At 40.6% G+C, this 118403-nt stretch overlaps 3 protein-coding genes and 1 non-coding gene across 6 annotated transcripts; 2 read left to right on the forward strand and 2 right to left on the reverse strand.

Annotated features, from left to right (window-relative positions):
- The first annotated feature begins 21802 nt into the window (after positions 1–21802).
- On the forward strand, positions 21803–56042 carry BBS5 (Bardet-Biedl syndrome 5). Of its 3 annotated transcripts, none has more exons than XM_055122123.1 (13): positions 21812–21937; positions 24210–24303; positions 24416–24498; positions 27934–27999; positions 29180–29229; positions 29394–29521; positions 34365–34500; positions 38612–38707; positions 48279–48341; positions 50571–50705; positions 54578–54661; positions 55356–55379; positions 55535–56042. In XM_055122123.1, the coding sequence occupies exons 3-13, from the start codon at positions 24420–24422 to the stop codon at positions 55634–55636; spliced, it is 963 nt and encodes a 320-aa protein (XP_054978098.1). In that variant the 5' UTR covers positions 21812–21937; positions 24210–24303; positions 24416–24419; the 3' UTR covers positions 55637–56042. The 3 variants fall into 3 exon arrangements, with proteins under 3 accessions (XP_004601192.1, XP_054978098.1, XP_054978099.1); XM_055122124.1 differs by having other exon boundaries at positions 21857–21937; positions 24190–24303; XM_004601135.2 differs by lacking the exon at positions 24210–24303 and having other exon boundaries at positions 21803–21937; positions 55535–56041.
- A 3537-nt stretch (positions 56043–59579) lies between these two features.
- On the forward strand, positions 59580–76554 carry KLHL41 (kelch like family member 41). Its single transcript, XM_004601137.2, has 6 exons — positions 59580–60815; positions 64592–64749; positions 64866–64973; positions 69322–69507; positions 71738–71884; positions 76198–76554. Exons 1-6 carry the CDS (start codon positions 59706–59708, stop codon positions 76307–76309), a joined length of 1821 nt encoding a protein of 606 aa, XP_004601194.1. The 5' UTR covers positions 59580–59705; the 3' UTR covers positions 76310–76554.
- A 67-nt stretch (positions 76555–76621) lies between these two features.
- On the reverse strand, positions 76622–114205 carry FASTKD1 (FAST kinase domains 1). Its single transcript, XM_012933108.2, has 15 exons — positions 113936–114205; positions 110446–110962; positions 107075–107143; positions 104998–105123; positions 102644–103042; positions 99744–99854; positions 97452–97583; positions 90485–90971; positions 87725–87839; positions 83726–83854; positions 82417–82548; positions 81837–81950; positions 79171–79309; positions 78462–78576; positions 76622–77633 (listed from the first exon to the last, which is right to left on the reverse strand). The coding sequence occupies exons 2-15, from the start codon at positions 110778–110780 to the stop codon at positions 77532–77534; spliced, it is 2505 nt and encodes an 834-aa protein (XP_012788562.2). The 5' UTR covers positions 110781–110962; positions 113936–114205; the 3' UTR covers positions 76622–77531.
- LOC129400175 (small nucleolar RNA SNORA40) lies at positions 104190–104311 on the reverse strand. Its single transcript, XR_008627501.1, has one exon. It is a non-coding gene; the product is annotated as a small nucleolar RNA SNORA40 (small nucleolar RNA).
- Positions 114206–118403: the final 4198 nt, after the last annotated feature.

The raw sequence follows: 118403 nt of genomic DNA on the forward strand, positions 1-118403 counted from the left end.
AACTTTTAACATAATGACTTATATCCTAGAATTTTATATCTGATCAAGCTTTAGAATGGACTGAAGTCAGTGGGAGGCCTAGTGGAATAGTACAGGAGGTAAGGCAATTATCTTGCAGCCTACCCTGGTTTGAATTCCCAGAACCATCTGTGGTTACCCTGAGCAACACCGGGAGCGATCCTAAGCCCAGAGCCAGGAATAATTTCTGAACACAACCAATGTGACCACCGTACCCCCTCCTCTCGCCTCCCCAAAACAGTAAAAAAATAAAATAAAAGCAGTGGCAAACACACAAAGATTAAATAGATTTAATTACTTTATTAGAAAGCAAATAAACAAACAGGAAGAAATAGATCCCAGAAAATATGATATTTAGAGCATTACTAGGAGAAATTCCTGAGTTCAAAGCCAGGAGTGACCCCTTAGCATTGTCGGATGTGACCACAAAACAAAAAAAAAAAAAAAGAAAGTAAAAAAAAAGAAATGTATCTAATTTAGGAATAAATCAAACAATAGTCACAAGATGACAGCTGAGCTGGGCAGCAGAGTCCAAAGTAATCCCCAAGGGGAGAGGAACTGAAAATGAATTAAGTTAATAGGTTGTGATACAGCATTAAGGAGCCTATTGTGAGGAGTTTGACAGATCTCATGGAAAACAATTATGGATATCGGAAAGTGTATAGTAAAACAAGTGTTGCAATCATTGCAATCACCTCCAGGCAAAGCAAACTCAACAAACAATAAAAACAAAGTTCGATCATAATACACTATTTGGCTCTGGAATCAACAGTCTTTTTAGAGTATAATGTTATCCATGAAGACCAGTAGAATGAAATTTTGTGACCCAATTCTATTATGACGGTAGAAGGTGGCTGCCTCCCTAACATTCCTTCCCTCTCTCTCCCCACTTTTTCCACCTCCCATTTTCTTTCTGGCCAGGTGCTTTAGGTAAAGCAAAGCCCAGCACCAGCTCCAAGAGGTAAGTCTAAGGAGCCCCAAACACAATGATAGTTTTTTGTTTTTGTTTTTTGTTTTTTGTTTTCTTTTTTGGGTCACACCTGGTGATGCACAGGGGTTACTCCTGGCTCTGCACTCAAGAATTACTCCTGGAAATGCTCAGGGGACCATATGAGATGCTGGGAATCAAACCCGGATTGGCCTCGTGCAAGGCAAACGCCCTACCTGCTGTGCTATCACTCCAGCCCCCTCATTATGATAGTTTTAAGAAGAAATATTTCTAGTCTGTTAAGGAAAAAAAAAAACCAGAAATGCCAAGAAAAGTACATTCCCTCTTTTCCTGGTTACTAGGGAAAAGACAATGAATTTTCATACCATTGGAGCTGGAGCAATAATACAACTGGTAATGGCTTATATATGACCGAACGAGCTTTGATCCTCAGAACCCCATACCTGTAATCCGCTGAACCTGCCAGAAGTGATCCCTGACTGCGGAACCAGGAATAATCTCTAAGTACAGCTGGGTATTCAGAAAAAAAAAAAAAAACGACAAAAAGAAAATATCTAACAATCATGAAGGCAGTTAACCTGAAGAAAAGTCAGCACACCAAATACAGCAGAATAAAGATCAAAAAACTACCTGGGTTTTGATAATGCCATTGAATTATCCGACATTGAAAGAGCCTATCTTTCAGAGTTACATGAAATGGAGATAAGAAATTGTGTTATTCAGTGGCCACTCAACACCTTTATTGCAAACCACAACAGCTAATTAGAAGAGAAAACAGAAGGAAATACCCTGCCACAGTGGCAGGGTGGGGTGGGGGGAGATGGGATTGGGAAGGGTAGGAGGGATGCTGGGTTTACTGGTGGTGGAGAATGGGCACTGGTGAAGGGATGGGTTCTCGAACTTTGTATGAGGGAAACATGAGCACAAAAATGTATAAATCTGTAACTGTACCCTCACGGTGATTCACTAATTAAAAATAAATAAATTTAAAAAAAAAGAAATTGTGTTATTGACAGTAGAGTCTGAGTTCTCTATAATGCTCTCTTGAAAGCATTCCAGTTGATTGAGATTAGTTGGAGGGGTGGGGGAGTGAGGAGGCTGAGTGGTAGGGATGGGAGTGTACTGGGATAATCAGAGTACTAAATTGCTAGATCCACATTTACCATACCATATCGTAGCACATTTACATACCACACTGTAGCACTGTTGCCCGTTGTTCATCGATTTGCTCAAGCGGGCACCAGTAATGTTTCCATTGTGAGACTTTTTGTTACTGTTTTTGGCATATGGATGGAATATGCCATGGGTAGCTCGCCAGGCTCTGCTGTGCAGGCAGAATACTCTTGGTAGCTTGCTGGGCTCTATGAGAGGGACGCAGGAATGGAACCCGGGTTGGCTGAGTGCAAGGCAAATGCCCTGCCCTCTGTGCTATAGCTCCAGTCCGTTAAAAATAAAAGTTACTAAATAAATAAATATGCAAACAAAAAAAACCCAACCCAGGTAGTTTTCAAGAAGATGATCGATTCTGATCCGCTGTAGCATCTCTCCAGCCCCTGTACTTGACTCATTTTACTTGAACAGGTTCTAAAAGCTTATCATAAGAATTATCTTTGTGACATTTTCCCTGTTCAAACCCAATGACCCCACCTCCGATCTTTGCCCAATTTGTTTCTTGCTAAACTTTATGTTCTTCTTCCTTTTGGTAAAAGAAAGAAAATACTCTTTCTTTCTCTTTTTTCCCTTTCTCTTTCTCTTTTACTCTTTCTCTCTTTCTTTCCTTGTCATATATGGCTGTACCCAGGGCTTACTACTGGCTCTAAGCTCAGGAATCACTTCTGGTAGTGATCAGGGTGCTATATGGAGTACCAGGGATCAAGTCTGCGTTACCTGTGTGCCTTACCCACAATACTATCACTCCAGTCCAAGAAGTCTTTTTCTGAAACACCTGTAGATCAAGAACATTATCTCCACTACAGGAGTCTTTCTGAATGTTTTCAATTGGCAAAAGATGTATGCCAAAGTGATTCATTTGCAAAAATTAGACTATCCAAATCACTATAATTTATAGAGCCTTTCACTAGCATTAGGAGATGCCTCCTTGGTGACACCACAAAGCTGAATTCTTTCATTTCCCTCCCTTGTTACCATATCTCTTCCATCTTCGTTGTAATATAGTAATCTGTGTTTATATATACAAAAATTGACACTAGGGCCAAAGAGATAATACAGAAAAGTGCTTGCCTTGAATTAAGTCACCCCTGTTCCAATCGCCAGCATCACATATGGTCCATCAAATTCCTGAACATAGAGCAAAGAATAGTCCCTGAGCACCATCAGGTGTGACACCACAGTTCCCATGGGGGAGGGGGCCAGGGAGAGACACTGACATTCTATGTAGAGTTGAGCTAAACTTCACAATATTTATGACTTTGCATCCAATGCATGGTTCGGTGTCTGCCTGGCCCTTGAACTAGGTGACAGCATGCCCTCAGTAACAGCCTGCAGACTCCCAAGAAAAGGTGATTTCCTACTTGGAATTCCCCAGTGGCCCTGGGGTTATTGCTTGTGATGGAACTCCAAAGCACTGTCCTTGAAAGTCCTAAAAAATACCTTCCCGTCATTCATCCTCCACCTTCTTCTCTGTGGCCTCAAGGCATTCATAAATTACTCTGCTTCCATCCCTTATGACCTTTGGGGGTGGGAGTAGGAGGGGTACCCAGCTGTGCTCTGGGCTTACTCATGGCTCTGTGCTCAGGGATCACTCCTGGTAGTGCTTGGGAGACTATAAGGGATGTGGGGGATCAAACCCAGGTAATCATCATGCAAGCCAAGCACTTACCCACTGCAATCTGGCTCCATCCCCAGCCTGTGTGCTCTTTTGTTGAAAAATATTGGCGGGGAGAGTTGGTGGCAACACCTGGCAGTGCTCAGGGCTTACTCCTCACTCTATACTCAGGGATGACTCCTGGTGGTGCTCAGGGGCCCATATGGAGTGCCAGAGATCGAACCCAGGTCAGCCTCATGCAAGGCAAATGCCCAATTTGCTGGACTATGGCTTCATCCATTTTGTTGAAATTTTTACTGATAAATAAATATGTAAGATGACTGAATTCTGATTTGGACATTACCCCATGTCTCTGCTTAAAATAAGAGTCCCTTTCTATGTAACTGACACATTTTTCTAAAAAGATCAATGTAAGAGTAATGTCTGCAATGAAGACTTTCTATGTATAAGCAATATGCAAACTGTTTTTTGTTTTTTGCTTTTTGGGTCTCACCTGGCGATGCACAGGGGTTACTCCTGGCTTTGCACTCAGGAGTTACTCTTGGCGGTGCTCAGGGGACCATATGGGATGCTGGGGATCGAACCCGGGTGGGCCATGTACAAGGCAAACGCCCTACCCACTGTACTATTGCTCCAGCCCAGCAATATGCAAACTGACTTCTTCTAGTGCACACAGTGCTTTCTCTCTTCAGAAAGAAGAACTGAGGATCGGAGCAATAGTACAACAAGGAGGAATTTTGCCTTGCACACGGCTGACCCGGGTTCTATCCCTGGCATCCCATATGATCCCTTGAGCACTGCTAGGATTCCTGAGTGCAGAGCCAGAAGTAACCCCTGAGCATCACCAGATGTGACCCAAAAAAGCCAAAAAAATAAAAAAGAAAAGAAAGAAACAAAAACTGTATTTATTTGTTTTTATTCATACATCTAATTTAATCTCTCTAACCACTAATTTGATGTCCTCACTTTTGTTTGTTTGGAGGGCCACATTGGTGGTTCTCAGGGTCTCCTCATGACTCTTTGCTCTACGGCCAGGCCCCACATAGTGCCTGGGCTGAATCCAGTACTCCTTCATACTAAGGATGTTCTCCATCCCATTCATCTCTCTCTGACCCCATCAAATAATTACTTTCCTTTTTTAAGGGTGCAGTGGGGGGCATACCCGGCAGTGCTCAGGGCTTACTCCTGGTTCTACACTTGGAGATCAGTCCTGGCAAGGTTTAGAGGACCATATGGGTGTTGGGGATCAAACCTGGGTCAGACCCATGCAACTCAAGTGCTCTACCTGCTGAACTATTGCCCTGGCCCAAGTAATTAACTTTCAAGTAGGATTTTAAAACTCATCTGTATTAGGGTAGGGACTCCCCAGCAGTGCTCAGAGACCTGTGGGGGGGGGTGTCACTCCAGCGGTGCAGGCCTGATAGCTCAGAGCTCAGCCCCACCATGCAGCTGCTCAGGCCCAGGGGTTCTGGAGGCCACCAGGTATACACACCAGCAATGGCTTTGTGGCCAGTAGGGCTACACCTCGTGGTGCTGAGGGACCATGCAGACAAGGACAGAGGCAGAGCCTGGTTCAAGCAGGGCATGCATTGCAGCACTTTAAGTATCTTCCTGGCCTTGTTCATTGACTTTAAATCCTTACCTTGAATGCAGAGGTGAAAACATCCAATACCTGTGCTTTTCCTTATGACTTACTTTGCTTTGCACAATTCCCTCAGTCTTCTTCCATTTCATTGTAAAGGATAAACCTGCAGCTTCCTTATAGTTGAATAGAATTTCATTATATAAATATACCAGGCGGCCTTTATCTATTGACGAACATTTCTGGTGCTTTTTGTTTAATGTAAACAAAGCCACAGTAAACATTAGGATGGATAGAACACTTTTATGCTAAGGTTTTTTATACTCACAAAATTCTCAAAAGTTGTATTGTAGGGCCAGAGTAACAGTACAGCAAGTAAGGTGCTTGCCTTGCACAAGACCCACCAGGGTTAGATTCCCAGTGCAAAGCCAGGAGTAAGCCCTGAGCACCACCAGATGTGGCCCCCAAAACCAACAATAACAACAACAAAAAACTTTCTGAAAATCATGAAGTCATAAAGTTTCATAATCCCTTTAGCTCAAATAATTTTGCAAAAAAATCTTGGCTCAGATGAGATAGATGCAGCATGCATTCTTCCTCACCTGACTGTTCTTAGATTCGTTTAAGAAGCAGGAGTAGTGCAAGGGCTGCTAAAAGCTCCTTCACTTTCCCATGACATAATGTTTTCTAGCTTCCCACGTGGACACCAAGCACAACCATATAACTGTTCATGTCATGCACATTCAGTGAAAATGAAAGACAAGCTATGAGCATGAAGCTGCAGGGGATGCACGGTGGGAAGTAAGGCACAGAGGGAGGTTTATTGGTAAAATCGTGGAGTGACACGGGGCCAAGAAGGAGCATAAATATTGTGTTCAAAAATTCTGAAAGGCAGTCAGACGGAAAGTACAGTGCTAAGGCATTTGCCTTGCACACTACTGACCCAAGTGTGATCCCTGGCACTGAGTGGTTCCCCGAGCCCTGCCAGGAGTAATCCGGGAGCTTGAGCTAGGAGTTGGCCTTGAGCACCACTAGGTATGGCCCCCAAACCAAGTAAAATAAAATACTGAAAGGCAGCAAGCACTGATCCTGGCTAAGGGTTCCCAGGAAAGGGGTACATAGAAGGAGAACTCTTTCCCATACTTTTCACCCCAAACCTCCAGCAGGAGGAAATGGTGACTGATTGCAACTGTCAACCAAGAGTCTAAGAAAATTTCATCCAGGCCTCTGGAGTGACCCAGGGTCCCTGAAGGTCTCCCACGCCTCCCCCACACATACAGGCTTGCCCCAGCCCTCTCTCCTATTGCCCCCCACCCACCCATTCCATAGGCAGGGAGTATCCCTCAGTTCCACCCTCCCCTGCCCAGATTCCTCCCTGCTAAAGGCCAGTTTGACTGCAAGCAGGTGATCGATTAGTTATTCCCACTACCTCAGGGAAGGTTGGCTAGAAGTGAGAGACAGTGAAGCCCTCCAAGTTCTTATTTAGAAAACAAATGGTTGTACTACCTAAACCAAATAGCTGGGCGGGTATTGAATACCAGAAATGTTAGAGTTAATGTTTTCTGATAAATAGGTGTGTGTGGGGAGGGAGTGGAGTGGAGGGGGGAAGATTGCATTCCTTTTACCTTCTTTAAAAAAAAAAAATTTTTTTAAGAGGTTTCTCTATCTCCTCCCATATGAAAAGCCCAGAGGCATGCCCAGGGGCCACTCCAGAGAATCTCAGCCAACCAGGCTTGTGGTTCTATGAACCTGGTCTTGAGAAGTGCCACTGCTCAGCCCGAGGTGTGAGAAATCACCTGAACCAATAGAAAACAGAGGGATGACTTTTGGGGGAAAGATTATGATATACCGTGTATACCAATTCGTGCCCTGCTTCTAGAATGTTCTTTTCAACATTCTGCTAGGTTAAAGTGCCTTTTGTATTTGATAACTGTCATTCCAAATGTGACAGGGTAATCAAGTTCTCAAAAGAAACAATAAAAGAGTACAGAGTGCCTTATGATTAACCATCCAAGAACGGTAGGACAGAGACCTATAAACTTAGTGTCCCCGTATTATCTGCTGTGTGATCCTCATTCCTGTGATTTATGGCCCTTACTGGTTACAAGGGACACTCATCTTTCCACGAGACTGCTTCTATACTCTGAATTTTTCACAAATCTTGGACAGTTCCCTGACTGTTCCAGGGAACAAACTATCAGTAGATGAATAAGTAAGATTATGTTGTGTTTTTGGTTGTTGCTGTTTTTCTGAACTTGGGGTGGGAAATCAGGGAAGGCTACACTCTGTGATGCTCAGGAATTATTCTTTCTGCTTAGGAGTAGAAATAGTACCAGGTACCAGGGATTTAAAAGAAAAATTATTTAATTAAAGAATTGTGATTTACAAAGTTAGCTATTTGGGTTTTTGCATACAATTTTTTTCATTTTTTAAAAAAATTGAATCACCATGAGATAGTTACAGGCTTTCATGTTTGGGTTACAATCTCACAATGATCAAACACCCATCCCTCCACCAGTGCACATTCCCCACCACCAATATCCCGGGTATACCCCCCTTTTCCCACCCTCCCCCTGCCTCCATGGCAGACAATATTCCCTATATTCTCTCTCTACTTTGGGGCATTATGGCTTGCAACACAGACACTGAGAGGTCATCATGCTTGTTCCATTATCTATTTTCAGCATTGCATAAAATATTTTAACATTAATCCCACTACCAATGTCAGCTTCCCTGCATAAAATTCCCCCAATTTTTTTTTTTTGGTGTGGGTTGCTCCCAGGGGCTGTTAGCAATGACTGTATTTTGTATTCAGGGGTAACACCTGTCAATGCTTAGTGGACCCTGTATGATGCTGGGAATCAGACTGGGGTCAGTAGCATGGAAGACGTGCCTTAATATCTATGCAACTGTCTCTCTGGTCCTTTACAAGAGCCTTTTGAAGTTAATGGCATTGGAATCCAGTTGGTGAGGTACAATCTACAGTGATCATCATACTATTATTATGAGAGGAAAGAGGAACTTTGGCTTTAATAGCAATTACTTCTTCCATGTTTAGAATCTTGCCTGGATTGACTACAGGGACACTGAGAAAGAGTACAACATCAGATGCAAGAATGCAAAACATATAGAATGATTGCACTCCTATCTATCTATCTCTACATCTATCTCTATCTTTCTATCTTTCTCTCCTTTTAGGCACCGTGATTTGCAATACTGTACTGAAAGGTTATCCTTTATATCACTTTATCTCAAGAGGGAATATTTGGAGCATACAAAATTATTTTGTACCCTGATTGTAGTGTCACAAATCTATGCATATGTTAAAATTTACAAAGTTAAAAATACTAATGTTGGGACTGGAGCAATAGTACAGCGGGTAGGGTGTTTGCCTTGCACGTGGCTGACCCGGGTTTGATTCCCAGCATCCCATATGGTCCTCTGAGTACTGCCAGGGGTGACTCCTGAGTGCAGAGCCAGGAGTAACCCCTGTGCATTGCCAGGTGTGACCCAAAATGCAAAAAAAAAAAAAATACTAATGTTGAGACTGGAGAAATAGTACAGAGAGTAAGGAATTTAACCTTTTTGGGGTTATACCCAGCAATGCTCAGAAGTAACTCCTGGCTCTGCACTTAGAAATCACTCCTGGTGGTGTTTGGGAGACTATATGGGATGCCAGGGTTTGAACCCAGGTCGGCAGCATAAGGCAAATGCCCTCCCGCTGTACTCTGGCTCAGGAAATTCAACTTTATCCCACTAAACCTAGTTGAATCCTCAGTTCCACATATTGTCCTCTGAGCACACCAGGGGTCACTCCTGAGCACAGAGCCAGGAAAAGTCCCTGAGCATTGCTAGGTATAACTGAAAACCTTAAATAAGAGAAAAAATTCATAAAATTATCATAATGTTTAAGTTTAGAGAAGCCAGTTTTTCCTGCCTTTTAAAAATATTATTGATCTGCAGAGGTTAAACAGTAGGTAGGGCGCTTGCCCTGCAGGTGGCTGACCCCAGTTTGATCCCCAGCATCCCATATGGTCCTCTGAGCACCGTTTGGAGTGATTCCAGAGCATAGAGCAGGAGTAATCCTTGAGGATAGCCAGGTCAGTCTCCCCAATTTTTTTTTTAATTGACACCGAGGATGGGTCTTCCCAGCAGTTCTCAGGAGGCCCAGGGTCCTCCAGCAATTCCTAGCCAGCCAGGCTTGTAGTTTAATGCAAGACCCCAGGGATCTGATACTGCCCAAGCTCTCTGGGCCAGACAAACCCAAGCCACCCCAGTGGTACTTGGGGTCTCGAAGGCCACACCCAGTGGTGGTCAGGTGTCTCCAGAGCTTCCATCTGCAATGTTCAGGAGAACAGGTATGCCGGGAATCAACCTTGGCTGACCTGGTGCCTAAGCATTTCCCTACACACTATACTTTTACCCAGCCCAAAACTCTAAACTTTTTAAAGAATATAGCACTGTAGCACTGTTGTCTCATTGTTCATTGATTTGTTCGAGCGGGCACCAGTAACATCTCCATTGTGAGACTTCTTGTTACTGTTTTTGGCATATCAAATACGCCATGGGGAGCTTGCCAGGCTCTGCCATGTGTGTGGGATACTCTCAGTAGCTTGCCAGGCTCTCCAAGAGGGATGGAGGAATAGAATCCCGGATGGCCACGTGCAAGGCAAACACCCTACCTGCTCTGCTATTGCTCCAGTCCTTTAAAGAATATGGTAAAGTTTTTGACACCCAAAGAACTCTTCATGATACTGTTAATGGAAGTCTTAAATACAAATCAAATAAAGGTTTAGACCCACTGGACTCTGATTCTAATAATGAAACCACATTCCATAGTATTGTTCTATTTGGGATATTGATAAAATCAATATAATCTAGAACAGGGATGGGAAAGTCCAGTCTGTAGACTGTATAAGGCCCATGAAATCATGTGGTCTGGCCCCGGACCACAACAAGACAGACACATAATTATGCTTCATCAGCTGCCCACATCTCACTGTCTGCCTGTATTCTATGAGCTGTGGTTGTTGTTCTAAATATCAGAATGGCTCTTGGCAGAAAAAAAGGTTAGAGAGAATATTCCTATGGTTAGAGGATAGAAACATTTGAGATATTCAACCCAGAGAAAAATAGGAATGACATAGTTAATCCTCTGTTTATTAGCAGAAAAATTATCCAGCAGTTTACTAAAACTTATTCTATATTACTCTTGAAAAAAGAACTGGATTCTCTGGGTTCCCTGGGAAATTGTCAAAAAAACTCTATCTCAAATCACTCTAGAGGAAGCTCTCTGATAATATAAGCTGGGAATAAACAAAACAACCTACCAAGAAAAGCATTGCACTCCTCAGCATTGGAAATCACGAAAAATGTTTCTGAGACCTTCCATAACCATCTATCAAGGTTATTGTCAAAGGGATTACTCTACTGAGTAGGAGACTGATCTCTTTAACCTCTGAGGTCTTTTCCTACTCTTCCTTCTATACTCTAAATTACAAAGGAGGTTGTAAATCACCCCCACCCTGTGCATATCTCCATCTTCCTAAGTGCTCAAAAAAATCCCAGCCTTCTCTCTCCACTGACCATCCCCAAATAGAACTCTGTGCTCATCATTCCTACTCAACAATGGCAAAGATGTGCAGGATAAGTGAATAAAACTTACACATTTTAAAGGGGCTGGGGCTAAGGTGCTTGCTCTGCATGCAGCAGACCTCCAGTTCTATCTCCAGCACCACACAGTCCCTCAAGTCCTAGAAGCCCTCAAGCACTTCCAGAGTGACCCAGGTAAACTCAGCCCCACAGGCCTGAGTATCACATCTTCAGACCCATTAAACCACTGGCCTGATAAGGCAAGAATCACTGGGATGGGCCTTGGGCCTCCTGAGAACATTTGTAGGAGACCCAAAAAAAGAAATAAATAAATTGTAAGGATAAGAAATAGATAACTTTTAACTTAGCACTGTTATTTCTTTGTTCATCAATATGCTCAAGTGGGCACCAGTAATGTCTCCATTGTGAGACTTGTTGTTACTGTTTTTGGCATATCAAATAAGCCACAGATAGCTTGCCAGGCTCTGCCGTGCAAGCGGGATACTCTCGTAGCTTTCTCGGCTCTCCGAGATGGGAGGAGGAATCAAACCTGGGTTGGCCGCGTGCAAGGCAAACGCCCTACCCGCTGTGCTATCGCTCCAGTCCTATAACTTCCAATAAGAGAAAAAAATAAAATATCTCCCCTTCTCTTTGCTGTGGCTATTGCAAGGTGCTGTCTCTCACTCTCTCTGTCTTACACACACCCACTTTGTTGTGGTGCTGGCCAGGAATCACACATATTGTGGTGGTGCTCACATATACGTAGTTAAAGGATGCAGGAGCTCACACACTGTGCCAGGAGCCAGGGACAGCAAAGCTCAGCACACCTGAGCAGCAGTGGAGATCAAATCCTTGACCTCATGCTTGAAATGACACTTGGCTTCTGAGCTCTCCCAGAGTTCCTATACAGTAAATGTGTGGCTCCATCATATCTTTTATGATATACTGCTTAATTCTAATAATGACCTAATATGAAACCTAATGCCTATTTGACTTCCCCTGATCTTGTCTTTGCTCAAATCTAGACAAGGCAACTAAGAAATTCCGTGCTTCTTAAAGTTACCAAAAGACAAAAATGAATTGCCCTATTCTATTTGGTTATTGTTGTTTGTTTTTGGATCACACCTAGTGGTGCTCAGGGCTTACTCCTATGTCAGGGGTCACCTCTGGTGGTGTTTAGCAGACCATATGGCATGTCAGGGATCAAACCCATGTCAGCCATGAGCAAGGCAAATGCCTCCCCGGCCTCAAAGTGGCCTTATTCTTTCCTATCCTTTTCAATTCTATGAATCTTATTCTTTACATGGCACTGTCTAGTTTTCTCAGTATGAAGTATGAACTATTTAAACCTGTATCTTTCAAACGTCTAGCAACAAATGAGCAAGGGTATCTATTTAAGGTCAGAGAGAGCAGGATCTAGGCAGTCAACAGGCTTAGCTGGCATCAAAGCAACCAGAACTGTGCCAAGAAATAGGCTATGGAGATGAGTTTTATCTGTCAGGATCCTAGGCAGAGAAACTGGTCAGTATTGGTGTATCTTAAATTGAAAAGTTGGAAGGGCAAGATAATTATTTGGTTGGTTTGTTTGGCTTAGCAGGGTGGAGGGGGGTAGAGGCTACTATGGGCTTCAAGTTTAATTGTCTCTCCAGGCAGTGCCTGAGGGACCAGGTGATACTGGGACTCACACCTGGGCCTCTAGTATGCAAAGCATGCAGTCATCCCACTAAGCTATCTCTCAGGGTCTTGGGAAAGCAAGATAAAAAGCAGACTAGGCATGAGTTAGGCATATCTAATACACCACGAGTAGCTTGCCAGGCTCTGCCATGCGGGCGAGCTACTCTCGGTAGCTTGCCAGGCTCTCCAAGAGGGATGGAGGAATCGAACCCAGGTCAGCCAAGTACAAGACAAATGTCCTACCTGCTGTGCTATCACTCCAGTCAAAACCAGTAACAAGTCGTCTCACAATGGAGACATTAGTGGTGCCCGCTCGAGAAAATCGATGACAGTGACAGTAACAGTGACAGTGACAGGCATGAGTTAGACAGGTCTTCAATCAGAGGTGATGTGGGGCCCCATGAGAATTGACTTAAGCAATCCTGTCCAAAGCCTTAAAGATGTGGACCCCAGAATCAAAGTCCACCTGCCTACCTCATTGTCTTCATTCACTTGGTGGAATACTTCCAAATTATTTACATCAGGTGCATCTTTGCTTTTTTCAGCATGTTCACTAAGGTATCATAGTTCCCTTTATTGGGTTTACTGTGGAATTAAAAAATCCATTTGCAAACAAAATTAATTATCATATTTAAAGTCAGGTCACACGCACTGGAGGAGACTGATCATTCAGGAGCCCAAACCATGTTTCTCACCTAGATGCATTCTGTTTCAATTGTCCTCTGTTCTCTTCTATGTTTTGTTTGTTTTGCATTGTTTTTAGCCAGTGGTGCCTGGGGGTTGCTTCTGTCTTTGTGCTCAGGGATCACTCCTGGTGGTGCTTGGAGAACCATGCAGTGCTGGGGATTGAACCCGTGTCTTCTGCAAGCAATGCATGAGCTCAGCCTATTTTGACATCTCTCCATATCCCATTGCACACTTTTTATATGTTGGTTGTTCTTCAACAAAAACATTCCAAAGGTAAAACTAAATCTTGAGATCTCCTATATAGACTGAACATGATGGCCACTCTATACCTCTATTGCAAACCACAACACCCAAAATGAGAGAGAGAGAGCAAAAGGGTATGCCCTGCCACAGAAGCGGGGTGGGGTGAGGGGGATGAGATGAGGGTGAGGGGAGGCACACTGGGATCTTTGGTAGTGGAGAATGGGCACTGGTGGAGGGATGGGTACTCCCACATTGTATGATTGAAACGTAACCATGAAAGTTTGTAAGTCTGTAACTGTACCTCACAGGTATCCATTGCAAAAAATAAATTAATTAACTAAAAAAAATAATAATGAGATCTCCTGGCTAGTAGGTGTCCCACATTGCACTCTCTCTACCTCAGGCCTGGCCTCATCCTTTCATTCTTTTTTTTTTTTTTTTTTTGCTTTTTGGGTCACACCCGGCGATGCACAGGGGTCACTCCTGGCTCTTGCACTCAGCAATCACCCCTGGCGGTGCTCAGGGGACCATATGGGATGCTGGGATTCGAACCCGGTCGGCCGCGTGCAAGGCAAATGCCCTAACCGCTGTGCTATCGCTCCAGCCCCCATCCTTTCATTCTTACCTTGCACATGCATGCTCCCAGGCACTCATTCCCACAAGGTCACGCATCCAAACACAGATAATATGTGCCTAGAAGCATGAGAGCTCAGCAAGCACCCTCTGCAAGAACAAGTTTCTTTCCCAGCTCAGCCCAGGTTTAATTTCAGGAATTGACTGAAGTGATTCTAAAAGCAGGATCTGACATTCTATGCCTCCATGATGGAAAGGATCGAATTCCTTCTCACAACAGAAATCTGGCCCTCAGAAGCTGAAGAAACAAGATGTCTTTAAACCATCAATTAATAATATCACTTCTTATATTTATGTATGTTTAGCAAGAATGATGTCAGTTTTTATTATTGCTAAGCTAAGGCATAAATTTGAATTTTTTCCTTTATCTTTTAATCTCATACTGATTTTTTCCTTTATCATTTATCTAATCAATAATGGTGATTGAGTAGTATTATTATTTGGGAAGAAGATATGATACCCAGTGGTGCTTACTCCTGGTGGTGCTCAGGGAACCATATGTGGTACCAGGGATAGAATTGGGTCAGCCACGTAAAAGGCAAACTCCTTAACCCCTGTACTATCTCTCTGACTCTCTACAGTGATATAATATTATTTTATAATCAAGATACATGTTGTGCTATTTTTTAAATGTGGATTCGGTTTTATTTGGTTTGGTTCAGTTTTTAGAAAGTTTTTTCTGTCAGCCTTACTCCCATTTCAATCTATGTTAGAATCGTGGAAAGGACAGCTGACCAGGGATTGCTCCTCCCCATTCAGTGGCTTAAAGAAAGGGAGCTGCAAAAAGGAGAGAAAGCATAAGAAGAATAATGCCTGCCATAGAGGCAGGGCAGGGGAGAGGGAGGAATGGGGTGGGGAGGGATACTGAGGACTTTGGTGATGAGAAATGTACACTGGTGGAGGGATGGGTATTGGAACACTGTATGACTGAAACCCAATCATGAAAGCTTTGTAACTGTATCTCACAGTGATCAATTAAAAAATATTTTTTTTTAAAAAAGAGAGAGATCGGGCTGGAGCAATAGCACAACGGATAGGGCATTTGCCTTGCACGCTGCCGACCTGGATTCGATTCCCAGAATCCCAGATGGCCCCCTGAGCACTGCCAGGAGAGATTCCTGAGTGCAGAACCAGGAGTAACCCCTGTGTACCGCCAGGTGTGACCCAAAAAGAAAAAAAAAGAGAGAGAAAGAGAAGCTGAAGACCAGTCTTCAGCGGCCACCTTCAGCTATGACCTGCTCCAGGCTTCAGCGATGACCTGCTTTATCAGCTCAGAGCTCAGACAACAACTGCGCCCAGTGAGACCCCTCAGCAACCTCAGCCTCAGTAGGGCTTACTCTGGACCTAGGGCAGTTCGTTCACCCTGAAATTCCTCCGGGGTCCCAGCTTTCTCAGCCGATAACTTGTTCTTTTTTTTCCCCATCACTTCAGGATCTATGTTGAAGGAAAGATCAGGCCTGACCTCCCTGGGAGATGGTATGCAGCATGTGTAGAACTGCACAGGCCAACATGTACCCCATGAGCGCCACCAAGTGAGCGCCCTAGCTGTTGCAGGAATAGCGATGACCACAGAGCATGCAGGGGAGTCTATGTTATACAGAATCCTGGGAGGCAGGTTAATAGAAGACATATCTGAGAGAGGTGAGCCCAGGAATTAATAACCAATGGAAGTCTCAACTCCCAGAAACCTGCCTGGGTTTGGTTAGTGCAAGTTCCAGGAGAGAAACAGCAGCAGTAGAAGTGGCTCTGGTGAAAGAGTGTTAGTACAGTTGTCTGTCCAGTTTTCCTAGGTGAAATCACACGGACATCAACTCAGTTTTCTTGGTTTTTTTTTTGTTTGCTTGTTTTGGGTGGGGGGTCCACACCTAGCTATGCTCAGGGGTTACTCCTAACTCTGCACTCAAGGATCACTCCTGGCAGTGTTTAGGTGACCCTCTGGCATGCAAGAGACTGAACCTAGGTTGGCTGCATGCAAGGCAAACACCCTATCCAGGGTATTATCTCTCAAACCCATCAGTTTTCAATGGCAGAATGGCACCAGAGACTCACAGAAGTTCCTCCCAGATTCTCGGTAAAGTGAGAGTGTAGATGTGTCACTTTACCCTTTTATAGAGGTATACCTGCTGCTCCATTTGGAGGTCAAAGTTAGTGCCACCCAGGTGAGTACCTGCTGCAAGGAGTTTGAAGGTATCCTTGTCCTTAATTTTCAGGACTCTGGACATGGTGGAAGTTTCCCTTAAGTTATGCTGGGAACCCAGAACAACACCATAGACTCTTCTCTAGGTAGCATGGAAAGGTAAAAAATGAGTGTTTGTACAATTTGTTATTATATTCTATTCATTCTTTTTTCTTCATATTTTGAATACAACTCCTTTACATGGACATGTATTTTGCAAATATTCTCTGACTATAAACTGTCTTCATAATTTAGTCTCTTTTGCACAGTACAAGTTGTGAATGTCAATAAAGTTCAATTTATCACTTTTTTCTTCTCTGGGTTGAACTTTCTATTTATATGGGGTCATTCTTAGCCATGCTCACGAAGCCATGCAGTACAAGAGGTTGAATTTGAACACAGATCTCCCCGATACAAGGCGTATGTCTATTACAGGACTTCTTAAATGTTTTCCGCTCCCAGCTCCTTTGCACCCAAGAAATGCAGCAGGGATGAATGCAGCCAAAATCTCCATGTACTCATTACATATTTGATTTTGAGCTAGCACTGGTCCGTGTACATTCAGAAACTTTTTACTTTGCCAAATTTTTCACATCCTTCACAGATGACCCAGTGTGTGAAGCTAAGTTCTACCACTTGAACTATCTTTTTGGTCCTTTCATGGGTTGTACTTGTGGTTAAAATTTATCTCCACCAGTTAATTATTGTAATAACTATTTGATATTGTTATCTTCATTTTGCAGATAGGAAGAGGACTCAAAGATTGACTAATTTTACTGAGTTCAGATAAGCAGAAATAAGATATTCAGAAGTGATCTGTATTCCAATAACCCTTTTATTGCACAATGTTGCACTGCTAGCTAATCCTATTCCTCCAGCCTTTCCATTTTCCCTGGATTTGTTTACTTTTATCATTGAGGTCTTTTTGAAAATAAAAATTCTAACCTAAGGTAAACACAGTTTGACAGAGAAATGACAACTTCCACAGAAAAAGAAGCTGATGAAGGTCATCCAAATTAGCTCCAGAAAGAAGTGAGAAACCTACTCTAATATGAAGAGTTGAGAGAGCCTTGAACTCACAGGAGGATATTGTCAAGGCTAAAATGAAGCATGAATTCATATGCACACACAAATACAATTCTCTTAAAATTTTATGGATTTCAGATCTCATAACTGCTCCACAACATAGGTATATGCAAAATTAGATTGGCACTTGGTTATCTGGGAGGAACTTAAAATAATGTAAATAAATTATATTTATTTTTATAAAAGATTATATATTTAAATATTAACAAAATTCCTTTCTGTATATATTAAAGACGCTCATTTTAAATCCTCATTCTGATGAATGTGGTTAACAGTTCTTTATGAGTTCAAAAAGGGATCTAAACCCATTCTATTCAACAACTAGCCACAGGGTGTCACTATAGTTCTAGAGAAAAGCTTACATAATTCCTCTCCAAGCTCAAGCCTCTACTCCAACTCCCTGGCCTTTATTTTAAAAACTGGGGTTGGTTCCCTGTGGTTCTGGTAGTCCAATGATCCCAGTTTTTAAAATGAAGAGATTAAGTCTGACCTAATCAGTAAGTTCATGTTGCTATCATGTGCTACTAAATTGATACCTACACTGCAGAACAACATGCATAGCATGATTCCTTTTATTTTGTTATACATTTGAGATGTGTATCATGTTAAGTGAAATGAGCCAGAAAGAGAGGGACATAGAAAGATTGTACTCATCTGTGGAATATAAAGTAACAGAATGGAAGATTAACACCCAAGAATAGTAGAGATAAGTACCAAGAGGTTTGCTCCACTCCTTGTAAGCCAGCCTCACATGCTGGGAGAAAAGGCAGCTCAGATAGACAAGGGAACACCAAGTAAAGGGGTGTTTAGAGGGCCTGCTCGGGATGGGAAGTGTGCTGAAAGTAGACTATAGACTGATCATGATGGCCATTCAATACTTGCATTGCAGACCACAACACCCTAAAGGAAAGAGAGAGAGAGTAAAAGGGAATGCACCTGCCACAGAGATGGTGGGGGCTGGGGCACGAGCAGGGTGGAAGCTGGGAAGGATACTGGGAACATCGGTGGTGGAGAACGGGCACTGGTGGAGGGATGGGTACTCAATTGTAGTATGCACGACCGAAAGTTTGTAAGTCTGTAACTGTACCTCATGGTGATTCATAAAAATATTTTACATTTTTAAATTTTTTTAAAAGAGAGATTAATTAAAAAAATGTGCATGTCAACATATTCAGAAATAACATAGGGGCTGGAGCGATAGCACAACGGGTAGGGCGTTTGCCTTGCATGAGGCCGACCTGAGTTCGATTCCCAGCATCCCATATGGTCCCCTGAGCACTGCCAGGATAATTCCTGAGTGCATGAGCCAGAAGTAACCCCTGTGCATTGCCGGGTGTGACCCAAAAAGAAAAAAAAAAAAGAAATAACATAGAATAGGTCTGGGAAGAAAAAAGTCGAATGTCTTTGTTGAACTTTAGTCTTTTTTTATTTTTCTGGTTTGGGGGCTGTACCCAGATATGCTCAGGGCTTACTCCTGGTTCTGCACTTAGGCATCACTCTTAATGGTGCTCAGGGGACCATCTGTGGTGCCAGGGATCAAAACCAGGTGGGCCACATGCAAGGTTAGTATTTTACTGACGTAGTGTTTCTTCAACCTCCAAAATGGATTTTCTAAGCTCTACTCATTATGTTACAATCAATACACAATGGAAATTCTAAGAAATAGACAATAACTTTTTTATTCATTCAATAACCTCTTTAATGTTTAAAATTTAACCTGGTGATTAATGTACTGTAAATAGTTCCAGCATCATCAGACTGTTTTTGTGTTTGGGATTTGTATGAAAGAACAATAACAATTAAACTGATTCCATTTATAATGTTTATGTTTAATACTGTAAAGCGTTGCAATTTTACCAGCCTATTGAGCATTGAAGCTCAATTTCAATACACAAATCATATTTTAAGACAAATTAATAACCTCCTAAATGTGTCACTATGTATTATTAATGGCATGCTATTAAAATAATTTAGGACACCCCAGAACATCTACTTTAGAGGTATGAGATGAAAATTTATATTTTATAATACAAATAGTACAATGTATACAATGTGGATATAGGACTGGAGAGATAGTACAGGGGTTAAGGCACTTGTCTTGCATTTCATTAACTCAGGCATGAATTTCCACCATCTTATATGGTCCCCTGAGTACTGAGTACCACCAGAGACCACTTCTGCACCAGAGCCAGAAATAGTTCCTGAGTGCAGCTGTATGTGGCCCAAATCCCCCCCCGACATGTATAAATATTAAATAAATACTATTTTTATAAATAGTTTTATAAATTTATAATAAATGCAATTATAAATTTCCACTATTGTAAATATTGGTTTTGCAGTATATATTGATAGCCTAATAGTTTCTTTCAAGAGAAGAGTATATAACATAAGCACACAAGTAAATTTGAGGAAATAGTTCAAAGTAGGGAGTTTATGCTTGTATTCATGAGGCCCTTCCTTCAGTCCAAAGTTCTACCACCATTCCTAAGTATTGCAGGGAATGGCTCCCAGCCCTGAGGAGCTCCTCCTCAAAAAAGAAAAGCACAAGCATGTACTGGAAACATGAGGTTTGATCATTCAGACTGTCTGGCCATGGGTAAACAGTGTGAAGTAGTGTTCTAAATAATATAGATAAGAATTCTAGATAATATAGCTTTATATTATCTAGATTATATATTTATTTAGCACTGTATAGCACTGTCGTCCCGTTTTCATCAATTTGCTCGAGTGGGCACCAGTAACGTCTCCATTGTGAGACTTTACTATTTTTGGCATATTGAATACACCACAGGAGCTTGCCAGGCTTTGCTGTGCAGGTGGGATACTCTCGGTAGCTTGCTGGGCTCTCTAAGAGGGACAGAGGAATCCAACCCGGGTCAGCCAAGTGCAAGGCAAATGCCCTACCCGCTGTGCTATCACTCCAGTCCATATAGTTATTTATATAAATCACTGTACCACTGTCATCCCATTGATCATCTATTTGCTCAAGCTGGCGCCAGTAATATCTCCATTCATCCTAGTCCTGAGATTTTAGCAGCCTCTCTTTACTCATCCTTCCCGGAAGTACCGCATTGGAGGCTCTTTCAGGGTAAGGGTAATGAGACCCATCATTGTTACTGTATTTGGCATATCAAATACGCCACGAAGAGCTTGCCAGGGCTCTGCCCTGCGAGATCTATATATTTATTTATATAAGTAAATTATATAATATAGGTTTGTTATCTAGATTATATATCTGTTGATTTATATAAATAATTATATTTATATTATCTTAATAACTATAAAGATATCAAGAGATTCAACCTTATAAAGGTTAAGAAATGCTGAAGTAAGGTGAATGGAATTACATTAGTTTACTTTGAACAGCAATTGATTTCTAAATTGATCTGATTGGAGGGATATTAACATTAGGAAAAGAAGAGGTCTATTCCTTCCCTTTACTTACAGCATCAAGACACGGGCACTGCATCTATTACAGAAATAGGTATTTTGGTAGGAAGACAGTAGAAGTACATAGCCTTTCCTCTCTGCTCTAATGGTCCCATTTCCCCCAAAAGCTGGAATTGATCTACCTTGCATAATTAATTCACTGCCAACATTTTACACTGGACAGAAACAATACTTAGACTCAAGAAGTATTTATGGAGGTGAGGCGATAACTGGCAGGTCTGGAGGACACAGTCCGCCGGTGGAAGCCTCAGTTCCATCCATGGCACCGCATGGTTCTTTAGGCAACACCCTTGAGTAGCTCCCAAACATCTTAAGGTGCGGCCCAAATACCAAACATCAGAAAGACACAGGAAAAAGTGATTATTCAGTACCTAACTGTGATCTAGGCACTGCTAAAAGCTAACCGGACTGGTGAAGTCCTGACCTTGGGGTGCGTAGAGTAGAACCGCAGGGGGGAAATCAGGGAGCATCTCGGCTGATATAAGAGCTGAGACTTAAATGACAAAGGGGCAGAGCTCCAGATAGAATGGGGTTTGAGGCGGTGGGGTCCGCGGGGGTGGGGGGGGGGCAAGAGTGGGGGCGGACGGTGCGCGGGACTCAGAGCCTCTGAGTGAAGTGCAGGAAGTCCAAGAGCGTGGCAGGAGTCCAGGAGATAGACATGAAGAAATCATGTCCAGGGGCCCAGGCAGGGACTGATTTAGTGTTTTTGCGTAAAGAAATATGAGGAAAATGGATGCCTGAAGGACTTGTTTGGGGAAAGGTCGCCCAGATGTCAAACACATGGCCCTGGGTCACCTCGACTTCTTCGACTCTCCAGATACCACGGCACGTGTCACATCCGCTAAATGATGCAATAGTGCCAAAGAAAGTGCGCGCGCGCGCTCTCAAGGAAGTTTGAGTCTCTTCGCTCGCCGTAGACGTCGTACCCGTTGCCATGGAGCCGGCACGACGCCGCCCAACCTTTTAGCTCCGCATAGAGCTCGGGCCTCGGCCATCAGTCACCATGTCGGTGCTGGACGCGCTTTGGGAGGATCGCGACGTCCGTTTCGACGTGTCCTCGCAGTGAGTCTCTGAGATTGCCTAGCAGCCCCGGGGCCCGCAGAGGGCGCGGCGGGGCGATGCCGGCCCGCGGGAGGGGGCAGCGCCGCGGCAGCTCGCGGCCCTGGTAGCGTGGGGCCTGAGCGGCCAGGCTAGGCTGGTGAGCGCGGACACTGAGGAGTCCCCTGGGCTTCGCGAGCCCCGGGTCACCCTGGGCTGTTGGTCCTGTGAAAGGAACTGAGGGTAGAGACTCCACGGCCACCAGGTCCACCTAAGGGGGAACCGGAGTGACGCGCGCATGGGCCCGTGGAACCATCCCTTGGCCTTTGTGGGCATCCTCTGCCAAGTGAGGGAAGGAAGATGGGAGGGAGCCTTCTCCGAAATTCCTAACCCGGCAACCTCGTTCGGAGTTCGGTCCCGTCTGTGGTTCATATAAATCACCAGCTGGCAGAAAGAGCCCTCATTTGGAGCCCGTCGTTTTGGACAATGACCTGCTTTTAGGAAAGCGACAAGGACCAGGGATGTAGCTCAGTGGTAGAGTGCGCGCTTTGCTTGTGAGTGAGACCCTGGGTTGAATTCCCGACACTGAAGAGCCAGGAGTATTGTTCTTTGCCGCCCACCGCCTGGAAGGTGGTTCAGGGGGTGAGTGCAGCAAGCGCTACGAGCTGGCGGGGTTCTAGATTTCGTACCCCTCCACCCTCACCACTACCACCCAACTCCAGCACTACCACCCAGCACCACCTAGGGCAACCTGGCTTGGAGTAGCCGCTCCACAAACCATGTTGGGCAGTTACATGTTAGAAAATAGTAAAACTAAGGTTCCTGACTTCATGGTATGGAGCTTCTTAGTCAGTTCTTAAGGTTCCTTATGTTGAGAGTGTGTTTAGATGGCCCAGGAAATACTGATTTAAGTTTTTAGATTGAGTTGTGCTAGATTCCTAATCCTAACTTGGTTTTCAGATATTTTAAGAATTAGTAGCAGGTACCTTTCTATAGGTAAATAGTAAAAGAGGAGCAAGATAGTTTTAAAATGATCCAATTCAAAGTTGTAAACTGTTAAATTTTTTTATGCTCTACAATGTATTGTCTTAAAATTATGATTTAGGGGCTGTAGAGATAGTACAGCAGGCAAGGCATTGCCTTGCATGCAGTCTGTCTGGTTCGATCCCCAGCGTCTGCTCCCCTGTCAGGAGTAATTCATGAGTGCAGAGCCAAGAGTAACCCCTGTGCATCACCAGGTGTGACCAAAAAGCTAAAAATAAAATAAAACTATGATTTACTTTATTTCCTTCATGTGATTATTTTCTAAGTCTTGATTCTGCACAGGTGCTTTATCCTGTCCCCTTCATAGCTGTCGGACCTTGTTTCTTCTAGTCAAAAACCTGGGGGAACTTGTTTATTGTACTCAAAAACCAGGGTTTTCATAATGCCCAAAAGTAGAGAGAGAGTGTAGGGGAAATTGTCTGCCATGGAGGCAGGGGGAGGGTTGGGAAGGGGGGATATACTGGGGACATTGGTGGTGGAAAATATGCACTGGTGGAGGGATGTGAAACTCAAACATGAAAGCTTCACAACTGTATCTCACGGTGATTCAATTTAAAAAATAAAATAAAATAGGACTTTTCTCAAGTGTCCACAGGATAAGGGGTCTACTTCTCCATTTGGTATTCAAGTGGCTCCATAATCTGATTCCTTCTTACCTATCCACTGTATTTCTCAAATGCCTCTCAATAGAGGCCACCTTTCCCAGCTAACTTAGTCTTTCTACTATCATCACTGTCTATCACTGTCATCCCGTTGCTCATCAATTTGTTTGAGCGGGCGCCAGTAATGTCTCTCATTGAGAGACTTATTGTTACTGTTTTTGGCATATCCAATAGGCACGGTAGCTTGCCAGGCTCTGGCGCGTAGGCTCGATACTCTTGGTAGCTTGCCGGTCTCTCCGAGAGGGGCGGAGGAATCGAACTCGGGTTAGCCACGTGCAAGTTGAAAGCCCAACCGCTGTGCTATCGCTCCAGCCCTATCAGAGTTGGGGAGATGGTTGGCCCACACCTGCTTGTGCTCATGGGCCACTCCTGACTCTGTACTCTGAAATCTCTTCCTGATGTTGCTCAGGGGATTATATATGATGTCGGAAATCACCCCTGGTTAGGCCACATGCAATGTAAGTCCCTTATCCTCTACACTGTATCTCCAGCCGCTTCCCATATTTTCTTTTTCTCTTTTCCTGATCTTTTTTCTTTTCTTTTTTTTTTCCTTTTTTTCCTGATCTTTAGCCAGTTTCTCTCTTTTCCAGCACCTGTGACCTCTTTCTGGTTCTGTTTTATTCTCTGTATTCCCAATCACTCCAGATCTCCTCTCTGTGTTCTTGAAGACATCAAGAGCAGTTGGTATTGTATCTTTTATACAATTGCCTGCTTTAAAATACATATGTCATTTCTAAATTGATTCTAAGTAGGTGTAGTTGTAGCAGTAAAATTAAAGCAGCTGTGTTTATTTCAGACAAATGAAAACAAGACCTGGAGAAGTCCTTATTGATTGTTTAGATTCAATTGAAGACACTAAGGGAAATAATGGAGATAGAGGTGAGTTTACTTTCTAATGTATTTTATATTTCTGATCTCATTTATAAATGTCATTTATAAATGGAACACTTTCTAGTGTCAGCCAAGCCCAGGTGAGAGAGAGGAACAGAGATCTCGGAGCAAACAAAAAGTCTTAAATTTGTGTCTTTGATGACTGAAGTATCTCAAGGATAGATAATGTGTTTTAATTTATTGAATCACATGAGTACAAAGTTACAGAGTTATTCAAAGTTTTAGGCATACAGTGTTCCAGCACCAATCCCTTCACCAGTGTCCCCTTCCCTTCACCGGTATCCTCTCTTTCCCTTCTCTCCCCCAGTATGCATCTTTGGTAGGCACTTTTTCCTTTTCTTGGTAACTTTCAAGCTGCTGAAAGGCAAGGAGATGGCTAGGAGCAAGGTTGATTCCATTTCCTACCTTCTTATTAACCAGCATCTCTGTACATGCCTGCAAAGAGCCTCAACACAGGTTTCTTTTTTCCTTTCAGAAACCATAGTTTGCAGTATTGTTACTGAGAGGGTATCATGCATATCTCTTTTACCTCCTTTCAGCTCCCAGAGTGACCATTTCCTTCAGATGACTGCTTCTTGACAAAATCTAAATTAAATTAACTTGACAAAACCAGAAGAAAGTTTGGTGGTCCTTAGATTAAAGAACTGTAATGTCCTTTCGTCAAGTATAAATAGACTGTGGTATAAGACTTTTTGTTTTTTGAATTTTCAAATATTGAGTAAATAATGCTTTACTAATACTTTGGAGTAGGAAGAGCAAAACACTTCTCTGTCCAGAATGCAGAATGCATTCCTCAATGCAGAGCCAAGAGTAACCCCCGAGTACCACCAGGCGTGGCTCCCCCACCTAACCCATACCCCACAGACCCCCTGCCAAAAAAAAAATAGAAAAAGAAAAGATACCTTTGTTGAGGCTCTTTGCAGGCATGTACAGAGATGCTGATTAATAAGAAGGTAGGAAATGGGATGAACCTTACTTCTAGCCATCTCCTTGCCTTTAGCAGCTTGAAAATTACCAAGTTAAGGGGTGGAACAATAGCACAGAGGATAGGGCGTTTGCCTTGCATGCTGCTGACTCGGGTTCTCAGCATCCCATATGGTCCCCCGAGCATTGCCAGGAGTGATTCCTGAGTGCATGAGCCAGGAATAACCCCTGTGCATCACCAGGTGTGACCCAAAAATAAAGTTACCAAGTTAAGGCAGTGCCAAGTCCAGGAGGAGATCCTCCTGTTTAAACTATAAATATCCCAAAAGATTAGCTCATTTAATCCACTTCAACTGTAAGTATCCTGACTTGAAATGATCAGATTAGCTGATAGGAGGTAGGAGGAAAGAGAAAGAAAGTTATGTTTTGGTGCCTGGGAGGACAGGGGGAAAAAGTTCATGCATTAGTACTTGGTTTGGAGCAAGAGGATAGGTTTTTTGGGTTTTTTGGTTTGTTTTTTGTTTGTTTGTTTGTTTGTTTTGTTTTTTGCTTGTTGGGTCGCACCCAGTAATGCACAGGGGTTACTCCTGGTTCTGCACTCAGGAATTACTCCTGGGGACCATATGGGATGCTGGGAATCAAACCCAGGTCGGCTATTGGCAAGGCAAATGCCCTACCCGCTGTGCTATTGCTCTAGCCCCCAAGAGGGTAGGTTTCTGTAGCAGAAAAGAGAAGCACAAGAATGCCGTTATATTTTAGAGATGTAGTAAAGGCAGTAAAGCAGGTATATAGAGTTGGTCAGTGGGGTTTTTCGTTGGGGGGGGTGTTATTATTGGTTTTTTTGGTTTTTGTTGTTGTTGTTTGGTTGCTTTGGTTTTATGGGAGGGGGCATGGCCACACCTACAAGTGTTCAGAAACTATTCTAGGCTGATGCTCTAGGTTTACTCCTGGCAGTGCCCAAGGGACCATGTGGTGCCCAGGATTAAACCCAGTTCTCTTGCATACAGAGCATGCACTCAACTCATTAAACTACCTCTTTGACTCAAAGTCAGTGGTTTTATAGGTTTAAATTCTTCCCACTTTATAATTTTTCTTAGAAACTTATAATAGAAAATAATAAAAGAATCAGTGGGCCAGAGATGTAGCACCACAGATAGGACACTTGCCTTGCACACAGCTGACCCAGGTTCAGTTCCTGTCACCATATGTGGTTCCTTAGCCTTCTACCAGTGATTCCTGAGTACAAAGCCAGAAGTAACCCCTGAGCACAGCCAGGTGTGGCCCCAAAAACTAAACAAAAATTTTTTGAATTTTTTATTAATGAATCACCATGAGGTATGGTTACAAACTTATGAACTTTCATGTTTGCATTTCAGTCATACAGTGATCGTTTACCCATCCCTCCACCAGTGCCCCTTCTACTCCAACAATGTTCCCAGTATCCCTCCCACCATCCCTACCCCATCCCCACCACCCCACCCTGCCTCTGTGGCAGGGCATTCCCTTTTGTTCTCTCTCTTTTTGGGTGTTATAGTTTGCAATAGAGGTATTGAGTGGCCTTCACGTTCAGTCTATGGTCTGCTTTCAGATCACATCTTCCAACCTGAATGTGTCCTCCCAACATCTTCTACTTGGTGTTCTCTTCTCTATCTGAGCTGCCTTTTCCCCCAGCATGTAAGGCCAGTTTCCAGGCTGTGGAGCAGACCTCCTGGTCCTTATCTCTACTACTCTTGGGTGTTAGTCTCCTACTCTGTTACTTTATATTCCACAGATGAGTGCGATCTTTCTATGTCTGTCTCTCTCTTTCTGACTCATTTCACTTAACATGATACTTTCCACGTTTATCCACTTACCCAATGAAAAAAAATTTTTAAAGGAAAAGAATAATTGGGGGCCTGAGCAGTAGTACAGTGAATAGGGCGCTTTTTTCGCACATGGCCAACCTGGGTTTAACCCCCAGTATCCTTTATGGTTCCCCAAGTACCACCAAGAATGATTCCTGAGTGCAGAGTCAGGAGTCATCCTTGAGCATTGCAGGGTGTGGCTTCTCAAAAACCCCACAAAACAAACAAACAAAAAAAGAACAACTGGGTGTCCTGAACCCAGTAGTCCAGTTGTTAGTATAGTGTTACCAAGGTGAAATGGCATAAGGAAAATATAAATGTGTATCTATAGTAACAAGTCATGAAAACAACTTTGTAAAGAAAATATTAAGGGGAGAGAGATCAAAGTATTTTCCTTGCATGCGTTCACCTTGAGTTTGATCCCTAGCTCTGTCTGGTCCCTTGAGCATCATAAGAAGCATCACTTACTTCAAGTACAGAGCCAGGAGTAGCTCTCACTACCATTGGGTGTGGCTCAAATGATCCCCCCACAAAATAAATAATTAAATTATAAAAATTCTAATAATAGCAGTTTCATATCCACTTCATTCAGTACTACAAAAATGGGTCCTTGAGTTTACCTCTTTTGATTTCCTCTGTTTTTGCTTTGTTTTAGGTAGACTCTTAGTAACAAATTTAAGAATTATCTGGCACTCTTTGTCTCTACCCAGAGTCAATCTTTGTAAGTATTTTGTCAGGTAACAAACACATAATAAAGGACTCCTTGTTATGTGAATTTGCATAGTGGATTTTGATTTCAAAAATGCTATACAAGGAATATGTGGAAAACTGACAGTGATTAAACTTCAGAAACCCTTTACCAACCCGAGACTGACTATGTATGAATGCAAAAGAAGTATTTTTCAGTCTTTCTATTGTACCTTTCAGAAAACTAAGACATTAGTACTTTTATATTGATTTTTGGTTTTTGTTTATCTTTGGCAACTTTTTTTATACAGTTGTGGCTCCCTTTTGATTGTTTTACTTCCCCTTCTGTGGCCCCCTGTCCTACCAGTTGGTCCCTTAGTTTCCTGCTGTCACCCTCTATTTACATGATTCATCAGTAGCCCCTTCGAGTATCCTGGAGTTACACTTGAGTCAAATAATCCCTAGTTGAGAAGCACTGATCAATACTCCTATGCGGGCTTTCGTTGTTTGTTCAACTTTGTGTCACTTATTTCAATATTTTAATTTTTGGGCTAAACCTGGTGGTGCTCTGCACTCAGGAATTATTCCTGAGGGAATTATTCCTCAGGGAACCCTGTGGAATGCCGGGGATCAGCTGCATGTAAGGCAAGAGCTGTTCCCTCTGTCCTATCATTCCAGCCCTTGTCTCATGTATTTTTATTTATTTTTTTTTATTTATTTATTTTTTTTTTGCTTTTTGGGTCACACCCAGCGATGCTCAGGGATTACTCCTGGCTTTACACTCAGGAATTACTCCCAGCGGTGCTCAGGGGACCATATGGGATGCTGGGAATCGAACCCAGGTCGGCCGCGTGCAAGGCAAACGCCCTACCCGCTGTGCTATTGCTCCAGCCCCTCATGTATTTTTAAAGATTATTTTATTTACAGACTTTTCTTCTTGATATAGCTGTGTTAAACTTTTAGTTAATAATAATACCATGGAGGTTTTAGAAAAGTAAACTTCCTTTGTTTGATATTCTGTATATTTTTTGTTTGCTTACAGACAGAATTGGCTCTCCAGTTTTAGTGATTTAACTTAAATTTGTAATTACTCATAAAAATTTGTAAGTTTTGTTTTTATATGTTTAAGATCTCAACTTTATAAAGTTCTGTATAGATTTTACCCCTCCATTTATTGTATCATAGTCTTTAAAATCTTTGCTTTTTAATTTTAGCTATCGGTTATAACTGCGTATTGAGTATTACAACAAGGACTGCCAACTCTGTAAGTTTAAAAAATCTTACTGAAATATATATGTGATGAAACAACCATTTGAGGTTGATATTTGTTCTCAACGTGAATGAGGAATTTGCTTTGACCTTTTAAATGATTTTTCTCTGAGCTTTTAAAGAATAAATCCAAACTTTTAAATAAATTTGCCCTTACAGAAATTACGAGGCCAGACGGAAGCTCTTTACATACTAACAAAATGTAACAGTACTCGTTTTGAGTTTATATTTACAAATTTAGTTCCTGGAAGTCCTAGACTTTTTACTTCAGTGATCGCAGTGCATAGGTAAGGTAATACTTTATGTATTGTTAAATATTTTTAAAGTAATGCTATCATATATGAAGGTTTAGGGGATAAAGTTTAAAAGTATGATTCTGGGCCTGAGCAATAGTGCAGCGGGTAGGGCATTTGACTTGCATGCGGCGAACTCGAGTTCAATCCCCAGCATTCTATATGGTACACCTGAGCACTGCCAGGAGTAATCCCTGAGTGTAGAGCCAGGAGTAACCTCTAAACATCACTATGTGTGACCCAAAAAGCAAAAGAAATAAAAATAAAGTATGATGCTGGGTTCCTCTAATCTCTATTACAAATATTCCAAAGATATTCAGAACATACAATTATTTAAAAATACTTTGAAGGATAAAGTTTATAAAACATAAGTCTACTGAAAATTCATAAATAATTCTGCTGAATATTCTTAAGCCAGCTGCCAAAACAGTAATAGTAAAAGAGAAATTCATTCATTTTTAGATAACCAATGTGGATCATTTTGTTAATCAAAGGATATTTTTTCCAATTGTACAAGGCGGATTTGGATATTTCCTTATAGAATTTTGTGATTGTTTTGTGTTTGGCTGGATGGTTCCTGAGGTCTTCTCTTTTTACATTGTTATCAACTTTTTTGTTTTGTTTAATATTGGAGTCACACCCAGCAGTGTCTGGACTTACTCCCTGAGCAATGCCATGGGTGACCCTCCCCAAAATTATATATATACACATACATATATATACTTGCATACATGTATAACATGTATACACATTTAAAAATTTATACATATATAAATTTTAAGTTATTAAAAATATTGGTAAGAAATTTTGGGGTGATAAAGGGATACTGGGAACATTAGTGGTAGAGAATGGGCACTGGTGGAGGGATAAGTACTTGATCATTGTATGACTGAAGCATAAGCACAAAAGTATGTAAGTCTAACTGTACCTCAGGGTGATACATTAAAAAATAAATAAATAAAAGAAACAAAACTGAGAAGAAAAAAAGAAATTTTTGGATTATTTAAAAATAGTACATAAAATTTTTTGTGAATATAAAAATAAAACTAAGAATAAAATAAAACTGCTTTTTTCTTTTTTATCTTAAACCAAAATATTTTCCAAAGTAGTGTTTTAAATATAGAAAATGAACCTATGCAACTGCTCAAATGGAAACATGTATTTATGTTACTTGGAAATGGGAAGAGGTTTTTGTTTGTTTTGAGTTCACACCTGACGATGCTCAGGGGTGATTCGTCCTGGCGGTGCTCCATGGCATGCTGGAGATCAAATCTGGGTCAGCTGCACACAAAGAAAGCACCTTACACGCTATACTATCACTCTAGCCTGATCTTTTTAATTTATTTGAGTGAGATCATCTGCTATCTGGCCTTCTCCTTCTGACTTAACATAAAAATCTTCAATTCCATTCATGTTGCAGCGAAAGGAAAGACTTCATCTTATAACTACGTAGTAGCATTCTGTTGTGCATGTTTAACACAATTTCTTTATCCTTGAAACAGTTCAAGGATAGATAAGTGTTCTTTGGGTAGATAGTTAGGAGTGAAATTGTTGGCTCTTATGGTAGTTATGTGTTTAACTTTTTGAGAAATCTCCATATTATTTTTCACAGAGGCCATACTAATTTGCAGTCTCACCAACACTGAATGAGGTTCCTTTTTCTCCAAATCCCTGAATGTATTTGTTTCTGAACTTTTTGATATAGGCTATTCTCACTGGTGTATAGTGATATCTCTTTGCCATTTTGATTTGTATTTCCTGGAAGTCAGTGATAATGAACATTTTTTTATGTGCACATTGTTCATCTATATGTATTGTCCTTGGAGAAATGTCTGTCAGTTCTTCTTCCCCCAACCCCTTTTGTTGTTTTATTTTGGGGGGCCATACCTGTTAGTGGTTAGAATCTGTTCCTGCTCTGTACTAAGGGGTCACCACTGGTGGTGCTTAGGGATCAGCTTTAGCATAGGAACTGAACTGGGGATGGCCACACGCATGGCAAATGCCTTAATCCCATACTATTTCTCTCTATCCTCTTCCCTGTTTTTAAACTTTTTTTTTTTTTTTTTTTGCTTTTTAAGTCACACCTGGCAATGCACAGGGGTTACTCCCGGCTCTGCACTCAGAAATTACTCCTGGCGGTGCTCAGGGGACCATATGGGATGCTGGGGATTGAACCCGGGTCGGCCGCGTGCAAGGCAAACGCCCTACCCACTGTGTTATCACTCCAGCCCCATGTTTTTAAGCTTTTTAAACTGGGTTTTGTGAATATTTTTTATATCCTGGATATTAACCCTTTATAAGATGTAGGTACATGAATATTTTCTCCCATTAATAGAATTTTTTTCTTGATTTAGTATAAATTTCTTTTGCAATCAAAAAGCTTTTTAGTGTTTGTTATTTTCAGTAGGGAAGCATGGAAGAAAAAAGCTACAGGAATTTTTTTATATGTAGACACAATATGTACAACACTCCTAGTGTCCCTTTTGTAATTGTTCTAATTTTCTATCATAAATATAGATATGAGGATAATGTTTTCAGATTGCACTGAGGAAAAAAAATGGACTTCAGGGGCTGGAGCGATAGCACAGCGGGTAGGGCGTTTGCCTTGCACGCGGCCGACCCGGGTTCGAATCCCAGCATCCCATATGGTCCCCTGAGCACGGCCAGGGGTGATTCCTGAGTGTAGAGCCAGGAGTAACCCCTGTGCATCGCCAGGTGTGACCCAAAAAGCAAAAAAAAAAAAAATGGACTTCAAAAGAATAATGATGCCTTTGACCAAAACAGAAATGAAGAGTATTTTGAGCAATTAATTTTGGTTTGGGTTTTGGGCCACACTCAGTGATGCTCAGGGGTTACTCCTGGCTCTGCATTAGGAATTACTCCTGTTGGTGCTCAGGGACCATATAGGATGCCTGGGATCACACCTAGGTTAGCCACATGCAAGACAATTGCCCTACCCTCTGTGTTCTCTCTAGCCCCCTAAGCAATTAATTTTTATATCTAATATAGGCAAGCATTATTTCCCATCTTAGAGATAAATGTTTCTTAGCTCTGTGTGATATGACCTTGTCTTAAGAATCAAACATCTGGGCTGGAGAGATAGTACAGATAGTACAAATCAGTTTAGCCAACCCTAGTTCAATCCCCAATACTATGTATGGCCCTTCAAATAACACCAGGGGTCACTCCTGAGAACAGAACCAAAACCAGTAATAGCCACTGAGCACTGATGGGTGTGACCACAAACTCACCCACCCCCCACAAAGTAAAAGGTAATTAGACATGTGGGCTAGGGTGTGGCTTTGTGGTAGAGAACTTGCCTTGCATGAATAAGGCATTGGATTTGATGGCTGCACTGCTTAGTCTCCTGAGCACCTAGCTGTTGTCACCCCAGAACAAACCTAGCTGTACCTCCCAAACAAACAGATTCAGACGGGGGCCAGAAAATACAGCAAGTAGAGCACTTGCCTTGCATGTATGTGATCCCCAGCATAGTACATGTTCCCCTGATCCCTCCAGAAGTTATTCCTGATCTCTGAGCCAGGAGTAAGCCACATGTGGCCTGAGCCTCCACACATACCCCGCCCCCACCCCCACCAAAGAAAGACATGGACATCTGAAAAAGATGAGAAGATAAAATGTGGGGCCAGAACAATAGTGCAACAGGTAGGACATTTGCCTTGATCTGGGTTCAATCTCCAGCATCTCATATGGTGCTCAAGCACCACCAGGAGTAATTCCTGAGCACAGAGCCAGGAGTAAATGAGCACCACTGACTGTGTTTCCCTCCCCCTCCAAAAAAAACCCATAAAATGTTTAAATACTAAACTAAATGACAAAAAAAATGTAACTGCTGTTGTTTACACACACGTGTACACATAAAATGGTATATTACTTAGCTCTTAATAAAAGATGAAGCTTGCTATATGTAACAGTGAATAGAGCTAGAGGCTATTATGCTAAGTGAACTAAATCAGAATAAAACTTATGGTAAAAAAACAACATTGTACGATTTTACTTATGTAGAATATAAAGAAAGAACAAACAAAATTAAAACAAACTTTTAAATTGAAAGAAAACAGATTGAGGGTTATCAGTAAGGAAAGGGGTGTGTGGTGAATGAAAATGGGTCTAGGGAATGAATTATATGGGAAAATAGTAGACTTAGGATGCAGGTATATGGCACAGTGGTAGAACACCTACCTGCCCAGTAGGCATGAGGCCATGATTCTAATCCCAGTTTTACCCCACATCACTGATGTGAGCCTGGCATCAATGCCACCAAGATCCCTGACACCACAACAGGTGTGTCATTGCTAGCTCTCTGTGACCAACCGTGAGCAAGCAGTGCAGGCAAGGGGGGGAAATAATTTTTAAAGAAAAGGACTTTTAGAGACTGGAGCAATAGCACAGCAGGTAGGGCATTTGCCTTGCACACAGTCAACTTGGGTTCGATTCCAGCATCCCATATCCAATTACCTCGAGCACTGGTAGGAGTAATTTCTGACTGCAGAGTCAGGAGTAAGCCCTGAGCACTGCCAGGTATGACCCAAAAAGAAGAGAAAAGAAAAGAAAAGAAAAAAGAAAAGAAAAGAAAAGAAAGAAGGACTTTTAGTGGTGATCATTATATAATATTACACAGAAAATAAAATGTGAATAGTACATTTTGTACATTTATAGTACATAGTATAGTACATTTGAAGCTTACATAATATTATAAGCCAGTGTTACCATATTCAAATTTATTTTTTAGAAACTAGAACCATCAAAATTTATTGAAAAGAAAACTTTATATTTGGGTATATGTACGTTTAACTTTTTTGTTTTTTTTTTATAGAGCATATGAAACATCTAAAATGTATCGTGATTTTAAATTGAGAGGTGCGCTAATTAGAAATAAACAACTAAGATTATTACCACAAGAACATTTGTATGATAAAATCAGCGGCGTATGGAATCTATCCAGTGATCAGGTATTGTGGAAAGAAAGAAGCCATAAGGGTAGTGCACTGGTATTATTTTTTCATTCATTGAGTTTATATGTTCATTTAACCCTGTTAAGATTAACTTTATAATTCTTGGTAAGTTTGCATTATAGGTCTTGATATCAAATTATATAAAGTATATGTATATATTTTTTGTTTGTTTTGTTTTGGGGGAGGGCCACACTGGGCAGTGATTAGGGTTTACTCTCACCTCTGCATTCAGGGTGATGGGCTTAGGAGAACATAAATGGTGCCAGGGATTGAACCAAACTCAGCCACATGCAAGGCAAGTACCCTACCTTGTTCTGGCCCCTATAATTTTTTTTTTTTTTTGCAGTGTCTCAAGTACGAGGCAAGTGCTCTACTGCTGAGCTACAATCTTAGGTTCTAAGATATATATATATATATATATATATATATATATATATATATTTGCTTTTTGGGTCACACCCAGCAATGCTCAGGGGTTACTCCTGGCTTTGCACTCAGGAATTACTCCTGGCAGTGCTTGGGGGACCATATGGGATGCCGGGGATTGAACCTGGGTTGGCCGCGTGCAAGGCAAACGCCCTACCCGCTGTGCTATCGCTCCGGCCCCTCTAAAATATTTTTGTCTTCATATTTTCCTGGTCTTACTGGCAACTTTGTTCTATATAGAATTTAGAACTGCAATAGTCCAGTCCCTTTACACAGAGATAAACAAAGCTCAGGCCACAAAGAGTTAAAGGACCTCACATAGTATTTTCCAAAACCACATTCTTTTTTTAATTATTATTTAAATTTATTTATTTTTTAATTAGTGAGTCACAGTGAGGGTACAGTTACAGATGCACATATTTTCATGCTTGTTTTTCCCTCATGCAATGTTTGAGAGCACCAGTGAACCCACTATCCCTCCCACCCCCCCAATCCCATCCCCCCACCCCACCCTGCCTCTGTGGCGGGGCATTCCGATTTGATATCTTTTGGGTGTTGTGGGAAAAAAACACAGTCTTTATGTACTTCACTACCCTCCACATCTTTTCTCTCTCTCTCTCTGTGTGTGTGTGTGTGTGTGTGTGTGTGTGTGTGTGTAGGGGGTGAGGGGACTACATCTGGAAGTGTTTAGGCTACAATATGTGGCACAGGGATTGAACTAAATCAGCTTGTGAGCAAGGCAAGTGCCTTAACCTTTGTACTATCTCTCCAGCCTACCTTTCTTTCTTTTTTCTTTTTTTTCACTTTTGGGGGCACACCTGGCAATGCTCAAGGTTTACTCCTGCTCTGTGCTCAGGAATCACTCTTAACAGTGCATGGGGGACTGTATGAGATGCTAGGGATCAAACCCAGGTCAGCTGCATGCAAGGCCAGTGCCCTACCGGCTGTACTATCGTCCACCTCTTCAATCTAACTTTCACATTTTTTTAAACAACCCTCACATCTTTATACTATATGCAAAAGGAAGAAAGCCGTGGAGTGAATATTCAGTGAAGATTTTAATTCATTTGGGTTTTTGTTTATTTTTAGGGAATGAAACATAGACCTTGTCTATTTTCTTCTTACATCCGTACTTTTAATTTTTCAGTTTCCTCTTAAAATTATGGTGAGTTGAGTCACTTCAGCGTCTAATAGTTGTAACAGTAGCACACTCATTTCTAGAGAGAAATTTATCTCTTGATTAAAAATATATCCAGCTTTTGTGTGTGCTACAACCTAGATAAGAATGTTTACTACCATATTATTAAAGTTTAATACTTGAGTGAAGAACTTCATGCAAAATAATGAATCATACATTGTGAGGAAACTCTGTGGATTTGAAACACTTTAGTTTCCGTAGGATATAGAAAACTCCCATCTGAATGGCTTCTCCTGGGAGGGAGCAACTTTCTTTCTGCAGAGGGTCAGATGGTGACTATTTCAGCCTTTGTGGTTATACAGTTTTTGCCTTCTCAGTTCACCTTTGTAGTGTGACACTGTATCACTGTATCACTGTCATCCTTTGTTCATCTATTTGTTTGAGCAGGTACCAATTGTGAGACTTGTTACTGTTTTTGGCATATGGAATGCACCATGGGTAACTTGCCAGGCTCTGCTGTGCGGGTGGGATACTCTTGGTACCTTGCCGGGCTTTCTGAGACGGACAAAGGAATCGAACCCAGGTCAGCCATGTGCAACGAAAATGCCCTGCCCACTGTGCTATCAGCCTTTTGGCTAAGATCAAGTATAGTGTGACACTAGTCACAGAAAAAATATGTAACCAAGAGTATAGCTGGCTCAATAAAACTAGTGACACTGAAATTTGAATTTCATGCCAGATTCATGTATCATGAGATGTTATTATTTCATCTTATTTCAACCTTTTTAAAATATGTAAAATTTATTCTTGCTTGTAGGCAGTACAAAATGAGGCTGCAGGCCAAACTGGGCCTATGAACCCTAGCTTATGACCACTGCTCTAGGTCAAAGCTTAGCTGTCACTTTCAGAAAAATGCTTTCTGTGTGTTACTTATAGAGCATATACCTATTTATCACTCCAAATTATTAATACTATGAAATGCAGAGCTTGCCTATGCCCCCATATTAGAATTGGGTCTTATAAGGGTAGGACAGAAGTTAACTCTGTTCACAATTAAATACATAACTACCTACCTAACGGAAAACTTGACATTACCTTTTTCCTTTCTTCTTTTTTTCCCCCCTAGTTTTTGGGCCACCACCTGTTGGTATACAGGGCTCACTCCTGACTCTTTGTTCAGAAATTACTCCTAATACACAGGAAATCATGTGTGTTGCCATAGATTGAACTCAGGTTGGTTACATGCAAGGCCAGTACCCTACCTGCTATACTACTCTTTCCCGCCTCTTGGCATATCTGACTAATTAGGATATATTATCAGACAGAACATTTTCTAGAAAATATAGATGTTATTGTCAACATGTTATGTTTATTGAAGAAGAACAATTAAAATATGCCCTCCTGGGCCAGAGAGTACAGGGGTTAAGGCATGTGCCTTACACATAGCTGACTCTGCAATCCCCAGCAATACATATGGTCCCCAAGTTCCACTGGGAATGATCTCTGAGCACAGAGCCAGAAGTAATCTGTGAGCATTCCCAGGTGTGGTCCAATATACCTCCAAGTGAATTAAAATAAAATACAGCTTTCTGTCAGTCCCCACCATCAAACTTGGCCCTGGATTTGGGAATAAAGAGTTATTATTTCATGGTCAACCTCATAATATAAAATAAAGAATAATCCTCTGGATATATGTAATAGGGAAGGTAGAGGTAATAAGGGAGAGATAGATCATTGGTAGAGGCAGATAATCTTGATGCACGTTACTAGGTTTGGGATACTTTTTTAGACCAATTAGGTAAGGATTCATCTACTAGGATAGATGAGAGAAGATGCTAAGGGACCATTTTGGGTGCCTGATAAGTTTTAATCTGAAGTTGATAAGGAAGTCTTGTAAAATATCTTGTGAACTGATTGCATTATCAAATATGTTTGGTCTCAGAACTTTCTTATCTTGACTTAGTCTTGGCTAATAGTAAGATTTAACACTTGTAAAATGCTCACTGTGTGCCAGACACTGTGCTAAGTGCTTTATTTATGTTATTTACTCAGATTTCCACCTTTCATTTGAAACAACACACCAAGATTAAATTTTCCCATGGTCAGACAAGTGGCATGGTATATTGATTAGATGTATTGAGGGTATATTGATTAGGTCTAATCCTGAGGCCATGCTCTTAACTAGCTACTGACCGAAGTCATTAATACTCCATAGTACTCAATTATGATATTTTCTGCTGTAATGACCAGAATTATTCCAGTGTTTAAAAAATTAAGAATAAGCATTCTTGGGGCTGGAGTGAAAGCACAGCGGGTAGGGCGTTTGCCTTGCACACGGCCGACCCAGGTTCAAATCCCAGCATCCTATATGGTCCCCTGAGCACCACCAGTAGTAATTCCTTAGTGAAGAGCCAGGAGTAACTCCTGTGTGTCGACGGTTATAACCCAAAAAGCCAAAAAAAAAAAAAGAATAAGCATTCTTAAATTCTTAAAATCAAAATTCTTAATGATTGTTTATGTGTCTTTCCTTATTATCTTTTACAGGGAAATTTGGGAACCTTTTTTATTACCAATGTGAGAATTGTGTGGCATGCAAATATGAATGATAGTTTCAATGTCAGTATACCATATCTGCAAATTGTAAGTGCATACATCTTTATTCTTATTTAAGATACAATAACTAATTTCTAGTCAACAGTTAATAGTACTTTGGGAATTAAATGAGTTCTCTTCATTTTTAAGTGGCAGCAGCTTAGCTGAGACCTCAACTTTTTTATTTTTTGTTGTTTTTTGTTTGTTTTTATTGAAACACAGTGACATATATTTATATATATATAGTTACAAAATTGTTCATGATTGGGTTTCAGTTATATAAAGTTCCAGCACCGATCCCTTCACCAGTGTACATTTCCCACCACCAATGCCCCCAGTTTCCCTCCCGCTCCCCTTACCCCCACCTGCCTCTATAGCAGACATTTTTCTTTTCCCCAACTCCTCCCTTTCTCTTTCCCCTCCCCGCCTCTTTTGGGCATTATGGCTTACAATGCAGATACTGAGAGGCCAACATGTAAATATGTATACCCCTTTACTTACTTTCAACATTCAGTTCTTGTCCACAGTGATCATTTTCAACTCTTATTACCATACTGGTCTCTTCTCTATCTTAACTGCCCTCTGCCCACACACACTTGTGGCAAGCTTTAAAGGGGCTTATTTAAAAGACAAGACAAACTTCTCAGCACTTGGCTTGGAGTATGACATTTACTCATGATGCTTATGGTTGCCCTGTACTCAGTAAAGAAAAGTTTGTCTTCTACACTCATTTGTGGAGTATAAAATAACATCATATGAGGCTGACACCCAAGGACAGTAGATACAAGGGCCAGGAGGATTGCCCCATAGCTGGAAGACTGCTTCATGAGCAGAGGGGAGAAGGCAGATGGAATAGAGAAGGGATCATTAAGAAAATGATGGCTGGAGGAACCAGTTGGGATGAGAGATGCATGCCAAAAATAGATAACGGACCAAACATGATGACCTCTCAGTGTCTGTGTTGCAACCCATAATGTCCAAAAGTAGAGAGAGAGTATGGGGAATATTGTCTGCCATAGAGGCAGGGGGCGGGTGGGAGAGAGGGGATATACCCAGGATATTGGTGGTGGGGAATGTGCACTGGTGGAGGGATGGGTGTTCGATCATTGTGAGATTGTAACCCAAACATGAAAGCTTGTAACTATCTCATGGTGATTCAATAAAATTTAAAAAATTTTAAAAAAGAAAAGTTTGTCTTCTCCTAGTTTGCTAAAGATTTTATATGATTTTAATAATAAATTAACATTTCATTTATACTGAATTTTCTAAGCCTGACCTGATGTTTTTGTTTTTAATGTCCATAGATTTTTATTCTAATTGTTTACTTATTAATGCAGATATTTAAGCAGTATCTAGTAATATCTTCTAACATTTTCCCTTCTTTAGGATAAAATCCAATATTCCATACTTTAGTATGAAATACACTTATATTTTTTATATATATTCATATTTTCCCTCTTAAAATCCCCTTCAGGGTTACTAAAATTTTACATTTGTTGGATTTATTTCATGTAAACTTTAAAATATATTAGCAGAAAATTACTCATAATATTAAATTGTGATTTATACACCTGAAAAGATACACCATTTAGGGGAAAAAGTCTTATCAACTTAATAAAACAATAAAAACAACACTTGTTTACTTTTACATTTGCAATTTTTAAAATTTCATTTTTTAATTTTATTTTTTTTAATTAAATCACTGTGAAATACAGTTACAAAGCTTTCATGTTCGAGATTCAGCTGTACAATGATCGAACACCCATCCCTCCACCTGTGCACACTTTCCACCACCAGTGTCCCCAGTATATCCCCCCACCCCATCCCAGGCCTCACCCTGCCTTCATGGCAGGCAATTTCCCCAATACTCTCTTTCTATTTGGGGCTATTATGTTTTGCTCGAATTTTCCCACCACCATTCAAGCCTGTCTTCGAGGGGCAGATGCTAGATCATTTATTGTCCGTTGCTCATTTTGAATATCATGGGTGCTGCGGCCATGCGCTTCTGGAATCCTAGATTGTAGATGGTTGGATTCTAGAGACATTTCCGAAGGGCACTAATCCACTTTGGGATTCAATTGGGCGTCTCTGGACCAGGGCTGTTGGTGCACTAAGATGTCGCCTGAAGGCACATTATGGGGGTGACAGCCAGACCGACAAGTGGGAGGAGAGCCAGGAGGGACAGCCCGGCGCCTCTGCCACCATGCAGCATGGAGATTTAGTCCTGGAACCCACATACCTGGGCCTTGCTTGTGGAAGCTCTTGGTCACTGGGATTCCATCTGGAGTAGGTGGGGAGAGTGCACCTGCACTATCTGGGGTACCCTGGTGAAATTGGCTTGGTATGGAGCCCAGAGATATCTCTGGCTCAGTGGTGTCTTCCAGGACTTACCGCTGTGTCTCTGGCTTCTGATCTCTTTCAAGATTTAATTTATGGGTCTCTGAAGCAAGGCCATAGAGTTTACAGGGTAGTGCTGGAGTTGGCTCGTAGGGGTGACTGCCAGTGCTTCCATGTGTACTGGGAAGTGGGGGGAAGTGGCCCACCTCAACTCTGTGAAAATCTCTGGAGATCTCAGTCACAAAATCTGCATATCAAATTTTTGGCAGCTTGTATCTTGGTGAGGTGTGCCCTGAGACAATGGAGTAAGGTCGGGGGTATGGCAGCGATTTTGGATTGTGGAAGCAAGCAGCTGCTGGGGGCTCTTCTTGGGCAGGCCCAGGCTAGCCTGCCCCTATCCGATTTACTCCAGTCTGTTCCACCATGCACAGGTCCAAGACTAACTGTGGCTTTTGGTCTCTTTCGAGATTTATCTCTGTGTCTCTGAAATAAGGCCAATAAGTGAGCTTGTATAGCTGAGCCAGAAGTGGTTTGTGGGCGTGGCTCCCACATACCTAACCTTTGGCCATTTAATTTCTTGGTAAACTTGGTCGCAAATTATTGGGGTCCAGCAAAAAGCACAACAGCAATTTTGGGGTATCAGAAAACCTGAAGGCACCATCAGGCTGCTGATGCACTCACCCTGCAGGTACATGTTGACCTGTTGGCAGCATCGTACCCCCAAGACCTCAACTTTTTTAAATGGTGATGATTTACTGTTTCAATAAAGAAAAGACTGAACTATACCGCCATTCCAGTGAAACAGCATTACTGTCACTTTGATTTTGAGAGAAATAGAATGCATTCTATGCATTATATAAACTGTCAAACAGGTGTAAGGTATTAGATTCTTAAATTCCATTTTAAGAGTTTTAGCTACTAAAATGTTCCATAATCTCTTCATGAGATGCTTCCTTGGTATGGCCATAGTATACTGATCAACACACTTCACTTTTTTTTTTTTTTTTTTTTTTTTAAATTTTTATTATTTCACCATGTGGAAAGTTACAAAGTTTTCAGGTTTATGTCTCAGTTACACAATATTCAAACACCATCCCTTCACCAGTGCCCATATTCCACCACCAAAATCCCCAGTATACCCCCCGCCACAGCCCCCCCCAACTGTATAACTGATGAATTTCACTTCATTTTCTCTCTACCTTGATTACATTCCATATTGCAAAACAAAACTCACTATTGTTGTTGGAGTTTCCCCCCAAGGAAGACAGCCCTACTAAGGAAGCATTTGATAATTGGTTTGTCATTAAAAGATTGTATGTTTTCAGTTTTTAGAAAAGGTCGCGCGGCCGCGTAAGCGGCCGCGCGGCTCGGATGTGTTCCAGTCCCGCAACCCGGAGCCGTGTTAGTTGCTGTTCAGTGTCGCCAGGGTTCCATCCGGAGAAGGGGTGCCAGCTGTACCTCCTCCGTCTGGATCCCTGGTGTTGTTGGCCCGGATTCGGGTCCGGAGCATTTCTCCGGCCGCGTTGCTCACCAGACTGCCTGGCCTCTTCTCTGTTGAAGGTGGGAAGATGGCGCCGAGGGTGGGTCGAGGGCGAGACTTCCGGCGGCCGGGACCATTTGGAGTTCGGGCAGGCGCTGCCCCACTCCAGAACACACTTCACTTTATCTTGATTCTCTTGCCACTTTCTGCTCAAAATCTTTTAAATCTAGAATGAGTTTATTAATTAGTAATGAACTGCTTTCGTTATATAAGATATAGCATGTAATGCTAGCTGAATGCATGCCTCAGGTCTAGTATGAGGAATCTAGATAGATTGTAGGGATAAAGTTTTAACTAAATTCAGTTGATGCTGTTAAAGTTGGGGTTTTTTTATTCTTTTTAAAAAAATCATTTATTTATTTATTTTAATTGCGTCACCGTGAGAACAGTTACAGGGCTTTCAGGATCAAGTCTCAATCATACTATGATCAAACACCCATCCCTTCACCAGTGCACATGTTCCACCACCAAGAACCCCAGCATACCCCCCCTCCCACTCTCCCTCTGCCTGTGTGGCAGATGATTTTCACTTTACTCTCTCCTTACTTTGATTACATTCAGTTATTGACAGAAAACTCACTATCATTATTTGAAGTTTTTCCTCCAATCATCAGACCTATCAGGATGGCATCATTAGATTGTATGTTTTCTATTGTCAATAAGAAAGAGCATATGATGTTGCACGGTCACGAAAGCGGCTGTTCAGTTTTGGGATTCTGATATTAAGTCCAGAGGTATTTCTGCCAGCAGCTGCTGCATTCCGAGATTGGTTTGTGTACCTCTGGGATCATGGCTATTCAGGAGTGGAGGAGCTGTTCATGGGCAACCGCTTGGGGTCTCATTTGGCCAGGAGGCAGGGCCGGTTCTGCCCCCACCCCCTTGAGAGATTCCCCTTGCGACCCATCACTGCAAGCTCCTACCTCTCTGACCAATTGGTTCTGAACGGTGGCGGTTGCCATGCTGCGGCAAAGGGGAAAAGGCCGAGGGACAGAACCCCTTCCCCTCCCTGGGCTGCACGAGGCTATAGCTTAGTTCACAGTCCAGGAGTATATCTGCCAGCAGCCACTGCATTCCAAGATTGTTTTCTGTGCCTCTGGGATAGTGGCCACTCAGGGGTGGCAGAGCCATTCCTGAGTGGTGTTTTTTTGTGTGTGTGTATCAGGAAAGGTCTGGAGAGAGATCCCAGTCTCACATACCAGAGCCATGTTAGTAGAAGCGCAGTGTCTCCAGGACTCCATCTGGAGAAGGCCGGTTGGCTGCACCTTCTCTGTCTAGCACCCAGTGTTGTTGGCCCGGTCTGGGGTCCGGAGCATTCTCTGGCTTGCAGTGCCCTCAGGCCTGGATTCTTCACTGCTAGGTGTGCCTCTTTAGACAAGAGGGAAGGTCTAAAGTTGTTTACCTATAATTGAAACCAGTTTGTTTTGGGAGTAGATAGAAATATTTCTTGTGGAACTGGAGCGATAGTACAGTGGGAAAGGTGTTTGCCTTGCATGCGGCCAACCCAGATTCAATTCCCAACATCCCATATGGTCCCTTGAGCACCACCAGGAGTAATTCCTGAGTAAAAAGCCAGGAGTAACCCCTGTATATCACTGGGTGTGACCTAAAAAGCAAAAAATCAAACAAAAAACTATACTTCTTGCTACTGCTGATGTTATAAAAAAAATGTGATTCAATGAAATAATTAAACAAATAATAAAACTTAAGAATTTAATTTTACATACACTACTGCCAAGATTCTAAATTAAAATAGTTCCTAAAAAAAAAACAGAGAGATTATGCAGTGATAATCACCCTTAACAGTAGGATGTAAGGGGATTAATGATTGAGCAGTTTAATAAATGATTGTTGAGTAAATACAATGTGTATGATATTTAGAAGATGTCATTTCTTGAGGTGACTTCTTAGAGGATGAAGATAATTCCTTGCAGTATTTGCAAAATATTTCCAAACATATCTTTTATCGAGTGAGCACCAGTAATGTCTCCATTTTGAGACTTGTTATTACTGTTTTTGCATATCAAATACGCCATGGGTAGCTTGCTAGGCTCTGCTCAAGCAAATCGATGAGCAATGGGATGACAGTAACAGATACAATGGTCTTTTGTCATCGTTTTATTTCTAAGTTTTTTTAAAATATCTGAACATTTGCCAAATATTGAGTTCCTACTCTGTGTTCATTGCTAGATAAACAGTCATGGAAATTATGAACCAGTGGTATGGAGAGATAGTACAGAGGTTAAGGCTTTTGCCTTGAATGTGGTTGACCAGAGTATGATCCCCAGCACCACATATGGTGACCCACCAGGTATGCTTCCTGAGCACTGAGCCAGGAGAAAGTCCTGAGCACCACTGGGTGTGACCCCCCCCAAACACGCACACAAAAAAAAAAAGGCAAAAAAAAATTAATGAGCCAGTATACAGTATCTGCTGTCAAGGATCTTTCGCTCTGGTGTAGAAAAGCAACACAATAAACAAAATCATAGAGCCTGATAGGAAGAAAATTATTTTTAGCCATCTAAAGAGCAACTTAACAGTTATGGTTGTGAAGATATGACATGTCGGTCTACATAACATAGCTGTTTGTTGAATTATATTGTTCATATGTATTCATATACATTTTCTATATTGTATGTATATATATATATATATCAACCAAATCTCTATTGTGCTAAATAATTATTGAGTAGTAAACAACCTTGTGCTTTCAGTAGCAAGCATACTTGAGATAGGATTTTTTTTCTGTTTTTTGGGTAACCATACCTTACATTGCTCAGGGCTTATTCCCAGCTCTGTGCTCAAGGATCACTCCTGGCAGTGCTCAGGGGACCATAGAAGTGCTTAGGAGACCATAGAAGGTGCTAGTTATCAAACCACGGTTGGCTACATTCAATACAAAACACATTCATCCCTAAACTGTCACTCTGGCTTCAGACAGGACTTTTTTCTTTTTTCTTCAGTTTTTTTACTGATTCACTGTGAGATAGACGCTTACAACGCTTTCCATGATTAGGTTCTAGTCATACAATCAGACAGGACTTTTAAAATGACTTTTTGTTATTTAATAATACAATTGCCAAATATGGCCCTTGGAACAGATTCTGCCTGACCCAAATAACTTGCAACCTGACACCTTCACAGTCTGTCACAACAGCAGTCATATTCTAACTTCAGCCTCAGCCACAGCCCCTGACCTCACTCATGATATACTCACATCCTCTTGCCAGTTTCTCTCTGAGCCTGTGCTGCCCTCACTCAGCTGGTCAGATACCTGTTCGCAGTGAGGGCACCCGTCCATGTTATGGTTCTTTACAGGGACTCTGTATACAGCTGGGTTGTGAAATCTCAGGTTTTCATGAGAAATGCCATTTTAACTCAACCCTGCCACCTCCAACAGTGTGTCTGTCTGTGTGCCTTTCTCACTGTCTCTCCATCTGTCTGGGAGGTGAGACATACCAGGCGCAACCTCGGATTCCCCTTATCAGACTTTTGGTCTGCAGGTTGTGATGTCAGATGCTCAGATGCTCTGTGGTTCTCATAACTTCTCCAGCAGGTTCTTTTCTAGTGTGCCACCAGGTCCCCCGTGCCTTTGTCATTCTGCCCCTTTTTTCCTTCTCCCATACCACTGGTGTCACTCTCATGTCCCATTTACCTATTTTCTTTTAATTGAGATATCATTGTTTCCAACAGTATGGAAGTCATTGTTTTACAGTCACAGTGCTGCTACTATAACCCTCCACCAGCGTTTCTAGATTCTTCCACTGTTGCCCCAAGGTCCCCTGACCACTCCTCTTCCTTCGTACCTATTAATATTCACATTTGACTCATTGTGGCCTCCTTTTATATCCAGTGATGAGTGCCTATAACCTTTTTAAAAATAAATAGAATATCAGTTCTTAGAGAACACCTCCTGTGTTTTAAGAAGTGAAAGGCATGTGAAACTTAAAAATCCTTTCTTGTGAACCACAAAAGACACAACTCTATAACTTAGAGAATGTCTCGGGACCCCAAAGATGGCTTAGTAGTTTACAGCGCCTTCAAGGCAAGCCCGAGGCAACAAGATCAAACCTCAGAGTCTCCTGCATATGCTAAGGCAACCCTGACAGCTCTGATGTTTGGGAAGAAGGACCCTGGCAAGAAGGGCCCAGAAATGGTTCGGTGATTTAAAGTACCCAGGGCAACTGTGAGGCCAGTTGCTTAAATCCCAGCCACTGTTAGAACCAAGATAATCCTGGGAACCCCACTGACTGAAATACTCAGCTTTTTTTTTTTTTAATTTCTTTCCTTTGGTTTAAAATATTCAGAATTGACTCAGTGACTTAAGGAACTTAACTTGCCTAGCAAGTGCAGGGTTATGAGCTCAGGCCCCAAATGCCGCCATCTGTCCTGAGAGAGGTAATCAGGCAGTCATGTTTCTGATCCCCAGTGAGAAGGGCCTAGAAGATGACTCAGCAGCTTGGAAAGTGCCTAGGACAAGCATGAGGTCCTGAACCCAATCCTGTTACTGCACATGCACCTAGGTGATTCTGACTAGAAGGACTGGGGTTTTCAGTGAAGGGGTGGGGGATTTTAATAATGAAAATCTTAAAAATATTTAGAACTGATGATTCTGGAAGTGAGTCATATTTGGGCCAGCGATTTAACATATTTCAGAGGTCTACTTTTGTATTGTCTCACAAGTTAGACTTTTATTTTCAGTATGAAATTTTTTTAGGTTTTTTTTTTTTTGGGTTGGTTGTTTTGGGGTCAAACCTGGTGATGCTCAGAGGTAACTCCTGGCTCTGCATTTAAGAACCACTCTTGTTAGTGCTTGGGGGACCATATGGGACACTAGGAATCAAAACTGGGTCAGCCATGTGCAAGGCAAACACCCTACCCACTGTACCATTGCTCCACTGCACCCAGTATGAAATTTTTCATTGGCTTGATCTCACTGTATTACTGTACCACTGTCATCCCATTGATCATCAGTTTGTTCAAGTGGGCTCCATTCATCCTAGCCCTGAGATTTTAACAGCTTTTCTTTACTCATTCTTCCCAGCGGTGCCGCATTGGAGGCTCTTTCAGGGTCAAGAGAAAGAGACCCATTCTTGTTACTGTATTTGGCATATTGAATATGCCACAGAGAGCTTGCCAGGCTCTGCCGTGAGGGCAGGATGCTCTCGGTACCTTGCTAGGTTCTCTGAGAGGGAGAACTAGGCTATAAGAGGTGGCTTCTGGGAGCATTATTTTTTAGTCTCTGGATCTTGGCCATTGATGGGATTACACGGAGTCGGGGGCAATTTGTGGGTGTGGCTGCCAAGTTTCTAGAAAATGAAGGGTCTGGGTGGAAGAGGCCCAGTCCGGATCCGAGCATGCTTGGAGATTTCAGCCCCGGATCCCGCACACCTGGGTTCCTCTGCCAGTTCCTTCATAGGTGAGGCTCGTCCGAATGTGTGGAGAGGGACCTTGAGCATGGCTGTGGCTGGGTTCCGGAGGTCTTTAACTACCAGGGCTCTGCTCAGGGTGGGGAGGGAAACTCAACCCACCCACTCCATGAGGTCCCGGTGAAGACAGCCAGGCTCGGGGTCCAGAGACTCTGCCATCTTGATCTCATTGACTTGGAAATACAATGAAGCAAATAGGGAGGATTATTTTTCTTAGACTATGAAAGTGGTTACATGTATAAGATGAAAATCTTGTGTTAAGGAATCACTGCTATCAAATGATTAAAACCTGTTTTTTTTTCCCTCTTATATCTAGCGGTCAATAAAGATTAGAGATTCAAAATTTGGTTTAGCTCTTGTCATAGAAAGTTCTCAGCAGGTAAGATACTTTATTAATATTTAATAAACTATTAAATATTTATTTAATTAATATTTAAATATTTGTTTTTAAATTATTTTAGTTTATATATTGTTAATATATATGGTAACAGGTTTAACTGAAGAATATCAACTTGTAATATGAAATTAAGAATTTTAATTCAGAGCAAGAGAGATATTTAAGGTGCTTGCATTGCATGTGGCCAACCTGGTTTGATCCCTGATGCTGCACTTGGTTTCCCAAGCCTTGCCAGAAATGAACCTGAACACACAACCTAGAGGAAGCCCTGAGCACCAGCTCTGGCCCCCCAAAATCAAAACAAAGAAAAATTTTAAGTATTCAAATATATTACCGGGACTTGAGCAATAGCGCAGTGGGTAGGGCATTTGCTTTGTACACGGCCAACCTGGGTTTGACTCCCAGCATCACATATGGTCCCCTGAGCACTGCCAGGAGTAATTCCTGAGTGCAGAGCCTGGAGTAACCCCTATGCATCACCAGGTGTGACCCAAAAAAGCAAAAAGAAAAAAAAGAATATATATGTATGTGTATATATATATACATATACATATACATATATCTATAGCCATCAAGAATTATGCAATGATGCTGTTGTTTTCTTGAATAAAACTGCAAAACAGTGAACTGTCATTGAACATCCACGTCCACAGAAAAACAATATTTCATCCAATATTATCAACCCTGTTGATTTTGACTGAGCCTGGGGAGAGCTGCCTTACATTTCATATTTGAGGAGGAGTGCTGGAGCCACAAACAGCTGTTCTTGACTCTTGCTCAGCAGTGACCCCTGGCAGTGCTTGCAGGGGGCCATATGTGGTACCAGAAATCTGACCAGGTCAGCTTCAAGCGAGACAAGCATCCTACTTCCTGTCTCCAGCCATTCCATTATTTTGAATAGCAGTCATGTTACTGTACTTGTCAAGCATTATCTCTCTTCACACAGTGTATAATATGGTTACTATTCCACCACCACCCTTGCTATTTTACAGTAAAGGAAATTAAGCCTTGGAGAAGTTAGAAATGTTTTGCCTAGGTTTTGCTTCCAGGTCTGATCAATTCAGAAGAATGTCTGTGAGAAATACAGATTTACAAACATCACCCCCCACACACACCTGAGATTTAATACACAGATTACATTGTATCTGTATGCAAACCTAACATGCCAGGTATGGGCAGAAATACATCTAAATAAAATATTTACATGAACACTTATTTATATAAACATTTCCAAGTATAAGTATCAGCATCTTCTCTCTTCTTACCTGGGCATAGAGATTAATATTGCCATTTATTAAAGGTTTATTAAATTCTAGAAACTGTACTATGTATCTTATATAATCTAATATAACAAGTCAATCACTGAAGCGTTTAGAAAATCAAGGTATAGACTACGGAAAGTAAGTTTTTTGGTATCATCTAGAAATATTTATAAAACCAGAATTTAATCCCAAAGTGATTTGCTTTCAATCCAAACTATATATTCTAATTATTATAATACACTGCTTAATTTTTTTTAACAACCCCCTACTAAAACCTGTTGGGTTAAATTATCTCCCTCCTCCTTTAAAGAGATGGCATCAGATATGCCACTCCCTTTCTTCCTATTAATCTATTTCTTTGGTGCGTGTGGAGGGAGTGGTTGTTGGGGAGATGCACCCAGCAACGCACAGGGGTTACTCCTGGCTCTACAGTCAGGAATTACTCCTGGAAGTGCTCTGACCATATAGGATACTGGGGATTAAGCCCAGGTTGGCTGTGTGCAAGGCAAGTGCCCTACCCACTACACTATCTCAGCCTCTGATCTATTACTTTTCAGGGAAAAATTTAGTTCCCTTAGCCTGTCTCCTGGGTGTTTATGTTTAGTTTGGTTTGGCTTGACTTGGGGACCACATCCAGCAGTGTTGAGGGCTCACTCTTGGCTCTGCACTCAGGAATCACTCCTAGTAGGCTCAAGGGACCATGTGGGATGCTCGAGATCACACCCAGGTGAGCCACATGCAAGGCAAACACTACCTGCTGTACTGTCTCTCTGGCTTCTGCTGTTTAGTTTTAAATCTTAAAATAACTGTTTTGATACTTACAGATAAAATCATGTAAAATCCTTGGTATTCTCTAAAATAAGAATAAATAAAACTATAATGTATCATGTACTAAAAACAAGACTTGCAGGCTTGCTTCTTTGGCTTTTCTTTATTTTTTTTCTTAAAGAGTGGAGGATACGTGCTTGGCTTTAAAATAGATCCTGTGGAAAAACTACAAGAATCTGTCAAGGAAATCAATTCACTTCACAAAGTGTATTCTGCGAGTCCAATATTTGGAGTGGATTATGAGATGGAAGAGAAGGTAATTTATTCAGCATGAGAAACAGTGGGCTGAGTTGCTTTTATACACTCGGAAATGAACGCCTGAATTATGATGATTTAAACTGTTTGAAAAGATGCTTAAGCAGACTCTGCTCTGAGCATGCCCCTGGCTCTCCTCGCGGGGCCTGCTTCCTGTCTTTGCCCAGCTGCGTCCTCATCCATGTCTGCCCTTCTAAGGGAGCAGTCCATTGTAAGAACACGTGTGCAAGGTCCCTCTGCGACAGGCGCATTTGAGGCCCCCACTATGTCAGCTTTATTTTCATTTTCCTTCATCTTTCCGTTAGCCTGGACAAACCATACAGCTTCCATCCTCTTTCTCCAGGGTCCCCCAGTTTACAGCTCCAGGAGTCAGCTGGCCTGTGTCCACACAGCAGTAGCAGTCATGAAAGATTTTAACATCATCCCCATATATTTGCTCTTGGCCTTCCTCTTGATTTCTCATTTCTGTACCCTGATCCCCAACCACCTGACTCTGGTTTAAACTTTTTCAGCCTCTCCCCTTGTTACTCCTGTCACTTGTGTGCCTTCCAGCCCTACGTTAGCACTGTCCCTGCTGTCCACCCCATTAGTGACACCCTTGCCAGCAGCATTCTCCCTGGTGCCCTCTTGGGCTGCTCCATCGCTGTCCCCTCCCCGGCTGTCTGGCCTTTGGCTGACCCCTGGCTGTCTACCATTTCATCAGTGTCCCCTCAGGGACTAAGAATGTTGAATGTTGAGCCTTATCAATATCACTTCTGCTCTAGGGGTACAGGGATGTGACCAGAGATCAAGCAGTAGTGTTGGGGGTGGAGCACACCTTCACACCTTCTGATTTCAGCTGGGTTCTTGTGGCCTTCCAGCTGAAGCTATTTGCTGAGTTGATGACACTGTGTTACTATGTATAATCCTATGTATTTTGTCTTTAATCAAAATTTTCTGTTTTCTTCCCCAACCTGCGCTTCATTCACCATTCTCCCATTCACTCCGCCATCTCCGTATATTCCTCAGTAACAACCACCTCTGCTGTGGCCCTTCAGCTTGTGTTTCTGTAGAACTCTCAGGTCTACCTTTCCGGCCTTAATTAACAAAAGCCCTCAGCTCATTGTGGTTCCTAGTACTCTTGACTGTTTTGATGTAGATAAGCATTTCAGATGACAAGTTGAATTTCTCATTCCCAAGCTCATGTTTATAGTTTAAGTAAAGTGTCTAACGAAGCCAGGGACATGGCTCAGTGGTAGAGCACCTACTGGATTGCATACCCACCAGCAAAAGGGGGGGAAAGATTGTAAGTAAAACACACTAGGACTTGGTTAAACATCTCAAATTTGGCAGACCTAAAATGGCCACATCATGTTTACTGAAAAGCAACATCCTGCTGATTTGTTTTTAATTTATTTTTAAATATGTATAAAACCTTTTTTTGTTTTATTTTTTTCCCGTTTTCCTATTTTTACACATTCACTCTATTCTAATCTATTCTCTGTTTCTTTCTTTCCACTTAAGCTGCAGTCACTCAGATCTGTACCCTGATCCCCAGCCACCTGACTCATTTAAACTTTTAAACTTTTCAGTCTCTCCCCTTGGTATTCCTGTCACTGGTGTGCTTACCAGCCCCTACTTTAGCCCCTGCTGTCCACCTCATCAGTGGCACCCTTGGCAGCAGCATTCTCCCTGATGCCCTCTGTTCCCTCCCTGGCTGTTACTTTTTTTTTTTTCTTTTTGGATCATACCCAGCGATGCACAGGGGTTACTCCCTGCTCTGCACTCAGGAATTTACCCATGGCGGTGCTCAGGGGACCATATGGGATGCTGGGAATCGAACCCGGGTCGGCCGCGTGCAAGGCAAACGCCCTACCTGCTGTGCTATTGCTCCAGCACCCTGGCTGTTACTTTTGATTATAGAATATTGTAGAATAAGCATGGACCTTAGAACCTGAAAAATTTGAGTCTGGTAACAATTTCAACATTTATTTGTGACCCAAGACAAATCTGAACTTCAGTTTTATCATTTAAAAATGAAAGAGTAGGGGCCTGAGAGATAGTACAGTGGGTAGGGTATACTTGTCATGCATGCAGCCAACCCGGATTTGATCTCTGCATCCCATGTGGTCCCCAAACACCATCAAAAGTAATTCCTGAGTGCAGAGCCAGGAGTAATCCTGAGCTTTGCTGAATATGCCCCCCACCCCGCCCCCGGAAAAGAAAGCTAGCACAGTCTGTTGAGCATGGGACCCTTAAAATAATGAAAGGAATTTGTCTCACAGAGCGACTATTCCTGGAACAAGAAATCATCAGTATGTCAACTCTGTTCATTGTCTCTCTCTCTTTCACTTCACCGCCCTTCCCCTTCTTCAGTTCCCAGTGTGTATAGATGCCGGCCAGTAAGAACTCATGGTCACCTCCTGTAGCGCCCACCTCCATGTTGCCTCTTCAGGTAGTTCTCTCCAGACTGTTCAGCCACACAGCAGTCTTCCCAACTTCTTACCCCTAATTCTGCTTGTTGCTTGCTTGCTTGCTTTAATTTTGGTTACACGCGTCAGTCTCCTCCACAATGAATCATCTCCATAAAGTCAGGAATTTTTGTCTGTTTTCTTTAACCACTCTGTCCCCAGCAGTCACAACCAGCACACAGTGTGCTCTTGGTGAATATTGTCAGTGGAGAGACTGTGTTGCAACACCTCCTGCTTGCCTGTCTGCCATTCATTGCTCTGAGATTTTTCTATGTATCACAGTATTGAACTTGCTCACTAACATTATGAAATGTAGCATTCCTATCATTACTCACAGCAAAGGAGACTGTGAGGTAGGTTAACTTTTTTTGCACACAGTCAACTAGCTGTGCACAGGTATGAAACACCGAAAGGGAATCCTCTCGTGAGGGGATGAGTGATTGCTTTCTTAAGAGATCTCTCAGGAGATCTAAGTTAAGCATTGGTTGACAGTCATATTCAGTGATGCTCATGCCAGTGTTGTGTGGGGCCATCAGGCCTACACCTAGCAGTACTTCAGGGACCAAGTAATTCAGAGGCCAAACCCGGCCTTACACATGCTAGATTTGTACTCTACCACTTGGGCCATCTCCCTTGCCATGTAGTTACTTTTGTTTTGTTTTTTTCTTTTGGGGTCACACTTGGTGATGCACAGGGGTTACTCCTGGCTCTGCACTCAGGAATTACTCCTGGCTGTGCTCAGGGGACCATATGGGATGCTGGAAATCAAACCCAGGTTGACCGCATGCAAGGCAAACGCCCTACCCGCTGTGCTATCACTCTAGCCCCACCATGTAATTACTTTTATATATCACTGTGTCAGTGTCATCACTGTCATCCCGTTGTCATCGATTTGCTGGAGTGGGCACCAAGTTACGTCTCCATTGTGAGACTTGTTGTTACTGTTTTTGGCATATCAAATACGCCACAGGTAGCTTGCCAGGCTGTGCCATGCAGGTGAGATACTGTTGGTAGCTTGCTGGGCTCTCCAAGAGGGGCGGAGGAATCAAACCCGGGTCGGCCGCGTGCAAAGCAAACGCCCTACCCACTGTGCTATTCACTCTGTAACTTTTATTTTTTTTCTTCTTGAGTCACACCTGGCAATGCACAGGGGTTTCTTCCTGGCTCTGCACTCAGGAATCACCCCTCGAGGTGCTCAGTGGACCATATGGGATGCTGGGAATCGAACCCAGGTCGGCCGCGTGCAAGGCAAACGCCCTACCCCCTGTGCTCCAGCCCCACACTCTGTAACTTTTAATTATGTTATACTTTTGTATTTATAATTTTGGAACCACTTGCTTGAAATATGTATAAATGTTTATTAATATCATATCTTTGATGCATCTTAACATTTACTAATTTAAAAAAAATTACTAATTTTTAGCCACAGCCCATTGAAGCTCTGACAGTTGAACAAATTCAAGATGATGTAGAAATCGACTCTGATGATCACACAGATGCTTTTGTGGTGAGTGTCATGAGGGAACATAGTACATTTCTTGGGATTTATATGGGTCATGTTTAAAAAACCAAATTTAATAATCTATGAAATATCATAAAATTTGAGATATTGGGGGGCAGGGTGGGAATATTTGAGTGACACCCACCAGTACTCAGGAATTACTCCTGACGATGTTCAGGGAACCATGTGGTACCAGGAACTGAACAAGGATCGGCCACGTACAAGTTTCCCTTAACCCCTTTCAGGGGAACCCAAGGGCTATACCTGGTTCTTATCTGGAGACATGTTGATGTGTTACCAGGAATTGAACTCAGATCAGGACCAAAGTAGCCATGCGTCATGCATTTACTCACAGATTAAAGCACTAATTACTTTTGTTTTGCCAGCATCATCTTCTAAAACAAAAATAAGAATAGAACATCTAAATCATATTGTGCTTTCAAGTCAATAAAGAAAATTGTATATTAATAACAATGCAGAATTTTCCAGAGTTTAAAGCATAATTCTTCTACTCAGTAGTGATTGACAGATGTGAATCTTGAGACCATAGTTATAAAGAGAGATGAAAAAATTAGGAGCCAAAGAATGTAAAATTCCATTTAGTTACAGACTTATTCTGTAAACTGTCCATTTCTTAGTCTACTGATCTATTTTACATATTATATGTGGAACGCATAAATTCAATTTTCTTGTCTTATAGGCTTATTTTGCTGATGGCAATAAGGTAAGAACATTTTTACCTACAGTATATGAAAAAACTATTTCTATATTCCAACATTTAGTACTCACAAACTTATTTGAAACCTATTTTTTGTTTTTTTTTCCCCTCTTCCTTGCCACCTTCTCTATTCTGATCTCATCCTCTTATCTCCCAAAAAGCAACAAGATCGTGAACCTGTATTTTCAGAAGAACTGGGGCTTGCAATAGAGAAATTGAAGGATGGATTCACCCTGCAGGGACTTTGGGAAGTAATGAGTTGATCTTGAGTTGAGCTGGATTTCTATTTAAAGTATCTCAAGATTTAATGTTCTAGTTGCCTATCATAATGCAAAAATTGGTTGTTTATATCTACAGAAAACATTAAGGAAGAGTTTTTTTATAATTAAGAAAAACCTCATCTAAGATTTTACTGTCAATTTTATAAAGTTTTTAAATTGAAATGTATCTGGTTTGTAATATTAGTTTTGTACTTAATACTTATAAATTGTTAGTCTGCAGATATTAAATGACTGTATCATGTTGGGTTTAATAAAGAACTTATGCAGCACAATTTAATGTTTTGACATTATTATTTAAAAGAATAGTATTTTCCTTTTTTTTTTCTTTTTTTTATTGAATCACCATGTGGAAAGTTACAAAGCTTTCAGGCTTAAGTCTCAGTTATACAATGCTCAAACACCCATCCCTTCACCAGTGCACACATTCCACCACCAAGAATCATAGTATACCTCCCCCCTTCCCTCCACCCCCCCTTCCCCCTACCCCGCCTGTGTAGCTAATAAATTTCATTTTACTTTCTCTTTACTTTGATTAAATCAATATTTCAACAAAAAACTCACTATTATTGTTTGGAGTTCCCCCCCCCAAAGTCGGACCTGCTGAAAAGGAAGCATTTGGTAATTTGTTTTCCATTGCTGAGAATGAAGAGATATGAGATCATGCAGCCGCAATAACAATAGCGGCCGCGCGGTTTTGGATGTCTGTATTTTAGTATTTTATAAAAGAATAGTATTTTTCTTAAGGAGTAATGAAAATACTGCTTTTTAAGTTACAGTCATCTAGTTTAAATATATTATTATGGGCAGGGATGTTGCTCAGTAGTACAGCACATGCCTCACTTATCTGAGGTAGAGTTCAATCTTCAGTAACACATACACACACACACTTTGAACTCTCAATCAACTCAAACTCTCTTTGGATGATGTACAGAGGGATATAATGAAAAGGACCAATGCTTTAAAAAAAAAAAGTCAGGGGAGGTCTTGAGAGAGTACAGTGGATAGGCACTTGCCTTGCATTCAGCCAACCTGGGTTCAATCCATAGCCCCACGTATGGTATGCCAAAGCTCTGCCAGGCAGTATCTAAGGATACTGTTCTAAGTATCTAAGGATAAAGTTCTAAGGAACCTTTGTAAAGTTACTGCAATTAGCCAATAGAGTACAGAGATGAGGAACATCTGGTCCATGGGCCATATAAGGGCCACAGAAATCAGATAGTCAGGCCTTGGTACATTACAGGATAAATAGTATGCTTCTTGAGTCAGTTTTCCACAGCCTGTCTACCTGTACTGAATGGCCCACAACTTAGATATAAATATCCAAATGGCACTTAGCAGCAAAATAGTTACCCACCCCTGCTCTACAGGGAAAGAAGTGTGTGTAAAAAAGACACTTAAAATAATATGCAACTATAAGTATGACCACAGGCACAGAGTACAATCAAATGGTAACCTGAGTTTAATTTTTTTAAAAAGTCAATGAACAAAAGCTAAAAATTGGTTACTTCACTTAAATTCGAAATTATTTTTATATTTTCAGGCATGGTGTTAAAATAACAAACAACTTACAGCAGGAAAAAGTTTGAAAATATGCATATCAGTAATATTTAACTAGTTTCTGAAGCAAAAGAGTGTGACTAAAATTGCTGACTAGTAGGGAATAATTTGAAATATCATATCATGGGATTTGTTTCTGACTCATTGATCTTTTCAAATGTTAGGTGTTACACGTAGACGTGAGTCATTTATTGTTTAAACCAGGGTGCAGCTGTTAGTTTTCTCTAGTATGTTAAAACTTTTAGTGGCATCTATAAATGGAAAAAGAGTCAATGAGCTCCTCTTTCAGCTGCTGCTCTAGCAGCTGACAGCACCATTGACTTCACTGTGGTGTAAAATAAAAGAAAAAACTTTGACTCATAGAGACCTTGAGATTTAAAAGTACACAGTTCCCAGATCTGGGGGCACTCATTCATTTGACATATTTATGGTGCACTCAGGAGGTCCTGGATCCATAGCAGCAAACAAAACCAACCAAAAGGAGTTACTGAGTTTGCTTTGGATATCAGCCTTCAAAATTACAGCCTCACTTGTTGAGAAAAATTTTGTAACAAAATGTACTCATGAAGTTATACCATGCTTTCTGGTTTTTTTTCTTCAAGAAAAAAAAAAGATTTAAGGGGCCTGAGTGATAGCACAGCGGGTAGGGCGTTTACCTTGCATGTGGCCGAACCGAGTTCAATCCCTGGCATCCCATATGGTTCCCCAAGCACTGCCAGGAGTAATTCCTGAGTGCAGAGCCAGGAGTAACCCCTGCACATCACTGGGTGTGACTCAAAAGCCAAAAAAAAAAAATTTTTTTTAAAAGAGGGACCAGGTGATAGTACAGCAGGTAGGGTATTTGTCTTCCTGGAAGACGACCTGGGTTCGATCCCCAGCATCCCATATTCCCCCCTCCCCCCAGCATTGCCAGGAGTAGTTCCTGAGTGCAGAGTCAGGAGTAATTGAGCATGGCCAGGTGTGAACCAAAAACAAAAAGAAAAGAAAATTTTCTTCCAGAGTATGACTTTTGGAATCTGGGGATGTAGTCCAGTTGTAAAATGCATACCTTGCATGTAAGACCATGAGTTTGATCTCTAGCACCATGCACACAAAGTTTAGAAAAAAGTAATTCTTTTAGTACTTCATAATTAACATGATATACTGTTATAATAACTTACATTATAATTCCAGTTATATATTTTTGTTTTCCAATCTGTACAGTCTGTTTTTCAATTTCTGTTTGTAGCATCTATTCAATTTCTTAGTTTTGCATTAAAGATCTTGAACACTTAAAATCACATATCTAGCTGTCACATACTGTGGCTCAGTATGTGATGCCCTGGGTTTGATCCCAGTTGCCACACACACACACACACACACACACACACAAACACACACACACATAAAGAGAGATGCGGGAAGGAAAGTACAGGGATTAAGACCTTTGTTTTGCATGCGGTTGACCAGGGTCCAACCCTCTGCATGGCCTGTGGTCCTCCAAGGACTGCCAAGAATGATACCTCAGCACAGAGCCAGGAGTAAAATCTGAGCACTGCCAGGTACGACCCGAAAGTCAAAAAAGGGAGAAAGAAATTACATAATCACATAGTATCTTTAGTGATCACATTGCATGTGTGTGGAGTTTTTTCTTCTTGACTTTTAACTTTATGTATTTTCTGGTCTTGATGATGCCTTTTAACTTTCAGTTTTTATTATTAGTGTTTGTCACATCAAATCCTTTATAGAGCTAGACCATGTGAATAAATTGTAATTCAATGCTAATTTTTTTAAGAAAAAAGAGTTTAGAATGTCTTTGAAATTAGTTTTTCTGCATTTATTGTTTCTGATATGCTGGGGATATTATTTTAAAGGTTTCTTTGAAAGTCTATAATTACAGTAGATAATAGAAAACTTCGTTGCCCATATCTTAAAAAAAAACCCTATAAGTTCACTTCTGTTTTAAATAGATGATAGAATTTGTGTGTAACAGTTATTGGAAAGAGGATCTTGTTTATGAGAAGGCAAATAAATTTGTCTCACATTCTTAACCTTTTCATCATTAACCCAGACAGCCAAATGGCTTTGCCACTAGACTGTTTTTAGTAGACTGACTCATTTTGTGATTTTTTTTTTCTGGGCAGGGAGTGGTGGGGTTCCCTCAATAAACATTTTCTTGCTTAAGTCTTTATTATCATATCTCCCCATGTTTTGTGCTATTTCAAGTTTTTCTCCAACATTTAAATCTCTTGTTTCTTAACTGTTTCCTTCTTGATGAAAAGTTCCAGTTGTTCCTTTCAATCTGTAACAGCTGCAAGAATAACTCTTCTTTCCAAAGTAGCTCTCCTAAATTCCGGTTGTTAGAGCTGGTACCTATATTTAGCTGGTGGGATTAAAGTGCAAAGACTTCAAGCTGGGCAAAGCACACTGATCTGCCTTTTTAACAGCTAGACCTGTGTGCAACGAGGAGCTAAAGGCTTCAGTGTCCCCCTTCCTTACCCAGGTGACGCACAGAATGGATTCCCAGCGGGAACTCACAGAGGAACTGCGGCTTTACCAATCTACTCTTCTTCAGGACGGTCTAAAAGATCTCCTGGATGAGAACAAGTTCATCGATTGCACCCTGAAAGCAGGTGACAAAGGCCTGCCTTGCCACCGATTGATTCTGTCCGCTTGTAGCCCTTACTTCCGTGAGTATTTTTTATCTGAAATTGAGGAGGAGAAAAAAAAGGAGGTCATCCTAGATAACGTGGACCCTGCTGTTCTGGATTTAATCATTAAGTACCTGTACTCTGCCAGTATCGACCTCAATGACGGCAATGTGCAAGATATTTTCGCTTTGGCCAGCCGCTTCCAGATCCCCTCGGTGTTCACTGTGTGTGTTTCGTATCTTCAGAAAAGACTTGCTCCTGGAAACTGTCTAGCCATCCTGAGATTAGGACTTCTTCTGGATTGCCCCAGACTTGCCATCTCGGCCCGGGAATTTGTGTCAGATCGCTTCTTACAGATTTGTAAGGAAGAGGACTTTATGCAGCTGTCAACGCAGGAATTGATCTCAGTCATTTCAAACGACAGCCTTAACGTAGAAAAGGAAGAAGCCGTATTTGAAGCAGTGATGAAGTGGGTGCGAACAGACAAAGAAAACAGGGTAAAGAGCCTTAATGAAGTGTTCGATTGCATTCGTTTTCGCCTCATGGCAGAAAAATATTTTAAAGATCACGTTGAGAAAGACGATATCATTAAAAGCAACCCTGATCTCCAGAAAAAAATGAAAGTTCTCAAAGACGCCTTTGCAGGGAAACTCCCAGAAGTTGGCAAAACGGCAGAGAAGGCTGAGGGCAGTGAGGTGAACGGTGATGTGGGTGATGAAGACTTACTCCCGGGTTATCTGAATGACATTCCCAGGCATGGGATGTTTGTCAAAGACCTCATCCTCTTGGTAAATGACACAGCTGCCGTGGCCTATGATCCCACTGAGAACGAATGCTACCTAACTGCACTGGCAGAACAGATTCCCCGAAACCATTCCAGCATTGTTACCCAACAAAACCAGGTCTACGTGGTAGGAGGTCTGTATGTGGATGAAGAAAATAAGGATCAACCTCTGCAGTCATACTTCTTCCAGGTAAGGAAGATGCTACAGATAGTGGCATAAGAGGGAGCCAGTTACCCAGAATTTGTCAATTTTCCAGGCTGCTTGCATTTGATTCTAATTGATGGTCTCTCCTAATGCTTTGGACTTATTGTTACTTAGAAGGCTGACAAATATTTAAAACAGTTCAATTGATAGTGTTAATATTTAATAAAAGGTTTGTAAAGAATGAGGTCCTAATCTTTAATAGATGATTCAAGATTTCCTTTACAATCTTCTATCCAAAACATCATCTAAAAAAAGTTTTTTAGTAAGAATTGAATTGACTCTGAGTTGGAGAGGTAGAACTGGGTTAGGATACTTACCTTGTATATGGTAGAACCTAGGTTCCTCTCAGGTACCCCATATGGTCCCCTGTGCCCCAGCAGGAGTGTTCCCCAAACACAAAGCCAGGAGTAAGGCCTGTGCACTGCCAAATGTGGCCACAAAACAATAACAATAACAAAACTAAATTTATTCTTGTTTGTGTTATCCTTCCTGAAAATTTAATGTATTTCCTGAAGTCAAAGTAATTTAATTTCATTAAATTAATGAACTTTCTACCTTTACCCACTTCCTTGAGCTAATTTGAAAGGTTTTGGAGGTAGCATTTTCAAAAAACTTGTGCACTTATCTTGTCTACTTTGGAATACCTTTTAGGAAAAAGCTATGTTTACAAGTATCACTTCATCTCAATTGATTATATTTAGAAATTGTTATATATGATAGTTATATTTATTTGGATGCAAATTTAGTGTTACTATGTGAAATCACAGAAGTTTTAAATCCTCCTGATTAACAGACTCTTATTTGTTTAAAGGGAGTTGGTTCTATATGAGCACTGCATTATGCTTAATCAGTTTATGAAGAAATAGTGGCTTAACTTTTACCTCTAATAATGCCAATATCATAACTTATAGCCTACAAATATCTCAAAAGAGTGTGTTTAGTCATAGCTCCTTCATGGGCTAGGACTTGTGGGCATTTAACATTGGAAAAGCCAAAGATAAATGAGTGTAGAATGTCATCTAGAGTCAATGCAAGCTCTCCAAGTGTGTGACATATTGTGCATTCATAAAATACTACCCTTTACTGGTTTTTTCTAATCTGGAAAATGTTCTTATAATAATACACATTAAGTTAATCATGTTTCTTATTTTCAGAGGTCCACTGAAACTTTATATAAGGAGTAACAAAATAAAATTCTTTATTTGTTTTTTCTAATCTGGAAATGTTCTTGTAATAATACACATTAAGTTAATCATGTTTCTTATTTTTCAGAGGCCCACTGAAACATTATATAAGGAGTACCAAAATAAAATCAAAGTTGAAATCATAAGTATTTAAAGGCATACCCCAAAAACTGTCTTAAGCCCTAATATTCAATTCAGATACATTTCAGAGAGGACAAATTCAATTAAATAGATAACAACTATACTCAATAAGTAAAAATGACATTAAAATAGACATACAGGGACCTAGAAATCATAGCTCCATGGAATACTCTTGGCCTTCTCTTTAGTCTGTTTCATTATGTTATTCCCATTCTATTATAAGGTCTCTTCTGGTTTGAGAAACCTGCTTGATGTCTTTTATGGCTACAAAAGTATCTATGCAAAGCTTAATGGGTCCATTTCCTATACTGCCCAGGACTTTTCTATTTTAAAAATGCACAAATATGAGCTGAAAATATAGTACAGAAGTCAAGGCACTTGTTTTGCAGATGACTGATCCTGGTTGTTCAATACCCTGTTCCACAAGCCACTGTCAGGAATGATCTTTGAGCACAGAGCCAGGGAATAAGCCCTGAGAACTATTTGATGTGACCAAAAAATAGACAAAAATCAATAAATAAAAATTTAAATGCACAAATAGTAAAATAAGTAGAATAGGATAGCAGGATTAAAACACCCAAACATAAAAGATTGTAACACATGAAAACATAGGTATGAGCATTTTAGGTTTTCCCTCTTTCTGCTGGTCACATTTGTTTAAAGGGTATTAATTTAGGAGTAATATAATCTGTGGTTGTATACTATAAATAGCTTAGTTATTCCAAGCCAGAAAAGTTGGGTAGCTTGACAGCTCATTCTTCAAAGCCTGGCAGGCAATCTGTTGTTGCACCTGCCGTGAGAAGTACCCTCTTGGGTGGTTCTGGGGAGAACAGTACTGTACAATGTTGGGAGTAGCCCTCGGTTTAAGGATGGCAGCCTGCCCCACTTCAAAAAACATACTGCAAGTCTGTGGAAGACATGCAGGTCTGTGGATTAAAAGCTCATGAATTTAAGTGAATTACTTAGGTTTTCTGTTGCTCATTTGCAAAATGAGGTGCCTACCTGGAGGACACAATGAGATTGTCTGTGTAAGATTATCAGGTGGGAAGCCCATTACAGAGTCAAAACTCCTCAGATCTCCATTTTTATTTCTAACAGACCACTCTCCACTTTTATGAACAAAGGAGTTTTTTTTTTTAATCAAAGATTTTAAAATTTGGGGCTGGAGTGATAGCACAGCAGGTAGGGTGTTTGCCTTGCATGCAGCCAACCTGGGTTCAATTTCCAACATCTCATATGGTCCCCTGAGCACCACAGGGGTGGCTCCTGAGTGCAGAGTCAGGAGTGACCCCTGTGCATCGCTGGATGTGACCCAAGAAGCAAAAAAAATTTTTTTAAAGTAGGGAATATCAAAGCCTAGATGTTGACATTAGTGAATACAAAGCTAATAGTGCACATGCAGGGACTAAGCTCCTCATTGTCTCTTTGATTGGAACTTGCCTTTCCCTGTGGTTACAGATTCTTCCACAGAGAGCCCTCGCTGCCCCACATCCTTAAATCTGTGTCTACTCTAGCTAGGCTTTCTGAGCTTGATTCAGCTCTCTGCCCATGAAAGCAGCACAAGCAGCCCAGGACATCTGCAACTGCAGTCCCTTCTGGAGGCAGTTTTCTTGTGCCTTGCTACCTTAAAATGCAAAGTGCACAATCTTAAAAAAGACCAACATGAGTGCTGGGACCATGCCAGCCACAACAGAAGCACCAGCCCAGATCTTGGGCACTAGGAGGGTCATCTTAGCTTGCAGAAGTGGTGGCAGCCAAAACAAGCAAAGTTACTTACTTCCTAAGACCTACATATGTATATGGAAGGGTGAGGATAAATCAAAGAATATTTTAAATGATTCCAAACAAAAATCTAAAAACCATTAAATCCTGCATGTAACAATGGTAATAAAAGCAAACAGAGTAAAGCCAAAAAAGAAAGTAAGAAAGAAAAGAAAACAGGTATTGCCAAAATTCCCAGTTGTCTATGGCTGAGTGACAGATCCAGATGTCCCAGGTACCTCTTCGGGAGCTTGATAAATATAGCTTGCAGGCAAGTCAGGCCTCACTCACACACTGTGACCCTACCCACAGTGACGACCTCTCTTGCCCCCCTGTCCTAAAATATGGATTCCTTACATCAAACCTGTCTGTATAAACACAGGGAAACATTTAACAAGAAACCTCACAGTTTTAAACTGATTGCCTGTGACCTTTCTATTCCCTTTCATTGAAGTCCTTCCATTTTGTTACTTTTGGCAATTTTGGCAGGCCAAGGATTATGTCAGTTTTTGGCAATTCAAGGGTAAAATATAATACCTTTGGACTATAGTTTTATTTTACTTATAAGATTCTTTACTATCTCAGTGAATTCTAAGCAAAGTATAGCATTTGGGTGATGGCCTCTAACTTTTTTCTCACAAGTCCCACAGTTGCTCATATACTTTTTTCTTTCAGCTTGATAGTGTATCATCTGAGTGGGTTGGACTTCCACCTCTGCCTTCAGCCCGGTGTCTGTTTGGTCTGGGAGAAGTAGATGACAAGATCTATGTAGTTGCTGGCAAAGACCTTCAAACAGAGGCTTCGCTGGATTCAGTATTGTGCTACGATCCTGTGTAAGTTGGTATTCCCTTCTGAGCATTATGGAATCTAAATGAATGTATGCAATGTATTCCTGTATTCAGAAACTAGGATTTACTGAAAGCTTATCAATTTTGCCTTCTGATTTTAGAACTTCAAAATGGAATGAAGTGAAAAAACTTCCTATCAAAGTCTATGGCCATAATGTGATTTCACATAAGGGGATGATCTATTGTCTAGGAGGAAAGACAGATGATAAGTAAGTAGCCTAAAGTCATCTTTGTGTTCCTTTTAACATTTGTTCCAAATGTAAAATGTAATCATTAATTCCAAATGATTTTTTGGTATCACATTGGTTCCTTTCTACATTTGAATCTTTACATTAAAATGAAATCTGGTTCTCATCCATAGTATTTTTGAAGTGAAATTTCAAAATTAAAAAATTGAGAAGTTGTCTGAGGATATTATAATTAATTTCCAAAGGTCACTACATAAAATTCTTTTTTTTATATAAAATTCTTTTAATTGCTACAGTGGGGTTGAAAGATAGCACAAAGGGCTATAGTGCCTTCTCTGCTAGCACCCTGGGATCCACATGGACCCCTGAATGCTGCCAGGAGCAGTCCCAAAGCAGCAATCTGAGAGTAGCCTTGAAACAATAAATAAAATTGATGGGGCTGGAGCAATAGTACAACAGATAGGACGTTTGCCTTGCATGTAACTGACCCTGTCATCCCGTATGTCCCCCTAGCACCCAGGAGTAATTCCTAAGTGCAGAGGCAGGAGTAACCCCTGAGCATCGCCAGGTATAACCCAAAAAACACCAAAACTAAAATTGTTAAAGTAAATACATAGGTGCTAAGCATACTGGCACGGTATTTCCATCATTAGCACCCTCACAGTGTCAAAGCAGCATTTAATAAAATAATGACGTCTTCCCATGTAGGTAATTTAAGATTATACTTTACCACATTAAAAAGAGTGAACTTTCTTGTTATTTAGTCTAATACTTGTCATAAGTAGATAAAAGCTAGGTATAGGAGCTGGAAAGATAGTACAGCAGGTAAGCAGCTTGCCTTGCATGCAGATGACACACTTTTGATCCCAGACACCATATATGATCCTCTGAGCCCTTTCAAGAATGATCCCTGAGCACAGAGCCAGAAGTTACCCCTGATCACCATCCCCAAGTGTGGCCAACACACACACACACAGAGTTAGGTATATCTCTAAAATGTAGTATTAAAATATAACTTTAAATATAATGATTTAGAAATCATACATACAAATAAGATGAATTTTTCTACATGTTTATGACTATTTGTGTGTATGTGTATATGTGTGCGCATGTGTGTATGTGCATTTGCATGTATATACATGTTTGTTTGTGTGTCTGAGGGATTGAATTTGGGGGTTCACACAGCTGAGGTATGTGCTATCACTGCTGCATCTCTAGACCAACTTTATTCTATTTTTTTTTCTTTTTTGGGTCACACCCAGCAATGCACAGGGGTTACTCCTGGCTCTGCACTCAGGAATTACTCCTGGCAGTGCTCAGGGGACCATATGGGATGCTGGGATTCAAACCTAGGTTGGCCGCGTGCAAGGCAAACGCCCTACCGCTGTGCTATCGCTCCAGCCCCTTTATTCTTATTTTTAATTACTGAATTAACATTGAATTATATAAATTTTAAGTGTGGCTCATTAAAAATCAGCATATGTTTATACTATAAAAATATCATGGATTTGGGCTTTATGTTCATAAAACAGACTCTGATGAATCAGTAGTAAGCCAGGAACGGAAATTCATGGTAACTGAATAGAGGAACGTTACTTCCTCAATAATATATATGTATATATGTATATATACTTTAATGTAGGAGTACTGATATTTATTCAGTCACTGATTAGACTGACTGAACCTCAGTAATATTTTACTTCTTTTTTAAAAAATTTTGTTTGTTTTATTGGTTAGTTTGTTGGTTTGGTTTGGGGGGTCACACCTGACTATGCTCAAACACACTCCTGGCAGTGCTGGGTCTTTAACCAGTGTCAGACATGACAAGGCAAGCACTTCACTTCCTTTACTCACTCTGCAGCCCAACATTTAATTGCTGGACAGAGGTGTGAGAATGACCCCAAGAAACCCTCCAGGAGCTTCTCCTGAGCACCTGAGCACTTGTTGGAATATCACAACCCCAAAACTCAATGGGTTTTTATACAATCTGTGTTCAAAATTAACCTATTCTAATTTCTTTAATCATCCTTATTTCCAGTTATATTCACAGGATATTTTTTAAAAGGCATACTTATTATAAACCCACTGAATGAAAAATCAATTACAGGTATTTTCCCCCAGTGGAAAGTTGTATTAAGAAGTGTTCTGGGGGCCAGAGCGATAGCACAGAGGGTAGGGCCTTTGCCTTGCACGCAACCGACCTGGGTTCAATCCCCGGCATCCCATATGGTCTTTCCAGTACCACCAGGGGTAATTCCTGAGCACAGAGCCATGAATAACCCCTGAGCATCACTGGGTGTGACCAAAAAAGAAAAAAAAAGAAGAAGTGCTCTGATTTAAGGAGCTGGAGCGATAGCACAAGCGGGTAGGGCATTTGCCTTGCACTCGGCCAACTTGGGTTGATTCCCAGCATCCCATATGGTCTCCTGAGCACTGCCAGGAGTAATCCCTGAGTGCAAAGCCAGGAGTAACCACTGTGCATCGCCAGGTGTGACCCAAAAAGCCAAAAAAAAGAAAAAAAAGGAAGAAGTGTTCTGATTTAAGGAAAAAACAGACCCTACCAAGTGATTTCACTGTTTCCTTCAAATCTTACTAGTAACTCAGAAACATCAGTAAGAAACATACAAGTCCTGTCAGTAAGAACATATTAATCTTCAGAATATGAATAACCAAGATAATATTGCTTGACAAATGCCAAAGCCAGGATCTCTGAACTGAGTCATCATCTAAAAGTGAGCACTGAATTGCATTAGGTTATCACCAGGGTATTTGAGGAACATGATTTGGTATCATACTACTACCAAGAAGTTTTAAAGTAATAGTCATACATTAGGAGAACTGCTTCTATTAGGTCTATTACAACATTAAATTAAAAATAGTCAACAAATAGTTTTTTACCTTTGACTTTAGCAAACATACCAAATTAATTATTTGAAATTCTGAACTCCTGCCAGGATATTATGGATCTCTTTAAGGAACATAGAATAATTCAGATGAGTCCAAATTTTTCTTGGATTAGCATATCTTGTATTAGAATAGCAATTAGCATATTCTCTCATTATTTATTAATTCTAATAAACTAGTTGTCTAATCTATAGTTCCTTAAAATATATTGGTGGATGAAAATAAGATGGGTGGTACAATATTAGAGATGGTACAAAGGGTAAGGTGCTTGCCTTGCATGTGGCAGACCTGAGTGCAGATCCAGGAGTAAACCCTGAGCAACTCTGGGTGTGGCAAGAAAAGAAAAGGAAAAAGGAAAAAAGGAAGAGATAAAGTAAAAAAGCCATCATATCAAATAATTTTATTTTTTAATTTTTATTTATTTTGTGGGTTATTTTTATTGGGGGGAAAGCCACACCCAGTAGTGCTCAGGACCTACTCCTGGCTCACTCAGGGATCACTCCTGGCAGGGCTTGGAGGACCATATATGATATCACTTGAGCCCCTTCAGTTTTTAAATATTCATACCTAATTATTTTTAAGTTATTGACTCTTTCCTAGGTTATTAAAATAATGAATAAATTTAATATTTTTGTTAGTGAAACATAACAAAGCATTATCTTTTTCTATCAGTGTATTCGATATGCCAAAAACAGTAACAAGTGTCACAATGGAGGCATTACTGGTGCCTGTTAAAGCAAATTGATGAACAATGGGATGACAGTGCTACAGTGCTACATATTTTACCAAATTTTTGCAGCCGCTAGGATTAAATCCACTCTCTCTTGAGCCTCTAAGCAGTTGCTAAAAGAAAAGGTGCCCTCCTATCTAGTTGTACAGTTAAGTTAGTGACATTGCAATAATCTTGTACATCAAAAACAGGAAAATTATCAGTATTCTCACATTGTTACCTAAATTTAATAAAATTGATAATTAAAAAGAGTTCCCAAACAACACTTCAGTCCTCTTACATGAAACTTTCCTTTGTTTAGTAGCATATATTCAGATTAAGAATACTTTGGAGGCCAAAACGATTGTACAGCAGGCAGGGCATTTGCCTTGCACACAGTCAACCTGGGTTGGATCCCCGACATCCCATATGGTCTCCCAAGCACTGCCAGGAGTAATTCCTGAGTGCAGAGGCAGGAGTAACCCCTGAGCATCACTGGGTATCACCTGAAGAGCAAAAATAAAAAATATTTTGGGAGTTTTTCTGATCCTCTGCTATTTTATACAAATAATGACTGAAATAATTCTTTCCAAAAGGGAAGGCAGGCTGGAGATACAATGGGAAAGCTGCAGCGCCCCCCAACGGATAGCTGAGCTTGGAGCACGGACTAATCCTTTGCCCCTGCCAGCGTGTGTCCCACTGCCAAAAAAAGGTGAAGGTTCTAAAGGACTGTTTTCTTGTTTTTCTTACTCACAGAAAGTGTACAAACAGGATGTTTATCTACAACCCCAAAAAAGGAGATTGGAAGGATCTGGCTCCAATGAAAACACCTCGGTCGATGTTTGGTGTGGCGATCCATAAAGGCAAAATTGTGATCGCAGGGGGTGTCACTGAAGATGGCCTTGCAGCTTCGGTTGAAGCATTTGACCTCACAACCAATAAGTAAGTTGGTTATCTCCTACCTGTAACATATCAATCATTACATGTTTAAATTGTGTGTGTGTGTATATGTGTGTGTGTGTGTGTGTGTCTGTATGTGCTGGAGATCAAACACTGCCCTAAGACATACAAAGCATGCTGTCTGTCAGAGACCTAAATCCCTGCCCTCTATGATTTGGTGTTTAATTTGGGATGAAATTAAAGTTTCTAATTAGAACTGGGAAGAGGCGGACAGGTCAGCATGAATTAAAGAGGAAGTGTTTTCATCATGGATTTCTTCTGCTATTATTGGGTGTAAAACACCCAATATTTCAATGAGTTATATAATTTATGACACATGAATCTCATGTTAAAGTTGGAGTATTCCATGTATTCATACTTGTTTAACTTTGTAGATTTAGTTACGCAAAGATAATACTTCTAAGTCATTGTATAAAGATAGAGAAATAAGCTTATTCCAATAAGGGTTGTTTGATTTTAAATATACAATTTGTTTAGGCAAGAAAAGATTTCTCAGTTTATGATATTAAGAATGCTTGAGGAGTTTAATTCTTTTATGCTCTTTGTAATTTTCTTTTTTTAAATTTTTTAAAAATTTATTTTATTCTTTAATTAATCAGTCACCATGAGGGTACAGATACAGATTCACACATTTTCGAGCTTGTTTTTCCCTCATACAATGTTTATTGGTGGTGGAGAATGGGCACTGGTGGAGGGATGTGTTTCTTTGTAATTTTCTTAAAAATTTTACTTTTAAATTTTTATTGACCTAAATAAAGCTAATGTGAAAAGACATTTGACAGATATTACTTATATAAAATTAAGTTGTTTTAAAATTTTGAATTCACACATCAGGGTGAATACATAGTTTTTAATACTATTAGTTTGGCAATGAAAATAAGAGCACAATATTATTTATAAAGTAATCATTAATGCCATATACAAAAATATTATAGTACTGAAAACAGTGAAGACTTTATAGGATAAGATAATCATTAAAATTATTTTTTGAATATTATGGTACTGAGCACTCAAATACAATATGTAAAAGAGACAAAATTATAAATAACCTATATTCTGGGACAGAGATAGTACAGTGAGTAAGGTGCTTGTTTTGTGCACAACCAATCTGGTTTAGATCCCCAGCATCACATGTAGTCTCCCACTCCCAAGTACCACCAGAAGTGATCCCTGAGCACCCCACAAGTATGACCCAAAAGCCAAAACCTAGGGGCAGGAGCAATAGCACAGCAAGTAGAGCGTTTGCCTTGCATGCAGCCAAACCGGGTTCGATTCCCAGCATCCCATATCGTCCCCTGAGCACCAACAGGGGTGGTTCCTGAGTGCAGAGGCAGGAGTGACCCCTGTGCATCACCAGGTGTGACCCAAAAAGCAAAAAAAAAAGCCAAAACCCTAAATACACAAATACTCCATATTCTTAGTTTTGTTCAGATGGTTGCATGACTATTGATACTTAAATTTCCCCTGTTCCCCAATTTTTAAAAAAAATTATAGCAATATATTGTTTATGAGATAATGTCTGAAGGGTATGATCATGGGTGATATTTGTTTTCTCTATGGATTACCATATTTTTAAGATTTTCTACAATGTCTATACATCATTTTATAATTAGAAAAATGGTTATGTCTAAGGAAAAACTATGAGGTCCACTTTTAATGCCAGAGTAATAGAATAGAGATCTACCAAAATAACTCAATCCAGACTCTTGATACTTCCAAATACTTATTTTCACCTTCAATTGCACTAATTCAGATGGCTGAAAAGATGAACTAGAAATTTATAAAATCTATATCCCTAGTTCCTATAAAGTCCTTTCATAAATTTTTATCTCCAAGCACTTGGAGATTCCTTGAGAAACAATAAAGGTAGGAGTTTAAGGTTTTCATCTTCGAATTCAAATGAAATCTAACACATTAGAACCTAGGAACCCTACAATGGTCACAACCCCCATCTTTCCTCACCCGACACACCACTGAAGGCACAGTTTAAGGACATTTTAAAAAAATGAAGTATTCTAGGATTGACATATTGAATGCTCTAGCTAGCTTAATGTGTTAACATCTTTCAAATAAAGGAACATTTTATATATCTTCCAGTAGCAAACATCTCATTTTGGTACCTTGATTGAATTTCATTGTAATTTCCTATAATTAGAAAATACACGTGTATTTCTCTAGGTTTTGCACTGATTATGTTTTCAATAATTCCTAGATGGGAAGTAATGCCCGAATTTCCTCAAGAAAGAAGCTCTATCAGTCTAGTCAGCCTGGCTGGATCCCTGTACGCCATTGGAGGATTTGCCATGATCCAACTGGAAACTAAAGAGTTTGCACCCACTGAAGTCAACGACATATGGAAGTAAGTTTTCTCTACCCGATTTCACGAACCAAATAATAAACATTGATAAAAAGGGAAAAGAAAACAGTTTTGAAGTGCACAGTGAGCCAGGTTCCTAACACAGACTACTTTCAGTTTACTAAACTCTCTTTCAGCAGGGAACCTGATGAACTAGTGCATCTGGCACCTATTTTTTGGTTGTTTTGTTTTTTGGGTCACACCCCGTGGTGTTCAGGGCTTAATTCTGGCTTGACACTCAGATATCAGTCCTGGAGGGCTCAGGGGACCATATGTAGTGCCAGGGATCAAAGCTGGGTTGTCCATGTACAAGGCAAGCATCCTGCTCCCTGTACCATCCTCCAGCCCTGGCACCTACTTGACCAAGTACTGCTGCTCATTTTCCATGAGCCTAGGAAGGAATGTGTCTGGGCTGTTTCTGAACCAGTAAGAGTTGGATTGTTGATCTGTTAAGCTTCATTCCGGCTCTAAAGCCTAGTGTTCTTGGCAATCAGTAAAGGCTATTTCCAAACCACTTAGTCTCCACCAGAGACTACTCCTATTTCCTAAGAAAATCATTCTGAATATTTAACCTCTAGAGTTTTCTTTGGTTCATTCAGTCCATTATGAATCTAATTTAAATGAATTTTCAGTTATTTAACAATTAAGTTACAAAATTTCTTTTTTAAGGAGTCATTTATTTCACCTCCAAGAGCAGTAGTGGGCAATTCTCCCAAGTACAACACTAGAATTGAATACTCTATTAATTTTTTTTTTACAGTTACAACTAAAATGCAATTTTATCAAAGGATTATACCAAATTTTCTTGTGAGTTGAAGGTAAACTTAGAAACCAATGTGTATGCAGGAAATCTGGGGAACAGCTGAAGAGTCATGTAGTCAGGGGTGGGATGGAGTGTGTGAATGTCTGGTCACTACTAGGACACCTCATGCCACCCAGCAGTGTTTGCTGCCTTCAGCCCAGCACTCTGCCTCCTCATTGAGGTACAGCTCTGATACCTGATGTGAGCATCAGTGAATCCACACAGCAACTTCCTCCAGAAACTGCCCAACTCTTGCTTTTCCTCTTATCCTAAACACCAAACCCCATGCCCAAGGTGGGACTCCCTTTCCTGGCTGGTGGTAGTATGGGAATTTTGGTTCCTCAAAATGTTGTCAGAGGACAACTCAGGGATCACTCCTGGTGGGCTCAGGGAACCATATGGGTTGCCAGGACAGTCACGTGCAAGGCAAATGCCCTACCTGCTGTACTATCTCTCTGGCCCCTCAGTTGACAACTTCCAGGAGAGACTTCGAGAAAGGGAGAATCCCAGGCCCCACTCCCGACCTACTCATTCAGAAGCTGTACTTGAGCTAGATTCCAGATGACTTACTCTGAGAACTCAGCTCAGTGTCACAGTTCAAAAAGTAATGAGTGAAAGCACAGCTAAACTTAAGACTGGGAAATGGATACTATTTGTTTTCTACCCAAAACAGCAGATTCCTCATTCTCAGCTGGTAAACTGGAAGACTGAAAGGCCGGTCGCTTAATCAAGCACTTGTGTGTATCAGATATAATTTTCTTAGGTTGTAATAGGAACTACTTATGCAGAAGAAAAAATAAACTGGCTATAGAAAGGAAGCTAACTCTTCCCACACTCTTCAACAACCCCAAACAAGGGAGGATGGAGGAGAGACCAGGAAGATTATTAGGAAAGAAAAAGACAAGACAGGGTCAGAGTATAACAAGTCAGACAGTTACCTGCATGCAACCAACCTAGGTTCAATCCTGGCACCACATGTGGTACCAAAGCATTTTGAGGAGTAAGCCCTGAGCATCACTTGGTGTGGCCCTCAAACAAGCAAAAACAAAAAAAGAGGCAAGGTTTAGCAAGAGGGTGAGACAGCTTTCAGCAGCTTTCAGCAGCTGAATAAAAGGATGAAACAATGGTTGACTGGGAGGTTAGGGGTTTTGGGGGAGAGGGGAATTGGAGGTATCAAGAATGAATTGGCAATGATTCTCAGCCCAAACTGCACATGACAATTGCCTGTAATGCTTCTATTTATTTATTTATTTAGCTTTTGGGTCACGTGGTGCTTGGGGTATTCTGTTCTCATGAGTGACCCCCTGGCTCTGTGCTCAGGGGACCATGCACAGTACAGGGAATCAAACTGGGGTTGGTTGCATGCAAAGTAAGCACCTTAACTCCTATACCCTCTGTCTGGCCCTGGCTGTGATGATTTTTAATATACACTATAACTTGGCCTTAATGTATACCAATTAAAGTGTCCTGCTCGGAGGGACTAGCATCACTAGTTGCCCAAAACCAGGTGATGCTAGTGAATGAAACAACTATGGAAAAACACTGCTGTTGGGTTAGAGGGAACTCAGTGGGCTGATCCACATGCCTGGTGTGTGGAGATCCCAGGTTAAATTCCTGGCACTTCGTGGTCCCCTAAGCACTACTGCCCAGGGATCGAACTGGAGTTGGCCACATGCAAGGAAAGCACCTAAATGTCTGTACTATCTTCTGGTCCCCAGTTCTGACACTGAGCCAGAAGTAATCACGAGATGTGGCCCCAAAACAAAATTTTAGAAATCATGCTTGGACTAGATGTCATACTGATTACACCCATCTGTGAGGATGCCAGGCACACCCTCCAGCTCTCTGTACAAATTCCCCAGTTCTTGGGACAAAAGTGTTTTTGACCAACATTTTCATACACAAGAACCACTTATTGCACAGTGCATTTCTGAGAAGTAGATAGGGACCACTAGTGAAATTCAGTCATTAACACTTATCTTACACAATTATTGATTAGTTTTACTTTCAAAACAATTTTTTTTCCCCACTGATTCATTATAAAATGATTCAGGATATTATCTATGTGTCAATTATCTATGACAATTATCTATGTCAATTATCTATGTCTCAGAGGTCATTAACCTCTGAGGAACGAAGATGCTAAATTATTCATTTTTAAAGTGCCTTTAAGAATGACATAATAGAGAAATAGAATTTAAATAAAATCACCGCAATGGGGGGGGGGGAAGCTCAGTGGACTGAACACAGGCTTTGTATACTGGAGGCCCGGATTCCATCTCCCGAGTGGCATGGTCACCCAGCACTGTAAAAAGTGACCCCAGCACTGCAATGTGTGGCTTAGGAAACTTGAAAAAAAGTTAATTGATAGAATTGATAGTATATAAAGAACTGTGAGAAACGAAGAGAAAATGAGGGTTGAGGAAAATAAGAAGGCTTTAGAGAGAAGACAGTATTAGGAATTTCGTTAGTAAAGAGAGAAGAGCATTCTTGGGTCCTGACAGGAGAGACCCACTTGCCTTGCATGCAGCTGACTGATTTGATCCCTGGCATCACATGGTCCCCTGAGCACTGCCCACTGCTCTGCTTCCTAACAGTGGTCCATAGGCAGGAAGCAAACAACACCCCCTGCTAGAAGTAGTCCTCAGAGTTCTGAGGGGAGCTTGGGAGAGGAAGCCTCTGATTCTGTTTTATTTCTGGGCTGAGAGCAGCGGTTCTTTCACATGATTGGTTATGGGAATTATCAGCGAGCTTTTTAAAAAGTACTGATGCTCCATCCCACATCTATTGACTATGATTTAATTGGCATGGTGCCTGGAATGGACTTTCAAAAGGTCCTAAGATGACTCTAATTGCAGACAATTTTGGAAACCACTGACCTGAGGAGAGGCAAGATAGGCATTCAATATTACCTGTTCAGCTGCAGAATTAATTTTGGTGCTGATACTTACCATCCAGCTAAGTAAATCTAAAGACATGACTCTCATGCCTTGCTGCACATTAGAATCATTCAGAGAATTTTAAAAACTCATGCTGGGAGCCGCCTGCTTTGCAAGGATGTGAGGACGTGATCACAAGTTTAAATCCCTCAGTGCCACATGTGCCAAGCACGATCCTGGCAGGTGTGCCGTCTTCAATTCCTAGTCCTATTAGTGATTTCCAGCCACTCCAGAGCCAAATGTCTTACACCCCACAAAGTGGGGTATAATTGGCCAGAGATAGGACAGGGGTTAAGGTATTTTCCTTGCCTATAGTCAAATTCAGTTCAATCCCAGCAATGCAGAGGGTCTCCAAAGCACCTCCAGGAGTCATCCCTGAGCACTGACGCTTCAGGTGCAGTGTTTACCTCCACACTTGGAGCCAGCCATCTTACCAGACCAAAGGTAGATGATTAACCCTCACTGCTTCTTAGCTGTGGACAAGCTTGCTTCCTTTCCTAGGCTTACCATAAAGAAATCTGTTAAACTTTCTACTTTGAAACTACTTATCGATTACTTTCTTTTTTCTCCATTAGGTATGAAGACGATAAAAAAGAATGGGCTGGGATGCTGAAGGAAATCCGCTATGCTTCTGGAGCTAGCTGCTTAGCAACACGTTTAAATCTCTTCAAACTTTCTAAACTATAAACCAGAGGTGAAAAAAAAGTAATACATTGGGAGGTGATCTGTTTGGATAATAGGGTTTTAATTTATTTTTTTAAGTCTATACAGAGACATTAGTGTAGAAATTATTCACTAAGTTATTATCCAGAAGGTTAGCAGTGGTTCCCAAAACCTCACTGAATTATCAATGTGGTAACCAGTGCTTAACACCATTTTCTACAAAAAAAATTAGTTTGAACAGATTATTTCATAATATACCACTTGATTGCAGGGGGTGGGGGGGTGGGTTGAGCATCTCTAAATTTGAGTTGTTTACTAATTCTTTCATTTGCATTGTTAGGGTAATTTTACACTTGTTTTCTATTACCAATGTTATCAGAGAATGAAATGAATACATAAACATTTTTCAATTTTTAAATATCAAAAACCTTCTCTTGTGTTTTAAGATATACAAGAATCCTGTGTATTGAAGATTACATACCCTAAGACTTTTGAAATGCTATTTAAGAAATATAATAAATGGGCTTTATTTGAAGGTGAAAAGTCTCTACATAGCCTTAAATTCAAGCTGTCTTTCTCCACTCCTTCTGTGACACTGGTATATTATTTGTGCATTAGGTATGAACTCTAGTTATACAAAAAATTGGCCATTTTTTTAAGTATTTATTTTGGTTTTTCAGCCACATCTGACTCTGCTCGAGGTTACTCTTGGCTCTGCACTCAATAATTACTCCTGACAGTGCCAGGGAACTACATGGGGTTCAGGGATTTGAACCCAGGTTAGCCACATGAAAGGCAAACACCCTAATTGTTGTACTATCACTTTGGACCTGAAATTGGCCATTTTAAACAAGTACTTGAACTAAATTAAACACATTTTAAAACTATGCTGAAGATTCAAGGCACTTCACCTACCAATTTATCTGGGAACAAAGTGAATTCAGAGGGTCAAGAACTCAGAAGAGGGCCTTGTGCTCAGGAGTAACCCGGAAACACTTGGGGGACTCTAAGTAGTGCCAGCGTCAGTGGGTTGCAAGGCAAGCACCATAACCCCTACACTATCTCTCCAGTCAATATTAAGAACTTTAGACAACTTCCGATAAAATATCTATTTATTTTAAAGGTATTCAGTTGGCTTTGAAAATCAGTTTGACACTATTATTTTTCAACTGTGTTAGGCCACTTCATTAAACAAGTTCAAAAGGACACACCATGGTAACCTTATCAAGCTATAATTTTCATCAAACTACAATTGTGATTTTCTTTCTTCAAATATACAGTTCCTTAGGTAGGCCATCCGTGCATCCTTTGTGGACAGGGCCATAGAGTTCCATTCAAAATGAGGGATCTGTAAAATAAGTAAGTGTGAATAATATCTGTGAAGGAATCACAAGTAACTTGGGAGAAAACTCAAAAGCACTACTAAGTAGAACTGTAACTATAGATTAGAATCATTGAACCAATTACAGAATCCAAGTTGGACACACTGGATTTTTGACAAAGCCAAAGAGGCCTTTTCTGTTTCAGAAAAAAAATACAAATAAAAATTTCCAGTAAGTAAGATAATTGTTTTTTTCCTTTTGGGGTCACACCTGGCAATGCACAGGGGTTACTCCTGGATCTGTACTCAGGAATCACTCTTGGTGGTACTCAGGGAACCATATGGGATGCTGGGAATCGAACCCGAGTTGGCCACGTGCAAGGCAAGCATGCGACCTTCTGTATTATCTGTCTGGCTCCAAATAAATGATTTTTGTTTACTATTTTTTTTTTCAAAATTGGAGTGTACTCTACTTCAAAAATATGTTAACGTAAGATTTTGAATATTCAATATTTATTGAAATATTGAATGTAACCAAAGTAAAGAGAAAGTAAAGTGAAACTTATCAGTTGGGGGGGGGCGGGATGGGAGGTGTAGTGGGTTTTTGGTGGGTTTTTTTTTTGGTGGTGGAATGTGGGCACTGGTGAAGGGATGGTTGTTTCAGCATTGTATAACTGAGACTTAAACCTGAAAGCGTTGTAATTTTCCACATAGTGATTCAATAAAATAAAAAAAAATTTTTTTAATTAAAAAAAAAGATTTTGAACATGAAAAAAGAGGCAACTCTAGAACTGTCACATTAAAACAAAATACATGTACAGGCAATCTGGCTTATTTAAAAAGTGAATGTCATACCTGAATTACATGATAACCCAAAATTTCCAAATGTCGTTTTTTCATAGTAGATTTTCCTTTTAAATGAGGAATATTTCTACAAAAAGCTTTTGAATCCAAAAATTCCAAGGAAACCCTACATAAGAGAGAAGTATTTATTTATGAAATTAAAATGAGAAGCTGAGTTAATTATAAACCATTCAATAACAAGACTGTATCTTTATAAGTTAACAAAAGCCAAATGACTATAAATGAGTATTTTCGATTTTGGTAAATGATGACAGCTAAGCCTATTACTAATAGAATTACACTAAATTATAATAAATATCCCCAAGCTTTTATTTATTTGTCTCTTTGTCCAGTACATATTTATTGTGCAACTGACATTATCCAGGGCATTGCAAATGACATGATTATAAAACACAGTTTATAGTTAAACAGAGAATATGTGCTATACAATAAGTAACTGGAAGGAATAGTAAGTGGCTAAGTGCTACCAAAAGTTAGAGAGGTAGGGACTCTGTTTCCACCAAGGACTTGAAGGTCTACTCTTTAGTTAGAGTGATTGCAAAGCGTTTGAAACAAAGGACAGAAGGCAAAGGAAAAGCAAATGCACAGAGGTAGAATGCAGTAGATGAGACATGTAATTGCTGCAAGTCTTGGTAAAAGCCCATTAAATAGACCAAATTTAACATTTCAATAACAAATTATGGAATAAAAAAGCAGTTACCTTACAGCTCCTGGTGGGAGTCTTGATCCAATTATTTGGGTATTTGATTCCATTGGCATTTCTGATAGTTTTCCCAAGGTTATATTATTACTTCCATAAGAAAGAGGTTTTTTCCTTTTATCCAAGATACACTCAAAATCTAGAATCCAGTACAAGAATCAACAGTATAAATTATGTAAGTTCTTACAGGTGAGAGTTCAAGATACATTTTAAATATGTATACATATACACATGTACATACTTAGACACATCTGCACACATAAAAGAACAATGCATATTCCTACTTATCCAGCTAACTTTATCAGATCTGGCCCTTAGGCTGGCTTAGGAGGCTGGAACACATGTCTAGTCTATCAGCCCTCGGTCTGAGCCACACTATCACATGGCCTTCCAAGCACTGTCAGATATGGTCCTGATGGCCCCCAGCACTATTGGGGAGTCCCAAAACAGAAAAATAAACCTTAAAAGGTCTGATCCAACTGCACCTTTCACTTGGGGGGTGGAGGCTAGGGGAGGGAAGGGTCACACCTGGGGTCTGACTTCCAGTTCTTTGCTCAGGGGCTGCTCTCAGCAATGCTCTACTGACCATGCAGTGCCAGGAATGAAACCATTGCTCGCTGCATACAGGGCAAGTGCCTTAATCTCATACTATCTCTGGTCCCTGCATTTCTTTCAAAATTAATCAACAAAGTATTTTAATCTATATTTAACATTGAGCAAGGTCAAATCACATAGAATAATTTTCATTTTGTTTTGTTTCTGGAGGGTCTGGAGACCAAACCCAGCAGTGCTCAGGGGCTAATTCCTGGCTGTGTGCTCAAGAGTGACCCCTGGCAGTGTTTGGGGGCCCATATGTGGTTCTAGGGATCAAACAGGGGTCAGCTGCATGCAAGCACCTTACCTCCAGTACTAACTCTCCAGCCCTCTTTTAAAGTATTTTAGAGGTGCATTTTTTTCTGGGGGGAAGGATTGGTTCTTTTTTTTTTTTTAATACCACAGATCAAACCCTGGTCTACTGCATGCAAGGCATGCACTTTACCACTGAGCCATCTCCATGGTCTCAAGAGTATATTTTAATCCCCTTCAATCTCTTGGTAACATGTGGAGGACGTGAATTCATCTGAAAACTATAAAAGACAAAAATTCAAGCATATAACCTATTTTTTCATAAAAATTCCACAGCAAGGGGCTGGAGCGATAGCACAGCAGGTAGGGCATTTGTCTTGCACACGGCTGACCCGGGCTCGATTCCCAGCATCCCATATGGTCCCCTGAGCACCGCCAGGGGTGATTCCTGAGTGCAGAGCCAGGAGTAACCCCTGTGCATCACCAGGTGTGATCCAAAAAGCAAAAAAATATATAAAATAAAAAAATTAATTCCACAGCAAGTAGTTTACATGGTAAATTTCTTTTCAGACAAATTCCTGCCAATATAGAAGTAATACTAATGTAGAATATTACCATTCTGCCACCCTTAATGCTGGATGGATTTAGGCAAGCCAAATTTATTTGGTTTTTTTTTTTTGGGGGGGGTCGGAGATGGAGCCACACCCAGTGGTGCTCAGAGACTATTCCTGGCTTTGTGCTCATGGGACAGAACCAGGGTTGGCTGCATTGCCAAGCAAGTACCTTAACCTCTATACTATCTCTCCAGCCCTAATTTTTTTTAAATGTTATACTGTTATCCAGTGTACCAGCTCAGCCTAACAGCCATATATCAACTGCAATTAAATCAATATCTTCTATAACTAGATAACTGAGAAAGAAGGTCCACCAGATTAGAATGCCGTACATATCTATGGCAACCTTTGTCCAGGTGGATAAACTAACTTCCTTTTCAGTTTATGTGTTGTGTGGGGCTAGAGATTTAACAAGGGGCCTCAAGTAAGTGTTAGTATCTGATAAGAACTCAAGAGGATGGAAGTGAGATAAGCAACATCCTGACTTTAAGGCATTAAGTGGAGAGGACAGGACTTTTAAAGATACAGAAATGTTTAGGGGATCTGATTCTAGGACTTCAATTGGTGGAAGTCCTTAACCACTGTTTTTGTTTCCTGGGTCTTTTTTTGTTTTTTTTTTCTTTTGGGGACACACATGCCAATGCTCAGGAGTTTTTCCTGGCTGTGTACTCAGAAATTATTCCTGGTGGCTCTTGGGGGACCACATGGAATGCTGGGGATCGAATCCTGATTATCCACATGCAAGGCAAAAATCCTACCCCGCTGTACTATCACTTCAGCCCCTTAAAAACTTTTTTGAAGAATACAAAACGCTCTCAGTTATCAAAGCTGAGCTGTGTGAAGATGAGGATTCATTATACCATTCTTTCTACTTTTAACTATCTGGAGCTTTCCTTTTTTATTTATTTATTTTTTACTTTTTAAGTTTTGGGGCCACACCCAGCAATACTCAGGGGTTACTCCTGGCTTTGTGCTTAGATACCATTCCTGGCAGTGCTTGGGAGCCCATATGAGATGCCAGGGATGGAGCTCAGATCAACTGTGTGAAGGCAAGTGCCCAGCCCACTATATTATCATGCTGGTCCATTTATTGGGAACTTTTCAAGACAACTTTAAAAGCATTCTTTCAAATTTCAATTCATGAAATTATTCTATTAAAGTTAACTTAGTCTTTTAAAACTACTCAGTAATCTACCAAAAACTTACCTATTGTGTGGTAATAAGGCGTAAGAACAGAGGCCTTTACATAATTGGTTCCTCCTAGCAGCTCTGCTAATATTTTATATATCTGCTGTTGTGCTTCATTCATGCTGTCAGTATCTTTATGAAAATAAAAGTGAGTCCACTTAAGTTAAACAGTTTTTAAAATAAAAATCACTCCAATGCTATACTTAACAATTGAAAATATTTCCAACAAAAGCTTCAGCTTGATAAGTGAATTGTTATATGCAATGTCACATACATTGACACTAAATCCAATTGAAGAGTTTTGCCCTCTACCAAAATGTTTTGTGTCCTAAATATGATGAATCTTGTAATACAACCCTCTTCCCCCAGAACGGTTCCATTAAATAAATCCTGGCACTCTAGAGAATTCTGGTGTCATGGTTATATTTAACAATAATGATCTACTACTGAATTATTTAATTTAGAATTAAATTAAATAACGTCTCACAATGGAGACATTACTAGTGCCCGCTCGAGCAAATCGATGAGCAACGGGATGACAGTGACAGTGACAGTGACAGAATTATACTCCATTATTTGTCCAAAAGAAAACACAAACCATTACGATAGTGTTGCTGACAGAAGCGGTCATGAAACCAGGGAATCTGGTACTCAGGACATTCCAAACACACTGCTCTGTTCAGTTCCATGAGACGGAACTGGACACTCATCCTCAGAGATGGACATAACACTGAAATCAAAAATAAAATATCAAATTTTATTTTTCTAGTGTGAAGTTTATTTTTCTATTTTTTATTTTGTCAGTGTGAACTCAGCAAAGAGTCCATTTTCACAAAAATTTATCCCCTTCATTACTCTCCTCATTCAGGAATCAGATGAGATCAATGATTCACGCACATAGTGATCAATAACTAAAGTAACCTACAAAATAGTAGATATTACAGAAACACTAAAAAGCTTAAGACTTTAAAAACACTTAATGATAATGGAAAATGATAAGGACAACACACAAAGTGTATACATAAGTAATCTTAATTTTATTTTAAAATCAAAAACAGAGGCCGGAGAAATAGTACAGTAGGTAGGGCATTTGCTTTGCATGTACGTGACCCAGGTCCAACCTTCAACATCCCATATGGTCCCCCAAACCTGCCAGGAGTGATCCCCAAGCACAGAGCCAGGAGTGAGCCCTGAGCATCACCTGGTGTGACCCCAAAACAAAAACAAACAAACAACAACAAAAAAAACAACTGCCGAAAAAACAAAATACGAAAAATATACACAGAAGAACAGGAGAAAGAACTAGAAACAAGGCCAAAAGGTCAGGAGCACAAACTTTTATGCTGGGGGCCCCAGGTTAGACACCCCAGGACTACACGGCCTCCCTCAACATCACTTGTACCAACCCCCAAGCACTGAGCTGGCTTTGGGCTCCAAGCATTCAAGCACTGCTGGGTGCGGCCCAAAGACAACCCCCAAGAAAGAGGCCAAAAAGACAAAATATTTCAAAGCATTCAAAGTAGAGTTTCAGTTGTGGTAAGGTAAGTAAGCTTTCTCTTTTCCATGTTACACTTCTCTGTATTTTGCAATTTTCTACAATAATCAGGAAATACTTTTATAAACAAAACACTAGTATTTAAATGCTTCACAATAGGTAGAACTAAAACTTTTTGCCAATTTTAAATATTTTTGATTTTTATTATAATTTAAGTCACATGTTTATAATAATGTAAAAATTAATCATTTTGATGTATTAAGGTTACTATACCCTCACCACTACCAAAATTTTGAAGCCCCGCTACCTCTTCACCCCTGCTCTCACCCCTCTCCCTTGCTTAGGAATCTCAAGAACTTAAAGTTGGATATAAAGTTCAACTGTGACAGTGCATTAAGATGTAGATACGTACATTCAAGTTGAGAATCCAATTTGGCTAAGAATTTGGTGTTAAAAATTGCCTTTAGCAGATCTTCTGGAAAATATTCAAGGGTGGCAAAAGAGGAACCAAGAAATACTAAATCAAGAGGATCCAGTTTACCTAAAATAAATATTTTCAAAAATTATTATTGTAATGTCAAAGAAAAAAGAAAAAGTATTTTTAAAATTACACTGTACAACTTTCTCATATGCATAAGCACACAATTCAGGTTAAACCAAAAAATTTTTTTAAACTGATACACAGTTTTGATGAAACTAACCTATATATTACAAGTCAGGATAGTGGAGAACTAACTACATTTAGGTGTAAAGCAGGAAAGAAGAAGGGGAGAAGGGTACTGTGATATTATTCTGCTTAAAACTCATTCGGTAATTCAATTTGTATAAATATTATAGTGTGGGGCTGGAGCTATAGCACAGCGGGTAGGATGTTTGCCTTGCATGCGGCCGACCCAGGTTTGAATCCCAGCATCCCATATGGTCCCCCAAGCACTGCCAGGAGTAATTCCTGAGTGCTGAGCCAGGAGTAACCCCTGTGCATCGCCGGGTGTGACCCAAAAAGAAAATAAATAAATAAATAGATAGATAGATAAATAAATAAATAAATAAGTAAATATTATAGTGTGTGAATTAAGTGTGTGAATATTTCTTATTATTAAGTTTCTATAAAAAGTTTCAAATTGCCTTGAAAAGAAGTAGAATTAAAATGAAAGATGACTTGTTTATGTCAAATAGGTAATCAGTGCCCACAATATGTGAGGAATTGTTCAAAGCATGTAGCATGCCTTAGGACACTGTCTCATTCAGTATCTGGTACATGAGTGAGTACACAGAGCTGCAGACAAGTGGAATGACTTGCCCAGTGTCACACAGTGAGCAGTGGAGAGTGCAAATCCAGCTCCTGAGAATGGCCCATTGGCCTATGCTGCTATCAGGCACTGGGATCTCAGTACTGAATATAATACAAATTTCAAAGTACAGGCATAATACAAATTTCTATGAAGCCTGGTTTTCACCTTGATCCTCCTCCCTAACCTGTCATCTTTTTTTATGAAAAATGATGTGTCAAGCAGGAAAAAGAGGTGCCAGAGCAATAGTAAAGTGGGTAGGGTGTTTGTCTTGCATGTAGCTGTCCCTCGGGTTTGAACCCCAATATCCCATATGGTCTCCTGAGGACCACCAGGATTGATTCTTTTTTTTTTTTTTTTGCTTTATGGGTCACACCTGGCAAATGCACAAGGGTTGCTCCTGGCTCTGTACTCAGGAATCACCCCTGGCGGTGCTCAGAGGACCATATGGGATGCTGGGAATCGAACCTGGGTTGGTTGGCCACGTGCAAGGCAAATGCCCTACCCGTTATACTATTGCTCCAGCCCCCAGGATTGATTCTTGAATGCAGAGCCAGAGTAATCCCTGAGCATCACCAGGTGTGGCCAAGACAGAAAGAGAGGAAGGAAGGAAGGAAGGAAGGAAGGAAGGAAGGAAGGAAGGAAGGAAGGAAGGAAGGAAGGGAGGGAGGGAGGGAGGGAGGGAGGGAGGGAGGGAGGGAGGGAGGGAGGGAGGGAGGGAGGGAGGAAAAGAGACAGGAATAATGACATAACAATGTTGGTAGTTTTTTGTTATAAAAAAATTGGTGACACCAGCAATACCACTTCTGCGAATATATCTCGAGGGTGCAAAAAACACAACAGAAATGACATCTGCACTAGTATGTTCCTTGTAGCACTGTTCACAATAGCCAGAATCTGGAAACAACCCGCGTACCTGAGAACAGACGACTGATTAAAGAAACTTTGGTACATCTACACAATGGAATACTATGCAGCTGTTAGAAAAGATGAAGTCATGAAATTTGCTTATAAGTGGATTGCCATGGAGAGTACCATGCTAAGTGAAATGAGTCAGAAAGAGGGACAGACATAGAATGACTGCACTCATTTGTGGAATATAAAATATTATAATATGAGACTAACACCCAAGATCAGTAGAGACAAAGGCCAGGAAGATTACTCCACAGCTGGAAGCCTGCCTTATGAGTGGGGTAAAAAGGCAGCTGGGATAAAGAAGGGATCACTAAGTCAATGATGGTTGAAGGGATCACTCAGGATGGGAGATGTGTGCTGAAAGTAGATAAAGAACCAAACATGATGGTTTCTCATTATCTGTAATTGTATTGCAAACCATATTACCCATAAGTAGAGAGAGAGAGTAAGAGGGCAATTGTCTGCCATAGAGGCAGGAAGAGGACATTGGTGGTGGAAAATGTACACTGGTGGAGGGATGGGTGTTCAATCGTTGTAGGACTGAAACTCAAACACAAAAGTTTTGTAACTTTTTTACAAAACTTTTTTTACGGTTTTATAGCTTACGGTGATTCAATTTTTTAAAAAAATATAAAAAATTAGTGACAAGAAAATATTATGGACTGAGTAGATAATAGGGAGTAGTTGCTTATTTTTTGTTTGTTTGTTTAGGCTTTGGGGTCATACCTGGTGATGCCTCCTGGCTGTGTGCTTAGGAATTACTCTTGGCAAGCTTGGGTACCATATGGCATGTGCTATCAAGCCCCATTGTTTATTTTTTAAAGTATAACACTGATTATTGTATATGAGAATGTACTGAGCTTTATAACTGATATTTCAAATAGGTCATCATACAAACCAGAGCAAATGTGGCAAAATAATCACTAATCAATAGCAGAATATGGGGGGCAGAGCAATAGTACAGCAAGTAGGCATTTGCTTTGCACACAGCAGACCCAGGCTTGATCCCCAGCACCCCCTTGGTCCCCCAAGCATCGGCAGGAGTAATTCCTGAGTAGAGAACCAGAAGTAACCCCTGAGCATCACCATGTGTGGCCCAAAAATAAAATTTTAAATTTAGAATATGGGAATACAGATGTTTGTTATATTAGTCTTTCAACTTTTCTGTATAACTAAAAAAGTGTAACAACCAAAAGTCAGGAGGGAGGGAAAAACAACAAAAATCTTTTCCCCAAGTCAATACCAAACAAAAACAACAATGAATAAAAAAAACAAAGACAGAAAAATACTGGAGGACATGCTTGAGTGTAAGAGAACTAGAAACAACAACCAAATGCAATGAGTGAACCTTGGCTGGATCCGGGGTCCAAACAGCGTCTAGGGTCCGAGAGGCAGCTCAATAGGTCGAGTACATTCTTGGCATGCTGAAGGCCCAGATACACTCTCCAACACTATATGGTCCTCCAAAATCTGTTGGGAATGACCCCTGAGCACACAGCCAGGAATAGCCCCAGTACCAGCAGGTATAGTAGCAAAACAAAAATCAATAAAAAAAATTCCTATTGCTCATCGATTTGTTCGAGCGGGCACCAGTAAAGTCTCTCATTGTGAAACTTACTGTTACTGTTTTTGGCATATCGGATACGCCACGGGTAGCTTGCCAGGCTCTGCCGTGCAGGTGCAATACTCTCGGTAGCTTGCTGGGCTCTCCAAGAGGGATGGAGGAATCAAACACAGGTCGGCAGTGTGAAAGGCGAACGCCCTACCACTGTGCTATCACTCCAGCCCAATAAAAAATTGCTACTGTAAAAGGCATGTTGGGAAAAATGAAGGAGATTTTGGCTTGAAATGAATGGGGGGGACTAATTTTTTGCTTAAGTGCATTAACATTTTTATGGTAATATAGGGCAAGTTATCACTCTTAATAAAAGAAGCCTATATAATTAAGGAAATAGGATTATAGGGTCTATCACTCCAAAATGATGAGAAAGAAGAACAATAAAGCATACATGATAAAATGTTAACAATGACTTAATCTAGTAAGTATGCAGGTGTTGCTTATTCTATTTCAATTCTCTCCCTATTAAGACATATTGTATAAAAATTAGATATAAAAAAATTTTGGGTCTAAAATGCATGGCTATTACAGTTACTCTTTAGATGAGAGCTTCACATCTCTGTAACATATTACCAAACAATACACTTACTTAAGTTAGAATTAAGGTGTTGAAAGGAAGTTTCAAGAAACTCATCCCTTTGAAGCGGGTCATAGTTCAAGATGCTGAATGGAAGAATAGCAGCAAGCATGGAAAAAGGATGGATCTGTAAAAGAGATAAAGAGAATGGATAAAAGATGCATCTGATAAAGAGAAAAACATCACAATTTCAAACCCTATAAAACAAAGTTTTAACCTAAATATTTTTTAGAGATATTTTTCTAACATTTCTATAAATAAATGAGCACGCTTATGGTTAAATGAAAAATGTATCCACTCCATTTATTAATACCTACTATAAATCCACCTAACCCCACTACTACTAGTAAATTTAAATGCTAAATCAGATAAATTAATTAGATAATCTACAAATTAATTCTGTGAAATGTTCCAGATATTCTGTTCCAGAATATATGTCATTAAAATGAATAGAAATTAGGGGCTGGAGCAATAGCACAGTGGGTAGGGCGTTTGCCTAGCACGCGGCCAACCCGGGTTCGATTCCCAGCATCCCATATGGTCCCCTGAGCACCGCCAGGAGTGATTCCTGAGTGCAGAGCCAGGAGTAATCCCTGTGCACCGCTGGGTGTGACCCAAAAAGCAAAAAAAAAAAAAAAAATGAATAGAAATTAGGGGCTGGAGAGACAGCACCGAGGGTAAGGCACCTGCCTTGCACACAGCAGACACAGGTTTAATCCCTAGCACCCCACATGGTCCTTGGAACCCTATTAATAGTGATCCCTGAACACAGAGCCAAGAGTAAGCTCTGAGCACTACTGGGTGTGGCCAAGAAAAAAATGAATAACATCTCTCTATACTAGACCTAGCAACAGGGCTGGTTTCTCATGGTTGAGAGTCTAGCACTACTGTATCACTGTCATCCCACTGCTCATCAATTTGCTCGAGCGAGCACCAGTAACGTCTCCATTGTGAGACTTGTTACTGTTTTTGGCATATCGAATACGCCACGGGTAGCTTGCCAGGCTCTGCCGTGCGGGCAGGATACTCTCAGTAGCTTGCCGGGCTCTCCAATAGGGGCGGAGGAATTGAACCCAGGTCAGCCGCATGCAAGGCATATGCCCTACCTGCTGTGCTATCGCTCCAGTCCATAAATGAATAAAATAAACAAATTAGTAACAATAATTTTCACTATCAGAGATTCGTCAAAAAATATAAAAAGAAACTGTCCTAGTTTGTAACATCAGAATTTTAGTCTTTCCCTTTTTTTTAAATTTCATTTTTTGTTTTTGGGTTGTACATGGTAGAGCTTATTGGTGCTTGGGGATCTGTGTCATATTCAGAACCAAATCCAGTATATGCAAAGCATGTACTCAGCCCACTGAGCTATTAATATGACCCGGATTTTCTTTTTTTATTCATTTCTTAAATTTTATTATTTGATTATCCACCCAATAGTTAATGAATGCCAGACACCATGCTAACAAAAAAAAATGGACTTTTACTTTAATTTATGATAAATACTATCTCTAACTAAAAGATTTGTCTGGGGGCCCAGAGAGATAGCACATCAGGGAAGACACTTGCCTTGCATGTGGCTGACCCAGATCGATCTCCGGCTCCACATATGGTCCCCTGAGCCTACCAGGAGTGATTCCTGAGCACAGAACCAGGAGTAAGCCCTGGACACTACTTGGTATGCCCAAGTAGTGAATAAACTAAATAAATAAAAAGATTTAGCAAGTGAGTATTTTCTCACATAAACCAGAAAGTAGCATTTTGTAAATGCTAAAAAGAACTTATAAAATAAGTTTTATAAATTTTATAAGTCTAGGAAAAGACATGCTGACAATTTAAGAACATTGAAATCAGTGGAACCTGATAATTTCTCAGTTTTCACACTTATCTCACACTTTCTTATTTTTATGCCACACCCCGTGTTGCTCAGGGCTACTCCCAGCTCAGAGCTAGGGGCTCATTCCCAGAAATTCTCAGGGGACTACAGGGTGCCAGGCATTGCACCAGGCTCCCAAATTTAAGCCTGCATTCCAGCCCTTTGAGTCATTTTCCCAGCCCCATCTCACACTTTTGTTATTTTGTTTTGGGTCACACTTGGCAGTACTTGGAGTCACTCCTGGCTGTGCTCAAAGGAGGATGCAGTGCCAGGGCTCACCCATATTTCCTATATGCAAAGCATGTGCTCTAGTCCACTGAGTCATCTCTGATCCTTAACTTTCTTCTTATAGGAAGCTACATTTAGCGGTACTGGGTGGACCACTCAGCTCAGTGACATGGCCTGGTGGTTGGTGTGGAGGCCAAGTGGTACTTGGAGGTCATCAGTACTACACCCAGCCATTCTGGCATGGAGGGAATATCAAAGATGCAACCCAGAGTCTCACATATTCTAGGGATGTGCTCTGTCACTTGAACTATTTCCCTGCATTCTGTAAGTTGTTTTAAATACTAAAAGTAGTATCTAGAATATTTCACAATCCTAATACTACAAATGTCCCTTTATTATTTCCTTTAAGCTGATAAATTTTGACTACTGACCTTAACAATATTGTAATGAAGCCAAGGTTGATTTCCAATAGCCTATACTCTACAGTGCTAAAGGATGAGGCATTAAGGGGAGGAACAATCACTGCTGAACCAAACATTGGACCTTAATTTTTAAATTTCACATTCTAACCAAGTTCTCAAAGTATGGACTCAAAGTTACACTTAATATGTATGACTTTTTAAAAGAAACTGACAACTATCAAAAGCTAATAGAGCACATTTCAATCTCACCTTGTCAATATGCTGAATGACAACAGAGGCTATCCTATCAAGTAGCAAAGAACTGAGGTAGTTAGTTCTAGAAATAAAAGTTGCAATTCCTGTAACATTCGTGTAATTAACCTCATCTACCAAGCGCTCTAAAGTAGCCACGGCTTCTTCAAGTAGTGACTCTGAAAACCAGTCTCCTTTTAAAGTTTTAAGCTTTTCCGACAGCAAATTCAGATCGTTGCAATTTTGTAGTCTCTGGAGGCCATAGTGATCTAATTTTTGAAGTAGCTTCAGTTGTTTCCCAGCTAGATTATCCAAATACATATGATCGTAATGGATCCATCTTAATATAGATGTAGCTAAAGCATTTATATCATTGAGGTCACACTGTGGTAAAACTTCTTCAATCCGAGACAGCTTTGCTTCATCTAGCTGAGGAGAAGGAAGCATAGAAATAGCACTAACCAGTGCAGAAATATCACTTGGTATAATGCTAGTTTTCAAATGACTATAAAGGAAGGGGAGAAACATGGAAAAAGAAAATTAATACATCAGTAACAATTGGCCCAGTATACATGTATGAAATATAAACACATAATAGCTATAATAGGCACGCTGGGCTTAAAATGCAAGATAATTTTTTAAGGGTTACATGAACGAAAGGATTACAGGTCTATAAAGGGATACAGAGGGAAAGACTTAAGATGTTCTAAAGCACATTCCAAGATTTTGTTCTTTTGTTTTGGAGGTCATACCTGGCAGTGCTCAGGGAAAGGCAAGCACCCTAACCACTGGACAATCTCTTCAGTCCCCCCATTTTTTTTTCTTTTTGGGTCACACCCGGTGACACACAGGGGTTACTCCTGGCTCATGCACTCAGGAATTACTCCTGGCGGTGCTCAGGGGACCATATGGGATGCTGGAGAATAGAACCCGGGTCGGCCGCATGCAAGGCAAATGCCCTACCCGCTGTGCTATCACTGCAGCCCCAGTCCCCCCATTTTTTTTAGTAGGTTATTTTTTTAATAGTACCAAACTGAGTATCAGTTTATATCCTAGAATGTTTAGTGTTGAATATTGATTAGTATGCTAATTTAATTTTTTTTTTCAAAAATGGGGCCAGATGAGAGGCACATGAGAAAATGTTCAACATCACTAATCATCAGGGAGATGCAGATCAAAACAACAATGAGATATCATTTCACACCACAGAGACTGGCCCACATCCCAAAAAACAAAAGCGACCAGTGTTGGTGTGGATGTGGGAAGAAAGGGACTCTTCTTCACTGCTGGTGGGAACGCCGACTCGTTCAGCCCTTTTGGAAAACAATATGGACGATTCTCAAAAAGTTAGAAATTGAGCTTCCATTTGACCCAGCAATACCACTCCTGGGAATATATCCCGGAGAGGCAAAAAGATATAGTAGAGATGACATCTGCATCTCTATGTTCATTGCAGCACTGTTTACAATAGCCACAATCTGGAAAAAACCTGAGTGCCCCAAAACGGATGACTGGTTAAAGAAACTCTGGTACATCTACACAATGGAATACTATGTAGCTGTCAGAAAACATGAAGTCATGAAATTTGCATATAAGTGGATCAACATGGAAAGTATCATGTTGAGTGAAATGAGTCAGAAAGAAAGAGACAGACATAGAAAGATTGCACTCATATGTGGAATATAAAATAGCTGAGAAGTACAAGTTTGCAATGATGCAATTTCTGGCAGATATTTCTCTGGACTTAGTTACTAAAATACTAAAATACATAAATAAAAAACTGTGCAGCCGCTAGTGCGGCCACTCGACCTCATATCTCTTAATTCTCAGCAATGGAAAACAAATTATCAAATGCTTCCTTTTCAGCAGGTCCGACTTTAGCGGGGAGAAACTCCAAACAATGATAGTGAGCTTTGTTGAAATGTTGAATGTAATCAAAATCAAGTGAAAGTAAAGTGAAATTTATCAGTTACACAGGCAGGGGCGGGGGGTGGGTGGGAGGGGCTAGGGATGTGGGGGGTCGGGGTGGAGCTATACTGTGATTCTTGCTGGTGGAATATGTGCACTGGTGAAGGGATGGGTGTTCGAGCATTGTATAACTGAGACTTAAAACTGAAAACTTTGTAACTTTCCACATGGTGACTCAATAAAAAAAATTTTTTAAATATAATAAATAAAATAAAATTGTTATCACCTAAAAAAAAATGGGGCCAGAGAGGACAGTGGGTAGGGCACTTGCCTTGCCATGTTTCTATTATTTTTTCCCCTTCTTTCATAGTTGAGGATCATGAATATACAATGATCTGTATGTTAAATTAATTTTTAATTTTTGTTTTGCACTTGTATGTTAATTTTTAATTTTTGTTTTATCTTGGGGCCATACCCAGCAGTGCTTAGGGTTTACTCCTGGCACTGCACTCAGAGATTATTTCTGGCAGGGCTTTGGGAACCATATGGAATGCCAGGGATCAAATCCAGGTTGACCTTGTGCAAGGCAAGTAACCTATCTGCTGTACTATCTCTGGAACCCTTAATATTCTCAAATTTTGACATTTTTTTTTCTTTTTGGATCATACCTGGTGATGCACAGTGGTTACTCCTGGCTTTGCACTCAGGAATTACTCCTGGCAGTGCTGGTGGGGAGCAAATGGGATGCTGGGAATCGAACATGGGTCGGCCGCATGCAAGGCAAACGACCTGCCAGCTGTACTATTGCTCCATCCCCCAAATTTGACAATGTTATGATACTTATCTTAAAGGAAACTCCTCCTGGAGATTCCTTAAAAAAATTAGAAACTCAGAAATCCCATAAGATCCAACAACATTCCTAGGCATTTATCCAAAGGACGTGAAGAACCATCGAATCCAAACAGATAGTATATTTAACAGCATAGTTAAAGCAGAATCAACCAAAATGCCCATGTGACATATAAAGCCAACTGACATATGACTGGACAAAGTCATTAAATAAGATCAGATTCTGATGAGGAAAAAAATGCATAAAATGTGAGAAGAAAACTTAGAAAGTAAAAGGTAGTCACCGGTGGTTTCATTCATTTTTGGAATAGAAATAAGTAAAAAACTGACAAAGAGAAAAAGAAAAAACTGAGCCAAGGATGTGGTTCAGCAGCAAAATTCGCGCCTTTCATGCAAGAGACCTGAGTTCAATCCCTGGCACCACTGAAATAAAAAAACCTAACTCCTCTACTCAATAAAAACTGCTGTGGTAACTAGGGGGATAAATGCAGAGTGAATAATGGTTAGGAGAGTCTTTTGGGGGTGGTAAGATGGCACTGGAACTTTGGTGGGTGCAGTAAGTTGGCAGGGGGTAGGGGATGTGGAGGAAGATAATGAGAGAGATTAAGCTGTATCTCTGAAATTCTCTAGTTATTATAATTTATTTTGTACCACCAAGAATTTAACTCAGGTCTCATATGTGCAAGGTATGACCCTTATGGCATCTACTAACAACAACAAAAAAACCCACAAAAACCATTAATTCAAAAAGATATATGCACAACTAATGTTCATTGTGGTCCTATTTACAATAGCCAAGGTTTAGAAACAACCCATGTGCTGAATAAGAGATGAATGGCTAAAGAAATCATGGTACACTACTAAATTTATAAGAAAAAAATGCAATCTTATTAGAAAGAGATAGCTCAAAGGGATGGAGAATGTGCGCTGCTTGAACAAGGCCCCAAATTCAATCCTCACCACTGCACAGACTCCCAGCACCACCAGATATAGCTCTGGTGTCCTCTAGTACCAACAGATCAGAGCAGTGCCACATTGCCATCCTGAGCACCAACATTTCAGGCCCATATTAGCAGATGAAATATCCCCAGAAGTAGTTTCCAGGTTTCCAAGCACTACCAGGCAGCCGCCCGTAAAATTCACATACACAGACATCTAATAGTGAGGGAATCATCTCTAGCAGTAGAGCACATGCCTAGCATGTTACAAGATCCTGAGTTCAATCCCTCACACTGTGTGGCCTCCACAAGCCTGTATTGCTGAGTGTAGCCCTGGTGACTCCTGAGTACTATGAAGCCCAAACACCAACTGTCAGGCCTACACAGCAGTCTGAGCACTGCCAGGGAAGACCCCTTTAGAAAATAATAAAAAATACCCAAGAAAGGGAATTCAAGCTTGTGTCAAATATCCCCATCAGGGCTGGAGCGACAGTACAGCAGGTAGGGCGTTTGCCTTGCATGCGGCCGACCCGGGTTCGATTCCCAGCACCCCATATGGTCCCCCGAGCACCAGGAATGATTCCTGAGTGCAGAGCCAGGAGTCAGCCCTGAGTATTGCCGGGTGTGACCCAAAAAGCAAAAAAAAAAAAAACTCCATCAATATAAGTCAAATTCCTTACACCCTCCCATGCCAAAAAAATAATAAAGAGCAAATTTTATTTTTTAATTTTTTTTCTTTTTTGGTCACACCCGGCAATGCACAGGGGTTACCTCCTGGCTTTGAACTCGGCAATTACTCCTGGTAGTGCTCAGGGGACCATATGGGATGCTGGGAATCAAACCCTGGTCAGCTGTGTGCAAAGCAAATGTCCTACCCGCTGTGCTATTGTTTCAGCCCCCTTATTTTTAAAATTATATAAAAATAACCTCTGTAAGGAGAATTTCTACAACCTCTATGTGATCTATTTTCTTCCCTGGTGACACTTCTTCAAATTCCAAAAGGTACACAGACGCTTGTGTTTATTTACAACACCAGTATAGACCCAGCAACCTAGCTAAAATTAGAAAATTAAAAACTACCAAGTGGAGCAGCAGGCATTGCTTGCATTCTCCCGCTGGGGCTTAACGGGCACAGCCACATAAGAAAACTGTTTAGTAGAAGTCACTGACAATAAACAAATGATAAAAAAAATGATAAATTATGAACCAACAATCATAGATTTTGGTAAATATCCGAGACATATGTACAGATGTTTACTGAGAGATATGTACATAGATGTAAATAACAGCAGTATCCGTAGTAGCCACAAACTGGAAACAAAGCAAATACTCATTAAAAGTAAATGAGTGCCAGGAAGACTATCCCACTATTGGAAGCTTGTCACAAGTGGGGGTAAGTAGGACAGGGCAGTTTGGATAGAGACAGGACCATGATGACAATAATAGTTGGAAATGACAACTCTGGAGAAGAATTGCATACTGAAAGCAGGTAGAGGGATATACATGATGACCTTAAGGAACCTATATCAGAAACTATAAAGACCATAGTGGGGGGGGGGGAGGGAGGGAGGGAGGGAGGGAGAGAGAGGAGGGAGAGAGAGAGAGAGAGAGAAAGAGAGAGAGAGAGAGAGAGAGAGAGAGAGAGAGAGAGAGAGAGAGAGAGAGGAAAAGTATGCCATGTACACAGGTGAAGGGATGATGTGTGTTGAAACATCATATGACTCAAACCCAGTCAAGGACAACTTTGTAACTGTTTATCTCACTTTGATTTAATAAAACAATTTTTTTTAAAAGTAGACTGATTATCTGTTTTGTTTTGGGGCCACACCTGGCAATGCTGAGGGGTTACTCCTGGCTCTCACTCAGGAATCACTCTGCTATACTCAGGGTACCGTATGGGACACTGTAGATTGAACCCAGGTCAGCCATGTGCAAAGTAAATAAGCACCCTATGTGCTGTGCTATCTCTCTGGCCCCGAGACTAATATTTTTTTTTAATATCCTGACAACAGAATACCATGAAAAAAAAAAGCATGTGTCCATCTCAGTAACACAAAACTGAGCAAAAAGAGACAAAAAAAATAAATAAATAATTCATGTAATTAAAAATATGGGCTATGGGGAGCCAGAACAATAGTATAGTGGGTAGGGCATTTGCCTTGCACGCAGCAGATTGGGTTCAATTCCTGGCATCTCAAATGGTCCCCTGAGCATTGACAGCCAGGAGTAATTCCTAAGCAGAGAGCCAGAAGTAACCCCTGAGCATTGCTGGGTATGGACCAGAAATTTTTTAAAGTACGGATTATGGCCCCAGAGTTCGCTGAGTGTGGATCTTACAATAACAGCAGCAAAGTTAATTCGAGCCTGGGATGTGTCTCAAGTGGTATAAAGCACATGCTTTGCACAGGCAAGGTCCTGGCTTCACCCTGGACACCCAGGTGTGGCCTCCACAACACTCTGAGGGTTAAAGAGAAGAATGTGGGGAAGGAATAGAAGTTATGTATATTTTACAGGGAGAGATAGAAAGAGATCTAGACATTAATAGATCTATATGTAGAGATATATTTTAATGTGTTTTTTTAAAAGCACATTAGTAACCAGATAGTACAGTGGGTAGGGTTTTTGCCTTATAGCAGCTGACCCAGGTTCTATACTGCGCACCCATATTGTCCCCCGAGTCCCACCAAGAATGATACCAGAGAAGAAAACCAGGAGTAGCCTTGAACACAGCTGGGTATGACCCCAAAACAAAATAAGCAAACAAACAAAAACATTATTATGTGAACTGTCTGCATTCCCAGAATAGTATCAGGAGCCATTTATATTAGTTTAACTTGTTTAATTAGATTGTGCTGCTACTAGAAGACAGACTTTTGCTATTATTCACTCCCTAGGGAACTCATCACCCTATTGGCATCATTTCTATTCAAATATACCAAGAATTGGCAGAATGGGGTGAAAGATGTTAGGTGCTGTGACATTTTTAGCAAGTAACATTTTAGCAAGTAATCCAGAGCCTGAGGATAGTACAGCAGATAAGGCACTTGCCCTGCATGCAGCCAAGCAGGGTTCAATCCTGCTTGAATGGTCCCCTTAGCCCCACCAAGTGATTCCTGGTATCCTTAGCACTGTCAGGTGTGACCCATAAGTAATAACAGTAAGTTATTGTTTACTCCAATAAGTAATCCAACTATGTCTCTCAAAGTTCTAACAACTCTATACACAATTCGATAGAAATCATTATAAATTATAAAATCAAAGACTAAAAAGAATTTCTCTTTGAATCTTACCTAAGCAGTAATTCTCTGAGTTTCACAAAAAGCTCTTTACTTTGAAAACGTAGATAAATCAATGCTCGAATTATCTTCAATAACTCTGTTGGCTTATAGCTATCCAAATGTTTATGCAGAGTTGAAGCAATTCTAAAAAGAAAAAAACATTAGATCCAGATTTCACTAAGGAGTTCTTTTATGAAAGATGTTATACTCTGGGGCTGGAGAGATAGCACAGCGGGTAGGGCAGTTGCCTTGCACTCAGCCGACCGGGGTTTAATTCCCAGCATCCCATATGGTTCCCCTGAGCACCGCCAGGAGTAATTCCTGAGTGCAGAGCAGGCGTAACCCCTGTGCATCACCAGGTGTGAAAGAAAGAAAGAAAGAAAGAAGAAAAGAAAGAAAGAAGAAAAAGAAAGAAAGAAAGAAGAAAGAAGAGAAAGAAAGAAAGAAAGAAAGAAAGAGAGAGAGAGAGAGAAGAGAGAGAGAGGGAGGGAGGGAGGAGGAGGGAGGGAGGGAGGGAGGAGGGAGGGAGGGAGGGAGGGAGGGAGGGAGGAGGAAGAAAGAAAGAAAAGAAAGAAAGAAAAGAAAGAAAGAAGAAAGAAAGAAAGAAAGAAAGAAAGAAAAGAAAGAAAGAAAGAAGAAGAAAGAAAGAAAGAAAGAAGAAAGAGAAGAAAGAAAGAAAGAAAGGAAAGAAAGAAAGAAAGAAGAAAGAAAGAAAGAAAAGAAAGAAAGAAAGAAAGAAAGAAAGAAAGAAAGAAAGAAAGAAAGAAAGAAAGAAAGAAAGAAAGAAAGAAAGAAAAAAGAATACTCTGTGCTAGCAAAATAGCAATGAATGGGAAAGGGTTTTATTCTTGAAAACTGTTTCAAGATGACAACAGAAATGCAAACAAAACAATGAAAAGGTTCTGTGAAGATGTGAATGAAGTAACAGTTATTATAAATACCAAGAGAGGAGAAAAACATATTGCATTAATTCTTAATTAATTAAATACTTACCAAGTAGCCATTGATTTCCACATCTTTCCCCTTAAAACAAAATTTTTACTAAGGATTACCAACAATTAGGAAAACTGACTTTCTTTCCCTCCTTCCCTCCTTCTTTTCTTTCTTTCTTCCTTTCACAGTTGGCAGTGCTCATGGCAACATATGCAGTGCCAGGGATTAAACCAAGGTACTTAAAAGCCATGGAAAATGCTAAGAAGCAGTAAATTGTAGGAAATAGGATAGATGTAATATTTTTTAAAGAAATGTATAATAGATAATGAAAACTAAGAATATTTATCTGAACTTTTTTTTGAATATCAAATTAACAACAACCAAAAGAAGTCCATGTATATTATGATTTCAAGGTAACAATTGTATTCTGGAAAAACTCAAGTCCATCGAAGATGCTACCTCTTATCCAAAAAGTATTCTTTTGAAAAGTAGGGTCCTAGGGGCCAGAGCAAAAGTACAGCAGGTCGGGTGCCTATCTGTACCCAGGTTTGATCTCGGCACCAGTTACTATACCCAGAACCCAGAAGTGATCCTTGGTCACAGAGTCAGGAGTAAGCCCTGAGCACTGCCAATGAGGAGCAAAAGCAAAAAATGGAAAAAAAGAAGAAAGGAAAAGCAGGTTCCCAGTGGTCAGGGAAGAACTCAATGGAAGACTTTCTATGCATGAGGCCCTGGGCTCAATCTCTGACATGACCAAAAACAGTGTATGGTTCTGTCCTATGCTCTCCACTTTATTCAATCTGCTTGAAAGGAACAGAACGGAAAGAAAAAACTGATACGATTTTGAAATCTCTATTTCGAAAAACAAAGTGCTGAGAAAATAAAAGCTTTAAATGTTACTTCCTCCTTTCTTTAAAACCAACAGCTAGATTATTTTTTTTTTCTTTTTGGGTCACACCCAGCAATGCTCAGGGGTTACTCCTGGCTTTGTACTCAGGAATTACTCCTGGCGGTGCTTGGGGCACCATATGGGATGCCGGGGATCGAACCCGGGTCGGCCGCGTGCAAGGCAAACGCCCTACCCGCTGTGCTATCGCTCCGGCCCCCCAACAGCTAGATTATTTAAAAAACATGTTTTCCTACAACAATATTTTTTCTAATGAATGATGACTAAGTTGGATGCCAAAAATTTCAAGAAAGCAGTTTTTGGAGGGGAGATAGCTCAAACATGCTGTGCCTGTACGAGGCCTAGGGTCAATTCTTGGCACTGTGAGGTCCTCCAGGCAATGCTGTAATTGTCCTGGGGCACTGCTGTCAGCAGTAGCCCCTGAGTACCCTGGTATGGCCCCCAAACAAAATCAAAAGACCTACTTTTTAATCAGTCGTGAATTTCTGCTTTCCATCTCTTCCATTGCTCCTATCACTGCTAGAGCTTGCTGGCTCGTCAGTTCCTCTGACATCAGTAATAAAGTTGCTTTAAGTCTAGAAGCAAATAAAATAAAATAAAATGTCTTAACATTGAAAAACTTATAATTTATAAAATTATATTTAAATAACAGTTCATAGATCACAAATAGGAAAAAAATGATACAAAATGAATTCAATATAAAATTCTAATTTTCTCCCAATATATTTAGGACCAATATAAAATGTGATTAAATAAAGAAAAGTAGCATTTCAAAGCAACTAAGCCCCAATCTACTTAATCTTAAACTGTTCCTTTTTAAAAAATAAAGATTCTTAACTGATATTAGAAACAAGATTATATATTTACATTCTAAATAAGGTTTCAGTGTTTACAAAATATAATAAGTAAAAAATTTCAGAGAGAGCTAAAGGATTAACAACTGATATTCTAACAGCATCCTAATTTTTTAGGATACTGTTTGAGGAGAAGGGGATGGGTCACAGCTGGTGATGCCTAAAATATGAAATCTGAAGATAGCAGGCTAACTTTTCTATTCATACTGCATAGGACCATGCCACCTTTTCCACCAACCTATCAAACATTTCAAATCTTAGTTCTTCCCAAAGTTTTTTCCAACCAAACTAGCTTGTATTCTCATTTTCCTGTAATCCCACAGCACTATCTACATAAGTTCTTATCACAAACAGCATTAGTGTCATGTATTTACATATTCATACATTTCTATCTTCACAACTAAAACGTAAATTCCTTGAAGACAGGTTACTAATTAAGTTCATGTTTTTACTGCATATACAGATTTCAACAATATTGGTGACCAAAAAAAAAAAAAATCTAATAAGTTTTTTTAAATCAGTGTCTTGTCACAGTTCTCTAAAGGTACATGATACAGCACCTTTAAATGTTTATAATTTAATTTAAATAATATAATTTAAAGGGTTCCTCTTTAGTTTTTGTACTCTGGGGCCACATCTGTGGTGCTCAAGAGCGGAAACATACAGTGCTCAGGAAGGAACCCAGAGATTCTGCATGCAAAGCATGGGCTCCAGCCCACTGAGCTCTCTCCCAGGCCCTCAAATAATTTTCCTTTGTTTCGTTTGTGGGTGGATGAGGAGAATGGCCACACTCTGCAGAGCTCAGGGCTATTCCTGGTTTGGTGCTCAGGACTCAGTCCTGATGGTACTGGGTAGCACATGTAGAGAGGTAGTACAGTGGTTAAGGCGCTTGCCTTGCAGGTGGCAGATTCCATCCCCAGGACCCCTGACCTGCCAGGAGTGATTCTCGAGTGCAAACCCAGGAATTAAGTACTGAGTGCTGCTGGGTGTGGCCCCCCAAAATCTAAAAAATACTAATAAATAAAATTCAAGGCCAGGGAAATAGCTCTAAGGGCTGGAGCCTATGGGTTGCAGAGAGAGGTCTTGATCCAATCTCCAGCACCACATAGTTTCTCAAAGCAGAGGGGAGTGACCCCTCAGAACCCAGCTAGAAGTGGACTTCAAGTAACACTAAGTGCAGTCACAAAAGCCAAAGAAGTTTAAAATACAAAAAAGAGCTCCAAACTTTCTATTTGTCTTTGAGCACCGTTAGGTGCCGTTAGGTGCTCAAAGACAAATAGAAAGAGCTACAAAGCAATGGTATAGTGAGTAGGGTGTTTGCCTTGCTCGGAGTTCAATGATTTTGATTCCCCATATCAGATATGGTCACCAGAGAACCGCCAAGAGGGATTCCTGAGCACTGCTGGGTGTGGTCAAAAAAGAAACAAACAAAAAACTGAAATAACATAAAAATAGGGGGAGGGAGATAACAAAGGTCATCCTTACACTATATGGGCCCCAGAGCATCCCTTGTTACAGCCTTGGAAGAGCCTAGCCATTGTCAGGTGTGGCCCTGGTAATACCTAAGGACTGCCAGGATGGACTGGTGGTCCCCAGTGCCACAGGCCCTGAACTACCACCACATCCTCAGGCCCTTCCACTGAATAATCCAGCCAGCTAGCTGGATTTAATTTTAAATTAAATCAAATTAAAAAGTAAAGCTCCATGAAGCAGTCATGATGATGATACCTCTATTATACAACTCCAAGCAATGCTGTATAATTGATCTATTTATCATACTTACCTTTTTGCTCATAACTAGTAATTATGTATTAACTTTATATTTGCTAATCCTTATATCCTAAATATTTCTATCTACATCAGTATCTGCCAAAACTGGAAATCCTTCAAACCTAGAAGACCAATCAAACTCACTCAAACCTAATGCTAGAACATATAATAAAGTGTAAAACAAAAGCTGTGGATGAGAAAAGGAAGATAACAAAAGAGAAAATGATCCTTGTTAGCAAGGCTACTCTGAATAATCTACAACTTATTCTGAGATTGGAGAAGTCTTAATGCTGTATGTAAAATCTCATGGCCTTGGAAGAGATAATAAATCACTTAATGGTGTTCCTCTCATCTTTCATGTGTTGGCACCACCAGTGAGTTACTGGTCCCACTTTCAGTAGACTAGAAGTCTGATGTGTAAGTTTAAATCACTAGAAGTAACCAAAGAGTAGAACATGGGAGATCTTTTCCCATGCCACAGCTAATGCAAGGCATTTTTGTGCCTTCCAGAACTACACGGAGATCTCAGCTTGAACACTCCATATATTCTCAACATGAAAAGTAAAGCATTTTTACAGGCTGACCCAGGTTCAATCCATGACACCTAATATGGTCCCCTGAGCCTGCCAAGAGTGATCCCAAGTGGAGAGCTTAGAAGAAAGCCCTGAGCAACACTGGATATGACCCAAAAACAAAAACAAAAACAAACAAAAAAGTGAAGCATTTTTAGTTGAACTTACTTTTTTTTTTCTTCAGTTCCTGCTATGGGTCCCAATGCTACAAACAATTTTACAAAATTAGCAGGTTGATCAAACAGAGGAATCATATCAGCTAGTCTCTTTCTAGCCAGCTTAGAAAATTCAAAACTATAAAACTGTAAAGAATGATACAGAATAAGGATTTTACTAATGGATTCCAAATCAAGGTGGTCCACATTGCCTATAAACACTTGATTGCATCTATCTAGTAGTGGATAATATGGATATTTAATATTTCGAAGAAATTGGACTATTCTCCGTGCAATGTTGACCTGGGAAGATTCTACATTGTCAAAAAGAAGTTCTGCTTTTTTTACTAATTGCTCTTGAAAAGATTTTGATATTAAAGAAGATATGTTGACCATCAGACCAGACAAGGACCTGAAAAAGAAAAAAGAAATGAAGTCAGTTAAGGATAATAAAGAATAGGTCCAACACATTAGATACAAAAAGAAACTAGGAAAACTATTTGGGTTATGCATTTGGTTTGGGGGCCACAGCCAGCAGTGCTCAGGATTTACTCCTGCTCTTGCTTAATCACTCCAGATAGGGCTCAGGGGACCATACTGAGTGCAGTAATTTAACCCAGAATGGCCACACACAAGACAAGCTTCCTATCCACTGGATTATCTCTCTAGCCCTGCATTAGATATTTTTAAATGCACGGCTGGTGATATTAATACTCATAGTGCTGTATAACCATCACTGTCATATAATTGCAAACTATGACTCCTTACAATTTCCCCAAACTACAACTCCTTACCCATTAAAGAATAACTCCCTGGGGCTGGAGCGATAGCACAGAGGGTAGGGCGTTTGCCTTGCACGCGGCCAACCTGGGTTCGATTCCCAGCATCCCATATGGTCCCCTGAGCACTGCCAGGGATAATCCCTGAGTGCAGAGCCAGGAGTAACCCCTGTGCAGAGCCAGGTGTGACCCCCCCCCAAAAAAAAAAAAGAACTCCCTATTTTCCCTTCCTGCTCCTCCTGTACCATTCTACTTTGGGATTTGGTTTTTTGGTTTGTTTGGTTGTTTTTTGGGTCGCACCAAGTGATGCTCAGAGGTTACTCCTGGCTCTGCACTCAGGAATTACTCCTGGCTGGGCTCAGGGGTCAGGGGACTATATGGGATACCAGGGATTGAACCCAGGTCAGCTGCATGCAAGACAATTACTTTACACACTATACTATCACTCCAGCCACCCTACTTGTTTTTTCTAAACCTGACTATTCTACATGTCTCACATAAGTGGGATCACACTTTCTTGCCTAGATTATTTCTTTTAGCATAATATCTTTAAGGTTCATCCATGTAGTAGCATTTTATTCTTTTTTTTAAAAAAACATGTTCTTGGGGGCCGGAGTGATAGCAGAGCGGGTAGGGCGTTTGCCTTGCACGCGGCCGACCTGGGTTCGATCCCCGGCATCCCATATGGTCCCCCAAGCACCGCCAGGAGTAATTCCTGAGTGAAAAGCCAGGAGTAACCCCTGTGCATTGCTGGGTGTGACCCAAAAAGCAAAAAAAAAAAAAAATTTCTTTTATCTGTATTAGAATTCATATAGAACAATGAGTTTTGGGTTGCAAAGCAGGTTTAGTTTTGCATCTGTCTCAAAGTCTTTGTCCAAATATCAAACACCCACACAGGTGTTGATTTTATTTGTTTTTTTATGTGAATAATACTGACTATATATATATGTATATATATAATACATTTTGACTGTCCAGTTTTCTGTCAATGGACACAGTGTTCACATCATTTGAGAATTATAACTAATGCTGCTATAAATCTTGTTGTATACTATAAACTGAATTGTGCCTAGCTTCTTCCCCCAAATTCCTGTAAAAATCTTAGCCCTTAATGACTATTTGCATACAGAGTATTTAGGAAGACAAAGGGTGGCAGGCAAACTTAATAGCCTGCAAATAAAATAAAATCTCAAATATTTCATAGATCTCAACAATATTGTATAATACTTTAAAAATCTTACCTCTAACTCCCAAAACAATATTGTAAAGTATGCACTATTATTCATGTGTTAGGCTTTGCTTTGCTTTTGGTGTTTGGGCGGAATCTGGTAGTGCTACTCTGGACATGATGCTTGGGGGTAGTTCCCAGAAGTGCTTAAGGAACCATGAGGTGCCATGGATCAAAGTCAGGTCTCTATACAGTCAGCTTACAGAGCTATCTCTCCAGCCAAACTAGGCATGCTTTATAGATGGGAGTATCAAACTTCCAAGAGATCAAAGTCATAGAGCTAGAAAAATGGCAAATCTACATGTGTGTGTGCATCCAATGCTCAGAATAACACAATACAAGGCCCCTAAATAAACTTACCTTAAGTCCTGTATGTTTTCCAAATTCCTATTTACAATATCAGCAATTTTTCCCATTAGTGGACTAACATATAAATGCTGTTCTGCGAGGCAAGAGGAAAATTTTGACAGTAAACTGATATCAAGCCTATTCAAGGAAACATAAAAAAGAGATCATTACTATTTACTTTTACTTAAACATAAAATAGTTATAAAATTTTTAAAAATCAAAATATTATTTATATATTAGTCATATATCAAAATTTTACTAAGATACTGATTATTTGGGCTAGAGCAATAGCACAGTGGGTAGGGCAGTTGCCTTGCATGGGGCTGATCCAGGTTCGATTCCTCTGTCCCTCTCAGAGAGCCCGGCAAGCTACTGAGAGTATCTCATATGCACAGCAGAGCCTGGCACAATACCCATGGCATATTCAATATGCCAAAAACAGTAACAACAAGTCTCACAATGGAGATGTTACTGGTGCCCGCTCGAGCAAATCAATGAGCAACGGATGACAGTGATACAATGATACTAATTATTTACTATTATAAAAGTAAACCATGCTGACAGTGTAAAAGTCAGACATTGGATTTTTTTAAGTGTGTGCTCAGAAAGCAACCTAGGGCCTCACACATGCAAGTGATGTGTTTACTGGATAAACCTACTGAGCCACAACATCAGCCCTGAAAAATGTTTAGAGGAAGAAAAAAATCACTAAAATTTTTTTTAAGGTTCAGTATTTACAAAATGAGTTGTCTCAGCTTTTATAGATAGATAAAAATATATTAATTTATATAGTACTAATTAGTACTGATATATTTCCTATACTCATAAGAAGAATATCCTGAACAAATTTCACATTTTTAACATAATTATAATGGCAGCATGTTGAAATTTTAACTGTGTAGGAATCAGATCTGAATTGATACTACTTGCAGTAGTGGACCCGAAATCAATTAAGAACTCTGCTCATTGACTCTCTATAAAGGAGAGCAGACAGCACCCCCCAGATGCTGCTAAGAGTATCACACAGCTCTCTTCTCTACTAGCTGGGTTCCCCTTTCTGCTTCTTTGAATTCTCCTAAACCTCTAGGTTTATACTATCAGTCTATCATTCAACAAATAATTTTTTTCCTGAATTGTAACTTATAGAAAAGAAGATTCAGAAAAGCCTAGCCCAGGAGCTGACCTAGAAAGATAGCACAGTGGGTAGGATGCTTGCCTTACACATAGCCAACCAGGGTTTTATCCCTGGCACCCCATATGGTCTCTGAGGTTGCCAAGAGAGATCGTTGAGCACAGAGCCAGAAGTAAGCCTGAGCAATACCAGGTGTGGTCCAACAATAACAATAACAACAACAACAATAACAAAAGCCTAGTCCAGGCTAGGAATATGATTCAGTGGTAAGTGCTGTCTCATGCATATGAAATCCAGGATTCATATATCCTGGGTTTGATCTCTAACACCAAAATAACAAAAAGTCTGGATCACAGATAGTTGTGACACCACCTTGCCTATAGTATGATTAAACACATATAAACTATATGTGATGTATGTAAATAAATTTTATATATACAAAGCATGCAACATTCTCTGTCATTAATTAAAGAGGGCATAATGATTTCTTGTTTCTGTTTATTTTTGGGTCACACCTGGAGGTGTTCAGGGGCTGGTCCTTGCTCAGGAGTGAAGCCTAGGTGCGCAGGGGACCAAATCAGGTGCCAGGGATTTGAACTGGGGTCAGTGGGATACAAGGCAAGCATCTTATCTCCTAACCTATCTCAACCAGCCCTGTTTTCTTCCTCTTCAAGAAAAAGACATAGTCCCTGTTTTTTTTTCTTTTTTCTTTTTTCTTTTTTTTTGGGGGGGGGGTCACACCCGGCAATGCACAGGGGTTACTGCTGGCTCCGCACTCAGGAATTACTCTTGGCGGTCCTCAGGGACCATATGGGATGCTAGTAATCAAACCCGGATATTGGCTGCGTGCAAGGCAAACACCCTACCCGCTGTGCTATAGCTCCAGCCCTGAGTCCCTGTTCTTTTCCCACAATATTTTACTGTGTGATCTCTGAAATGATACAACAGAATACTTGCCTTTCCATTCTTCTCCATGCTTCTATAACTAGCGCTTCAATTAGTGGGTCATGGGCCTCAAGAGAAAACCTAAATAAGAATCAAAAAAAGTTTTCATACTTAAACTTTTTTAAAAATTATGAAAACCACATGCAGTAAGACGTTTGTTTGTTTGTTTGTTTGTTTGTTTGTTTGTTTGTTTGTTTGTTTGTTTTTGGGTCACACCCGGCGATGCACAGGGGTTACTCCTGGCTCATGCACTCAGGAATTACTCCTGGTGGTGCTCAGGGGACCGTATGGGATGCTGAGAATTGAACCCACGTCGGCCGAGTGCAAGGCCGAGTGATAGCCCTACCTGCTGTGCTATCACTCCAGCCCCCCATGCAGTAAGACTTTTAAAGTAAAAGTGAACCAAGTTACCTACTTTTACAGAGCCGATCTTTATTTTTTGGTCCAATCTTATTTCAGTATTCAATTTCTTGGTACACAATAATAAACACCTACAGTTTCCCCTGTGCCCTTCTCAACCTTTCATCTGTTCATTTCAGTATCTTCCACTGAACAGTAAGCTGTCCAATAACACCATTTATGTTAAAAAGTACACATAACATAAACTTTTTTCTTTGATTAATTATTGTTATTATTTTTACTTTTTGGATCACAACTGGGGCATTACTCCTGGCTGTGCTCGGGGACCTGTGGGATGCTGGGAATCGAACCCAGGTTGGCCGTGTGCAAGGCAAACACCCTACCCACTCTGCTATCACTCCAGCCCCATATATATTTTTTTTTGCTTTTTGGGTCACACCCGGCGATGCACAGGGGTCACTCCTGGCTCATGCACTCAGAAATCACCCCTGGCGGTGCTCAGGGGACCATATGGGATGCTGGGATTCGAACCCGGGTCGGCCGCGTGCAAGGCAAACGCCCTACCTGCTGTGCTATCACTCCAGCCCCTAAAAATATTTTTATAGGAGAAAATTTCAGAAACTTAAACAGATTACTGTTAATGGAATAGTATGCAGCCACAGAAAATAAAGTCATGCAGTTCATGACAACTTGAGTGGAACTGGAGTGTTTCATGCTGAGTGGGGAAAAAACATAGGCAGAAGAACAAACACAGGATAATATCACTCATCTGTTTTATACAGAAAAACAAATCATGGGTGTGGGCACTATCAAACAATAATAAACCTCAGATAATAGAATTTCTCTGAAAATGCCAGGTTTGTGGAGAGAGAGGAGGGAATGATATAGTAATATAGGAGCAGAGGTAGAGGGTCAGAAGCACCTGTGTGGTAGGTAAGGCAGGTAACTGTGTGCACTAAAACCATAACTGTCAATGAACAAAAAATGGATAGGTGGGGAGGGGGAGGAAGGTAGAATAAAAGGTGATGTAGGGACAGGGGTGGAAAAATCATGGGCACTTTAGTGGTGATGGTGTTCAATAACTTTGTACATTAATACTATTAGGGACCAGCAAGACAGTACAATGGGTAGGGCATTTGCCTGCATCTAGCAGATCTGGGTTCCATTCCAGGCACCAAATAAAGTTCCCCGAACTCACCAGGTGTTATCCCTGAGTGAAGAGCCAGGAGTAAATGCTGAGCACCACTGAATGTGGTCCAAAAACAAGCAAACAAGCAACAATAACAAAAACTACTATAAATATGAACATAACTGTAGCCTTATTACCTAATGATCCTGCAATCCTACTTCTTGGTACTATCCCAAGAATGCAAAACCAATCATTTGAAAAGAGATTTTCAAACCTATGTTCATGCAATGATAAGTGAAATAGCCGAGATACGGAAGTAATCCTAATGCCAAAAGACAAATGAAGAAATTGTGGTATATTTCACAATGGAGTACTATGAAGCTATAATGAAAGGATAAAACTTAAAGGTTTGCTGCAACCTAGATGGAAGTGTTGGAGATCTTGTTAAGCAAAATAAGTCCACAATGAACAAATACCAAATGATCTCACTCATCTGTGTCACACAGAAAAACATCATTAGGGAATTAACATCTAATGGGGACAAACTCTAGACCTTTAAACACAAAGCTGAGATTTCAGGCAGTGAAGAAAGAAGAAGAAATTTTATGTTTCTTTTTATGCCAGTACCATACCATTGTGATTATATAATAGACTTTGAACTTAGAAAATGTGATACCTCCAACTTTTTTCTTTTTTACTCAAGATTGCTTTAACGAATCAGGCTCATTTGGCAGTTTCACATAAACTGTGATTAGTGCTCAGAAATGAACCTATTTACCTATAGTCACTATTGGCTGACAAGGGCACCAATAACATCCTGTGGGGAAAAGATAGTCTTACTCCTGGTTCTGTGCTTAGGGGTCCACTCCTGGAAGTGCGCAGGGGACCATATGTGGTATCTAGGGTCAAACCCTAGGTTGACCTCATTCTGAACTATATCGATGGTCCTGAAAAGGGCAGTCTTTATAATAAATGGTAGTGGAAAAACTAGATAGCCACATGAAAACTAATGACATAGGATTCTTATTTATTCATAAAGAAATGAACTCAATATGAATTTTAAAAATAAGTCTAATGAGCACACCAGTGATAGGTGTGGTGTTGGAATTATGTCCATGAGAAACCATTATTAATATTATTATAAACCAAAAAATAAAAAATTTTAAATAAATAAATATGCAAGTCTGGGGTCGAGAGATAGTGGGAAAGCATTTGGTCAGTGGTCAACCCTTATTCGATTCCTTGCATTCCATATGGTTTCCTGAGCACTGCCACAAGTGATCCCTGAGCACAGAGCCAGGAGTAACCCCTGAGCATCACTGGGTGTGGCCCAAAAACAAAAACAAATATACATGTGTGCATGTGTGTGTATGTGTCTAAGACCAGAAACCATAAAGCTCTCAGAAGAAAACATAAGAGAAAAGTTTCTCGACATTGATCAAAGAGTTGTGTTTTTGGATTTGACACCAAAAGTACAGCTTGCATGCAAGACAAATGCCTTAGCCCCTATACTCTCTGTTCATGCATGACATGTTAAATTATTAGTCAACATACTAATAATTAATTGTTGACTGCAATCTGAAGTTTGACTACCTATTAATTGCATCCTCCTCATCTGTAGCCAATCAGTTTTCTACAAAATTCTACAATAATCTAGTTACATAAGCCAAGGTTAATCATTTATATTTTCACAAGTGATTGCACTCCAGGTCTTTAATAGCAATACTACTAAATTATAAATATCTTATAAACAATTTACAAAAATAAATAAAGATTACCAGGAAAATTTTATGGAAGAAAAACCACATTTTTTAAAAGATTTTTCTAAATCAAAATATAAAAACACTTCAATCAATTCAATCACTTTCATTGATTCTAAAAGCACATTACTTACTGTTGTGTGATATATAACACATTCACCAGGGTATCATCATTCATGAATTCTATTTTCTTTGCAGTTATATCATAAAGAGTGGCAAACTGAGGATGGTCTTTGATGAAGTCAACATTTTTTAACAAGCTGGTCTTCTGCTTTTGAAACTCCCAAAGCATAGTAAATGCACATCCAACTTGCTTTTCTGAAAGTGTGGCTTTGTTTCTTCCAACAAAATCAAATACCTGCTCTTCATCTTCACATTTATTCATCTGGCTAATTAATGGTTCACAACTGAAAGATCGAAACCGAAACACCCTCCAGGAGAATTGACAAATAGCTTTTAAACGAAGCATATTTGGAAGCAGTGAGTTTTAAAAAAGAAACCTTTTCACTTACATCACAAATTTTCTTAGGTTAAAAAAAGAAAAATTTGCAACTAGTAGTCAGGTGCATTATACTGATATAAAAATAACTGGTTTTCTTTCATGTATTTTGCTTCTATTGTGACTTTAAATCCCATTTCAATATGCAGCTTCTGTAAAAGAATTAGTTTCACATAATTACATAAGTAATGTTATATTAATTCCAAAAGTTAAATAGAAGTAACAAGATGCTTTTTCTGCACCAATTACATACTTTACTCCTAGTCTGAACCAGATAGCAGGATTTAAATATCAGAAAAGGGGCTTCTTTGTCCACTGCAAAAATGTTTGTCAAGAGCTAGATGACTGCTGAGAGGTAAGGTGCCAGGTACCAGCATTCTCTGGCTCTACATTACACACACACACACACACACACACACACACACACACACACACACACACACACAGAGCACTGTCTGGTATGGTTGAGGGTATATCGCTGGGTGGCTCCCATTCTCCAGAACAATACTTGGAAGCATCCTCCATCCCTCTCTGCCCAGTTTTAATGTTGTTGTTATTAAATTTAATTTTTATGTAAAGTTGATAACTTGACCATAAAATTAGAATAAAAAATTAGAATTAAAAAATCATCATCAAATTAGATTTAAAAAAAACCTAAAACTCAAAATAATCTTTTTAAATAAAACACAAAGCTGTTCCCCCCCACACACACACATACACACACACATATTTAAGTTTCTACAAGAAATTGCCATTAAATCAGAGCCATAATATTTTTACAATCTTTTTCAGAAGGATGATCTCTGGTATATTTGCTTCTAGAATAATTTCTTGTTCTTTTCTGCTTGTACTGTTTCTGGTTTATTTGTTATTGTAACAGACATACCGTGGGGCTGACACCCTGACACCACAACGCACACACTCCACAGGAGCAACAGTCTAGGCCCAGTAGGATAACTCAGCTTAGTCACTACTGATGTACAGGTTTTAACCAGTGAGAAAGGTGACTAAAACTCAAATCACGGGGTTGGAGCTATAATGCAGGGAGTAGGGCATTTGCCTTGCATGTGGCTGACCAGGGTTCAACCCCCAGCACCCAATAAGGTCCCATGAGCTCAGAGCCAGGAATAACCCCTGAGCATCATTGGGTGTGTTCCCCCCCCCCCCCACTCTCCCACCCTCGTAAAAAAAGAAAAACAAAAACTCAAATCAGTGTCAGGGATGTGGCTCAGCAGATCACTTGCCACATCACTTGGTTGGATATGATACCCAGCATGGGGGGCGGGGAGGAAAAAAACTCAAAATAAGGGGCTAGGGCAATAGCTCAGTGGGTAGGGCGTTTGCCTTGCACGTAGCCAACCTGGGTTTGAATCCCAGCATCCCATATGGTCCCCTGAGCACCGCCAGGAGTAATTCCTGAGTGCAGAGCCAGAATTAACCCCTGTGCATCGCCAGGTGTGACCCAAAAAGCAAAAAAAAAAAAAAAAAAAAAAACCTCAAAATAAGAAAACATGCAGAATTAAGTAATGTATCAGGATATTGTGACATAGTTAAATAATGAAGCTATTTATAAATACTTACAATTTCAGTTGAAATACATTGGTTACAAAAGTTGGGACTGGGCCTGAGAAAAGGCCTAGAGTGCAAGGGTCCCAGGATGAATCCCTAACACTGTGAGTCCCCCCACGCACTGCTGAGTGTGATCCAAAAATCAAACAAAATAAAAAAGAAAGAAAAGCTGGGACTATAATCATATTACCCAATTCTTTTGAAATGCTCTACTTGGTCTTTTAAATTTTATTACCCCATTAAATTCTCTCAACTAGCCTGCCTGGTAGATATTATCATCTGCACTTTACAGGGAAGAAAGTGGGGGAGAAGGAGCAGATTGTGGGGAAAGGCCTCTGGTGGAGGGTGTGGTGCTGGAACACTGTATGCGTGAAACCCTATCATTAACAGTATTGTAAACTGTAGTACTGTAAATCACAATATTTAAACTTTTTTTAAAAAGAAATCAATTTTTATTTATTTTTTTTTTGCTTTTTGGGGTCACACCTGGCGATGCACAGGGGTTACTCCTGGCTCTGCACTCAGGAATTACCCTGGCAGTGCTCAGGGCACCATATGGGATGCTGGGAATCGAACCCCGGTCGGCCGCGTGCAAGGCAAACGTCCTACCCGCTGTGCTATTGCACCAGCCCCAGAAATCAATTTTTAAAAGAAAGGTCAGGCTAGGGAGTAGAGAGAGTACAGTGGGCCAGGGGCTTCCCTTGTCGACAAGCTCATTAGATCCGTGAAACTGAATATGGTCCCCAAGGACCACCAGGAGTGATCCCTGAGCACAGATCCAATACTTAAGCCCTGAGCACCACTAGTATGGCCCAAAACCAAACAAACAAAAAGTTCCTACAGGGCCTGAGACGTGATACAGCAGCTAGGCATTCATTTTATATTTGCCTGACTTGGTTTGATCCCCGGCATTGCATAAGGGGCCCCGGGCACCCCTGATTTCCCCGGCACAGGGTCAGGAGTATGCACTGATCACATCACAGCCATGTGTGTGTGTCCCCACCCCCCCGCCCCTCAATCACATGAAAAATTCAGACTCAAAAAAGTTTAACAAACTATACTAGTGCCTGCCCAGCTCTTTTGACTCAGCTTGAACAGTTCCATAACATCGACAAAGCAACTATACCTCATGGCAATGTCCGCCCAATACATACCAACACACACACATTAAGACAAGATTCTATCTGTTCACAGCTCCACCGCTAAAATACAGAGGAGTCAAGTTCTGCACTGAATGACCTTGAAAAAACTCAGCTAAGCAAAGGAAGGGTCTTGGGACTAAACGCGTTAAGTACCAGCTCTAAGTAGGCAGAGTAACACCAGTTGCAAGTGACAGGCAAGCTCCGCGCCAGGCAAACAGCGGCGCTACGCGAATGAATGAACGCGATTGTCTCGGGTCCGGGTTGAGAATCTGCTGGAGGCTGCCCGGGTCCCCCGCGCGCCACTTTATCCCACCCCGGAAGGGGACCTCTGTTCCTCAGCGGTCTACTAAAATCCCGGCCCGAAACGGGCGGGTCGGGAAAAGAAAACCGGCTGCACCCCCGCCCACTTCTGACCTGCGGGCATCATCTTCCCTTCACGCCTGGAAATGTTTCTGGAGGGTCCTGGGGAAGGTTTGGTAGGACGGCTCAGCAGTCAAGGCTATAGTCCTGGTCCCCAGCGGGACACAACAGGCTCGGTTGGCTTGCTCACCCCTCCCTCACGTCCCGGAATTGTTCTGTTTGTTTTGCTTTGAGGCTTTTTCTTGGATCACCTTTCCGGCGGAGGAGCGGGTCCCCAACACTGAGGGTGAAAGCACTGCCCGGCGAACACAGCGAGCATGCACGGCGGAAGGTACGCACTACACATCCCAGAGGGCGGTGCAGCGAGGACGGTGGGATGGGCTCTCGCGCACGGAGGAGCCTGCTGGGTATTGTAGTTCCTCCTTTCAATGCGGCTGGGCCTGGCAGAATTTTGGAAGTCGTAGGGCCTCTCTGTGTTAAGTATTTTAGTGAATGATTTAAATCATCAATTTTACAAGAGCTAATAAAAAGCTAACAAATGATGTGTTTTAATTTCCTCATAGCGAATCATTGTCAATAGCAAAAAAAAAAAAAACCCAGCAGGTGAGGTTTATTAATTTTTTTTTGCAAAGTGAGAAAAGTAGCAGCTTTGAGTAATGCACAGTTGGAGGTAAACCATTGGGACAGCCATTAAACATGTATGGGAAAGACCTTAATATGGATTTCGTTTGGTAAATTTACGAAGGAACTAATGAAGAAGAGGTTTTCTCGTTTTCTGGTGTTGTCAGAAAGCCAAATAATTGTATGATGGGGCATATTAATAAATTTAAATCATAGGGAAAGTAGTACAGAAGCAGTAGTTGATAAAGGAGTTCACTCCTTAAATGAGAGGGGAATCTTTGGTATTTTGTGTTGCACAGTTTTGTCTTTTCAGTGTTCCATGAAACTATGTTTAACAGACAATAGGCTTCAAATGTGTCAGATGAGTTTCTAAAACATCGAGAGGATGGGATGTAGTTCTGTGACAGAGTACATACCTCCCATGTGTGAGGGCCTGAATTCTATCACACACAACATTTATCAGTAACGTTGGGACTTGGCTATGAGCATTCAATTCATTTCCCCAACATCAGGGACTCTTTATCTTCCTTCTCTCTATATTTTCCCACTAGTTAACATGCAGAAATTGTGCCAATAAAAAACAGTGTGTGTGGGCCAGAGCGATAGTACAGCAGGTAGGATAGACATTTGTCTTGCATTTGTCAAACGGGTTCAATCCCTAGCATCCCATATGGCCTCCAGAGCACTACCAGCAGTAATTTCTGAGTGCAGAGCCAGGAGTAACACCTAAGCATCACCAGGTGTGACCCAAAAAAGAAAAAAAAAACACCTATGTGTTCTATATAAGACCAAGAGGTGGCTTGAACACCTGCCTTGCCGGAGTGAGATTTCCTGCGGAATCCTATTTAACTTCCTCCTATGTACTAAGCACAGTCAGGAAGCTCTGCTGTCAGTGACCCACGCTCTGCAAACAATATCCAACTGCTAATGGTTGTTCCCCTGTGAGAACAGAAACCAAAAGTATGTGTAAGTAGGGCCAACTCGATAGTACGGTGCATAGGGCACTTGTCTTGCACACAGCCAACCTATGTTTGATCTCCAACATCCCTTATGATCCACTAAGCACCATCAGAAATAATTTCTAAGTGCAGAATCAGGACTGACCTCTAAGCATTGACGGATGTGACCCCCAAAACAGGATGTGTAAGCACCATAACCAGGGGTGTGACCTCCATCAAGCACTTGTGTAGATACCACAATGAAATTATGTGACCCCAGACAGTTCTGCAACTAGAAATTGCATGAGCACCACAAGTAAAGACAGTAATCCCCAATCAAGCACCACAGCTGAGACTATAAACACAACAACCCATCAATGCAATACCACTAGCAACAGAGGTAAGGGGAGAGTGGGACTGATGAATTAAATATTATTTATGATTAAATAATCAAAAATTAAGGTTAACTTTCATGTGTCTATCTAATGTAGTCAAAGTTATCCAGTTTAAACATTATTTCTGGACGAGAATTACGGGCCACCAGGGTCACCAAGGCCACAATGAGCAGTGTGTGAGGGTCTCCAGAATTATACCTGGAAGTTCTTAGGGGTCTTGCGAGGCTGGAGATCAACCAGGAGTGCTGAACAGGCAAAGTCTGTGTCCCTGAGCCCTGTGCTATCTCCATGACCCAGCACTTTGTTATTTTTTTTTCCAGACAGAGAAGATACGGCACAGAGACTCAGGATAAACATATAAAATATTTGGGCATCGAGGGACCCCAGGTTCAATCCCCAGCACCACATGGTCCTTCAAGTACCTGCATGCTGAGTAGGGAGTTTCCTCCAAACAGTAACAAATGTGACCGACCCAAAAACTACTATCAACAACAAAAATAAGAATTAGGAACACATGATCTATTTTCAAAAGAAAAAGCCAGTACTTATTTGAGTCACGTGTTGAACAAAATAATATCAAATGTCTATGATCACTTGTATCACTTGTCATCCCGTTGCTCATCGATTTGCTCGAGCAGGCGCTAGTAACATCCCCATTCATCCCTGTCGAATGCTAGTGTAGCCCAATGGTGTCTGATCGTTCTAGGAATACAAAGAGCCTCAAACCATTCGTTCAGGGTCTTGATGAAGAAGTCTGACCATCTCGTAGGTGGCGGTCAGGCGTTCTTTTGACGTCCTGTGGAATGTCTATGATAACTACATTTATTGATGATGGAATAGAAATGTGTTAATATTAAGTGAATATATAAAATACCAGCATAGAACTAAGATACATTTTAAAAGAACCAAATATAAATGTTAAAACTGAAAAATACAACATCTGAAATTTAAGATTCTCTAACTTAACTGAATAGATATAACAAAGATTCAGTAAACTTAAAAATTATAGGTCCCTGTTATTATTTTCTTTATGTAAGAAGGAAATTCAACAATTGGGGGTTCTTGCCCTTTGTGTGAAAAAAATATCATGCAACATAACTGGGGCACAGGAAAGCAGACTTATTTCTCTAAGCTAAGAGGGAACAGTTGAGTGGAGAAACCCAGACCTTGAGAATAGCAACTGTTGGGTCCTAAGAGCCACAGCGGGTAGCACCACAGCAGGTTTTTAGAGCTTTATGGGTCTGATTCGGTTCCAGGCTGAGACATGGATATTGGTTTGATGCCTTGTTCATACAAAGCTAAGTCTATCAGGGCCTGCAGAGGAATGAGGAAACTGGGGGAGAAGAGGAGTTCGACTGAAAAACCTCTGTGGTGGTGGGGGAAATGGTTCAAGTTTGAAAATCTCTGTTAGTTCCAGCCCTCCTGTCTGTGCAATGTGAGCTCACTTTCTCTTTTCTCTCTCTCTGTCTCTGTCTGTATCTCTGTCTCTCTCTCTCCCTCTCTCTCTCTCTCACACACGCACACATATGCGTGCTTACTTGAATTTTTTTTACCTTAAATAGTCAATTCATATTTAATAATATAAATTTAGAGGTTTGTAACAGGTAGTGAAAAGATCATCCTTATTCAAATCCAGCCATCAATACATCTTTTTAAAAAAAATTTAAATTTTTTTTATTAGTGAATCATCGTAAGGTACAGTTACAAACTTATGAACTTTCATGTTTGCATTTGGTTTACATCCCTCCACCATTGCCCATTCTCCCCCACCAATGTTCCCAGTATCCCTCCCACCACCCCCACCCCAACTCCCATCACCCCGCCCTGCCTCTGTGGCAAGGCATTCCCTTTTGTTCTCTCTCCTGTTGTGTGTTGTAGTTTGCAATAGAGGTATTAAGTGGCCATAGCACAGTGGGTAGGGTGTTTGCCTTGCATGCGGCTGACCCGGGTTCGATTCCCAGCATCCCATATGGTCCCCTGAGCGCACTGCCAAGGGTGATTCCTGAGTGCAGAGCCAGGAGTAACCCCTGTGCATCACCAGGTGTGACCCCCAAAAAAGCAAAAAAAACCCAAATATATACTTTTGGTATGCAGCTTTCAACCTGAGTGGGTCCTCCCAAAATTCTCTACTAGGTGTTCCCTTCTCTATCTCTGCTGCCTTTTTCCTCAGCATATGAGGCCAGTTTCCAAGCTGTGGGGCAGACCTCCTGATTCTTATCTCTACTACTCCTGGGTGTTAGTGTCTCATTCTGCTACTTTATATTTCACATATGAGTGCGATCTTTAACTTGCTCATCAGATGCTATCATCTCAAGCATGCCCACTGACCATTGACAGATGAAAGTACTAGGCACTGCAGCCTTCTAGGTCTCCTTTTGGCCTCATGAAGGCCCTCCTTAGAGTTCAAGGAATTCACTTCCTGTTATATAACCAACTAGCTACAGCAAACTTGATTATTGTGTGAGTGATTGGGAAAGCTTGTATTCTTCATGAATCTTTCAAGAAACCAAGTACTTTGTTTGGTAAACATGGATCCATCCTTTGCCAGGATTCTGATGGTCAAGGTTT

Source organism: Sorex araneus, chromosome X, assembly GCF_027595985.1.
Source record: "Sorex araneus isolate mSorAra2 chromosome X, mSorAra2.pri, whole genome shotgun sequence".
In the NCBI taxonomy this organism is placed as follows: domain Eukaryota; kingdom Metazoa; phylum Chordata; class Mammalia; order Eulipotyphla; family Soricidae; genus Sorex; species Sorex araneus.

Excerpts from the sequence above, each read along its gene's own strand:
- BBS5 (XM_004601135.2), top strand. The coding sequence starts at position 21,879 with ATGTCGGTGCTGGACGCGCTTTGGGAGGATCGCGACGTCCGTTTCGAC. Across the intron at positions 21,938-24,415 it reads CGTTTCGACGTGTCCTCGCA|ACAAATGAAAACAAGACCTG; the intron begins GTGAGTCTCTGA and ends TGTTTATTTCAG. Across the intron at positions 34,501-38,611 it reads GGAATCTATCCAGTGATCAG|GGAAATTTGGGAACCTTTTT; the intron begins GTATTGTGGAAA and ends TATCTTTTACAG.
- KLHL41 (XM_004601137.2), top strand. The coding sequence starts at position 59,706 with ATGGATTCCCAGCGGGAACTCACAGAGGAACTGCGGCTTTACCAATCT. Across the intron at positions 64,750-64,865 it reads GTATTGTGCTACGATCCTGT|AACTTCAAAATGGAATGAAG; the intron begins GTAAGTTGGTAT and ends TTCTGATTTTAG. Across the intron at positions 71,885-76,197 it reads GAAGTCAACGACATATGGAA|GTATGAAGACGATAAAAAAG; the intron begins GTAAGTTTTCTC and ends TTTCTCCATTAG.
- FASTKD1 (XM_012933108.2), bottom strand. The coding sequence starts at position 110,780 with ATGCTTCGTTTAAAAGCTATTTGTCAATTCTCCTGGAGGGTGTTTCGG. Across the intron at positions 105,124-107,074 it reads GCATGGAGAAGAATGGAAAG|GCTTGATATCAGTTTACTGT; the intron begins GCAAGTATTCTG and ends TTCCTTGAATAG. Across the intron at positions 97,584-99,743 it reads AATTCACGACTGATTAAAAA|AATTGCTTCAACTCTGCATA; the intron begins GTAGGTCTTTTG and ends TTTTCTTTTTAG.